The sequence below is a fragment of the Moschus berezovskii genome, chromosome 26 (assembly GCF_049115385.1).
Source record: "Moschus berezovskii isolate FMDL1 chromosome 26, NW_MosBer_1.0, whole genome shotgun sequence".
NCBI classification, from domain to species: Eukaryota; Metazoa; Chordata; class Mammalia; order Artiodactyla; family Moschidae; genus Moschus; species Moschus berezovskii.
Genome location: NC_142485.1, coordinates 48074900 through 48186306, shown reverse-complemented (window position 1 = coordinate 48186306; position 111407 = coordinate 48074900). Strand labels below are relative to the sequence as shown.

General features: G+C 48.7%; 1 protein-coding gene and 1 long non-coding RNA gene across 2 annotated transcripts; both read left to right on the top strand.

The window, feature by feature from the left end:
- Positions 1 to 16547: 16547 nt before the first annotated feature.
- LOC148773804 (uncharacterized) lies at positions 16548 to 67507 on the top strand. The gene is made up of 3 exons (XR_016036497.1): positions 16548 to 16654; positions 66816 to 66930; positions 67407 to 67507. It is a non-coding gene; the product is annotated as an uncharacterized LOC148773804 (long non-coding RNA).
- Positions 35114 to 50343, top strand: LOC148773805 (liprin-alpha-1-like). The gene is made up of 10 exons (XM_088832505.1): positions 35114 to 35230; positions 36428 to 36529; positions 36997 to 37161; positions 40485 to 40619; positions 43480 to 43611; positions 44483 to 44629; positions 45087 to 45310; positions 47119 to 47295; positions 47335 to 47383; positions 50332 to 50343. The coding sequence occupies exons 1-10, from the start codon at positions 35114 to 35116 to the stop codon at positions 50341 to 50343; spliced, it is 1260 nt and encodes a 419-aa protein (XP_088688631.1).
- Positions 67508 to 111407: the final 43900 nt, after the last annotated feature.

Sequence of the window (111407 nt, the reverse complement as noted above, 5' to 3'; positions counted from 1 at the left end):
GCTGTCTGACAAGACGATGATTTTCTTGCGAGAAGAAGCTTCAGAGGTAGTGATTGCTAATCCTTATAATGCAGTCTTGGAAAACTCTGAAAGAAGACAAAAGCATATCCTCCTGTTCCAGTGTGTAGCCAGTGTGTTTGAGGCAACCTTTAATTTCTGAATTGGAAAGGCAAAATGTTACGTACGTGTATAGTGTGCCAAGATAAGGAAATCTAAGCTGAGAAAGATGAAAGGAATCACTTTCTGTACGGAAAGTGTAAATTGGAATAGAGTTGCTAACATCTTTGGTTGCAGGGCCTCGCTGACAAGTCCCCAGGGCCCACTTTTGTCATTGTCTCTTCTGGGATTCAGCCTGCTTTCTTTCCTCGTCACAGTTGCCATCTCCTACTTTTCCCAGCTGAGTTCTTTGGGTCTGGCTTTGTAGCCAGCCTCTGAAGACAGTCTTCCAAGATTGCATCCCCTTTATTGCTGGTCTTCAGGACAAGTACTCACCTTATTTTAGGGGCTTTTACTTTTTACCTTCACAAGAGAACTGGTCCATTGGGGAATATCAGATTGCTGATGTTACACATTGACAAAAATTAAAGTGTAGGGTTAAGTGTATCTAGTCCTTTTTGTTTTCTGATGAAATCCTCATCAGGTCACTTAATCTGAAGTTAGTTTTCCCGCATATCTTATACTGCTCTGTAAAGAACTGAATGTCTCTTTTCTCAGGGTTAGGGCATGGAAAACTGTTTCCAGAGCCCTCATTTTCTACTGGTCCTTGGCGCCCGAGACTGTTGCCTCCAGTTAATCCAGCAATTCCCTTTCTTCAGCTGAGATTCTGCAGACTTCTATAGTCAAAGATGTAATATCCAAAAGAGTGCAAAAAATCTTTTAACCTTTATGTAATCAGTTGCTGTATTCTGTCAGTATTTCTTGGTTTGCTCCATCTTCTGTGTCCTGCTGTCTGCAACTTAGAGCTTCTTCAAGGATGGTTCTCTTAGGAAAAAGGATTGTTGCTATCCATGCTCACGTGATCCTGCTTAGAAGCATTTATTTCATTACATTATTGCAAAAGAATTTAGAATATATATCCACTTTTTTTTTTAACTGTGCATAATATTTGGTTATGGACAGTAATGGCCGAAAGTGAAGAGGAACTCAAAAGCCTCTTGATGAAAGTGAAAGAGGAGAGTGAAAAAGTTGGCTTCAAACTCACCATTCAGAAAACCAAGATCATGGCATCTGGCCCCATCACTTCATGGGAAATAGATGGGGAAGCAGTGGAAACAGTGTCAGACTTTAATTTTGGGGGCTCCAAAATCACTGCGGGTGCTGATTGGAGCCATGAAATTAAAAGACGCTTACTCCTTGGAAGGAAAGTTATGACCAACCTAGATAGCATATTAAAAAGCAGAGACATTACTTTGCCAACCAGGGTCGGTCTAGTCAAGGCTGTGGTTTTTCCCGTGGTCGTGTATGGATGTGAGAGTTGGACTGTGAGGAAAGTTGATCGCCGAAGAACTGATGCTTTTGAACTGTGGTGCTGGAGAAGACTCTTGAGAGTCCCTTGGACTGCAAGGAGATCCAACCAGTCCATTCTAAAGGAGATCAATCCTGGGTGTTCCTTGGAAGGACTGATGCTAAAGCTGAAAGTCCAGTACTTTGGCCCCCTCATGCGACGAGTTGACTCACTGGAAAAGAGTCTGACGCTGGGAGGGATTGGGGGTGGGAGGAGAAGGGGACGACAGAGAATGGGATGGCTGGATGGCATCACCGACTCGATGGACGTGAGTTTGAGTGAACTCCGGGAGTTGGTGATGGACAGGGAGGCCTGGCGTGCTGTGATTCATGGGGTTGCGGAGAGTCGGACACGACTGAGCCACTGAACTGAACTGAATTGAATAGTGATAGAATAGTGAGTGATGTTGAGATTCTGTTGTGTTTGGTATTTCATCCTTTGACCTACTTATACAGTGCACAAGTATATTCGGATAGATTCTGATTGCCTCTTGGCGCTCTATAAAGTGATACGCTTAGACAAATGCATATTGACAGGTATCCATTCTAAACGATCACTTCCAGTTCCCCACTCCATGATCTGCTTATCATCTGTGTAACTTTACCTTTCCAAGAATGTCACAGTGGGGTCATACTGGGTGCACCCTTTCCAACTGGATTCTCTCACTTAGCCATTTGCATCTAAGATTTATCCCTTTCTTTCAAGGGCTGATGTTTCATCCCCTTCCACTGTTGAGTGTTATTCTTTGCCTTTACAGAGGAGGGAAATAAATTTCCCTCTCCCCTTCCAGGTTCTTGGTTGAGCCCTCCTGCTCCATCACTGAACACAAATTATCAGGAGAAAAACAGAAGTTTAATGAACATGAACACCTTTGGCACAGAGAGGAGATGCCAAGGAATACTGAGTCACTCCCTGAAATGGCTGAAGACTTCACCTTAAATAGCTCTTCAGCTCCAACAGAAGAAAGACCTTGAGGGGAAGCCAGAGGGCATTTACAGCAGGTTATCATGCAAAGCACAGTAAATAAACAGATGATTATTCCTCCTTTTCCTAGGTTCAAAGAGGGACACCATTACAAATGGAGATTTCCCTAATAAATATAAATGTACCTCACAGAAGGGCTACCTCAGTCTTCCCTGGTGAGCTAGCTGCTAGGAATCTGCCTGCTAATGCGGTAGGCACAGGTTCTATCCCTGATCCAGGAGGATCCCACATGCCTCAGCGCAGCTGAGCTCGGGCACCACAACTACTGAGCCAGTGCTCCAGAGCCAGGGGGCCGCAACCACTAAATGCATGCGCCACAACTCCTGAAACCTCACACCCAGAGCCCATGCTCTGCAACAAGAGCAGAAGCAGCTGTCCACAGCGAGAGAAAGCCCTCTCAAAGCACGGAAGACACAGCATGGCCATAAGGAAATGAATGAATCTTAAAAAAGCATAGGGGGGCACCTCTACTCAGCTTTTATTATTATTATTTTAAATTAATCAAACTAAAATAACTCATGTCAAACAGACATAATTTGGCGTGATGTGTTCTGGTCCCCTTGATATCCGTGTACACCAATCTGCTTGCATATTCATCTACTGAAGGATATCCTGATCTCTTCAAGTTTGTAGCCATTGTGAATAGAACTGCTGTGCAAAATTGCATCCTCGTTTGCATTTGGACATAGCATTTCAGGGAAACTGCCTAAACACTGAAAGCATGACTGCTGGATCCCAAGGTGAGACCTGTTGAGCTTCGGGGAAAACTGCCAGACTGTCTCTCATGGGGGCTCTCAGGCTTCCCACCGGCAATGAGGAATGGTTCCTGTTGTTCCTCACCCCCCAGCGGTTAGTATTATCTTATATTTGCAGTTCAGCAGTCCTGAGAGGTGTGGTGTGGTACATCACGACTTTAATTTGTAATTCCCTGATTGGACATGACGGTGAGCCTATGTGCTATTTATTTTTAACAACTAGGGAACTTCTGACATGTGTTGCAAAGTGAGTGAAGTTTGAAGTCCTATGCCAAGTGAATCAAGCTAAACAGAAATGGACAAATAATCTATGACTCCACTGTGAGGCGCGCAGATTAGTGCACTACAAACACAAAGCAGAATAAGGCTGCCAGGGCATAAGGGGCGTTGGACCTGTTGGACTCGGACAAGGGCCAGTGGCCGTGCATGATGATGGTGGTGGTCAGGCAGTCAGTCAGTTCAGTCGCTCAGTCGCGTCTGACTCTTTGTGACCCCATGAATCGCAGCACGCCAGGCCTCCCTGTCCATCACCAACTCCTGGAGTTCACTCAAACTCATGTCCATTGAGTCGGTGATGCCATCTAACCATCTCATCCTCTGACGTCCCCTTCTCCTGCCTTCAATTTTTCCCAACATCAGGGTCTTTTCAGATGAGTCAGCTCTTTGTATCAGGTGGCCAAAAGATTGGAGTTTCAGCTTCAACATCAGTCCTTCCAGCGAACACCCAGGACTGATTTCCTTTAGGATGGATTAGTTGGATCTCCTTGCAGTCCAAGGGACTCTCAAGAGTCTTCTCCCACACCACAGTTCAAAAACAAAAGTTTTTCTGCGCTCAGCATGAGACACGGGACACAGCCAACAGCAACACCTTCTCACACAGATTTCCAGTCAGCGCCTGTCAACTTTCTACACCCTTGGTTTCTCTCCTTTGGGTCTGAGAACTCAAGGCCTCATGAAATTGAGGTGTTCTCCTTCTCAGAAAATGGAAACTTGCACACAGCCCCATGCCTCATTGTGCCATCCAAGACTATCAGCTCCTCTTGCTGAAGAGCCACGTGTCACACGTGTCCTATAGAAGTCCTCAAATTAACAACAACAGTGCCAACGAGAAGACCTAGGTTGGGGGAGGGCTGAGCTTAATGAAATTATCACCAGATGCACCAGACTGCCAGCTGCTAAGGTGTGTGGCATCAGCTTCCTACTGGCCTGACATCTTGAAGGTCATGTCCTCAAACTGGTGGCAAGACACCTATCACTCTGGCAACATGATCAGCAGGTAGTGAGACCTGGAGGGAAAAGTGGAAGTGGACAGAAGGTGGATCCTGCAGCAAGAACAGATTCTCTGAGTTGCTGTGCTTGGCACGTGCTATGCTTAGTTGCTCAGTCATGTCCGACTCTTTGCGACCTCATGAACTGTAGCCCTCCAGGCTTCTTATCCATGGGGATTCTCCAGGCAAGAATACCGGAGTGGGGGATCTTCCCAACCCAGGGATCGAACCCACGTCTCCCGCATTGCAGGCAGATTCTTTTACTGACTGAGCTTCCCCAGAAGAGAGATTGTAAATGGAACTGAGTAAAGGTCAGGTTATTTGACCAGAGACCAAGCCCTTGGCCTCTGAAAGCTCTTGAATTTTTATTTGTTTTGCTCTCACTACTGTTTCTTGACTTTCCAAGAACTTTAGAAGGTTAGGGGGTAGGGAGAGGAAAGGAGTGAATGATCAAGGAGAATGGGAGTCCTACATCTAAACTACGATCCTGTCAGTTATAAAAAGACACCCAACTCAGGAGACATTCAGAGTTCGAACGTCGCTGAAGAAATCTTCATTTGCTTCTTCCATGTTGCATAATGCACCCTCCTTAACTTTCAGTCTCTAAAATCTAAATTAATGGGGACATCTACTTCTAGCAAATGCAGTCAGTGTTGTCTTGCCACCACCAGTATGCAATCATAAAACCAAAGGAAGAGAAAGAATAGTAAAAAAAAAAAAAAGGACAACACAGTACAGGTTCCAGAAACCAGACCCTTCCCCAAATCACCCCCTCTCCACACCCATCTTGCTTCTTCCCACGTGTCTCTATCTGCTGTCATAATTCAACTGCAAATACACGTATGTGCTCAGTGGCTTCAGTCATGTCCACCTCAGTGCGTCCCCATGGACCATAGCCCACCAGGCTCCTCTGTCCATGGGATTCTCCAGGCAAGAACACCGGAGTGGGCTCTCTTGCCCTCCTCCAGGTGATCTTCCTGACCTAGGGTTCAAACTTTTATCCCTAGTCTTCTCTGTGTCCTCAATTGGCAGATGGGTTCTATACCACCAGAGTCACCTGGGAAGCACCCTGCTACAAATACACTTAACAGGAAATGCACTCCAGACCTGTTTGGTCTGTCATCAATCAAAAACCACCAAGATTTGGTCCAAACTGAAAAATTCAAACAATAAAAACTTTGTAAAGACAAACTACACTCAAGGATTCTGTATGCCCCCGACCAGTTCAGCCACAGACGACTCCAAAGAGGAGAGTCTAACTCTTTCTGGGGAGAGGGGTGCCCCACTCTCAGCCTGATGGCCGTTAGGTCCCCCAACATGGCTTTTGCTCTAGGCCAAAGCTGTCCAATGAAGTGTACTGTGGACTACAAATTCAAGCTCCATATAAAACCTTAAATTTTCTAGTAACCACATTTAAAAACAAAAAGAAACAGATGAAATTAATTTTCAAATGATATTTTAATCTGGTAAACAAAAAATATTATCATTTCAACATGTGATCAGTATGTCACAAGTCATGGCTGGTGTGCAGATAAGTCTGACCTTATTTTGATGACTAAATACATTTCTTTCTAAGACAAAGTGCCACTCCTAGGATGGGAAGCTAAAATGGGAACCCCTTTACCTTGGGAGTAATCCTGTCAGGTAAAATACAAGACATCTACTTAAATTTGGTTTTCAGTGAATAATTTTTTAGTATAAGTACATCCCAAGTATTGCAGGAGATGGACTTCTACTAAAAAAAAAAAAGTTTTCATCGTTTCCCTAAAATTCAAATTTAACTGGGATTCTTGTATTTCTGTTTGGTAAATCCAGCCACCTAAAAGGCATGATTAGAACGGATTCCTTCTTTAGCTAAAAGAGAGTACATCAGTGGTGAGAGAACACAGCTCTCTCCCATCAGGGCCAGAGTTACGATCACGGGAGGATGACGCATCATCAGGTGGCCAGTAGAGTTCAGAAGTGTAAAGGTGTGTCTTCCTTGGCCCGGCACAGACCACAAGGTACTGCTGCTGCTGCTGCTGCTGCTAAGTCACCTCAGTCGTGTCCAACTCTGTGTGACCCCATAGACAGCAGCCCACCAGGCTCCCCCTTCCCTGGGATTCTCCAGGCAAGAACACTGCAGTGGGTTGTCATTTCCTTCTCCAATGTGTGAAAGTGAAAAGTGAAAGTGAAGTCGCTCAGCCCTTAGCGATCCCACGGACTGCAGCCTACTAGGCTCCTCCACCCATGGGATTTTCTAGGCAAGAGTACTGGAGTGACCCACAAAAGAGGAGGAGATAAAGGCAGGAGAGATGAAGGCAGAGGGAGGAAACATGGCCAGTTCAGGAAGCAGCAGCAGGTGATGGTGCCCAGGAGGCCACAGGCCAGCCTGCTGGGGTGCCTCACAGTTCCAGGTGTGAAGCACTCTTCCCAGGGTCCAGTGGTGATCACACCTGCAGAAAGGGGCACAGCTAAGCAGCAGGGGGTCACTGAAGCCCAGTGGCTACTCTGCTCCACCCTTGTTTCTTTTTCATGAAGTTACAAAAATATCCGTACATCCTGTACTCCCGTGTACCTTGTGCAAGACCTTGATCTTAACGCGGCACCTGCACCTTTCCAACCTGCTGTAGGATTTTCTTTACCAATAAAATTGACCTTTATTTTTACTTTATGTACTAAGAACTCTTACAGTGGGTGACGAGAGAGAAGTATTGTGTCCAGCTTATTAGATATTCCTTAGTGTCTTTCATGTGAGAGGGTGAAACATGCCCCCCAAATTCGTAAAATTCCAAAACAGTAGCACCTGGTTAAAGCTAAGGGGCACGGTGGTCCCAGAACCTTGGGGAAGATGTGTTTCAGGTTAATTTAGTGTTGAGCATGTATAAGGCTTGGAGGAATGACTCAGAGTGTCTCATACAGTAGATCAGGGTGGACCTTGAGAATCTCCATTTTTAACCACTTCTCAGGTGATGCCAACACTCCTGGTCCAGTGATGACCCTTTGAGAACCACTGACTTACACAAGGAGAGAGCTTCCACAGAAACTGAAACAGCACTTTTGGAGACACTTCCTCTCTTCTATTCTGAGAGCTTCCTCACATGGAAAACCCAGATGCCAACCTGAAAATGAGCAGAGTACACAACTAAGGATGTAAAGAAAAAGCCACATAGAGATGCATTGCAAGGGCAGAGATGCAGTCTAGTCAGGACCCATACTCCTGACCCAGAATTAGGAGGGGACATTTCCAACTTGGTATCTTCCCTGGGGGGACATGTTGAGCACCTGAGCTCTGGTAACCTGAATGAGGAAGACGAGCCCCCATAACATCTTAATTGAAAGCAGCAGAGCTACGTCTGGGAGAGAGCTGGGGGCTGTGGTAAGTCAAGACCCCATGCTTAATAGGCTAGTGCCAAACTTACTGACCCTGAATGTTGGCACAGGTCACATGGGAAGGAGAATGATGTACTAATTTTAGGACACGTGCCAAAGGGTCAAGGATTTCTTGAAACTTTCTCCAGGGATGAAATCATTCATTGATGACATTTTAAAAAAATCCTCCCTGTACCCAGCTGGCCCAGTACTGGCAGGAGACGTTTCTGACATTCCCCACTTAGCTTGCTAGCACTGCTTGCCCTGCTAGTCTTTGTGTTCCCTGTGGAACAGACATATCCAACCCAGCCACGCCCACAATGCTCCTCCAAAATGGCTTCGCCCCCAAGGGCCTGGATTCCCCCACAATAGCCTCCTTTCCTACCACTCACAGTGGGTGGACTCAGACTTGACTTGCATCCCCTCAAGGTGATTTCCACTCCAGGTCACTTCCAGCCAGAAGTACATCTGCAACTGTTGAGGTAGGGCGCACATTCAGCTGCACTGGGGGTCAGCCAGACCCACCAGCATGCCCCAAGCAACGCGGGTACATCTAGCAAGACATCACACTCAGCCTACAGAGGAGACACCCTTGATTTCCTGTCTCTGGTGACCTGGGGGAACTCTTCCTTTGGGCCGCACAGGAGACACTCTACATAAATCCCCTTATTCAACATGGAGACATAATTTATCTACGTAATATTAATGCATAGAAACAAAAAGGCAAAATAAAGAGACAAAGAATCAATGCTAAGTGAACAGCTAAGACATAAACTCAGAAAAAGAACTAAACAAGATGGAGATAAATAACCTACGTCAGATGACTGGAAAGTAAGGATCATACCTGGGTCTTTCCTGCTGGTTCATTTGTTAAGATTTTCCTGACAATGTCGGCAACAAGGGTTCAACATTTGGTCTGGGACTAAGATCCCAGGCTGCGGGACAAGTAAAGCTGCATGTCACAGCTATTGAACTCATGCACCCTAGAGCCTGTGCTCCACAGCAAGAGAAGACAGAACAATGGGAAGCCCACGCACCAAAGCTAGAGTGTAGCCCCCACTCTATGCAACTAGAGAAAGCGAAGACACAGCAAGACCCAGTGGGCCCATTAAATCAATGAATAAAAGATGTTTACTTCTATCAGGGGAAGCATGAAAGAACGGAGTGAGAACCTCCACAGAGAGGCAATAAGTATAAAAAAGAACTGATTATAATCGAAGAATACAATAACGGACATGAAAAATACAGCAGATGAGTGAGCAGATTAGATGATTCAGAAGACAGATCAGTAAGCTGAAACACAGAGTGGTGGAAATCACCCAGTTTGAGCATCAAAAAGAAAAAAATAAGTCAGAAGACTGAGGATACTTTAAGACATTTGGTGGACAATATCGCATTATAGGGATTCAAGGAGAACAGGGAGAGAAAGATAAAATCTCACTTGAAGAAACGATGGCCGAAAATTTCCCTCTATTGTTGAAGGAAACACCCAGGGCCATGAAGCACAGACAGTCCAACACAGGGTAAATCAAAGGAGAAACATGCCAAGGCATATATTAATCAAACTAAGAGAAATTTAACAAAAAGAGAAAATATTAAAAGCAGAAAGGGCAAAGCAACAAATAGCAAGGGAATCCCCATAAGGTTAACAGCTGATCTTTCAGAAGAAACACTGCAGGCCAGAAGGGTGTGGCATGATACAGTTAAAGTTATGAAAGGGGAAAACTTACCAGCAAGATTACTCCAACCAGCTACGATCTCACTCAGATTCAAAGAACTCAGTACCTTTACAAGTAAGCAAAAGTTAAGAAATTCAGCACCACCAAAGTGGCTTTACAACAAATATGAAAGGATGTTCTCTAGACAGGAAATAGAAGGGAGTGAATAAACGTGGGGAAAAAAAAACAGAATAATAAAGTAAATAATAATGGTATCATGCATATCAATGATTACCCTATATTTTTATAAATGTATTAAATGGTCCAACTGAAACACAGACTGGCTGAATGGAAACAAAAACAAGCCCCATATAAATGTTGTCAATAATACATCCACCTCAGACCTAGGGACACACACAGACTAAAACTGAAGGCCTGGAAAAAGGTATTCCATGCAAATGGAAATCAAAAGAAAGCTGGAGTAGCAATTCTCATAGCACATAAAACAGACTTTTAAATAAAGACTATTACAAGAGACAAGGAAGGACACTACATAATGATAAAGAGATCAATCCAGGAAGAAATTATTGCAATAATAATCCACACGCATCCAACACAGAAGCACCTAAATACATAAGACAAATACAAACAACCATAAAATGGGAAATCAACAGTAAGAAAATAATACTAGGGGATTTTAACACCCCACTTATACCAATGGACAGATCAGGCACAAAGAAAATTAATAAAGAAACATACACTTTAAATCACACATTAGACTAGATGGACCTTATTGGTATCTTTAGCATATTCCATCACCAAACAGCAGAATGCTTTTTTTTTTTTTTTTTCTCAAGTGCACATGGAACACTCTCTGGAATGGATCACATCCTGGGTCACAAATCAAGCCTTGGCAAATGTAAGAAACTGAAATCCTAGCAAGCATCTTTTCTGATCACACTGATACTGATTAGGGATCGTTTGTAGGAAAGATTTGTAAAAAACACAAACACATGGAGAACTCAAACAGGTCACTGAAGAAATCAAAAAGGAAATTTAAAAATACCTAAAAACAAAGGGCAATGAATAAATGACAACCCAAAACCTAGGTGATGCAATAAAAGCAATGCTAAGAGGGAAGTTTAGAGCAATACAAGAAGCCTACCAAAGAGATGAAAAGAACATCAAATAAACAACATAATATAACACCTAAAGAATTTAGAAAAAGAAGAAAAAGGGCCACAAAATCTGCAAAGTTAGCAGAACGAAAGAAATCATAAAGATCAGAGCAGAAATAAATGGAAATGAAGGAAACATTAGCAAAGATCCATAAAACAATAAGATACGTCTTGGAGAAGATAAACAAAATTGACAAATCATTAGCCAGACTCATCAAGAAAAATAGGAAGAAGACTCAAATCAACTCGAAATGAAAAAGGAGACTTTACAACAGACAACACAGAAATAGAAAGGATCATAAGAGACAATTAGAGAAAACTGCATGACAATAAAATGGACAATCTGGAACAAATGGACAGGTTCTTAGAAAAGTACAGTCTTCTAGGACTGAACCAGGAGAAATAGAAAATGTGAATAAATCAAGCACTAACACCAGTCACAAGCTCTAACGATGAACACATCAATCACAAGCACTACTGTGATCAAACAAATGCCCAGGACTCCACAGCTGGATGCTCTCAAATGGTAGAGATGGGATGATACCTACTCTGGTCAAACTCTTCCAGAAAAGCGTGGAGGCAGGAGCATCCCAACCCATTCTGTGAGGCCATCATCACCATGAACCACAATGAGGCAGAACGCCACCCAGGAAAGAAAACTACAGGCTGATGTCACTGACGAGCACCAGCGCAACAATCCTGAGGAAACGCGAGTAAGAGCAAAACAAAACAAGACACATGCAAAGGGTCACACACCACGTTGAAGTGGGGTTTATCCCAGGGATGCAAGGATTCTTCACTATGTGCACATCAGTCAATGTGTACACTACATTAACAAATTGAAAGATAAAAACCATATGGTAATCTCCATCAATACAGGGAAGGGATTTGACAAAATTAAACACCAGTATATGATTTAAAAAATGCCCCATAAATGGGCATGGAAGAAACCTACCTCAACATAATAAAGGTCATAAGGGGAATCTCTCAGCACATTATCCTCAATGGTGTCAAATTTTAAGCATTTCCACTAAGATCAGGATCAAGACCATGGTGCCCACGCTCCTTCCTATTATTCAATATAGTTTTGTAAGTCACAGACACAGCAATCAGAGAAGAAAACGAGAAAGAATGCATATTGGATAAGAAGAAGTCCATCTCTTGTTGACTGCAGGTGGCCTGTTTCTATTCACAGAAGACCCTAAAGATAGAATCAGAAAATTACTAGAGCTAATCAGTGAATTTAGTAAAGCACAGGATACAAAATTAATACACAGAAGTCCTTTGCATATTTATAGCACAACAAGAAAAATCAGAAAGAGAAACTAAGGAAACAGTGCCATTCCCCACTGCAACAAGAAGAATAGCATAGCTAGGAATACTTCAAAGTATTTAAGTAGCAAAGAAAACTATAAACAAGATGAAAAGACAACCCTCAGAATAGGAGGAAATAATTGTAAACGAAGCAATTGACAAAGGATTATCTACAGAGTACACAAGTAGATCATCGAGCCTAATATCAGAAAAAAAGCAACCAAGTGAAAAGTGAGCAGAAGACATGAACACATTTCTCCAAAGAAGACGTTAAGAAGGTGAGAACATGCTCCACATCGCTCATTATTAAGGAAATGCTATTCAAAACTACATGAGCTATCACCTCACACCAGTCAGAATGGCCATCATTAACAATTCTACAAATAATAAATGCTGGACAGGACATGGAAGAAAGGGAACCCTCTTGCACTGTTGGTAGACCTGTAAATGGATACAACCACAATGGAGAAGGAAGGTAGGTTTCTTAAAAAGGTAGGAATAAAACTACCGTATGATGCAACAATACCCTACTGGCCATATACCCTGAGAAAACCACACCTTTAAAAAGACTTATGTACCACAATGTCCACTGTAGCACTATTTAAAATAGCCAGGGCATGGAAGCAACCTAATGTCTATCAAGAGAACAATGGATAAAGTTGTGGAACATATACACAATGGAATATTACTTAGCCACGAAAAGGAACAAATAAGAGTCGGTTTAACTGAGGTGGATGAACCTAGAAACTGATATAGAGTGAAGTAAGTCAGGAAGAGAAAAACAAATATAGTATATTAATGCATACACATGGAATCTTGTAAAATGGTACTGGTGAATATTTGAAGGGTAGAAATAGATACACAGATGTAGGGGAAGGACTTGTGAACTCAGCTGGAGAAGGAGAGCGTGTGCCAAATTGAGGGGGTAGCATTGAAACATTGCCACTACCATACGTAAAATAGCTAGCTAGTGGGAAGGTGCTATATAACATAGGGAACCCAGCATGGTGCTCTGTGACGACCTAGAGGGTGGGATAGCGGGAAGTGGGAGGCAGACTCACCAAAGAGTGGATAATATACTTATGGCCTATTCGTGTTGTTGTATGAGGAAAACCAACCAAACATTGTAAAGCAGTTATCCTTCAATCAAAAATAAATAAACACAATCTGAAAACTATCATTCAACATATCTGTACTGTCATCCAAAGCTATATGGCATCATCTTCTATTCCTAGCTACTTTTCCAATATAAGAGCTTATAAATGTCATTAAAGGTATTGAAAATATGATTTTAATAGCTACAATGTATTGCTCAATATCTCATACATAAATAATAAAAATTCAGTCTCAACATAGAAACTTAATTCCAAAAAAGTTTCCATTTTAAACTAAAGCTTGCATTTTAATTCAGTTTAATGAGAATTCCTCTGAAGATCTAAAATTCTTATGAAAAATAAATTATGTGAAGTCTTTCTTGCTTTCAACTGTTAGGCCTTATTGTCATTTACTTCTAAGGACTCTTGAAGTTTTGACATTTTTGCCTTAGACTGTAATTTTTGACTGAGATAAAATCTTAAATTTAGATAGAAACACTATTGTAAGTGTGAGTCACTCAGTCATGTCCAGTTATTTGTGACCCATTGACTGTACCCAACAGGTCCGCTGTCCACAGAATTTTCCAGGCAAGAATATTCCTTTTTCGAGGGGATCTTCCTGAAACAGGGGTCAAACCCAAGTCTCCCACACTGTAGGCAGATTCTTTACCATATGAACAACCAGAGAACCCTGACCCTGGTGTGCACGGATGTAAAAATCCTCAAAAGAATATTAGCAAACCAGACTGAAAATACATTAAAAGCATCATACACTATGATCAAATGGAACTTATTCTGTGCCTGCAAACATGATTTTTTATCTGCACATCAATCACTGTGATACACAATATGAGCTAAATTAAGAATGAAATCATGTGATCTTCTCAATAATTTCAGACAATGCTTTCGACAGAGTTTAACATCAGTTCTGGTACAATCTCTCAATACAGTGGTTATACACGGAACATCCTAAAGGGTATATAAGACAAGCCCACAGCTAACATCCAATTCAATGGTAAAGAGGTGAAAGATTTTCCTAAAAGATCAGGAATAGTACAAGGATACCCACTCTCACCAATCTTGTTCAACATAGTAGTGGAAGTGTCCTACCCAGAATAACTAGGCAAGAAAAGGAAATAAAAGCCATCCCCATTGGAACAGATGAAGTTACACTGCCACTATTCGATTATGACAGGATTTATATGAAACCCTAAAAACTCCAAGTAACAAGTATTAAAACTAAGAACTTCAGCAATATAGCAGGATATGAGCCATCAGAGAGAAAACAGAACAGTCCCACATACAAATGCATCAAAAACAACAACGAAAAACCCTGAAATAAATTTACCCGAGGAGCAGAAACACCTGTACAGTTACGAGCTCCAAGACATAGAGACTGGGTTCAAATCCCACCTTACCCACTGACCTGCAGAGTGACCCAGAGCAAATCACACAATGATCTGAGGCTCAACATATTCAACTGTAAAATGGACACAAACCCAGTATCTCCTCTCAGGGCTGTGATACTCCAAGAAAATGGTTACTTAGACCCGGGGGTTGGAGTGTCTCCGGGAGCCTCTCCTTGTATGAAACTCCTCTAGAACTGGGATCTTCTGATCCTGTGGGTGAGGGTCAAGTGTAGAGCCTGTGAGCCGAATGGGACTGGACAAGGACGAGAACAAAAAAATACTAGTTCTGTGTCAGGAAGGGAAGCCACCTCCTTTCCAGATCTGAGTGGGGCCTGCACCGAAGGCCCAGGGGATGCACAATCAGATGTGATAACTCCGAACCCCCACAGCAGGAATGGAGCCCTCCTGGCAAGAACCTGCTCTCTGGGCCAGGCTCCGGTGTGATGTGGTGCTGCTCCCTGAGTGCTCCATGTCTCCACCAGGCAAAGAGCTCTCAGGAGTTTGAGGTCTATTAAACCACAGGTGCCTGAGAGTCAGAATGACACAAGGACTCACAATATTGAAAATTAGCTATATTAAAAAAAAAAAAAAAGACAGAAGTACAGACAAGGCAGGGGATGAGAAGCAGAAGGACTGACTACCTCTCTAGCCTTGAGCAGAAACATCTCCACACCAGCTGAGCAGAGCCCACAGGAGGAAAGTAAAATGGAAAAGCAGGCTGTGGGTGTATCTCTCCACTGCTGGACCCAGGGACCCAAGCCCCAATCCACCAGCACCGCTTTGCGTATCCAGACACCAAGAGGAAGAAACGCAGAGCTTGCCTCAGGAAGTCGCAGCCAGACTCAATATCGGGGTCGCTGAGCACGGCCACACGGTCACTGGGGACGCAGCCCCTCCTCCGTGCTCACATCCTCTGTCCTCACAGAAATACGGTTCACTGCAGAGAACCCTCTGAGGGCACCCGTGCACACTAGAAACTGGCAATGGTGAGATGCGGAGAGAAGACATAGAAGGGGAGAAATGCCTCTGGGGCGCTGCACAAACTACCAAAGATCTGAAGTTCTTGATACGTGGCATTTTCTAAAAAGCTTCTTAATGTGTAAACGCAGAAAGGACATTTCCAGGAGAAAGGACAAACGAATCTTCCCAATGGGACAATTTGGTATCCATGTGGGAAGGTAAGCTGGATCCCTACCTCAAAAAATACCACCAAACCAAATAGACACATACCAAAAACCAACAACTGAAGGAAAAACTACAAAATTTCGAACCATTTTTGATGAGAGAATACCTTTTCTTTAAGTTGAAGTACTGTTGATTTACAATGAATTGTTTGTGTAAGGTGTACAGCAAAGTGATTCAGTGATTCAGTCTCTCATGTGCTTCCCTTCCGGAAGCCCCTGGGCCATGCCCTCTACTCAGAACAGCTAAGAATCCTGAATAGGCAAAGCGGCATGTGGCGGTGCCCATGGGGGTTTTTAGACTGAGTAAATTATTCTAACATGATACAGGAAACAAGCCCAGAGGTTAAGAGAGGCTCTCCAAACCTACCTTCAAACAGGAGGTCTTGCTCCCTTGAATGTGGGTGCGTGAAACAGCACTTGGGAAGGGAAGAGGTGTGTCATGAATATTTTTCCTGCAGAGGGTGCAGTGGTATGTAGAGAGGAAGCGCAGGCACGTCCCAGGACACAGCACCCGGACACAGTGACTGGACTCAGCCCTGCGCTGGGTGCACCGCACTGTCTCCGCCCCTGACACAGGGTGAGCGGCTCACACGTGTCCTGGAGAGTGTGGTCACATGACCTGGACATGGCCAATCGGTGTGTTCCATCCTCCCTGGCCACCGTGATTGGCTCAGGGCTGGGGCGGTGACCAATCGGGGCCCAGGGCCGGGCCTCACGCTGGAATCCAGGGAAGAGGAGCTCTGGTTCGGCAGGAAGGGGTGGGGCCGGGAGAGGTCAGGCTACAGCAGTGGGAGGGGCGTGAGTGCAGCCTGCGGCGGTTGGCGGCTTTCCCGCGCCCGCCAGGCAGGGCCGCCGGCCTGAGAAGGAGGACGCTGCTGAGCCCACAGGTTGAGAGCGCCGGTTTCTGCTGTGGTCCCCGAGTTCCACCTGAGACCCGGAGGGAAGCCGTCTGCCCGTGAGTCCTCTCCTGCTTGTCTGTCAGCTTGTTTGAACCACGCTGGGTTTTCTGTCAGGCTGCCTAAGTGGAGACCCTGGAAATGCACCTGTGTGGGTTTTGGCTGGCTTCAGGGAAGAAATGCCAGATGACACTGGGAGACTCCAGTTTAATCCGGATTCAGGTCCTATCTCTTGAAAGTGAAGTGAAAGTCCCTCAGTTGTGTCCGACCCTTGGCGACCCCATGGGCTGTACAGTCCATGGAATCCTGCAGGCCAGAATACTGGAGTGGGTAGCCTTTCCCTTCTCCAGGGGATCTTCCCAGGCCAGGGATTGAACCCAGGTTTCCCGCTTTGCAGGCAGATTCTTTACCAGCTGAGCCACAACAGAAGTCCAAAAATACTCGAGTGGGTAGCCTGTCCCTTCTGTAGCGGATTAGCATTCCCGACCCAGGAATCAAACTGGGGTCTCCTGCATGGCAGGAGGATTCTTTAGCAGCTGAGCTATCAGGGAAGCCCAGTATCTCTTAAGGCCAGCTATTAATTGTAGGATCACCCTAATTAGTCTTCACGGGATTAAGGTAGCAACCTGCTAAGGTAGCAATCGATGTCCTTTTTCTAGAGGACAAAACTGGGGCTCAAAGAAGGGGGTAGCACAGCTACAGCAAGGAAGCATGTACCTAGACAAAAGCCCCAGATCCTGCTGTTGGAACTCAGTGAAGCCAAATGGTGTGGCTTGTCCATGTGACAGGGGCTAAGGCACCCAGCCCACACTGGATACTGTGGGGACCTGACTTGGTGACCGCCTTCTGGCAGCTCTGAGACTCACAAAAGCAATTTGCACTGTAGAGAGGAGGGACACTTCCTTCCATCCACCCTACCACACCCTCCGGGTACTCCCACACCCTGCCCCCTTTCTCTTGCTTTGTGAGGGAATAAGAGTCACGCTCATGTGACCACATTGGCTGTCCACTGTTCACGAGCTACCAACTGGAGCTGCTACAGGAGAGGCCAAGAGCCTTTGCCCCTGAGTACCTCTCTTTCCTTTGCACCGTGGGGGCCCTCCTCCACACCTGCACACCGGAGGCCTTTTCTGAGACATGCAGGGACCCTCCTTTAGTTTGCAACAGGTTGCATCCATCGCTGTCCTTTGAAACTCAGCTCATGAGCTCCGTTGTCTGCATCGTGGCCCACCTTGCTGCCAGGGGAGGGACAGAGTGACAATGAATCCAAAGCTCAGAACTGACAGGCGGGAATCTGTGTATAAAGGACCTGATTAATCACACTGTAGAGGCTGTAGTAGGCTCCAGGGATCCGTAACCAGGGCTTGGGCTAAAGTGACTCCACAGCTGTTTTGATGCCTGGGGAGGGTTCTGGCTATAGTGGGGGTGGGGTGAGTCTCCTGAGGTTCTGAAGGCCCACTGTGTGCAGGTTCATGGTGCACAGAGAAGAGAAGGCGGAGTCCTTCCCTGGAGGTGGTCACAGCTCATGGGTGAGCCAGACACGCAGGCAGGGCAAGGTAGCACCTGAGCTGCCTTCATGAGTGAATGGTGTGGGACGAAGGAAGAGAACCAGGTCTGCTCCCTTATGTGGTGCCCAGGACAGGTTTTCACCAGACTAAACACTTACTGTGGTGACGACCATCAATCACTGCTGTCTGCAAAGGGTTTACATTGGTGTGCGTCTGCATCTGAGTGGTCAGGCCGTCTCTAAGCTACACTGGTTATGGGCATTGCCTCTCTGGAACTTGACATGTTTCATCTCTTCCTTCCTGAACATTAATTTCCAAGAGGGTTTTTGGGGCACAAGGATGTTGGGTTTTTTCCTAGCTTTGTCTCGTGAGGAATGCTTTTCTGGTTGTTGGTGTGGTTTGTTTTTCCAGCTCTCTTTCTTGGCTTATTTATTTTGTGAATTTGCTTCTGCCAGAGGAAGAGCTCAGAATTTGCCTTCTGGCTGTGATGTGACACTTAAAACAGCAACATCTACCTGGATATTATGACCACATTTGCCAAAAGGGCTTTGTTTTGCAGAAGACATCTTGAAAGTACCTGCACTGTCCTTTCAGATACCCCAAGGCTATTTGAAATGAAATTAAAAAAAAAACAAGAACTCTCAAGTTTAGTCTTACAGTATGCGGGGAGTCAGAAAAATCCCCTGGAGGAGGGAAACACTACCCACTCTAGTATTCTGGCCTAGAGAATTCCATGGAGTGTATAGTCCATGGGGTTGCAAGGAATCAGACAAAATCTGATGACTGAACAGCAACAGCAATGAAGCTTCACCATTTGTCAAACAGAGACAGCAGCAGTGTTTACACGACCGTGTGCATGTTCAGTTGCTCATTCGTGTCCAACTCTTTGCAGCCCTGTGAACTCCAGCCCCTAAGAACCTCTATCCGTGGAATTTTTCAGGCAAGAATACTGAAATGGGTTGCCATTTCCTCCTCCCGTGGATCTTCCCGACCCAGGGAGTGAACCTAGGTCTCCTGCATCTCCTACATTGGCTGGCGGTTTCTTTTCTGCTGAACCACATGGGAAAGAAGTCATTACATCACTGGGTTATCCAGAGTGATGCTGCACACAATACTGGGTGCCCTGGGCCGGGAACCCAGTGGAGGGAGGAGTGGCGGTTCTGGACAAAACGTGCCCATAACTTCGTGTATAGGACGGATGGAGGCTGAGCCTGGCCGACTGGCTGTGACCACAGGTGACCCACTTGCCCCCTACCCTCTGCCAGGCACCGTGGGCCCAGAGGGACTCAGCTTAAAAATTGCTTGCCCAGCCACCCACAAACGGGACCCTGGTTGTCAAATTAGGATCTGACACCTTGATCCAAAAGATGGCCCCCGAAGTCAGTTTCACACATGAGGGTCCAGGAGGGGGGTCATGTCAGAGACGCCTGGGACAGCAGACAGGATAGAAATGGTGGGAGAAGGTCCCGGAGGCAGGTGGCCCAGGCCTTCCTTCTGCAGGAGCGCCTCTTCTGCCCACCCCCAACTCCTCTGTCCCTCCGATGGCGTTGGGGTCAGCGGCCAGGGTTCCTAGGAAACGGACAAGAGCAGCTTATGGGCCAGCATGTTTCCTTGTAACTGAAACCCATCAGCATTTTTCAAGTCCAACCTCAAAGCCAGGGCATTATTTATGTCCACTGGTCATTGCCGAGAAGGCCACACAGGAAAATCCCGGCTGTGTACTGGGGATGATGGAGGCCTGCACTGGCCTGATGTTGAACTTGACTCCAGCTTTGGCAGAATTGTTAAGGCCGCAGACTACCAGGTCAGTTTGGTTTCAAGTTGCTGTTCAGGGTTCGCCACCACACCCCAGGGCTGTAGTTTCTCCTCGTTCCTCCCCGGAGCTGGTGTGGGCCACGGCGGCATCTGTTTCCTGTCTTTGTGGATGTTGTTTTTTGAAAAGCAAGTGAGGAGCTGCCTGCTGGAGGATGGCAGCCGCCTACACACCAGACTCCAGGACCCACGGTCAGGCGGTGAGGGTACCTGAGCTCCCAGGGAGGCTCAGACCCCGCCTAGCCCCTCTGAGGCCATGTGTGTGGGTCCAGACCCAGCCTGACCACTTCCTGGGGGCTGAGCAGCCTCAGGCACATGGCTTCCGCACTCAGAACCTCAGTTTTTCCATCTGTAGAATGGAGATGATGGCCCGTCCTCCCTGCCGGGGGGTGGGCAGGGTTGCCATGGACATGGGGCAGGGGAGAGGGACGTGTTTCTTGGTTTCCAGCTGAGGCCTTGTGGGCATGAGCTGGTGTCCGAGACAGTTCCCCGACTTGGCTAAGTGTGGTGATGAGCATGGAGTTGGGGGCGGGGGTCCATCCTCATAGCCTGGACATTGGGGTGGGGGTTCTCGACTTTGAGGCACCTCAAGTCTAATTTTGACAACTCCGCATGTAAGGACAGTGCAGCAGCAGGTATTCTCGGGGACTTGTCAGCCTGGACGCAAACCCCCATCCCCACCCTGTGGGGGCATCCCGACCCGGCTTGTGGTGCAGGATCAGATCCCTTTACCGAGGGAAGGAACTGAGGCTCTGAGAGGTGGGGCAAGGAGACCAAGGCCACTGGGCCCGGCAGGGGCAGAACCAGTACTTGAACTTGGGTGCTGCGCCCTCGTGTCAGACTCTTTGCCCTGAACCGTGAGAACTGGACTGTAGAGCAGTCTGAGCACCAAAGAATTGATGCTTTTGACCTGTGGTGTTGGAGAAGACTCTTGAGAGTCCCTTGGACTGCAAGGATATCAAACCAGTTCATCCTAAAGGAAATCAACCCTGAAAATTATTCATTGGAAGAACTGATGCTGAAGCTTAAGCTCCAGTACTTTGGCCAACTGATATGAAGAGCCGACTCATTGGAAAAGACCCTGATGCTGGGAAAGATTGCGGGCAGGAGGAGAAGGGGGCGTCAGAGGAAGAGATGGTTGGATGGCATCACTGACTCCATGGGCATGAGTTTGAGTAAGCTCTGGGAGATGGTGAAGAACAGGGAAGCCTGGTGTGTTGCAGTCCATGGGGTCTCAAAAAGTCGGACGTGACTTAGTGACTGAACAACAACAAAACGTGGTCTTCAGCCCCCATCTCACTCGTGCCCCCAGGCTTAGTGCCTATGCCATGAGCCTCTCCTACAATGAGGTGTCAGGGGCCATTGTCTAGTCCCAAAGCTATTCATATCTCTATTCATAATTCCACCATTACACATGCATTTCTTTGCCCGTAAAGTTTTTATGTCTCTTGAGTCTTAAGTGCTGAGGCTTTTATACACCCCACCTGGTTTCCTTTGGGCCTCTTTTGGTTTTGTGGAAGCGTACTTGTTATAAACTGGAGAAGGAAATGACAAAGTTATAAAGTGAATTCCAGACATGTTTAAAGAGTCTTGTCTTTAAAGTTCCCCAAGGACGGCTCTGCCCGGGTCCCAGGTAGTCGGGCTGAAATCTGTGCCCCTCGGGTTGCGGTTCTGACGTCCTCCCACGTCTCTCGGCCGGTAGTGTGCCAGAGTCAGCTCTTTCTGGCTCATCGGGAATTCTGCCAGCAGCGTGTTAACCCTTTGGTACATGAATCAGGCCACGGCGGGAGTATTTACACTGCGGAAATTGGCAAATGATCCAGCTACAGATGAGGGTTGTTTTTTCTTCCTGGAGAGCAGGGGGTTTGGCATGGGGCTGCATACATTATCAGCATGCCCCTGCTCTGTGCCCACGTGTCTCCCTTTCCTGAAGAGGTCAAGTGTCTTCAAACGTGTCTGCTGTATTTTTGCTTCTCGTTATGACACTTTTTATTTGCTTCTGTTTGGTTCTTTTCCAAGTTGGCTGTGTCGTTTTCTTTAATGGTTTCCTGTCTTTGCAGGACTTTTCTATCTTGAGGTTTATTTCTCTAAACGAGGTGAGCTTAGCTGATTTATTAGATTTATTATGCATCTAATCATCTCAGAATCCCAAAGCGGAGGGGGTCACTTCTGCTGGTTCTACTCCAGCTGTCTTTCATCCTGATGGGCCTGGCGCTCTTCTCCGCTGGCCACCACCCTTCCATAACCCACGGGGCAGTTCCCAAGCCTGCGAAGAAGGTGCCCTTATCCAGAAAGACTTGGCACTTGCATTCTCCACTCATCTGAGGGTGTTATGGATAGGATCCCCTTGAACCAAGGTCACGGACTGATGTGCCTGCACCCACTGGGGTCTTCACCTGCTTCTTCCCCTGCTCGGCACCAGCACCACCTTCCTTGTAATTCCCGTGGCTGGAGGAGGGAGGCCCTTTCTGGGTCACCTGAAAGTGTCATCTCCTGGGAGTCTGGCTCCATGGGGAGGGAGGAGATCCCGCATCTTGGGCAGTTGCTCCTCTGGGTCTTCTCAGGTCTTCAGCAACTTTAAGGCGTGACACTTTTTTTTTTTTTTTAATAATTGTTTACCATGAGAGGGTGGATCTGAGTAACCTAACCACCCATCATCAAAGCAGGCCTGTGAATGAATACATGTCTTTTATTCTTTCAACAAGCCAGGCCTTGGGAGCCAGACCCTGTGCCGAGAGCTGAGGGGTAAATCCACCCCAGCCAGTCCTGCTGCTGCTGCTGCTGCTGCTGCTAAGTCACTTCAGTCGTGTCTGACTCTGTATGACCCTGTAGACGGAAGCCCACCAGGTTCCCCCGTCCCTGGGATTCTCCAGGCAAGAACACTGGAGTGGGTTGCCATTTCCTTCTCCAATGTGTGAAAGTGAAAAGTGAACGTGAAGTTGCTCAGTCATGTCTGACCCTTAGCGACCCCACAGACTGCAGCCTACCAGGCTGCTCCATCCATGGGGTTTTCTAGGCAAGAGTACTGGAGTGGCTTGCCAGTGCCTTCTCCGAGCCAGTCCTGCAGCCCCAGTTAACTCAGAGACCACGTTCTGGGTCTGGCTCACTGGAGACAGTCGAGGGTACCATGTCTAGGATGTGTAGAAGGCATGCTTAGGCCAGCACCCATGTGACCGTGCCCGAGTGACCACAGCCGCTCCTCCAGGGCGGTGCAGATGTGGTCAGCAGGTACCACGGTGCAGAAAGGCCTCCCTTGCCCAGGGACTGAGCCCTTTCCTGTCCCCTCCAGGAGCTGTCCAGGTGGAGGGCGGGCGTGAGCAAGCCAGGGTCAGCCCCCAGTGGCGGTCAAGCCTGCCTCCTGGTCCAAGAGAATTCAAGTGAACCCGAGGATGCTGCCAGAAGTCAAGGAAGGACCGTGGGAACATCCTCTGCGAGCACACAGTAGGAGCTCAGCAGGACTGTCCCCCCAACCCCCCGGATCACTCGGCAAATATCATAAAGCCACGCTCCCATGAGATGACACGTTCAGGTGACCCAGAAAGGGCCCCTGTCTTCCCAAACCGGGAACTAGAAGGAGGCTGGTCCTGGCGCCGATCAGGAGAAGGAGGGGATGAGGCCTACTCCGTGCCAGCTGCTCTTCCTCCTGGGAGGCACGTCTGTCACCTAAGCAGCCAGACCCAGCCTGGAACAGGCCTGCCAGCTCACACGCATGTGGGACCCTGGTGCCAACAGGAAGAACAGTCGGGCCCCAGGGCTGCCAAGAATGCAGCCAGTCATTAGGGACTGACCAGGCATCACGTGCCTTGAACACATTCGAGAACACGACCCCTCCCACAGAGCAGCCCTGGCATCAGAGGCTCTCCGAGAGGTGGTGTTATCCTTGGAGCTGAGGAAGCCGAGGGCACAGAGAACGGGAGGTTGGCCAGGCCCCTGTGGTGTCAGAAGTCCGGCCCAGGCCTCCCACCGGGGCTCCAGGGCTTCCTGGCCGGCGGTGCTCAGGAGGCGTCCCGTGTGTCCCTGCCGTATACACACGCTCCCCACAGCTCCTGCTGGACCGTGAGCCGAGGAGGGGTGCACACAGGATGTCATGGAGGCGCCCCCACCACCCTCGGGTCTGAGCACTCGGCACCCCCTGATTCCCTGATGGCAGTGACGGGGCCCTCTGGGGTGGGCGGCATCTGTGGGCTCAGGGTGGGCTGGGGAGGTGTGCTGCCCGGGAGCCCTCTGGGGGCAGCTAGGGACCCCAGCTTGGCCTCGCTGAGGCCAACCTTCCAACAAGCTCGGAGGCCTCCCCTCAGCGGAAACGGGTGACCGTGACGCACGACACACAGGCTCAGGCAGCCGTGAGGATGCAGAGGGGCCCTTGGTGTCCTCGACCACCAAGAGTCCCCCACGGGGATGGTGTTGCTTGTTCTGTGATTCCCTTCTTCCTTCGAAAAGGAAAGTGCCAGGAGTGGCTGTGGTGGGGTCTCCGTTCTTGTGAGTTGAGCCAGAGCAGAGGTTTAACCCCATCCAGTTTGCACTGGGCGGGCCTCCCCCCACCCCACCCCACCTTGGATGGTGCAGGCCTGGTCACTCTTCTGGCCTTCTTGGCTCTTGAGCAGCTTTAAGGTGTGGCATTTGTTTTCTTACTTCTTGTCTTTGTCCAGCCTTTGGTGGCAGTCTATTGCAAGGGCCCTGACCCTGTCGCCTCCCAGAGACCCTTGGCCCTCCCCACGCCCACGCCAAGCCTCGAGGCCCCTGCGGTTCTGTGGCCTCCAGACTCCCCACCCGCAGGGCCAGTCCGGACAGAAGCCACCGTCTGGGGAGTCCGACTGGGGGCGGGGGACCAGCGTCTCTCGGTTGCTTCCCGCCAGGAGCAGGCTGCTGTCAGGTTGGGTACCAGCGTTTAAAACATCCCATGTATATAAGAACGAGGACATCCTGTTTGTCCAATGAGTCCCACGACCCTTTTCTGATCCGGCCAGATGTTTTTCTGGAAGGGACCCTGTCACTCGTGTAAACAGCGGAGCGTGTTTTCCCAGGGATGCCGGCCGGGGCACTGCTTCTTGACCACCGTTGAGAGAAATCTCCACGGACTCGGAGGAATAAATTTTGGGTCTTTGCGTGCGGCTGAGCAGAGCACACAGAAATAAACCTGGGCTGTAACAGGAAAGACTGGGTTGGTTGTATGGGGCCATCCACATTCACTCCCAGTGCCCCATGTGGTCAACCCCTTGCCCGGGAGCCCCCAGGCTAGAGGCATTGCTGCCTCTTGTGTCTCGGTGCCCCAGGGCTCCTGGGGTAGGAGAAGCGGCCTCCAGCTTTTTTGCAAAGAGAGTCTGTGCAGGGGTGGTCTTAGCGGCCTCAAGGTCGTGGAGAGGCGGCATAGCCCCAGCCACGGGGTTGGGCGGGGCTGCTGAGAGCACCACGAACTCCCCACAACTGTGAAGATAGTCACGTGTGGCAAAGATTTGCAGAGGAGCAAAAGGTGGGCTCAGAGAGGCTGAGTAACTCGTCAGAGACAACACAGCAGCAGACCAGGACTCCGACCCAGGTCGCTGAAACCACGGCTCCCTCCTGTGCCCATCTGACCGGCCCCTTGAGGGCAGCAGGAATATCTGGGCTCCCCTGGCCTGACCCCCTGGGCCTGCCTCCTCTCATCCGTACTGGGATGTGTCCATTCCCAAACCATGCTCTGTGTCCCCCAGCCCTGGGGCGCCATGTCAGGCTCCAGGCTCCCTGCAGGTGAGCCCACACCCACCAGCACACCTCGGAGCCTTGCCCATCTGGTCCCTGTGCCCTAGTGTCCTGATCCTAAGTGTGTTCTTGAGGCAGCTCAGGACTGGAGCCCTGCTTCTTCGAAGCTCCCTGCACCAAGCCCAGTGAGGCTCTGCCTTGTGGCTTCATGACAAATGTAGTGGGCTGAGTGGTGGCTCCAAAAGCCATCCATCCTTCTGCAGCCTGCCAAGGTGACCTTATTCCGATGAAAGGTCTCGGCAGATGGAAGTAAGTTCCTGACTGCTGCACCAGATCACCTGGGATGCATGTGGACCCTGAATCCAATGACGGGTGTCCTTGGAAGAGAAGAGGGCGTGATCTGAGGCACAGAGCCACCCAGGGGAGAACGTTTGTGCAGATGGACGCAGAGGTCAGGGTGATGTGGCCACAAGCCCAGGGAGGCCTGGGGTCTCCCAAGGGCTGGACCAGGCCAGAGGGACCCTCCCCTGGAGTCTCTGGAGGGAGCTCAGCCCTGCCCACACCTTGATCACAGGTTTCTGACTCCAGAACTGGGGGAGAATGAATTTGTGTTAAAGCTGTCCAGTCTGTGGCCAGTGGCTGCAGCTGTCCCTGGACACTGAGAGTGAACTTGCCGGCTCCAAGGTGAGAACAGTGGCAGGACCCACCCCCCACCCGCCGACACACAGTCTTGTTATGAGGTTAAATGAGTCAATATGCACTGATGCCTGAATCAGGGACTGACACTTGGATCTCAGCCCCCTTCACCTCCCCCTCGTCATCTTCTCCGGCAATGTAGCGGCCCTCATCCACTCATTCAGTGGACACGTGGTGCTCCTGCCCGGCCCCGATGTGGGCAGCGGGGCCAGCGAGCTGGGAAGCTCCGCGCAGGACTCACCCTGCCTGCTGAAGCCGCATGGACACGGTCTGTGCAGTGACACGGAGGTCCGGGAGAGGCTGGATCCTCCGGTCGTGGGAGGCACGGGGGCCTCAGCATCAGAGGTGGAGGGGTGGGCCGGGTTCATCCAGGTGGATGCAGCCCTTCACTCAAAGTGGGGGAAGAACCCCACGTGGCACCCGGTGTCCGGGGTCCTCCACTTGCCCTGGTGGGCGATGGGCACAGCCATGGATGACCGCCGGGAGTCTGCATCTCACTAGGGGCCAAGGCTGGTGCTGAGTGAATCCTCAGTGAGGTTTTCTTCTTAAAAACCATCCTAAGTGACTTCGGCTCCATTGATTTTTGCCAAAAACCTACAATGATCCCAAGAACTTTGTACACTCCAAGGGTGGTGACTGGACATGGAGCCCAGCACAGACCCAAGTCAGCCCTACCCTGCGTCCCACAGGCCGGCCACACCATCCCCCTTCCGTGGCCTGGCTTTCTTCTGCCAGGACTCCCAGAATGGTGGAAACGCAAGTGTGGCCTCAAGCTGAGGGGCGCAGCGTGGGATCCAAGCCCCTTTGGGACATCTGGTGGACCATAGTCCCCACTGCTGTCGGGCAGCTCTGTCTTGGGGAATGTCGTGTTTCTTTGCTTTCTGTTGTGATGGGGCACCCCAGTTATCTCGGGGTGATTGGGAGGTCTGCTGGGGTTACATGCTCCTGCCGTAGATGGGGAAACATTACGCTGCATTGATGCTGCTCACTTGATACTGGGAATCTGTTCAACAGAGATGGCAAGGGGAACAGAGAAAACCAGAAACAGAAAAATGGAGAGCTGCTGGGTTGCTTCAGGTCTCACCTGTGAGTAAGAGTGTGTACAGCCTGCACGTGAACCCAGGTTCCCACAGCTGCCAGGTGCCAGGTGCTGATTTTAGACCCCCAGCTTCACTAAGGAGTCATTGACAGATAGAGTTTGTGTGTGTTTCAAGTCTGCATTGTGATGACTTGATGCCCATAGACGTCGTGGAGTGATTGCCCAACACCCGTATCACCTCACACGGTTAACTCTGTGCGTGTGTGTGTGTGTGTGTGTTATGTTGTTCTTATAATCCATGAACACAATATAGATAGCTCTCCATTTTGTTAGATCTTCTTTAATTTATTTTAGAAGTCTATAGTTTGCTGTAAGTCTTGTACATGTTTAATTAGATATCTTGATATTTTCGGTGCCATTATAAATTCCTAATAGATAGAGATAGAATTGACTTTTCTATATTCACTCGCTAAATCCATTTATTTCAAATCATCCTAAATGTATTTTCTTATGTATACACAATTATGTTTGCAAATAAGTGCTTTTCCCCCCTTCGCAACTGTGATAACCCTTTTCTTTTCCTTGCCTTATTGTGCGGACTGGATCTCCAGTTCCGAGTACAGTGGTGGACAGAAGTAGTGAGAACACGTATCCTTGTCTCTTTCCCGTTACCAGAGGAAAGCTTTCAGTATTTCACCGTCACATATGATTTTAGCTTTTTGATAGATATTTTTTATCAAAATATGTAAATTCTTCTGTTAGTTTACTATGCGTTTTTTCTTAGTCATGCACTAAAATTATTACATGAATTTTTCTTAAGTTTATTTTCTGTAGATTTTGAAACAGGTGATTTTCTTTTATGTGTTGATTTAACTTTTAAAAAACTTTGTGATTCTAAAACAACCCCAACCTGATCTCGATGTATTCTCCTTCTGTTGGATTTTATTTGTTAGTGTTTTATTTAGGATTATTTCATCTATATTCAGAGTCTGTAATGTTACTTTCTTGTACTTCTTCCTTGTTGGTTTTAGTATCAAGGTTACGCTAGTCTTATAAAACAAGGTTGGAGAGTGTTCCTTGTTTATCCCCAGAGTTCCTGTGAGATTACTGTTTCCTTCCCTCGATTTTTGGAAGAATTGATTGGCAAAACCAGTTGGTTTCATTGTGGGGAGGCTTTTAATTTCAGATGTAATGTTTTTCATGCAAATAAAATTTTCTGATTTTGTATGTCTTCTTGGTTCTAGTTATGTAAAGTCTTTCCCCGCTGCTAGGAATTTATTGAGGCCAGCAGACTCTCCAGTTAGTAAGTTAACTGTGGTTCATCATATCTTTCTTATCTGCAAGATGTGTTGTCTCCCCTTTGAAAAATCCTTGATACTGGTGATTTGTGCTTTGTCTCTTTTTCTTAATCAGTCTCTCTAGGGGTTTATCAGTTTTGGCAGTCCTTTCAAAGAGCCCACTTTTGGCTTTGTTTAAAAAAATTCCATATTTGCTTTTGATTTCCTTATTTTCTGCTCCTTTTTTTCCCCATCTGCCTTGTGTTTCATTTGCTTTGATTTTTTTCTGGTTTCTGCAGCCCATGGGGTCGCTAAGGGTCGGACATGGCTGAGAAACTTCACTTTGACTTTTCACTTCATGCATTGGAGAAGGAAATGGCAACCCATTCCAGTATTCTTGCCTGGAGAATCCCAGGGACGGGGGAGCCTGGCGGACTGACGTCTATGGGGTCGCACAGAGTCGAACACGACTGAAGCGACTTAGCAGCAGCAGCAGCAGCAGGGATAGAGGCTTAATTGATGTTTAGCCTTCCTTCTTTCCCAGTATATGTGTGTAAGGCTTTAAGTTACCCTCTAAACACAGTTTGCTTCGTCCCACAAGTTTGAGTAAGCCAGATTTTTTATCGAAAAGTATTTTCTAATTTTCATTGTGTTTTTTAAAATGATTATTCACTAAATTCTTCAAGCAGTATGTCATTTAACTTAATGTTTGGGGATGTTTTTCTAGTGACCCTTTTTTGATTTCTAGCTTAATTCCATGAAGAGCCCCGTCTTAGTCTTTTGGGGCTACTGTTATAAATACCATAGACTAGTTGATAAACAACAGAAAGTTGTTTCTTATAGTACTGGAGGCTGGGACGTCCCAAGATCACCAGCAGGTGCCACGTCTGGTGACGCCTGTCTCCTGGTTCCTAGACTGCCTGCAGCTTCTCCTTGTCCTCGCAGCACGGGTGCCCGTTCCCTCCTGCCCAGAGCCCTCCCAGAGTGCCTGCCTCCTGGGCTCATCACCGCGTGTGGGGTGCAGTTTGAGGCACATAGACCGCCAGCCCGTTTCAGTCCCTAAGTGTACCCCGCGTTAGTTCAGTCCTTTGAAATAGTTTGAGCTTTCCTAATGGCCCAATATATATTCATTTTGTTATATGTTCCTTGGGCTCTTGAAAATCATATGTATCAGTGAGAATGCAATGTTCAGTTAGATCAGGTTTGTGACTCATGTAATTCAGATTCCGGTAGCCACGTTTTGTAAAGCAGAAGTAGGAGAAATTACTTGCAATGTATTTTATTTTAACACACCCAAAATATTATCATTTCAGTGTGTAATCAACGTGATAAAACCGAATGACATACTTCACATTCTTTTGTTCATGCTAAGTCTTTAAAATCCAGTGTGTGTTTCATGCTTGCAGCACATCTCATCATAGAGCCAGCCGCAATTCAGGTACTTCATGGCTGCAGGTGACTACGCACCATACCAGGGAGCCCAGTTCCCTGAGAGATGTGTCTTTAACGTTTCCCACTGTGATTATGAACTTGGCTGTTACTCCTTTTCTATTTCTGTCAGTTTTATGTATTGATATCTTGAGGTTATGTTATTCAGTACATTCAAATGTAGTATCCTCATCTTCTTGCTGGACTGACCTTGCATCAGTATGAGAAGCTCCTTTTTAAGGCTGGTGATGCTTCTTACTTTAGACACTGTTTGACAGTGATATTGCCACATCAGTTTTCTGTCCTTGTTTGCCTGGGTATCTTTTACCTTCACCTGTCTAAAGATCTTCCATCTTAACAGGGACCTCTGAATAGTGTATAGTTTTCATTGTCATCAGTTTGACACTTTTTATCGTTTACTGAGAGTTATTTGCTCTGTTTATAATGTTGATATTTCAGTGCGTAGATACCGAGTTACTGTTTGTTTTCTGTCTGTCTGACCTATTCTGTGTTCTTTTCTCTTGCTTCTGGTAGAAGTGTGAAGTCTTTTTCTAGTTCTGTACTCCTCTGTCAGGTTGTTGAGTGTCCATTCACAGATAGAGCGTGTGTTTTACTTTCAAGTCTAACTTAGTACTTTTACTGCCTCCCTGACACGACTGTTTCCTCCTTGTCACTGTTATCAATTGCTAGATGTATTTTTGGCGTTAACATCATTGTTTTGTAGAGTTAATATTTACTCTCACAGTTACCTCATTGTTGGTCTTTACTTGTTTTTTATATTTCTGTCAGAGACTACTTTTCTTTTACCAAAACCACTGCCTTAATATTTTTTTAATTCATGTCTGTGGGTGATGAGTTGTCTCATTTCCATTTGCCCTAAACGTCTTTATTTTGCTTTCACTTTGGAAGAGTGTTTCTGTGGGGTATAGAAGTCCAGGTTGGTGGTTATTTGTTTTTCAGCATTTTACAGATGCCAGTCCATTATCTTCTGACTTCCTTGTTCTTGAACAGTCAGCTCTCAGTGTTGCTGTGCCCTTCAAAGCCACACCTTTTTTCCTCTGAGCGCTTGAACATTTTCTTGCCTTAGGCACCCGCAGAGCTGCTGAAACCAATGTATGGTTTTCATTTTTGAGTCAGTGGTCTGATTCTTGAACCAACTCTTGTCATTGTCCCTGTCAGTCAGTTCAGTCGCTCAGTGTCTGACCCACTGCGACCCCATGGACTGCAGCATGCCAGCCTTCTTTGTCCATCACCAACTCCCGGAGCCTGCTCAAGCTCCTGTCCATCGAGTCGGTGATACCATCCAACCATCTCATCCTCTGTCATCCCCTTCTCCTCCTGCCTTCAGTCTTCCCCAGCATCAGGTTCTTTTCCAATGAGTCAGGAGGCCAAAGTATTGGAGCTTCAGCACCAGTCTTTCCAATGAATATTCAGGACTGATTGGCGTTAGGATTGGCAGGTTGGATCTCCTTGCAGTCCACAGGGCTCTCAAGAGTCTTCTCCATCACCATAGTTCAGAAGCATTGATTCTTTGGCATTCAGCCTTCTTCATGGGCCAACTCTCACATCCATACATGACTGCTGGCTTTGACTAAATGAACTAATACTAAATGAGCTCCTACATAGCTTTGTCTAAATGAACCTTTGTTGACAAAGTAATGTCTCTGCTTTTTAATATGCTGTCTAGGTTTGTCATAGCTTTCCTTCCAAGGAGCAAGCATCTTTTAATTTCACCATCTGCAGTAATTTTGGAGCCCAAGAAAATTAAGTCTGTCACTGTTTCCATTGTTTCCCCATTTATTTGCCATGAAGTGATGGGGCCGTATGCCATGATCTTCATTTTTTGAATGTTGAGTTTTATGCCAGCTTTTGCACTCTCCGCTTTCACTTTCATTAAGAGACTCTTAAGTTTCAACCCCGGTAGGTGTTTCTTATTCCCCTTTCTGTCTTTTCTCCACCATGAGGGTCCCCATTTGTAGTTTTTAACAACGTAGGTTAACGGCGGGCTCCTTTGATATATTCTATACTTTTTTCCCCACATATATATGTTTTTTAACCGATCCATCCTTCAGTTCACAGATTCTGTCTTCAGCTACGTCCAATTTGATGTTAAGCCTAGAGACTTGAGTTCTTAAATTCAACTCACTGTTACTGTAAAGTTCAAGAATCACTTTTGATTCTCAGAAATTGTTCCTTTTTTCAAGTGTATTTTTGAACTGGTGACATTTGCATCTGATCCCTCTAGCACACCTCTGATATGCTGATATACATTGATACCTCTGGATCTGTTTGGTTCTTTTTCCCTTGCTCGTATTTGTTGTTACACTCTTCTTTGCTTTTTTGGTTGCATGTTGGACATTCTGTATGGACAACCCTAGAGGTTCTGGTGATGCTGTCTTCTCCAGAGTTTCCTCTGACGCAGACCTCTAGTGGACATAGAGCTCTCTGTTCACTCAGGGTTTGAGTGACTTGAGGCTGGGGGGGGTCCTTGTAAGCTCAGTCTCAGTGGTCTTCCCCCTCTGACCCCAGGGAGGAGCCCTCCAGCGTCTCCGTCTGGAAGCCTGGGGTGCCTCCCAGGGCCCCCCCTTCTCGGCAGGTCCTGAAGCCCATCTTCTGTCTCCTGAGCATCACGAGGTGACTGATACTCAGCACTCAGCCGGTTTGGGCTGTGTTGGGTACGTTTTCTGTGCCTCCCTTTTCTTGTGGAGCTTGTTCTCTATCATCCGGACTGACTTGTGAGGGCTCCGCTCAAATTTGTGTCTTCACAGCCTAAGGAACCGTCCGGAGCTGTGTTAGCCAGTCCCCTCTGCTTGACTTTTTCCCTGCCTTTTCTTCGCAGAGTCAGCTTTGTTCAGATGCCCCGAGGAAAGGAGCGGCCCTCTCAGTCTCCAGCTCCCTCAGTGGACTTCCCTTCTGTTTGAATTCTTGGATTGTGGCTGCCTAAGTACTCTTGCCTAGAAAATCCCATGGATGGAGGAGCCTGGTAGGCTGCAGTCTGTGGGGTCGCTAAGGGTCGGACACGACTGAGTGACCTCACTTTCACACATTGGAGAAGGAAATGGCAACCCACTCCAGTGTTCTTGCCTGGAGAAACCCAAGGACGGGGGAGCCTGGTGGACTTCCGTCTGTGGGGTCACACAGAGTCAGACACGACTGAAGTGACTTAGCAGCAGCAGCAGCAAGGACCTCTGTAAAGCTTCTATGTGCAATGCGGGAGACCCGGGTTTGAGCCCTGCATTGGGAAGATCCCCTGGAGAAGGCAGTGGCAATCCACTCCAGTACTGTTTCCTGGAAAATCCCATGGACAGAGGAGCCTGGTAGGCTACAGTCTAAAGGGTCGCAAAGAGTCGGACATGACTGAGCGACTTCACTCTCACTTTCAAGGATCTCCTTTAAACTGTGTTTAACTTTTCTAGTTCTCGGTGGGCTGCCCTACAAGCTGCTTGCGTCTGTAACTGGAAGTGGGGACGCCCTGGGTGTCTTCTCTTATCTGAAGCCACATGTAACAGTCACAGTAATTGTATTGATCATCTTTATTTGCTCCCAGGGTAAACAAGAACCAGGGGTCCTTGCCTAGTACCCACGGTTGTGTTTCTGATCAGAATCCCCAGCTTTCCCGGGCTGTTTCAGTGCCACATGAACTTGTGAAGAAGGTGAAGCAAGAGTCCCACGTGGCCTGGGGACAGAGGAGCCAGTCTGATCTCTTCCCCTGCCCCTGCCGGCCCAGGGCAGGCCTTATGATGACGGGCTGCTGGGGGTGGAGAAGGCTGAGGAGGGAGGGGTTACGTGACCTGTATTCTGTGAGGTGGTCACATGTGGGTTTTCTTTCTCAGTTTGAAAAACTGACTGCGTTTAGTCTTCCCTCCAGTTTCATTTTAAGGTTGAAAGTGAAGATTTTATTCTTCAAGTTGAGCACAGTGATTTTACAGTCTTTTTGAAAGCAGTAGTTGAGGTATCAAAAAGACATCTCAGAGAACTCCAGTAAATAAAGGCAAAAAAAGAGAACGTGTTCAGGGTGAACTGCGGGCGGGACCCCAAAGTGTCCTCTGTCTCTCCCAGCGTGTGTAATTGCTGAGATGGGTGGATATAGGACCCCAAGCACCCCGGCGACTGAGGTCCTCAAGTGACAGCAGAGGTCCGGGCTGAGCCAGGAGCACTGTGGCCTGTGCCCTGGCGAGTGGAGGGCCGAGGGGGTGGGAAACTCGGGGGCGGAGGGAGGGGCAGCACCTGGCGGGGTCTGGGAGGCGCTGGCTGCCGCAGCTCGAGTCAGGGACACCCCAGACCTCCACCGTGCAGCCCCCACGGGGCAGAGTTGTCTGGTAGCCTAGGGTCGAAGTTAAGAAGGCAATTTCGCAGCAGGTTGAATGAACCCCTGTACCCACTGTGGTTTCATTTTAAGTGCCTGGAGCGAGGTTGGTCAAGTGCTTGCTGAGCTCTAGTGAGGGAGTCAGTCAGGGAGGACTGAGCTCAGGGTGAGAGTGAGGGGCGGCTGGCGCGGTGAGTCCTCCTCAGCTGGGTGGGTTCTGGGGACGCCCTTGAGTTCAGGGGTACCCTTTCAGAAGCCTCACTGAAGGCTTGTTTGGGGGGGTGGAGGGGGCAGAAGCCTACTTGGAAGACGTGCTCATTCCTAGCGGTGGTGGTTTCTGAAACAGTTTAAACACTTCGGTCCGACTGTGACCAGTACCTTGCAGGGTCATGTTTGGCGGTGGGCCTGAGTTGTGGGCACGGCCTTCCTTCTCCCGCACCCCACACTCACCTGCCGTCTTTTTGGCAGCCCCTCTCCCCGCCCTGCACCGTTGATGGTGGGCCCGAGCCCAGCCCCCCTGTTACCATGGAGCCCCTTGTGACTGAGTGGGTTCTGGTTCCGGGCTCCTGGGAGACGTGCTGCGGGCAGAGCCTTCGTGCCATTTCTCCTTGAGACAGTGGTGCTGGTGGTCATAGTGTGAGAGCGGTGTGTGTGAGAGAGTGGTGTGTGTGAGAGTGGTGGGTGTGAGAGCGGTGGTGATAGCTCAGGAGCTGAGGTGTCCTACCGTGAAACAACAGTTTCCCCGAGTTGGGGGACTGCCCCCATCCGTGAGGATGGGTCACAGAAGGGCCCGCCTGTGGGCGTTATTCCAGTGCTGCAACCCCAAAGCAAAGGCCAAGACAAGGAAGAATTTGGCCTCGGACCGAGTCCTGGAAGCAGAGTGGCCTGAGGTGAGAGCAGCCGGGGGCTGGGCCCGTCAGATTGGCCCTCACCTGGCGAAGCGTTGGGGTTGTGTTTCCTTTTGTGAGCCTGGTTGTGGGCCCTGCCAGGCAGGGCGTTTGACCTTAGTGGGCAGGCTTGACCCCAGCAGGTTGACCTTGTAAGAGGTTGTGCAGGTGCTGTGTGGAGAATGGGCGGGGGCCCACAAGAAGGGAAACACTGGCTGGAGGAGTCTCTGGGGCACGTGGACTGAGCTCGAGAGCCAGTCCTTGAAGCAGAAAGGCTAAGCCCCTTAACGTCTCCCTTCTTACAAAGAAGGGAAACACTGGCTGGAGGAGTCTGTGGGGCAGGTGGACTAAGCTACAGAGCTAGTCCTTGAAGCAGAAAGGCTGGGCCCCTTAACGTCCCCTGTCTTACAAAGCACAGACCGGTGTGTCCAGAATTTTAATGACGGGTACCTACTGCTTACGTGTATAACATACACTGTCATAGCTTCACATGTCTACTACATGCCTCTTACAAGTGTAGGGCCCTGTTCTGGGTGCTGAATACTCAGTATATAATAGGGGATACATAGCCCAGGATTTTTGTATCCGTGCCAAGAAAAACAGAAGAATGAATGACGCCGTGTGGTTCAGTTTGAGCAAGTTCACCACGTGGATGGCCCCGCGTGCACGCAAAATGTGGTAGAATACATATAACATGAGTTTAACATTTTAACCAGTTTATTGAATGACTGTGTGACTTCAGTGGACTCAAGCTAACAGATGGCCTTGGGGTGCCATCAGCCTTTTTCCCAGAGGAACACTCCAAAGCCTGGTGGCCTTGTAGACCTTACCTTTCTTCTTCACTATCCCCAGTGGTTCTAGGTCACTTGTCTGTGTGTCGTTTAAGAATCTCTTCATCCACTTTGTTGTTTGGTTTATGTTTAGGAATGTTTCTCAGACGTCCCTGGGTCTTGAGAAGGCAGGCTTGGATTCTGGGTTCTCCCTGGCCGTGTGCCTGCCAGATCGAGGTGGAGGCTGACGGCCGGTCTGAGTTGTGGTGGTGTGTGTGGTCTTGGGGCCGGCAGACCCCCTCTTCTCTGGGTGGGGGGCAGGGAGACCCTTTGTGTGGAGCCTGGAGAGACTTGACAAGGTCAGTCTTCAGTGTCTCGTTCTCTTTTTAATTTGTGTTTGCATTTAGTGATTCATCTAATTGTTTTCTAGAAACTTTCAACTTCTACCGAGGAGGTAAATGTATATAAGAAGCAGCTCCTGGAAAGGGAGGAAGAACTCGCCGAGCTCAGAGCCGAGAGGAACAACACCAGGGTCAGTAGGGGGATTCTCACGTGTTGACATTTGCCCCGCGGGGGTCACCGCTGGGCTCCGTGTTTCTGACTTTAAACTCTGTCTGATTTTCAAGTCATTTTTCACATCTTCCCACTGAGCAGACGGGTGGATCAGTTCGGGGTTCTCATACCTTGCTTCAATTTATGATGAGAGCTAATGTAATTTTAGTACATTTGAGGGGGAGTTCTCTTCACTTACATTTTTGTCCACACTACACTTCGTGTGGGATCTTAGTTCCCTGACCAGGGATTAAAACCCATGACCCCTGCAGAAGTGTGGAGTCTTAACTGCTGGGCCACCTGGGAAGTCCACTCTAACTTTAGACTGAACTGGCGGGATTCTGACGTGCCTTAGCATGGTTTCGGCTTTAGAGTGAGGCTGAGAGGAGTTACCGGCCCTGAATGCAAGTATGAGGTTGAAGGTGCTCCTTTGGCCTCGCCCTGCAGCTGCTGCTGGAGCACGTGGAGTACCTGGTTTCCCGGAACGTGCCGTCCCTCCGGATGACGGCGGGCAAGCAGCAGGCGCAGCCCCCAGCCGGCATGACCAGCAAGTTGGAGGTGCTCAGAGTGCTGAAATCGCTCTTTGAATACCACAAGGCCCTGGATGAGAAGGTACCAGCCACCCAGCCTCCTGGATTTGTACACTTGCTGCCTTGTTAGGTGGATGATGCATGTATTTATGTAACTAGTTGACGTTTGAGCTTCTTGAATTCTTGTAAATACATTTTTTCTGTAAGAAGTCAGAGTTTTATATGGTTAAAAAGCGTTGCCTGCATACATGCTCAGTCATGTCCGTATCTTTGCGACCCTGTGGACCGTAGCCCACCACACTCCTCTCTTCATGGGGCTTCCCAGGCAAGAATACTGGAGTGGGTGGCCATCTTCTACTCCAGGGGATCTTCCCTACCCAGGGATCGAACCTGCCCTCGTGCATTGGCAGGTGAAATTTTACCACTGAGCCACCTGGGAAGCCCCCAGTTTAAAAGTATTAGTTGGCATAAATGTCTCAAGATTTATTATATTCTGTATATCAATTTGCAGTTAAAAACTGGGCAATAGAATTAATTTAGGATAACATTTTGTTCTCTCAAACTTAGAATTTAAAGCTGTTAACAAGCAGATTTTCTTGATGTTAAGATCAATGAGAGCCATTAAAGATATTCTGTTACAGTAACCATGTATTAGGGTGAGTATAGAATGAGGAGTGCACTAACGTGTATACACACATCAACTCAGTGACTCGACCCCTTTTATTTGAGTTGAAAGAGCGGTTATGTATAGGACTCGAAAGGTATCATTTCTTAGAAGAAGAATTAGGTGCTACACATAAAGAGGTAAGTTTGATCGGTCATCATGTAATTTCAGTTAAGGGTTTGTCCTTTGTATCCTTTCATTTTAAAAAAGTATGAAGGCTGTAGTGGTGGGCATCACATGCCATTTGTCTTTCTGATTGAGGACCCGCCCACCTGGGGTATTTTAATGACTAGCAAACTAGACTTGTGGCTCAGAGCTGTAGGATCTCTTAAGCACCCCTTTGTCCAGGAGAAGACAAAGTCTGACTCTAATCAACCGGTTCTAATCGGGATGGACACATCACCAATGCACCATGTAGGTCTGAGCGGCCGTGAGGGTCCTGTGAGCTCCCAGAGTGCAGAAGGCAGCTTTGACCTCGCCGATTTCCCGGAAGTGCTGTGTTCCCTCCCTCCCAAAACAAGGCTGTCTAAGACTTCCTTTCCCCCTCAGAGATCGTCCAGCGGCTCTCTTAGCCACGAGCAAAACCTGGATAAGATGAGCGAGCTCCAGGAAGTCATAGACAAGCAGTCGCGGAAGCAGAGCCAGATGGAAGAGCGCCTGGCAGCCCTCTCTGCTCACGCGAGAGAGCTGAAGGAGGACCTGGACACGGCCAGGAAGAAACTCCTCAAGTCCGAGGAAGTGAACACGAAACTGGAGCGGGATGTCCGCGAAGTGAGTGACAGCGGCCGTGTCTGTTGCCCTGAGGTGGTTGTGGGTCCCTTGTTCTCCCGGTGATCTCAGCCTCGGGATGGCTGCGTAAGAGCAGAGCTCTGGCGAGACCACGACAGGCTGCCTCCCCACCTCTGTGTCGAGGTCTCTGGGGTAGAAGAGGCCTGATCCAGGCGGTCGGTTGGCAGTGGACCAACATGAGGGTAGCTCTTGCGCTGTGCTGCACCTTGGGTGTGGATTCCTCATTTCTACAAGCTCTAGGGGGCCCAGTGTGTTCCTTTTAAAACATTCATTTATCCATTCATTCATTTCTTGGCATGTAGTTGCTTTACACTGCTGGGTCAATTTCTGCTGTACAGCAAACTGAATCAGTTATATATATATATATATATATATATATATATATATATATATATATATATATATATATATATATATATATATATATATACATATATCCTGTTGTTTAGATTTCCTACCCATTTCCTTCACCACAGAGCCCTGAGGAGCCTTCCCTGTGCTGTACACTAGGTCCTTACTCGCTGTTGACTTGATGCGTGGTATCAGCAGTGTATATATGCCAGCCCCAGTCTCCCAGTTCATCCCCCCCCACCTGCCTGTCGAATGTATTCCTGACGATGCTGAAATTCCCTTCTGATTTAGTCAGGCGAGTCTGATGACGTCTGTGGAGCCCAGTCTCTCGGAGAGATGGGAGCATGCTGTGTGGGCTCTGCCGAGGCAGCTTGCCTGGCCGTCTTCTCTGGTTTGCTGAGGTTCCGCTTCTTGACAGGGATGTGTGACAGTGATGCTGGCGGTCCGACCAGTCGAGTGGCGTTTGCTCACCCTCAAGTCCTCAGGCCTGAGCTGGGTAACCGCGTAGAATCCTGATGTTTCTGGTGGTCGTGTCTGCGGGTGTCATGATTTATGAGAAACTACCTAATGGTCATTGTGAAAACAGAAGAATGCTGGGGGTTCAGGCCTCCTTCTGTGAGCCTCACCTCTCCTCTGTACGCAGACAGCGCCCACCCTGCCCCACCCCTCCCCCGTGACACCATCTCAGACAGAGCCCCTCCAGCATGTGTTCCAGCAGGTGTACTTGTTTAGTAGCTTGGTGTGAGGAATTCTGTGTGAGAACTCAAAACAGAAATATTTGCACATGTTTGTATAACATTTTCACACTACTCTTTGGCAACAGGAGGAGATTAGGTGGCAGAGTTTAATACATTGAGAATTCTGGAAAAATCATTTTTTAGACCTTTCACTTTTAATGTTAGGACTTGGCCCACATTGGTTACTTAGTGACTGCGGAGAGAGCTGAAATGGATTTTGAGCTGGCGGACAGGAGTCTCACCAGCAGCAAGTTCTGGTCCTGATTTGAGCATTTCATACATGTGGTTTAACTCTGCTTGAGAAGGCTGCTTCCGGTTGTGTTACACTTTGACTTCTGTTTCCACTCGTTAATATTCTTACTTTAATTTTGAGGAAATTGCATGAGATTTTTCCAACTTTTACCCGAGGAAATGAACCTCAGAGCTCCCTCTTGGGTCTGTTGAATGTCCCTCCCTGTTCTGGGTCAAGTCCGCCTGTATGGTGTAGCAGACAGAGGTCCTGACTTCATGCCACATATCTTCCATCCTGGAATTCTTGCAATAACAGGGTAGTTTAGTATACTTTTTGTTTGCTGTTTGGGTTTATTATATAGCAAAGAAGCTTGGTAAACCGAGTGGCCGGACAGAACATTCAGACACATGGGTGCCCATCGTGGCCAATGTGACCTTTGAGGTAGGCGCGTTTTTGCTCACGTCCGAGAAAACTGCCACGTCTAGGAGTTTAATTTTGAGGACGCTAACTTTATGTTTGATTTGAAACTTAGGATTTAGTCCAGCTTTGTTACTCCCTGAGTGTATCGGAGTGTTCCATGATAACGACTTACCTTTTCTCCTCTGCAATACCCGGTATAGGCCATGGCCCAGAAGGAGGACATGGAAAAGAGGATCACTACCCTAGAGAAACGCTCCCTTGCCGCACAGCACGAAGCTGCCTATGTGCATGACTTCAATGATAAACTTGAAAATGAAATCGCAAATAAGGATTCTATGCATCGACAGGTAATGGCCTTTACTGAACTGTGTCTGACTTTTATAGTATTGAATTACTGAGGCGGGAAGGTAAAGACCTTTTCATGTGACTCCCACGTTGGAAATCAAGTCCCGTGTAAAGTTCTTATGACCTTAAAACATTGCGTTCAAACGTGTGGATGTCCATCATGGTAAAGCAGCTGTACTGGAAGGAAATACATTTTTTTAAAAATCGGGGGTGACTGCAACTTCCAGGTTTGAATTATTTGGGACTTGGTTTAGCCATTTTGTGGAATTCCTCTCCTGACTCCCTTGTTTTACTTGAACATGAATCTGTTGGCTTGTTAGCATTTTTACTGAAAGAGCAGAGAGCAGCATGGAACTTCAGGGCACCAGGCTGCCTGTTGAGAACTGGGTCACTGTGACAAAAGGCAGGGTTAGAGCTCCGGTCTGATTAGCGTTTGTCCTTCCTATGGTTTGGTGAGCCTTACTCACTCCTGTTCCCACGTGGTCTCAGATAATCAGGACTTAACCAGGAAAACCAAATCTGGCTTCTCTCAAACAAAGTGAGTCTGGCCGGTGTGTGCCAAAGTGTGTCATTGGCCCCACCACAAAAATAAAACACTAGAAAATCATTGAAATGTATGAGGTGGAATGCATTACGATATACAAAATAGTGGCTGCCAAAGGCAGATCAGAAAATACTGTGTACCATATGCTATTGTTTTCTGAGGGTTTTAAAGCCTCACGTGTCAGTACTGTCCCCACCATGCCTGTGTTATTGGGCCTGGACTGCAGAGCCTCAGACCCAGGCTCCCAGGGGGCAGTGGTTCTGACTCCCATGGTGAGGCCCATGGTGAGGCGCCCTCCCCGCTTAGGCAGAGAGCTCAATGTCTCCCGATCAGGGGTGCACTTCCTTACTTTCAGAACAGCTGCTCAGAGGCTGTTGGCTCGGGATGCTGTTTATGACTAAACCAGTTCAAAGTAAACTTTCGTTTTGCTTTAAAAATATTTGAATGCCGATGCCTGACTGTGGAAGCTGTGAGAGGTTTTGTTTCCTTGGGCTCAAAAATCACTGCAGACGGTGACTACAGCCATGAGATTAAAAAGTGCTTGCCTCTTGGAAAGCTATGACAAACCTAGACAGCATATTGAGAAGTAGAGACATCACTTTGCCGACAAAGGTCCATATAGTCAAAGCTATCGTTTTCCAGTAGTTACGTATGGGTGTGAGAATTGGGCCATAAAGAAGGCTGAGCACTGAAGAATTGATGCTTTCGAAGTGTGTTGCTGGAGAAGACTTTGTTTTAACAGAAAATAACCTGTTTTATAATTTTTTATGATGGAAGATTTCAAACATGCACAAAAGTGGTATAATCATATACCATTTCTCTAGTATAGTATAATAAATACCCGTGAGCCAGCAATTAGCCTCAGCAATTTCTAACACAGGGCCAATCTCAAATAGATCATTCTTTTGTCTTCGCTCCATTTTTTTTTTATACAGTAGGTCCTAAAACAGCTTTTTAAACCATGAGCTTGATGCTCATTTTATAAAACACACACTTGCTAACTTTGTTATTACATTTAAAAATTGCTTGAGGTAATTATTTCCAGTTTTTTAATATGAATTTTCATATTGGAAACGACCCTGATGCTGGGAAACATTGAAGGCAGGAAGAAAGTGGGTGACAGAGGATGAGATGGTTGGACGGCATCACCAACTCAGTGGACATGAGTTTGAGCAAGTATGGGTGTTGGTGATGGACAGGGAAGCCTGGCATGCTGCAGTCCATGGGGTCGCACCGTCAGACATGACTGAGCAAGTGAACTGAACTTCATATGAATTATCATTGGGAGAAAAGCTATGACCAAGCTAGGCAGAATATTAAAACGCAGAGACAGTATTTTGCCACCAAAGGAACACCTAGTTACAGCTATGGTTTTTCCAGTAGTCATGTATAGATATGAGAGTTGGACAGTAAAGGAGGCTGAGCACCAAAGAATCGATGCTTTTGAACTGAGGTGTTGGAGAAGACTTGAGAGTCCCCTGGACTGCGTGGAGATCAAACCAATCAATCCTAAAGGAAATCAGTCCTGAATATGCATTGGAAGGACTGATGCTGAGGCTGAAGGTTCAATACTTTGGCCACCTGATGCGAAGAACTGACAGATTGGAAAAGACCCTGATGCTAGGAAAGATCGAAGGCATGAGGAGAAGGTGCGACAGAGGACGAGACGGTTGGATGGCATCACTGACCCGATGGACGTGAGTTTGAGCAACTTCTGGGATATAGTGAAGGACAGGGAAGCCTGGCATGCTGCAGTCCATGGGGTCACAAAGAGTCAGACATGACTGAACAACAGCAATCATTACAAAGAATTCAAGTGATGTTGCATGTAAAGAAAAATATGTGAACGTCTGTCTCCACTGGCTTTTTTCCCAAAATGAATTGTCTCACCTTTTGCTTTATAACTTGAATTCATTTTACCCCCTTAAACCAGACTCAAGCTTCTGTTTATGTACTGGGAATTTCCTCTACCAACGTGTGTGTAAGCCGATCCCCTTTAAAGTCTGCTTGTTTCTGAGTGTAAATCTGCTTGCTCCCCGAGCTCCTCCGACACGTAATGGCTGGTGACACTAAGGTCCTCCAGGTGCTCAGCCAAAGAGAAGCGTTGGGAGTGACCTTTGACAAGTAAAGTCCCTGACTCCGTCTGCACCTGCCCGTCTGCTGTGGTGATGCTCAAGAGCCCACCAGAGGTGGCCGTGGGAGGGGACTGCCTCGGGAACCAGGGCACAGGCTGCTCACGTCATGGTTCCCTGGTGCTTTTAAAAGAAGGACCGTACTTTGCTCTTGAAGTTTATGAGTTTTTGTTTTTCCTGTTGTAGGCAAGGCAGGGAGACAACGTGAAGGAAGAACACAATAAACCCTTATCAGATACCGTGGATAAGCTTGTGTCCGAATCAGATGAGAGGCTTCAACTTCATCTGAAGGAGAGAACGGCTGCTCTGGAGGATAAGGTGAGCCAGCCCCACGGCCCCTTTACAAAGAGGCACATCTGGCTTGGTCTCTGTGTGGGGAAAAGCTCCAGGATAGGAGTTGGAAAACTGTTCCCAAGAGGGCCCCAGAGTGAATGTCTTTACTGGTTACGAATAATTGAGTAGCAGCATTTCATGCTAGTCAGTAAGCGTGACAGCATCCACAGGCAGTGTGTAAAGGAACAGACGTAGATGTGTGCCCACAACCCTTATAGAAAGCATCAGTGAGCCGGATCCACCGATGGCCCCAGGGTTAGCAGCCGCCGTGTTAGAACTTTCTTCTCGGTCCACCCTCACCCCTTCGTTTCTTTCTTAGAAGTTAATTTCTGGGGCTTTGCTGGCAGCCCAGTGGTTGAGAGCCCCCGGGGAGCTGCCCTGCGGGGCGGGGCACACCGCCTGCTTGCAGAGAGCTGGAGAGCAGGCAGGGAGGGGGACAGGAGAGGCCACTCCCAGGGAACTTTCAGAGACCGGCAGCAGGCGCTGCAGGGAGCCCTGGAGGAGGAATCTGCTGGTTCCCATTGTGCGATTTGAAGGCGCAGGAAGGGAGAGGATGTGCTGACCGGGCTGCTGGGGGTGAAGCTGGAGCAGAGCAGGAATGATGGCAGGTGGTCCTGGAGCCAGCGAAGGGGGTGGCCCTGCCCTGCGGAGGGGTCGTGACGAAGACAGGGGGCGAGGGCACTGGCCCCGGGGGACAGGGGGCCGGCAAGCCAGCAACTCACAGCTGCCCCTCAGTTGCTTTGAGGTCATGTCTTGGAAAAGAAGGCAGGACCTGGGTGACAGTGGGGCAGGGGGGACATTTGCGGAGAGAAGGGTGTGAGGTGTGAGAGCGGGAGGGTGGCACGGGGCCCCGCAGGCACGCTCCCGTGCATCTCTGATGACAGAGCCGCCCTTGCGGTGCGAGAGGCCGCCACCCAGAACAACCGAGGGCCTGTGCCCTGAGAGGAGAGCCGCGGCGGGGCTGGCCCTCCTGTCCCCTGGCTGCCCCTGCTCGCTCCTGTCTGTGGGTGTTGAGACCAGCCTGGAAAACGGAGGGCTGGGAACCTACGAGGACAGCCCTCCTCGGTGAACCAGTACAAGTGATGACAGCTGAGGTGGACCCAGCGGCTGCGGAGCTGAAGAATTGCTTTTCCTTATTTTCCTTCAGCCTGGCTGTTGGGGGCATGGATGTATCTTCTTAATGTTTGGTTTTTTTCTCTGACTCCATCAGCCCTCCCTTGTGAATAACCTCATAGCTTTGCCTTCTGTCCACGCTAAGACCTGAGTGTCACCAGGCCATATGGGAGCTGAATTCTCCTCCTGCCCGTTTCTTCAGTACGGCTCGCTTAAGAGATGGCAGTGTCTCCTAAGCATGGTCCATTTATCCTCAATCAGGGCTTCCATGTAAAAGTGTGTTCAGTTCCTGATAGACTTGAGCTGCCCTGAATGTCGCTGACGAGACGTGGTCCTCTCGTGCCCAGGTGCAGACCCTGCAGGAACAGGGCTGGGAGCGCGTGCAGCAAGCCAGCATGCTGGCCAACGTGGCCCAGGAGTTTGAGAGTGACGAGGGCGTGTCCTACGGCAAAGGCGACAGGGTCAACCTCTTCAGCTCGGCCACTCAGCTGTCGCCCAGCGGGCAGGACGATGCCGAGACTCTGACTGTGATGCTTCAGGAGCAGCTGGACGCCATCAACGAAGAGATCTGGTGGGTGCGCCTGATCCCAGCTCCCCGGAAACTCGGTTTCTCTGAGGAGCTGTCTTCTCCTTAGAGAAGTCTGAGTGTTCCATAGTACGAAAACTGACTTCAGGTCTGCCTCAAGAATTTTCAGTTCCGAGATTGCCCTTGATTGTAGAGCTCAGTCAGCCAGGGCGTTCTGTCCACAGTGTGCTGTCAGCACTCTGTGGGGGCGTTGTCGGGTGTCCCCCCTCAGCTCTGAGCCCCAAGATGGGTGAGGTGCCGAGGCGGTGTCCCCTGCGGCCCGTGCAGCCTCCAGCACTGAGGGCGCGCCCTCACGTGTCGCTCAGAGCCTCCCACGTTCAGGTGAAAAGCCGCCGGGATCAGAAAAGCTGGGGTTTTGTGGTTGGCAGATTCCCACTCAGATCTGCATTTTCCTTTTTCACTTAATACAGTGTGAAGATTGGCTTGTTGGAAGACAGTGGTCCAAGAACATGTGTTTGAGTTTTACTCATCACATCAGTATATTTAAGATGTTTTCTTTAGACACCATCTTGGCAGTTATAGCATTTTACAAAAGGGGATAGAATCCAAAGGCCCACCTCGTGGTGAGCAGGGGGCCTTGGGTCTGGGTACAGCCAGGTGGCTGGGGGGCCCGAGGCCTGCCTGGTGCCACACCCGCACAGCGGTTCCCCTGTCCCGAGTCCACGTTCAGAGTGGCCACAGGCCGGTGACCCTGCACAGGACCCGGCAGAGCTGCTGCTCAGGTTGTTCTCGTCACATCAGCTGAGGCCGAGGTGCCTGTTCCTGTTGGCTGAGCGTGGGGGGCCTAGGGGAAAGGCAGGGGCTGAACGGCACAACCAGCAAATGCAGGTGGTGCCGCCTGCACTTTTGACGCCATAGACAGACTGCCTTGTGGGCCGTGTTTGAGCACAGACGAGCTCAAGAAGATTGTCTTTCCCCGTTCCCGCAGGAAATATGGAACACCCGGTTATATATTAATATTCTTATTTTTACAGCAAGTTGTCAGGTGAAAGTGATTTTTCCTTATGCAACTAGTTGACTTGATGTAAATGGTAAATTCTGTCCATCAACTTGTTATCAACAGTGAAAAACTTCCAAGGTGTATAAGCAGAAGTGATACTGGATAGTTTAGTTCCTGTAAGAATCTTATATTTTAATTTGAAAATCCTTTTATTTGCATAATCGAGTATTTAAACTGCTGTATAACATCCTCCATGACACATTAGGGCAGAAGAGCAGTAACCGTGAATTCTAGGTTAATGTGGCACGTTGGCATGAATCCAGAAACACACAAAGCTCTGGGAGAACTTCATCAAGTGATGTGTTTGTACATATACAACCTCACAAAAGAAAAAGATCAACTCAGCACTTCATCTGGTCTGGAGGCTTGTGTTTAGAAACTCCAGCTGTTCGTGCATCGCTGTTTTGATTGTACAGAGTTCCCGATTCCCAGTGGGAAAGACTTGAGGCACTGACATGCATCTCTGCCCTGAGAGCAGGGAAAAGGTAAAGGTTGTCAACTTCAGGTATCGTCTCACAGGGAGAGAGTCGCCACCCAGGCCCCGTCAGAATGTTAGAGTAAATAAGGGAAATCAAACGTGAATGATCAGGGGCCACTTTGTAAGACTCAGTGCTAAGTTATTCTAAGTTTGAGAATATTCAAAAGAGGGAAAGTTGAACCTTTTTGCTGAGATGTTAATTGAGCAACCGTTCCTGGAATTTGCTAATCGTGACACAGAATGCCAGCCCAAATGTGTTGTTGAGACACACTCCTCTGCTGCCAAAGGTGGGTTACGGGTTTTATTCTATTTTAGGTTGATCGAAGGGAAGAACACGGAGCAGCCGGCCGAGCAGACTGAGAGCAGGGTGGACAGGGGGAGCTTAGGCAGCCTCCATCGTTGTAAAACAGTGAGCTCCCTCAACCTGTATCCGGCCTCCTCGCTTGCCAGCTCCTGCTCGCCCAGCAGTGGGAGCACCGAGCCCCAAAGGAGGCACTCCAAGCCCCAAAGGAGGCGGCACAGCCAAAGGAGGCAGCACAGCCCTCGGAGGAAAGTAAACAAGCTGGGCATCAGGACTGGGGTATGTGTCTGCCTCCTCCCTGCCGCATCCCTCCCCCAGCACACTGGTTTTCTTTTGTTTGTTTTTTCTCTTTTTACCCAGAAGAAAATCAGATACATTTTCTACGCTCAGAGGTCTAAGATTTTTAAAACTGCCTAGTCTGTAATCATTCCATAATGTCACGGTGACAAATTAGTCTTGATATTTGGATCACTGGCTTAGCATGTCATCATGAACTCAGCCAGAGCCTGCCTCTGTAACATTGGGCCTGGCCTGTGCTGGGCACAGCAGCTGCAGGGAAGTTTCTGTTCTCAGGGAGCAGACAGCTTCGTGAAAGTAACCATGGGTAGCTCTTATGGCGTGTCAAAACCATGCCGCACATTTTCCACTGGGGATGCCTGGCTGCAGGGTGCAGGGCATGCGGTGGGAACAAAACCCAAGAATCTCAACTGATCTGCTTGCTGACGGGCCTGGCCGCGCGCTCAGGCCAGCTCTGCGTGTGAAACCAGGTTAAAAGCCGGGGGCCCCAGGGCCCCAGGGAAGAAGTCGGGCTTCCTCACTCTTCCAAGACAAAAAACAGGATGACGTCCTAAGGCTTTTGGCGACAGAGTGTGTGGCACTAAAGCACATGTCCCAGCTTGCTTCCATCTTTAGCTTAGGTTTTGTGAGTACATTGCTGTTTACCCCATGAAATCATGTGTACAACACTCTGCTTTGTAACTGCACTTGCATTATCACCTTTTTCCGTTACCACCCATTTCATGTTAGCTATATTGTTAGTCAGCATATAATTAAATTCACTGTGAATCATTTTAGCGGCATGTGAAGTGGTAAGTAGTCCATATTGTGGTCTTTTGACACGCTGTTTTTATCATTTACATCATTGGCTAAGTAGTTGATATTTAAAATTCTTTGACGATTTCTCTGTGGTTTCATGCTTGATTTCTTTCCGAGTATTTGTAAAAGAACAGTTGTGTATATGTTTTCCTTGTTGTTGGAGTTCTCTGACGGTGTGTCTGCTTTCGTCATTGGTTTTGATTTCCTGTCTCATCCTGCTATCTGCTTAGTCGTTGTCAATGGGACAATGGTCAGTCAGTCGTCGTCAATCAGCTGTAGTTTGCCCACCCATCTCCCCTCCCCCGTCCTCCCACTTGCTCTGGTCATAGCGGTGCTGTGCTCCACAGCGTGTGTCCCCTTAGTCAGGTTTGTGCTTTGTCTTCATGTCTCATTAAATGGTGTGTTTCCCCCATAGCAGTAAGTTTGGATTCGCGTCTCACTATGCAGTTATAGGAGAAGGCAATGGCACCCCGCTCCAGTACTCCCGCCTGGAAAATCCCATGGACAGAGGAGCCTGGTAGGCTTCAGTCCATGGGGTCGCGGAAAGTCGGACACGACTGAGCGACTCCACTTTCCCTTTTCACTTTCATGCATTGGAGAAGGAAATGGCGACCCACTCCAGTGTTCTTGCCTGGAGAATCCCAGGGACCGGGGAGCCTGGTGTGCTGCCATCTATGGGGTCGCACAGCGTGGACATGACTGAAGCGACTTAGCAGCAGCAGCATGCAGTTACAAGCATAATGTAGATGGATCCTAAACTACATAACTTGTGTAATTCATAAATGAGATGATCCTTACATAAAGAAATGACCCTCTTAAGTGTAGATTTAATGGACTTTTGACACAATATCATTTCTGTGTTGGTGCTTGTATTTAAGACTCAATCTCATCAGGTTTAGCACAGTTAATGTCTCTCTTAGACTCTTTAAAAAAAGTGTCTTCTGTGGTTAATAAAATGTAAAGACTGCACCTGCTATTATGCTAGCTTTCATTCTTACATATTTTCACAGGAACCTGCTTTAATGAATTTATTTTGAGAAGTTTTAAATCAAATTCTTTGTAAGGATTTTACATTAATGTCCAGTAAGTGGTTAGATTTGTTCAATGTTGAAATAGGTACTATGGTAACTTCCTCATCAGTTAAATTTATAATTTAATGTTGAACATGTTTTTTGTTGAGAGAAACTAACTTATAGAGAAGTTTGGCTGAGAATAGACAACTGTTAAGGCCCTTTATTGTACAGAATGCTGTGGTTTATTAAATCATGATGTTGCAGTGGAATTGTATCTTCTGAGTAATAATTGATAGTGTTTCTCTATTAAATCTTCAATAGCTTATTTAATTTCTGTGGTCAAAAAAAAAATGTTCTGTTTCCAGTTACATGTTCTCTAAATCTTCATCTCACTTATATGTTTGCAGTCTTTTTTTGCTTTACTGTCTTTGCCTATACTGATTCTTGAATTTTTAGCTTCAGAGTCACAATAAATCTTGTTTGTCTTTATTTCTTTGCATGCATCTATCAGCCTAGTGATTTAAGGTAGCATCGTTGAAAGGTAAACTACTTAGTACTTTAGCATGCCTTTGTTTCTCTGTGAAGTATTAAATAGTCCTTATCGTTTAACGTGAATGAACACTATGTGGTTATGTACTGGTGAATAACTGACGTTTTAATGGAAGTAATGAAACTCACCCACCACGTAAAATATGCTGATGATTCTGTTGTAAATAGGTCATTCTTTGGGACAGTTGTAACAGTTTGCCTTTCTCCCACTTGTCTGCGCCTTCTAATCTTCTCATGCTTATTTATAATAGACATAGTATTATTGGTTATTTTTAAAATTTTCTTTACTTATATTTTTGGCCATGCTGCACAGCTTATGGGATCTTAGTTCGGCAACCAGGGATCAGACCAATGTCCTGGCAGTGAAAGTGCCAAGTCCTAACCTCTGGACCACCATGGAATTTCCGCTCAGTGTTTTCTTAAAAGACATGACTGTCAAATTTTCTTAAAAGACATAGATGTTAGATTTGCGGGAAGCCAATTTGCTGACGGTGGGGAGCAGTGTGCAGGAGACTCTGTGCGCCGGGCACCGTGTCGAGTGCTTTCCGAGTCTGTCATCTCATCCCGCAGACACCCAGGTGAGGGCCAGGCTGCTGTTATCCCCGTTCAGCAGACATGGACACTGAGGCTGAGAGAGGCTGGGCACCATGCCCAGGCTGGCACACGCAGCAGTGCGGTGCGGACTGCTCTGATCAGAGCCTGGACGTGTACCCGTGGTCTCGTCCAGCCCGCTTTCCTCCTGAGGCTCTCGTGTCCATCACGGCATCCCTGATGGAGGGAGCATCAGGAGGGAGCTCGGTGCCGCTCCCCTCAGTCACTTGGATGAGCCCCTGTTGTTGGAGTCCAGTGCCCCGAGGGCTGGCCTTCCTTTTCCCTCTCCCTCTCCCAGCCCGCTGACCGAGCACTCCTAGCACCTTCCCGCAGGTCTCGGGCAGCCGCACTCCAGTTTAGGCAGCTCAGTGCCCGGGAGCCCTTCTGCTGGGCACAGCAGGGCAGCGCCGTCACCCTGAGTTTGGTGGCCTGGGTGTGCCGCTCTGTCAAACCTCAACATGGATCAGCAGTAGGGCCCCATATGTCCCCTCCCCTTTGCACCTAACTCACATCTCCCTCCTCATTCCTCTGCTCTAGGTTGACACAAGATCACCTCTTAGTGAGGCCTAGGGGTGCTGTATGGAAACCACAGCAAGCGAGTTACACTCGCACTGCGTGTGAGCACTTCAGGGTGTAGCCCCCAGTCTGTGTGTTCCCAAGAAATACAAGCCAGACCCGTGGTGTTCACATGGAGGGGTTAGGTACCTTTTTTGTGTTTCTCTGGTCGGGATGGGTTCCAGTAACCTGAATCATCACTACAAATGATCTTGGGTGCTGGCACAAGCGGTGTCCTTTCCTCCTTCAAACAGAAAGGTCTGGACGGCTTTGCTGAGAGGTTTCTTACTCTTGCAACTGGTGCTTCTGAGCAGCATCTGGCGATGAGCACAGTCCTTTCATCAGGGCAGTTCATGCCATGCAGGGTTCACGGTGCTGGCATCGTTCTGCCCTCCTGCCTGGCAGGGCCATCTGGTTGTTGGATTCCAGGGAGGGCAGAGCCCGGCTGCAGGGAGGCTATGGTCCGGGGTGTCTGCACTCAGTTGGGTGCTCTCGCTGCCCCACAGCCCTGCCTATCTTGAACAAGACAGTCCTTTAAGATGGCATTAAGCTATAACAAGGGTTTATTTTGTACTTGGGAGAAAGCATAGCTAATAGATTTTCAAATAAGTTTCTTGTTATAATGTAAAACCTGTGAGATTGCCTTTTACGACAGTCTTTTGTTACCCAATCTTACACTTACCTCATTCCCTCAGCTGCCAACTATCCAGGAAGAGGTAGGAGGCATCAAAGGCAAAACCTCGACCCCTGCCTTACCGCAGTCGCTTCGACTGGACCGGCTGCACACGGGGGCACTGCACACAGCCAGCCACGAGGCCATCAGGGACACCTGCAAGTAAGGGGCCTGCACGCCTCGGCATCAGTTTCAGGAGCCCTGCGCCTCTTGTCTTGAAAGAGTTGCAAGGATGATTTGACAGGAATCCCACTGGGTTCGGTGCCTGTGTTTAGTGGTGGACTTCTGGTGCTGGGGGAGGAGAGTTCAGTGATTTTAGGAAACGTCCGTCTCGACAGACTGACTCCTGTGGGAGCTTTCTTCCTGCTCTTGCTAGAGGTCTGCCCGGCCCGGGGCGCGCTCCTGATGGTGGCGGCCCCTTGCCTCTTGGGTTCACTCTTGAGGGTCCCTCCCTTTTCCTCAAGGGTCTCGTCTCAGGAGACTGTGTCCACTCCCGTGACTGACACTGTCCTCATTCAGACCACCACCTGCTGAGCTCCCGTCCTGAGCCAGGCAGCACTCAATGGAGGGCAAGTGTGGTCACCTGACCAGCAGCCCTGCACGGTTTCCGTCGCTCTCCTGCCACGGCCAGGGGCGGTCACCGTGCGGGAAGCAGGGGGACTGCCCAGAGCGGGGGAGCTCGCCTTCTCTGGGAGTGTCGTCACCTGCTGAGCAGCGACCCTGAGGGAAGGTCAGAGCACCCTCTGCACCAGCTGGCCTGGAGTCAAGCCCTCCTTGGGCGAGAGCTAGAGGCAGGGAATCGCAGCTTCCCAAGGTGATTGTCTGTGGCCGGGAGCCTGCATTGCTCGTGTGGAGTGTGCTTGGTGAAGGAGACTCCATGGTCTGCTGCGAGGTTGAGGCGCGGGTGTTGCTGGGGGCCCAGTTCTATCAGAAGGTCCGGTGGATGGGTGTGTGTTTGCACAGGGGTGCCGGATAACGGTCGTTTTCTCTCCCCGAAGCTCGACAGGCTCCCAGAACAGCTCCGGGAGCAACCCCAGCAGCAGCAGCAGCAGCCAGGACTCGCCGCACAAAGCGGCAAAAAACAAAAGCATCAGGTACTCCATCAGCCGCATATTTCAAAAGAAGTAAAAGGGCCGGCCAGGACACCCCAGCAAGGAGGCATTAGGACCAGGTGGGTGCTTCACCGTTCAGAGTTAGGGGGCGTGCAGGCATGTCCCTTCTGTGTCTCCCCCGTCATCCCCACGAAGCACCTGTCACTCACTCTGGGGGTCCTCCTGGGAGCAGGAGCAGAGGAGGCGTCTGTCTTCTCGGTGGGTCTGAGATGATCTGATGAGTTAATGAGTGGTTGGGTGGATGGATGGATGAATTCGTCAGTGGATGGGTGGATGGATTAGTGAGTGGATGGATGGATGAACAGATGGCTGGCTGGATGGGTGGATGAAGGGAGAGTGGAATGAATAAAGCCGATGTTTATACCCCAATTCTAGAAACATATTCTTCGAAATTGCTTGAGTAGGAGCTGGGCAATAATTGTTTCCTCCAGAACAGTGACAGGTGTTTGGAAACGGCTAAGTGCTCATTAGTGAGGGGTGAGGTACAATCTGTGGACAGCCAACAAGGAACAGCCCCCTCCTTCCTGCCGCCGTCCCCACCCCCAGGAGCCCATCAGGGGCTCTGCCCATGGCCCCCGTCCCACCCCACAGCCTCACAGGTCCCCCTGGGGGCTCCTCAGCACACAGTGTCATCACCAGGCCCCCACCTCGCTCGGCGCCATCTCCTGGAGGACAGGGTGTGTTCCTGCCTCTCCAGCCAGATATTTGCTGAGTGTCTTGTTTGTGCTGGGTGTGGGATGTACAAGGGTAAGTAAAGCAGATGTGGTCTGGAGCACAGTTAAGGGACAAGAGGGGAAAAGGAGCAGGTTATTACATCTCTCCCTGTTATTCAGAAATACAGCGCTGCGAGGGATGCTGCATTGACTGTGTATCAGATGCTGCGCGTGCCCCTCACCAAGCAGGGGCTGCCACCTCCCGATTTACAGAGGAGACATGGCCCTGCAGTTAGGGAGTGGTGAGGTAGGTTCACACTCACGCAGCGGGACCAGGCACTTTGCCAAACCCCAGCCGCCTCTCCAGTGGATGCAGCAGGAATGAGATGGTTCTATGGCATCACTGATTCAAAGGATGTTTGTTTAAGCAAACTCCAGGAGATAGTGAAGGACAGGAAAGCCTGGAGTGCTGCCGTCCACGGAGCGGCAAAGATTCGGACACAACTGAGCGACTGAACTAAAACCTGAGTGTGTGCTGAACTGCTTCAGTCGTGTCTGACACTCTGCAAGCCCAGGGACTGTCGCCCACTAGCTCCCCTGTCCAGGGGATTCTCCAGGCAAGAATACTGGAGTGGGTTATCATGCCTTCTTCCAGGGCATCTTCTTGACCCAGGGATCAAACCCATGTCTCTTGTTATCTCTTGCATTGGCAGGCAGGATCTTTAGCACGAACGCCACCTGGAAAGCCCCAGTGAACGTTGACAACTAGGAAATGCAGAAAATAAGGGCTGCTCCTAAGTTAAACCAGAAGAGCAGCGAGCACAGTTTGTAAAGAGGGAAACGCAGGATGAGCGACAGCAGTACTGATGGAAACAAGCAGGGATGCACTCACCCACATGAAGAGAATACCTGTGCCATTCGGAAGAGGAGCCCGTCAGCCCTCGAGGGACAGTAGAACCGGAACGGAAACCGAGGCCATCGTCAGCAGTGCCCACCCACACGGCCCAGGTGGAGTAGTGTCACTCACCGGGTTTCCTGCGTCCCCAGAGCTGCCTGCGGTAACATCTCTGAGTGCTCGGCCGGGCAGCATCCCTGAGTGAGCTAAGACATCACTGCTGTCCTTCCAGTGCTGCTGCGGGGCCTTCTGTGGGCGGCCACCCTCATCCCCTGCCCTGCCACCCTCTGCCATACAGGACTGGGATGCAACTCAGGACCTGGGCTTGAAACATCAAGGAGACCGTGAATCTGGAAGGACACCGCCCTGGGGTCCATGAGAGAGCAGGAAAGCAAAGCCCCCACGGGGAGGAAGCAGAACTGGGGAACGTGCCCACAGCCACCACTGCCTCCTGCACAAGTGCCTCTTCTTTGCCTCTCCTTGACCTGAAAGAAACCCCAGCTTCTGCTGCTCCGCAGATGATTCCTAAAAATGCACCTCCTCCAAGAGCTATTGTCCTGCTGCACTGGGGCTGCCTGAGTGTGCTAAGGAGCGTCAGAAAAGTGGTGGTGCCACACCTCATACTGGAGGTGGGGGGCCTGATACCGGGAATGGTCTGATGCCTGGGGAGGGTCTGAAGGTTGGGGAGGGCCTGATGTCAGACTAGGGTCTCATGCGGGGAGGGCCTGATGCTGGGGGAGGGTTTGTGTTGCACTAGGGCCTGATATTTTGGGAAACCTCTGATGCTGGCCTAAGGTCTGATGCTGGGGGAGTGCCTGACGCTGGGGCAGGGTCTAATACTGGGGGAAGGTCTGATTCTGGACTAGGTCCTGAAGCTGGGAGGGAATGTCTGATGCTGGGGGGGAAAGTCTGATGCTGGGGGGGAACTTCTGATGCTGGACTCGGGACTTATGCTGGGGAAGGTGAGATGCTGGACTAGATCCTGAAGTTGGAGGGAACGTACGATGCTGGGGGAATGTCGGATGCTGGACTAGGGCCTATGTTGGGGGAAACCTCTGATGCTGGACTAGGGCCTGATGCTCTGGGATGGCCTGATGCTGGACTAGGATCTGATGCTGGGGAAGGGTCTGATGCTGGACTCGGGCCTATGTTGGGGGGAACCTCTTATGCTGGACTAGGGTGTGATGCTAGACTAGGGCCTGATGCTGGGGGATGGCCTGATGCTGGACTAGGGTCTGATGCTGGGGGAAAGCCTGATACTGGACTGGGGTCTGATACTGGGGGAGGGTCTGATGCTTGGGAAAGGTCTGATGTGGGGGTAGGAGTTAATGCTGGAGGAACCTCTGATGCTGGACTAGGGTCTGATGCTGGGGGAAGTTGAGATGCTGGACTAGGGCCTGAAGCTGGAGGAAATGAATGTCTGATGCTGGACTAGGGTGTGATGCTGGGGGAAGGCCTGATGCTGGACTAGGGTGTGATGCTGGGGGAAGGCCTGATACTGGACTAGGGCCTGAAGCTGGACGGAATGAATGTCTGATGCTGGACTAGGGTCTGATGCTGGGGAAGGGCCCGGTGCTGGACTAGGTTCTGATGCTGGGGGAGGGCCTGGTGCTGGACTAGGGTCTGATGCTGGGGGAAAGCCTGATACTGGACTGGGGTGTGCTGCTGGGGGAAGGCCTCATGCTGGACTAGGGTCTGATGCTGGGGGAGGGCCTGGTGCTGGGGGAGGGTCTGATGCTTGGGAAAGGTCTGATGTGGGGGGAGGGCTTAATGCTGGAGGAACCTCTGATGCTGGGGGAGGGTCTGATGCTGGTTCGGGTCTGAAGAAGGATTAGTCCCTGATGTTGAGGGAGGGTCTGATGCTGGAGTGGGCCTCATGCTACCAGCAAGCGTCTGATGCTGGGGGAACCCTATGATGCTGGATTAGGGTCTGATTAAAAACCCTGTAATGAAATATCTTCGGGTCCACATAGCAAGTATCAACAGATTAAAGATTGCATCGAGTTGAAAATGTAGTCTCTGTCGTATCCTGGACGCTGTCTAATCACCTGTAGAAGTAGTGCGGGTAAACTGGAAACACACAGACGAGTCAGTCCTGGGACGGCAGCTGGTGCCCGAGCCCCTGCCCCTCCAGACACCCCACCCCCACCCCATTCTGGGCTTCAGGGGCTTTGAGAATTCAGAGAAACACGGAGGACCAAGCAGATCAAGGCGAGATCTCTGTGGTGGACTTTATTCTGACATATAGCTAAAAGCTGCTGGTAAAAAACCCTAAAACCCAATCCAGCTTTCTAGCTGAGAGGGGAACAGGACAGAGCAGACAGCCTCCTACCCTCAGAGCGGCTCGAGCAGAGCTGGGCCCCTGGGCCGGCCCCACCAGAGGACCGCCCAGAGCAGCACCTGCAAGGGAGGGTGGCCCCTCAGTGGCGGCCGAGCCGCAGATGCTGGTGCACCTCTGTGAGAAACGTTGGCCTCTGCACGGAGAGGCTCAGGACAGGGCAGCCTCGAGAACCCTGACACCCTGGGCCCTGCTCCCTCCGAAACCGTGCACGCAGGGCATGGCCGGCAGCACTGCCGCTGCGGGAGGGACACCCGTGCACGCAGACACGCGGGAGCCTCGGGCCGTGCGCTGACCAGTCCGGCGCCAGCCCGGCACAAAGGTCACGTTCTCTGCTGCTGAGGGCTCTCGCGGGCCGACCTCCGGACACCCGCTGACCCTCCACTCCCAGGGCGTGGCCTCCGTGCCCCCGCGGGACCAGGCCGGCCAGTACTTACCCCAAAGCTCAGCAGGAGCAAGTCCTGACTGTAGCGGAATCCAGCCTCTGTGTTCCCACCACGCTGCCTGGTCCCATGAGCGCGGGAGGAAGCGTGCAAACACAGAGTGCGGCTAGCCGTGCAACGTCACACAAGGCACGAGGACACACACACTCACACCTGCAGCAGCGCCCACTCCTACTGAGGGTCTGGGGAACCTTCTAGAGGGAGGATGAACCGGGAAGAGCAAGCCTGGGGGCTGTCATCTGGGGGTCCCTGCCACCCGGGGTGGGGCGGTCACACTAGAGCAGCAACGGCACATTCGATGACAGAAACGCCGACATGGGGACAGCTACTCCACATAAGCAGCTGCCAATCTCTCCTTGCTGCTGCTGCTAAGTCACTTCAGTCGTGTCCGACTCTGTGTGACCCCATAGACGGAAGCCCACCAGGCTCCCCCGTCCCTGGGATTCTCCAGGCAAGAACACTGGAGTGGGTTGCCATTTCCTTCTCCAATCTCTCCTTAGACCTCCAGATTCACACAGCTCCAGATTCACAGGGCTGCGGGACCTCTCTTCCAGCCCTCAGGACGGTCTGTGAGACGGGACCTGGGGAGGGACTGGCTACTTGCGGGTCAGTGGCCAGGCCTAGTTGCCTGGAGCCCCGTGATCTGCTGTTCTGGGGGCCAGGCCGCTCTCCCTAGGCCGCTTCAGGGAGGGCCGAGCACGGGGCTGCTCTAAGAAAGCGGAAACTCAGTCTCAGCCTCCCTCAGAAATGTCACCACAGGCGTTGTTTTCTCAACACAACACAGGCTGTAGGGCCCAATGCATCAGCCCCGACCCACACCCAAGTTGACTAAGAAATCTCCATAACCCCCTAGCAGAAACCCGCTGCTCCCAATTCAACGTTTCCTGTCTTTCCCTGGACCCTCCAGGAACACATCTGATGAGTCTCTGGCCAGGGTTCCAGAGGGGGCTGAAGACAGCGGGGGCTACTGATGGAGCAGGCCAGCTGTCTAAATCCTCTGATTCTAGGAGCCCTGGACACCTGCTGCACTGCAACTTCAAAAGCCATGAAAACAACCCAGTTACACAGTTTATGCCCTGCCTATCTCACGCGGTTTGTAACAGGTCATCTCCCATATATTATATTCCCAACACCTCTTTAGGATTGTTTCTAAAAATGTCTACATCACCATGTGCATCTGTCAGGGAAATGTTGGATTTATAATGAGAATGGAAAATAAAAATACAAGCAGTTAGACTCTTCAATCGACTGAAAGCTAAGCTACACTTAAGATTTGTAAAAATGAACTGCATGCTCCTTGGAAGAAAACTGCTGTTTAAAAAAGGAGAGAGTCACTGGGTTCCCCCCACCCCTGGTTAAGCGTATGATTGAGTTTTGGGAAGAGATGATGCAGCTTCCCCGTAAGCCTCCTCACCGAAAGCGCCCAGCTTAGCACCGGCTTTACCTAAGTGTACTTTGCTCTGTGAGTGCAAGTGAGAGCAAAGCTTATAAATCTACTTATGGGAAGGGCTAATAACAGGGAACAAATGGCACCAAAGAGACCCTCCAGGCCCGTTCCCACAGGGTGAGTGCACACTCCCTCTGGGAACCCCCAGTGTGGCCGGCGCAGCCAACCAGGGAGAAAGGAGCCGCTGAGATGCCCCTCTCACGGACAGGACACTGCGGGGTGGGGGTGGGGGGCGCACAGGGCGTCTCCTGAGCCGCAGAGTCCGGCCCCGGCACAGGCTCTCTGGCCATCGGTCTTGCCATCAAGTGGGGACACAGCGGCCCTGAGCGCCCAGCCTGAAGTAGCAGTGTTCTCTGGCAGAGAGGCTGTCAGAAGGAAACCAGAGCTGGGTCTAAAAGGACAACTGCTAGGCCGGTGTATTCACGGCCTGGCCGAACTCGGGGCAGGACCTCTCCCGGCCTCAGCTTCTTCCTCCGCCCCATCGACTGACAGCGTGCAAGGGGCTGACTGCGGTGAGGACGGGGGAGGACAGGAAGGTGGACGCTGTTGTCGCTGAAAATGGACTCGGAGTCCTCCCCGTGCGGCGAGCCCTTGAGGGGCAACTGGTGCAGCCTGAGAGCGATCCTACCATTTCACGAAAGAGCTCTTGAGAGCTGCCAGCCACACACACATCTCTACAAGCACGGGTGTCAATCTAATGCTCTGAGAACACACACGCGTCTCAGCTTTATTAGTTGGAAGAGTATGCTAGTATTCAACCAGACAACAACTTGAAAAAAACCACCACCATGATGGTTAAACGTTTATGAACAGATGTTGGGATTCACTGTGGAGCACTGACCCTTGGGAATGCAATGGCACTAAGGAGCCCTGTCACCTGGGAAGCAGGCCATTCCAGATCATCACCATTCTAGCCCAGGGCTGCGCACACCGCCCGACCTGTCACCTGCCATCCGGCTGCATCTTCTCTGGCTGCCCCGAGGGCGAGGGAAGAGAGGACGGGACCCGGAAGTTTGCGGGCAGAGCCTCTGCGCGCTCAGCAGCGGAGCCACGGACATCCTGTCGTGTGAATTTTTTCCTCCAAGAAGGTGCCCTCCTAAAGCTTTTATCATCGTCCTTGGAAATTACAGGACAGAAAACAAGACATTTGAAAACAAAGGGCAAAAACAAAAAGCCACCAGCCCTTTAAAACGGCTGAGTTTGCTACTGCACTTTTGTCCACGTGTATTTGACCCTGTTTGTGATGAACGTGTGACTGATTTGCCCAAACTGGGAACAGAGAAGCGTGGCACAGGGTGGGGTAACACACGTACCAGGATCCTGACTGGACCCTAACTGGACTGTCCTGGCTACCCGGGTGGACATTCCTCCTGACAGTTAGCAGGTTTCCCTTGTCATCTTGGAGAAACTGCCTCTTGCTCTATAATACAACACACTGTCATTTGCCATGGAAACATTTTCAAGCTATAACCAGTTCCGTCTCACGCTGGGACAGAGCCAACGGATGCTTTTTCAGGTGTCTGATTCTCCTTGTCAAACTCGTGTCCTTACTTCCAATGAAGAGAAGAACTATAGTGTGGGAGTGAACGAGTGTGTCAGGGGAAATCAATGTTTTGTATGTTTTCAATACACTTATGAAAGAGTCCCCCAAAGTACACGGGCCCTAGAATAGGGTAAGGTCATCCAGTTGCTCCCAAAACACAACTCCTAAGTTCCTAAGTGGAACCAATGTTTTATTATAAAATATTTTTGATGGGGGCTAAAATTTAAATAGGTTTTCTTATGACACAAATGAACTCAATCACAGCTAGAAGAGCCTTCAAATGGGCCATCTCCCCCACCATATTTTTATCTTTACTTTCCTTCTTAGTGAAAACTGGAGATGAAAATGGCACTTACATGCACAGGGCTCTAGTAAGGATTAAATGAAGGAACCTATGAAGGTACCTGGACTCGTTCAATAAGTTTTGTTATTGCTGCTGTTACCAGTGATCTATTTTCTGAACATTCGGGGAGGTCTTACCCTGGGTTTAATGGGTAATATCTGTTTTGAAAGTTTATTTTATTTACTTTTGGCTGTGATGGGTCTTTGGTGCTATGTGCAGACTTTCTCCAGTTATCATGGGCGGGCTTCACGATGTGGTGGCTTCTCTTGTTGTGGAGCCCAGGCTCGAGGGCACAAGGGCTTGTCTGCCTTGTGGCGTATGGGACCTTCCCAGGCCAGAGATTGAACTGATGGCCCCTGCATTAGCAGGCGGATGATTCTGACCTACTGGACCACCAGGGACGTCCTGTAGCTAACACCTTATTTAAAATCATTTCCTTGAACTCCAGCGCTTAGAGGCATGCGCACACAGCAAGGCGCTCCCCCAGGGAGACCCTGCATGGACAGCCTGCACCCACTTTGACCTCCCCACCCGCCTTGTAACTGAAATGCCTCCACCTTGCTCCCTCCCCAGCTAAGAACTCCCACTCCATCTTCAAGGCCACTCCCTCCAGCCTGGGCACAGGACCACGATGCCTCCTCAAGTCCTTTGACGAGAGGCCAGAGCAGTGTTTTTCACACTTAAATGCGTGCACAGAAGGTCTTGTCTTCTCGACTCTGGAGTTATCTGCAGCATGCAGCAGCATTTGTGAGTAGAACAGGACACGTGGCACAGTTAACAGGGAAATCTCTGGAGCCGTGGGGAAATGCTCTCACCTCAAGACACATAACCTGCGGACCGATGTGAGCCCAAGGACAGAGCACAAGTTCTCCGGCCACAGAGGTCGATCTCAAACACACTCCTTTATATCCCTCTCTCCTCTGTGATGATGCAAGGTGTTTTTCTCCACGGAAAGCATGTCCTGAATTTTTCTTTCTAATAGGAAATCACTGAGGCTGCTTATACACCAGGAAGCAAGAAATAGGACTGCACTAGCCTTTCAGTTCATTCTGGCTTTCTTCTCTTTTCCTTTCCAGTTCTTTTCGGTCATAGTTCAACCTTCGCAGGCACATAATTCCACACTGGAAACTGTTTCTGTTTCCAAGAGAAAGAGAAGAAATTTAGAGCTGCCACAGGCCATCCTCTCTCAGCCAGCCAGGAAGAACTACTCGCACTGACTGGCCTGTGAAGGCCCAGGCGTGCTCAGCTGCCCATGAAGGGCTTTGCTGGTCCAGGGGCCCAGCAGCCGCGCCTGCACAAGGCTCCGTGAAGTCGCTACGGTACCGCGGGAGCCCCAGGTTGGGCAGCCACTCGTTGCCAGTCCACTTGTGGTTCATGCCTCAGGCCGTGAGGGTCTGCTTTTAATAACTAAGAATGATTAATTCAGGAAAAAATAAAAAAAACCCACGGAAGCAGTCACAAGGGCCATTTATCATCTTGAAAATGGATTTTTAAACAATTACATATTCTCAAAGGCTAAGCTAAAGACAACATTATTGCTCATAACTTCAAAATAATTTGATCTTTTATTTGTTACCTTTTAAATTCGCTGGCAAAATTTTATGCAAAGAAATTATACCATTAAAAGTCTGACTCATCTGTGCCAATAAAATTAACCTATCTGCCAAACCGTAAGTGCAGTTGTGTGGTAGTTTGAGCTTTCTTTGGTATTCCTTTCTTTGGGATTGGAATGAGACTGACCTTTTCCAGTCCTGTGGCCACTGCTGAGTTTTCCAAATTTGCTGGCATATTGAGTGCAGCACTTTCACAGCATCATCTTTCAGGATCTGAAATAGCTCAACTGGAATTCCATCACCTCCACAAGCTTTGTTCGTAGTGACGCTTTCTAAGGCCCACTTGACTTCACATTCCAAGATGTCTGGCTCTAGGTCAGTGATCATGTTATCGTGACTATCTTGGTCGTGAAGATCTTTTTTGTACAGTTCTTCTGTGTATTCTTGCCACCTCTTCTTAATATCTTCTGCTTCTGTTAGGTCCATACCATTTCTGTCCTTTATCGAGCCCATCTTTGCATGAAATGTTCCCTTGGTATCTCTAACTTTCTTGAAGAGATCTCTTGTCTTTCCTATTCTGTTGTTTTCCTCTATTTCTTTGCATTGATCGTTGAGGAAGGCTTTCTTATCTCTCCTTGCTATTCTTTGGAACTCTGCATTCAGTTGCTTATATCTATCCTTTTCACTTCTCTTCTTTTCACAGCTATTTGTAAGGCCTCCTCAGATAGCCATTTTGCTTTTTTGCATTTCTTTTCCATGGGGATGGTCTTGGTCCCTGTCTCCTGCACAAGATCATGAACCTCCATCCATAGTTCATCAGGCACTCTGTCTATCAGATCTAGTCCCTTAAATCTATTTTTCACTTCCACTGTATTTGATTTAGGTCATATCTGAATGGTCTAGTGGTTTTCCCTACTTTCTTCAATTTCAGTCTGAATTTGGTAATAAGGAATTCATGACCTGAGCCGCAGTCAGCTCCTGGTCTTGTTTTTGCAAACTGTATACAGCTTCTCCATCTTTGGCTGCAAAGAATATAATCAATCTGATTTTGCTGTTGACCATCTGGCGATGTCCATGTGTAGAGTCTTCTCTTGTGTTTTTAAAAGAGGGTGTTTGTTATGACCAGTGAGTTCTCTTGGCAAAACTTGATTAGCCTTTGCCCTGCTTCATTCCGTGCTCCAAGGCCAAATTTGCCTGTTACTCCAGGTGTTTCTTAACTTCCTACTTTTGCATTCCAGTCCCTTATAATGAAAAGGACATCTTTTTTGGGTGCTAGTTCTAAAAGGTCTTGTAGGTCTTCATTGAACCATTCAACTTCGGCTTCTTCAGCATTACTGGTTGGGGCGTAGGCTTGGATTACTTGTAATATTGAATGATTTTCCTTGGAAACGAACAGAGATCATTCTGTCGTTTTTGAGTTTACATCCAAGTACTGCCTTTCGGACTCTTTTGTTGACCATGATGGCTACTCCATTTCTTCGAAGGGATTCCTGCCCACAGTAGTAGATATAATGGGCATCTGAGTTAAATTCACCCATTCCAGTCCATTTAAGTTCACTGATTCCTGGAATGTCTACGTTCACTCTTGCCATCTCCTGTTTGACCACTTCCAATTTGCCTTGATTCATGGACCTAACATTCCAGGTTCCTATGCAATATTGCTCTTTACAGCATCGGACCTTGCTTCTATCACCAGTCATATCCACAACTGGGTACTGGTTTTGCTTTGGCTCCATCCATTCTTTCTGGAGTTATTTCTCCACTGATCTCTAGTAGCATACTGGACACCTACCGACCTGGGGAATTCTTCATTGAGTATCCTATCATTTTGCCTTTTGATAATGTTCATGGGGTTCTCAAGGCAAGTATACTGAAGTGGTTTGCCATTCCCTTCTCCCGTGGACCACATTCTGTCAGAACCTCACAACTGCACTCATCTCACACACTAGTAAAGTCATGCTCAAAATTCTCCAAGCCAGGCTTCAGCAATACGTGAACCGTGAACTTCCAGACGTTCAAGCAGGTTTTAGAAAAAGCAGAGGAACCAGAGATCAAATTGCCAACATCCGCTGGATCATGGAAAAAGCAAGAGAGTTCCAGAAAAACGTCTATTTCTGCTTCATTGACTATGCCAAAGCCTTTGACTGTGTGGATCACAATAAACTGTGGAAAATTCTGAAAGAGATGGGAATACCAAAACACCTGAACTGCCTCTTGAGAAACCTGTGTGCAGGTCAGGAAGCAACAGTTAGAACTGGGCATGGAACAACAGACTGGTTCCAAATTGGAAAAGGAGTACATCAAGGCTGCATATTGTCACCCTGCTTATTTATTGTTCTATTCCTTTGTTTGTTGTGGTTTTTTTAGATTCTACATATAAGGATATGATACTGTGTTTATCTTTCTCTGACTTACTTCACTTAGCATGTTATGTTGCTGTGAAAGTCACTCAGTCCTGTCCTACTCTTTGCAACCCCATGGATACAGTCCGTGGAATCCTCCAGGCCAGAACACTGAAATGGGTAGCCTTTCCCTTCTACAGGGGATCTTCCCAACCCAGGGATCAAACCTAGGTCTCCTGCATTGTGGGCAGATTCTTTACCAGCTGAGCCACAAGGGAAGCCCAAGAATACTGGAGTGGGTAGCCTATCCCTTCTCCAGCGGATCTTCCCAGCCCAGGAGTTGAACCGGGGTCTCCTGCATTGCAGGCGGATTCTTTACCAACCGAACTAGCAGGGAATCACTTAGCATAATGCCCTCCAAGTCCAACCAGGTGGCTGCAAACGGCAATATTTCATCCTTTTTATGGCTGAGTAGTATTCCATTGTGTCTGGTGTCCTCTTAAACAGGTTTCATCCTCACATTGCCCAGGACCAGTCCCCTCCCTGCCAATGCCATGCACTGAGGCCAGGTTATCTCTTCACTCCCTCCATTCCTCGCTCTTTGCCATTAAACTAAAGACAGGCCCATCCCATTTGGGCTCATTATCCCCCAGGAGACTGGGGAGATGTGTTTGGGACCCTCAAGGTCACTTTGTCCCTTTACCCCCTGGGATTTGGGTCCAGGCTGCTTTCAGGGTCTCCCTACCCCATGAGTGCAGCATCACTTAGGTATGTACGTGTGGGTAAAGGAATAGTTTGGTGGGGGGGTTCCCTAGGCCACCATTTTTCAGCTCGTTTCTTCGGAAGAGCTGCCTTTACAGGCAACCCAAGCTATTCCTCACTCTGCAACTTTACCTCGTTTCCATTTTAGAAACTGAGGGGAAACACAGAAGACTGTTGAAATAAAGCTAGACTTAACTGGGTGGAATGGGGGCATTTGCTTTGCTTATCTGAGGAGTCACTGGGCAGCTCAGAGGAATGCAGTGACAGTGGTTCTCAGGGACCAGGGGGTCCCTTATTCCACTCTTTGGGGGTGAGAGTGTTGCTGGAGATGGCACTGAATAAGACGACCGGCCCTTCCCTTGCCACCCAAGCACCTTGGTGATCCCGAGGCCATCGCTGTGCACACCCGCATTTCTGTCCAGGTTGGTCGCATAACATGACGGCCCCAATCACTGCATCCCCTAACTGCAAGGCCCTTGATCTGAAACCCCTCCCCTGCTGCCCCCATAATTCAATCTTGGTGTGACATTGTTGTCACCCCCTTGCACCTCCTACAAGGGTCATGAAGTTTCAGAATCAAAAAATAACCGAAAAATTCAGTGATATTTTTAAAAGTGTTTCAGGTCAGGAAAACTTTTCTTCCAGCAAAATCTTACACAGGAGGCCCACAATGTAAAACAAGGGGAAAATGGCAGATGGGGGTCTTACCCCCATGACTCGGCTCCCACAGGAAGCTGTGTGTGACTTGCAGGCGCCCGCCTTGCTCACAGATGAGGATACATGGGGGTGACAGGTGCACAGCCAGCAGAGGCTGGGAGGGGTGGATCCGGGAGTCCCAGCTCCCTGGCCATGGTCCGTGGGGTTCGGTGTGGGCATTCTGCTCTCTTGGCAGGGCGTGGGTTCAGTGGGGATCAGGCAGGATGGTGGCACTGGGACGGACAGGAACTGCATTCCCAATCCTATTGGGATTGTTTCCCCTAATATCCCTTCTCCCCAGGGATGCTGTGTGCTCGCTGAGATCTGGACTTTGCTGCTCTTCCATCCAGAGTTCAAAGTCATCAGCCATTCCTTTGGGGGTGGGGTGGCAATTGTTGTGGTCTATGCGCAGGTTGGAAAAGAATTTCCAGACACGGGGCAGAATGAGAGGAGAAGAGAGTTTACTAGAGCAGGAGATGCTGTTAGACCAGTGGGCTGGCTCAAGACAGAGACAGCGCCTTTCGTGGGCTCGTAGCCAATTTTTATAGCCTCAAGAGAAAGAAACTTGCTGCTAGAAGGGTGGTGTTAGGTGATTGGTTAGGATGCTGTAGGACGGGTATTTTTGTCTAATGTGGGGTCAGGGAGCTGGCCAGTTTAGAGCAGGGGGGCTCGTGATAACACAGCTTCCCTGGTGGCTCAGAGGGTAAAGAATCTGTCTGCAGTGCAGGAGACGTGGATCTGATCCCTGGGTCAGGGAGGATCCCCTGGAGAAGGGAATGGAAACCCACTCCAGTATTCTGGCCTGGAGGATTCCACGGACAGGGGAGCCTGGCGGGCTAGAGCCATGGGATGACTTTGGTAAAGGACTCCACGGGGATGAGAGAAAAGGAGGCAGGGTGATCGGTGATGAAGGAGGAGAGAAAGAGGAGCCCGGGGATTAGCCTGAGAGGGAGGCCAGAGGACTGAGCTTTTTCTACAGCCCTCTGTCTGAATTCTGGGGTGCTCTCCTTCCTTCCCTCCTGCACCCCCTAGGGTTCCAGAGGCAGCCAGCACCCCTCATCTTTAACAAGCACCCTGATCTCAGCTTTGCTCCCCTCTTTCTCCTCAGGAGGACCTTACCACCCTGCCGAGTGCTGCCTCACCTATGTGAGCCGGGCAGTCCCCCGGCAGCGTGTTTCAAGCTATTATGAGACCAGCAGCCAGTGCTCCAAGCCTGAGATCGTGTAGGTGGCACCCACACACCGCCCTGGGGGAGGGGGAGCCCGTAGGGCTGGGAGCACGGTGGGGTAGGGGAGGGGGGAGAATGCAGGATGGGTGCTCCCCAGAGTGCTCTCAGGTGTGTCCATAGAGAGAAGCAGCACAAGGTGGGGTGGGGGAAAGCAGACTTGGGGCTCTGGGGCCATTGGGGGGCCTGCTGGGGCCAGGAGGAAGCTGGGCCCATGGATAAGGGTGTGGGGGGGAGGGGAAGGGGGGGGCAAGGGACACTTCCTGGGTAGGGCAAGGAGACTGGATGGGTCTAAGGGGCCCTGAGGGGCTGGAGGGTGTATCTCAGAAAAGACGCTGGCCCTGGGCTGCCTCTAACTAAGGAAGGGGAACCAGTCTGGGCAGGATGAGGAATCTGTGAAGAAGAAAGGACTGGCTCTCGCTTCCTGGCTCCCGGAACCTCGGTTGGTCATCCTTCTCCCCTCTTGTTCCACAGCTTCATCACCAAGAAGGGCCATTACCTCTGTGCCAACCCCCGTGATGGCTGGGTCCGGGACTATATCAAGGAACTGGAGGAGTGACCCAGAAGTAATGGAGGACACAGCTCGGGATTTAAAGAGAGCGGGTTGAACCACACTCCCCTTCTCCCAACTCAGCCCTAGTCGCCTCCTGGGAGCTGCCCTGAATTGAATTAAAGACCAGTCAGGCCCTTCTCTGCCCTCATTCATTTCTACTAAATATCCCCACTGGCAGCAGACTTGAGGACACTGGTGATCCCAGCCACGCGTGCCCTGGCAGGGCAGCTCAGGGTGCTGCCCTCAGCCTCATGCTTCACTCTGCAGAAGTTTGGCCAGACCCTGGTGCAAAAAGAAATGGGTCAGGTCTGCCATGGAGGTAGAGACAAACTGAGCAGGAAGTGAGGAAGACATGCTGTGTAAAGGCTACCTTGAGATAGCAGTGACCACAATAAAGCAGATACTATTTTTATAGCACCTCCATAGTCCAGACACTCTGCTAAAGCCGTCTATGTGCATTCATCTATTTAAGCTTCACAAGGAAAGCTTGATTTTGCAGCTAAATCTTCATAAACGCCTCTCTATAACAGTCAAATTCCATACATAGTCTTCATTGTATGCTTTTCCCAAGGCCTTTGTCCCCTGCCGGCTAAGAAAGGAATGATTGATGGACAAATTTTATCCACTTCTTCCCCATCCACATACACACATCAGGTTGCACTATATTGTTTTATTCATTTTTGTGTACTGCACAAGGCATAGCAAAAAGTCTGGCCCACATCAGGTGCTCAGGAAGTGAATGGATGAGTGGTAGATGCATGGTTGGGTGGTGGATGAACGGGTGGATGGATGAATGCATAGATGAATGAATGGATGGTGCATAGATGGATGGGTGGATGGATAGATGCATAGATGGGCGGGTGGATAAATGGATGACTAGATCAGTGAATGGATGGATGGGTGGATGGATGGATAGTGGATGGTGGATGAATGAGTCGATGGATGCATAAATGGATGGATGGATGGATGGATAGTGGATGGTGGATGAATGGGTGGATGGATGCATAAATGGATAGGTGGACAAATGGGTGGATGGATGGATAGATGGGTGGATGGATGGATAGTGGATGAATGGGTGGATGGATGCATAAATGGATGGATGGGTAGATGGGTGGATGGATGGATGGATAGTGGGTTGTGGATGAATGGGTGGATGGATGGATAGATGGGTGGACAGATGGGGGGATGGATGGATGGATAGTGGATGGTGGATGAATGGGCAGATGGATGCATAAATGGATGGATGAGTGGATAGATGGGTGGAAGGATAGTGGATGGTGGATGAATGGGTGGATGGATGCATAAATGGATGGATGGATAGATGGGTGGATGGATAGTGAATGGTGGATGAATGGGTGGATGGATGAGTGCATAGATGGGTGGATGAATGGATGGCGGATGGGTGGATAGACGGAATGAGAAAGGAACCAAGAGGAAGCTTATGCTCCAGCTGACCCCAAAGGCTCTCAGACCGCTCTTCCCGGTTCAAGGAGCTCTGCATACACGGAGGAAGAGCACACCCAGTGTAGGCACTGTGACCACACTCCCTGGTCTCCAGCCCTCCACAAAGACCACGAGGGGGCCTGGAGCAAAGGCACAGCAGGCTTCCTCATACCTCCTCTCCTCCACAAACAGAGGTTAAGGGGGTATCTCATATACCTACCCCTCTACCCTCATAAAAAGCCACAGCCTTACCACCACTAACTGCCTTGAACCCACCAGGGCTAATTGCATTGCCTGTTTTTCCCTATTTTATAAGCAGTCTTGCCAAACAGCAAGACCCACAAGGAGTTTTGACGTCCTTGTTTCCCCACGCACTGCCCCCCTCCCCCGACAACTCCCATCTCTTGAAACACTCCCTCATGCCTCTAGAGGTCGGTCCATCAAAGATCAAATCCTCTCACTTCTCTGAAAGCTGCCTTCAGCCTGGAACAGGGTTCTGAGGCAGTCTGAAAAGAGAAGATACTGATTGGCAGGTCCGTGTGCCCACGCTAAGTCATTTTGTAGCCCACCAAGCCCCTCTACTGGAGTGGGTTGCCATGCCCTCCTCCAGGGTATCTTCCCGACCCAGGGATCAAACCTGCATCTTCTGCAACTCCTGCACTGCGGGCGGATTCTTTATCATCGAGCCACCAGGGAAGCCCGAGGGGGCAGGTCCAGCTTTAGCCAAAGCCAAGGGTAGAAGCTGGAACTCTGGAACCCAGAAGCAGGTTGTCAGGTTCACCGTGTTGCACGGCCCTCTGCCGGCCATGATTGGCCGCGGTGGCAGATTGGATTAACCCACACTGAGGGCACCCAGGCTTTCCAGGTGGCGCTAGGGGTAAAGAACTCACCTGCCAATGCCGGAGACCTAAGAGAAGGTGGTTTGATCCCTGGGTTAGAAAGATCCCCTGGAAGAGGATATGGCAACCCACTCCAGTATTCTTGCCTGGTGGGCTACAGTCCATGGGGTCGCAAATAGTTGGACATGACTGAAGAGACTTTACCCGCACGCACGAGGGCACCCAGGAGGGATCAGCCGATTAGACCTGAAACTGGTTCCCAGTCCAAGGTCCAAAGAGGTAAATGAGAGCATCGACAAATGAGACAAACATTTCAGCAAACAGGGACCCAAAGATCTGACACTTTAGGAACTGGGGGAAGAGTCTTAGTGGCATAATCCGCAACAAACACGTGTGAGTTCCACCGTGTTGTCCTTGGACGGGGGCGGCGGGAGCATTCTCTTCCGAGGCCACTGAACCCGACCCTTGCCTCAGTCTGTGCTCTCGCTAACCCTGCTTTCCGTTTGCCTCCCGAAGACTGGGCACCTGGGGAAAAGGTCGGTTCAACTCTCCGTCTTCTTTCCCAAAGTAGAGATGAGGGCAGGGAACATGATGAAGCCACACAGATTCTGTTTTCAGGACTACCTATCTAGCTCCATGGTGAGGAATCCACCTGCCAATGCAGGAGATGTAGGTTCAATCCCTGGGTCAAAAATCTCCACTGGAGGAGGGCATGGCAACCCACCCCAGTATTCTGGCCTGAAGAATCCCACAGAGGAGCCTGGTGGGTTACAGTCCAAGGGGCCACAAAGAGTCAAGTCGACTTAGCAACTAAACGCATCTGCCTCCTACCCATGTGAGATTTATTTAGCCTCTCTAAGCCTCAGGGGCCTCATCTGCAAAATGGGAATAAAGTCTCTTCTCCCCTCTGTGAAGTCTAAGTAAAATAGGGCCTGAAGTGTGCTGACACCCAGCACGTGTTCTCCACACTTTCCCTTTCTCTTTTCCTTCAGGCAGATGCAAATATTAGCAAACAACTGTGCACCAGACCCCGCCCTCCAGTGACCCCCTTTCAGCGTCTCTCCTCCCCCACCCACTCTGAAGTGGTCAGCATCCAGAGAGCTGAGGGCCCCGCGTGGACGACCAGCAAGGAAGGAGACTGTGTCCGCCCAGCCTCCCCTGGAGCCTGACTGCCCACCGAGAGGATGAAGGTCTCCGTGGCTGCCCTCTTTCTCCTCATCCTCACCATCACTTCTGCTGTTCACAGTCAGCCAAGTGAGTCCACCTGTCCCTGGAGGGCGGCACCGAGGAAAGGGAACAGGGAGCGGGCAGCGAGGTGATGCCAAGAGTGCTCTCAGGTCTCCGTCATCAGCCCCAGGTCCCCTCCCCTCCTGCACCCAGAGCTGCTGCGCACCAGCCCCTTGTAAGCAGAGCTGAGCTGTGGTCCAGATCCGCTGGGGTTGGGCTGTTTCGGGAAGCTGGGTCGAAGTCACATCAGGAGTCCTGCGGACACAGCAGGAATGATCATTTAGGAGGAAGAGCCAAGGAAGGAGCGAAAGGGACAATCATAAACGTATGTGATGAGGAGGAAGGCGAGCCAAGTGGGTGGGAAAAGCCATTCCCTGGCAGGGTAGGACCAAGGGAGTCAGGGAGGCCGGCGGAGGGACGTTTCGGGCTAAGCCCAAGACAGGGAGTCTGAAGCTAGACACCCCTTGCGGGCAGAGTCTGTTGTAGATTTCTGGGACTATCATGGAAGCCAAAAGACGCCCCAATGGGATGCCCACATGTGCCATTTGAGGGTTTCTGGACCCCTGTCTCCATCTCTCAGCCTAGGGCTAAAAAATGTTTGTAGAAAAGAGAAAAGGGGTTGAAGGAGATTGAAAGGCTTTGGAGCCATGAGATGGATGCATGGGCTCTGCCTCTACCAGCATTTATCAGAGTTGGTGACAGGCAAGGGACCAGAGACTCAGGCCATCTCTCAGTGCATACCTGCCTTCAATGGCCCCAGCCCTTGCTCTCTCCCTAAGGCTTCCCTTGGCGCATAGTCTGGCTGGATTCTGCCTTTGTGAACACTCGGGGCAGCGAGGGTCACACACACCGTGTAATCTGCCCACACACTCTCAGGATGCCCCTGGTCTTTGTAAACATCGCCTTAGAGAACCAGGGTCACTGCGGGTAGAGGTGCCTCCTGGGGATGGGAGGGGGCAGCAGTGCCCTTCGGGAAGGTCAGGCAGGAAGAAAAATGGCCCAGCCAAAGCATGGATCAGCCAAATGGTGCCCTGGAGACGTCTCAAGCTTTGCTACCTACTGGACGCAAGCGTCAGGGATTTGCACTCTGCAGGTCTGGGGGCTGGGGAAGGTGATATCCTTGAATGATGAGCAGTCAGGGGAGCTCAAGGGAGACAGCGCTACCAGCCAACCAAGTCTGGCCTCTGGGAATGTCAGAGAGAGGGGGAGAGAGCACTTTCCAGGCCAGTAGAGTGGCCATTACCACCATTAGCTCCTTAAAAAAAAAAAGAAGAAGTTTTTATTTTGTATTGGAGTACAGCCATTAACAATGTTGTGATAGTTTCAGGTGGACAGCGAAGGAACTCAGCCATATGTATCCATGTAAGCATTCTCCCTACCATCAGCTCGTAATCACAAGCACCGACACTTTCCACGCCAGACTCTGAGTTAAGGGTTTTGCAAGCATTTTCTCAGCTCATCCTCACCACGATCCTAGGACATAACTTTTTTTTATTATTATTGATTTATGTTTATTGAAGTATAGTTGATTTACAATGTTGTTAATTCCTGTTATACAGCAAAGTGATTTGGTTGTACATATATATATATGCCTTCTTTTTAAATATCGTTTCGTTATGGTGTGTCATAGGATATTTTGTTACTTGCAGAATAATTGTTTTACAATGCTGTGAATCAGCTGTATGTCTGCACACATCCTCACCCTCTTGGGCCTCCCTCCCACCCATCATCCCACCCCTCTACGTCAACACAGAGCACATAGCTGACGCCCTAGGTTATACAGCAGCTTCCCACTAGCTATCTGCTTTACACAGGATAGCGTATATATGTCAAGGCTACTCTCTCAATTCATCCTGCCTTCTCCTTCCGCTATTGCATAGGATGGAACTTTTTTACCTTCATTTAATGGGTGAAGACATCCAAAGAGGTTAAGAAATTTGCCCGTGATTCAAGTCATTTAGTCAAGACTCCAAACCATGCTGTCAGGCCCCAAAACTTAAAACACAAGCCTTTTCCCCTTGCCCTGACTTCTCCTGTTCATCCCTGTATCTCAGCCTCCCCCCCGACCTCAGCTTCTCTGGTGCCTCTAGGACAGAATCCGGGCTCCCCGACATAGTTCAGAAGGAGTGCAGACCTCCCCGCCCTCTTTAATATCCTCTTCCTACTTCTTCCTTCCCACCTTGCCCTGCGGCTCCTGGAACTGCTCTATCCTCCCAGACATGTTGGACTTCCCCCACCTCAGGCCTCCACATATTTCTTTCTTCCAGATCCCATGACCCCTCTGTCTGCCTAAGTCCTGCTCGTCCCTCAGGAATCCGCTCAGACACCACCTGCTGTGGGACTTCTTCCTCAACCACCCAGGCTGGGTTAGGCGCTCCTTGTTCTGTTCCCATAGCCCTTTGCAGCAAATTCTACTCTATCCCAGACCACATTCTCTTGTAGTGTTTATCTTTTCACTTTGCTTTTACACCCAGACTGGTCTGTAAGGCACACAAGAGTAGCGACTGTATCTTCCACATGTTCTAACCCCCATAGAGCCTGGCTTGTAATAGGAGCTCAATACGTGTTTGCCCAGTCAAGTTCATCAGCAAATGTGAATCCCCCCGTCCTTTGTACTTCATTAAGCTCAGTCTAGAGGCTGAAAGATCTATAGAAGGGTCATCTTTTTCACTTGTCTGTTACCCATCCAGATACCATCAATCCCTGCTGACAGATGGCTTTGCCATCAGAAGAACGGACAAAATGCAAGAGATGGGAGATGGAGGTGGGCAGCCATGGGCTCCCTCTCTGCCTTCTTAACTCAGCTTTCAATGTCATTCCCTCAGAAATCCCTGAGTCGGTGAACCCTCCACCCACCTGCTGCCTGAAGTGTCATTAGAAAGTATTGCCAAGAAAACTGGTGGTGGGATACAGACAGGCCCTCAACTGTTACCTGCCAGCAATCAGGTAAGCACCGTCCTGCAGACATTTACAGGGAGCGGGAAGGGGAGCCCAAGGCTGGATCGGGGTACACGGAACCAAGTATCTGTGCTAGAACAGGGGAGTAGCAGTTAAGGGACCTGGGCTTTGACTCTCACAGGACAGGCCTGGGTTTTATTCTAGACTTTGCCACTTACAGAGGCACGTGGCTGGTTCATGTGGTCCAAGAAACGGTGGCCATAATGGAACCCGAGCCTGACAGTCTAGGTTGAATGGAGAAGGGCTGAAAGAAGTGATGATGAGGTCTAGAGGCCAGAGAGGGGGGCTTTTTGAGGGGACCCAGACAAGGGGGGGGGTGGCTAGGGAGGTGGTACAGGGCACAAGGCAAGCCCCTGGTGAGCTAGAAGTGAGGGTGTGTGGACTGGACCCCTAACTGCTCCGGGGCCCCTGATGGTCTAACTCTGCCCCCACAGCTTCATCACCAAGAGAAAACAAGAGATCTGTACCAACGCCGACGACGACTGGGTTCAAGAGTACATCAAGGATCCCAGACGTCCTCTGCAGCCTCCCAGGAGGTTGGCCTGGGTTAACATCACCAGATGGGTGGAAGGTCAAGCCCAGATCCACAACTTGCCGTGGTGGCCAGGCCTCCAACGGAGCCCAAGTTTGACGTGGGGATGGTGTAACCCTGTGAAAACGCAGGCAACCTTGTTGTCTGAATGAAAAGAGTCACATTCAGAGAAACAGGCCAGAGATTCAAAACACTAAAACATTTCAAATATAGTCTCAGTCTCCCAAGGTTGCGGGAGAAGGGCAGGGATACATCCTTAACGCTCAGCACAGCACTTTCACATCCTCTTCCTTGTCTTGCTTTCAGACCCTCACCTCGCTCCAATGCACCGGCCCATCCTGAATGATCGTGTCCCACTTCCCAACAGCCAAACCACCTCTGGCTCTCTCTGGCCTCCCACTCATTAAGAGACTCACGGGACTCTTGACTTTTCCTGTCCACCCTTATCCTTTTTCTAGATCTCTTTTTTATTCTATTATGCTTTTAAAACCTAACCTTTTGGGATTTCCCTGGTGGTCCAGTGGCTAGGACTCCGTGCTCCCAGTGCAGGGGGCCCAGGTTCAATCCTGGTCAGGGGACTAGATCCCACCCATTGCAACTAAAAAACCCCTCATGCTGCAACTAAGACCCAAGGCAGCCAAATAAACAAAAATTAAAAACAGAAAACCTAACCTTTTCTTATGGGAATAGTCAAATGCTAATGACTTTTGTCCCTGTTGCTGAGGCTTTGCTGAATTCCCCAATATTGGGTCTTCCCCAGGGTGATGTGGGTGCAGATGGTGCTGAAACAAAAGAGGAGGTGTCAATCCCTAGGTCCCTCCCACTGCAAGCTTTGTAGCACAGGGAAGGGCATTTGGCTAGGCTGGGGGTAAAAATCCTGGTCCAAAACTCAACCATTCAGTAAACACAATTTCCTTTATTGCCAACTTTGTTTCTAACTCCCTGCCTCCTTTCTGCTGGGATGGCAGAAACTTAACCTCAGTTTTTTCAGGGTCTTCACATTCCCCCGAGAAATTTCTCCATTTGGGGAACTGGAGCTTTTACATGGCACCGAGGCCAGAGGTGGGGGGCTTCCCTGGTGCCTCAGATGGTAAAGAATCTGCCTGTAATGCAAAAGACCTGACTTTGATTCCTGGGTTAAGGAAGATTCCCCTGGAGAAGGTAATGGCATTCTACGCCAGTATTCTTGCCTGGAGAATTCCATAGATGGAGGAGCCTGGTAGGTGACAGGTGATCGCTAAGAGTAGGACGTGACTGAGTGGCTAACACTTTCACTTTATTCTTTTTCCAGACGTGGATTATTGTTTATCCCTCCTCCCTACCTCTCTGTCCCCAGCTCAACAATAGGGAGTGGACTCAGACAAAATCCAACATTCCCCCAAAATGGTGTTGTGAAGCCAAAGCAAAGTCAGGCAACTAAAGCTATATGCTGCTGCTGCTAAGTCGCTTCAGTCGTGTCCAACTCTGTGCCACCCCATAGACGGCAGCCCACCAGGCTCCCCCGTCCCTGGGATTCTCCAGGCAAGAAAACTGGAGTGGGTTGCCATTTCCTTCTCCAATGCATGAAGGTGAAAAGTGAAAGTGAAGTCGCTCAGTCGTGTCCGACTGTTAGCGACCCCATGGACTGCAGCCCACCAGGCTCCTCTGTCCATGGGAGTTTCCAGGCAAGAGTACTGGAGTGGGCTGCCATTGCCTTCTCCAAAAGCTATATAGAGAAACGAATTTGGTGAAGTGATCATTGGGAAGACTGGTCTTCCAATGACTTGGATTCTGCTAAACTGACCCAAGCCTTCCCCCAGTGGTCCCCAGTGGTACTACATCATCCTGCCTCCTTGCTCCCTGACCCCAACTGAAGCTAACCCACCCAGATGCCACCTGACCCCAGCTGACCAATCACTCTCTCTTAGATGAACTTCGGACCTGAGAAACTAGCCCTGGAGCATTGTCCCAAGGGAAGGGGTCTATGAACTCGTCCGGTGAAGCCCCTGGAGCTGCCCTGTCCCTACTCCAGGCTTGGAGGTTTGGCTAACCTCAGTTCCATGAGATACCCCAGCATTCTTCCCATTATTCCTGTTTGTTTTGTGTGTTGGTTTGAATTCCTAAAGGACCATGGTGGCATTTAGCACCTCTGCAATAACATTTTGTTGGTTTAGGTCAGTTCTGTTGTGTGTGTTCACACGTACCCAACATTTTTACCATATTTAAGTGTACAATTCAGTGGCACTGAGTACTTCCATGTTGTCATGCAACCCTCACCACTATCCAGCTCCAGAACTTTTTCCTCACCCCAGACTGAAACCTCTCTTCCCTCTAAACAATCGTGTCCCCCTCCTCCCTCCCCCCAGCCCTTAGGAACCGCTGTTCTACTTTCCATCACTATGAACTTGATTCTTCTAGGTACCTCTTGGCTCATTTCACATAGCACAATGTTTTCAAAATGTATCCATGTTGTCAGGGTTTCATTCCTTGCTAGGCCTGAATGATATTTCATTGTCTGTATCTACCCTGTTTTGTTCATTCATTAATCTGTCCACGGGCATCTGGGTACCCCCTTTTCTTTACACGAGCTCGAGTTAGCAGGTCTTAGCTTCTGTCATTTGTGCCAAAAGCACTTTAACTCCTGTACTGACCTGTCAATCACCACACTGGCCAGGCAGGATCTTGGGCAGGTAAGGGCCTCAGACTCTGACCCTCCCCTTTGTCCCAGACAGAGGTCAGTGCTCCCTTCTCGTCCCTCCCTGGCTGTGCGTTCCTACTTCTGGATCCAGGGATTTCTCTCCACAATTCCTGCAATCAAAGCTAACTGTAATCAAACATCCTCCAGGAGCTCACAGCCCAGCGATGACAGAATCACCGACAGATACAACATAGCCAAGCTGGACCTTTGCTTGCTGGAGCCAGAGTGAACATGGAGAGGGGGCAGGGCTTGTACTGACACAGGAGCCAGACCATGTTCGGTGTGTACAGCCAAGCAGGAGGTTTCAAAGTCCTTCACCAGCGCCAGGGTCAAAATCAGTGAACTTGAGTTCAAAGGCCTGAGGGACAAGCTGAGGCTGAAAACAGGAAGCACAGGCTAGGGCTAGAATTCTAGCAAGCCGGAATAGAAATGTCATTATGTGTCTTTTTTTTTTTTTTTTTTTTAATCTATCAAAAGAGTTCAGAGTTGAGATGTCAGTCCAAGTCCAAAAATCTAATTGAAAAATCTGTATACAAAGTCAAATTGTCTTCCCAGCACATAATAATAAAAGTTGCCAGAAACTCCCAGTGGTTCAGAACCAAAAGTAACTTATCTCAGGTGCAATCGTTTGTTTTATTGTTGTTGTTGTTTGGGTTTTTTATTTTTATTTATTTATTTTTTTGAAGTATAATTGCTTTACAACATCGTGTTAGTTTCTGCTGTACAATGAAGTGAATCAGCTGTATGTGTACATATATCCCCTTCCTCTTGAAACTCTCTCCCATCCCAACCCCATCCCACCCTCTAGATCGTCACAGAGCACCGAGCTGAGCTCCCTGTGTTACACAGGTTTCCACTAGCTATCTATTTCATGTATGGTCATGTATTTATAGCAAACCTAAACTCTCAGTTCATCCCACCCTCCCCTTCCCCCTCTGTGTCCATCAAAGGGTTATTCCTAATCTTTTCAAGGTAGATAAATGCCTGGCTTTTAACATAACACGTATGCACACAGAGGCACACACAGGAAAGACCTCCTCATTCTGACCCATAGGCGTCTCCCAACTGTGATCAGCCTGATCAACTGAAGTGATTCTTCCACATTAATGTATGCCTAGCCAGCTTATGTGACCGTCAGCCTTGTGGAACCAAGGTGACTGGTAGCGGGTGGACAATAAGGTCTGGAATAGCAGGATTTCCACTCATCTGTCAGAGAAAAGGGTAGAAAGGGGTGAAGGCCACACACAGCAACATGAGGGGACCAGTGGGTGGGACAGGAAGGGAAGAAAGGGAGGCAGCAGCCCTGGGCAGTACAAGAAGCATTCTACCTGGCGTCTAGGATCCTGGCCGGCACATCCCCTCTCGTGGATCCCTTCTGCACGCCATCCCCGCTGTGCACCATGAGACTTTAGACCAGATGACCAGATGTCCTGCGGCTAGCTCTGGCTGGCCTGTAAGAAATGCTATTCAGCCTTCGAGGCAACCTCCCGAGGCAAGGCAGAAGGGCAAGCATTTCCCCTCTGTAGGGAACAATGCGTGTGCGTACACCTGTGTGCAAAGCAGCCACTGAGAGTTGTCAGCAGCCTGAATGAGGATCTGCGGGACACAGTCGATGTGCTCGGTTAAAAGCTTTGTCTCGGCACTTCCCAGCTGGTCCAGCAGCTAATTCTCCACTCAATGCAGAGGGCCTAGGTTCGACACCTGGTAGGGGTACTAGATCCCACATGCCGCGACTAAGAGTCTGCAGGTCGAAATTTTAGATCCCCCAGGCCACAGATGCAGGGGGAGAAAAGCTAAATTTAAAAAAATGAAAGCATTGTCTCCACACTCAGGCGAATCCAGGTTCAGATCCCAACTCTGTCTCTTAACTGTGATGGTAAAATGTCACTATTCTGTTATCAGCTAGGATGAGAACCCCTCTCCTGGAGGGGAAAAACTCATGTTTAGAAAATGTGTCTGCAACCCCAGTGAAGGCAAGAAATGCCCCCAGGACATGGATGTGTGTGTGTGTGTATGTGTGTGTGTGTGTGTGAGCCGCTCAGTCATGTCCGACTCTTCACGACCCCATGGAGCCTGCCAGGCTCCTCTGTCCATGGAATTCTCCAGGCAAGGATAGACTGGGGTAAGATTTCAAAGGGAGGGATGAAGTCACTCTGAGTGAGCCAAGAAAAGGGACCATTTGGTCTTTGAAAGCCAGAGGTGGGACACAGGGCCAGCGTCCCTGGATCAGAGACCAAAACCTGTGAAGTAAGTCATCAGGGATTCACAGAAATCTTGTGGAAGCTTTGATCGCCCCTAGACTGGAGAACTGCACGAGTGGAAAGGCTTCCAGGCAGCGCTCAAGATCAGGGAGGTGACTTAGTGTCTACTTTAGGTGGGGTGGTGAGGAAAGGCATTATCGAGGAGGTGACGTGCCCCTTGAGAGCTAAATGACCGGCGGGAATCAGCCACGCCGGGACCGGGGGAAGGAAACTTTGCAGGCAGGACTTCCGCAGTAGTCCACCGGTTAACAACCCGCCTGCCAATGCAGGGGACACGGGTTCAATCCCTGGTCTGGGAAGATCCCACATGCCTCAGGGCAACTAAGCCATGCTCAAAAGCAACGAAGAGTAGCCCCGGCTCCCTATAACAAGAGAAAGCCCATGTGCAGCAACAAAGACCTAAATAAAACACAAATAGATAAAACTTTCCAGGCAGAGGGCACAACCAGGGCAAAGCCCTAGGCTGGGGACAGTCTGGCTGGAGCACAGAGCTGAGGAGATCAGCAGGTGAGAAAGTCACAGGCAGGCAGGGAGTGCTGTGTGAGCCAGGGCAGGGAGCGTGCACTTCATTTCAAGGGAGGTGGAAAGCCATCCAGGACATTCTTAAGCAGCTGAGGGAGAGCATCTGATTGACCTTTGCAGCATCACCTGCACAGACAGGCAGTCCTGGGGGCGAGGGAGACCCCTCAGAAGTCTCGGTTACAGGGGACGTGACTTGGACCAGGGAGGAAGTGGTGGTCGCTGAGGAGATTAGGGACATCTCGGCGGACAGAATGGAAAAGACGTACTGAGAAAGATGGGCTTGAGCTGTTGGTGCAATTTATAAAAATGGGGACGTCTGGGAAAGAGTAAATTGAGGTGGGGGATCAAGAGTTCTGTTTGGCCAGTGTTTGTTTTGAGGTGCTGGTTAGGTGTCCTTGAGGCGGTGTTGAGAAGGAAGTTGGCTATGGGAGTCTGGAAGGCCAGGGAATGGTCAAGCTGGAGTACATAAAACCCTAGGGACAGACGGAGTCAGCCGGGGAGAGTATGCAGCAGGTAATGAGTAATGAACACGGGGGCATTCAGACATTTAGAGAACAGAGCAGGAGTGACACACAGACGGACTGGAAGAGCGGCCAGGGAGATGGCAGGAAAACCCAGAGGGTGTGGTAACTAATAAGCCAAGAAAAGCATTTAATCAAGAGAAAGTTATCAAATGTGCTCAGTGCTGCCAAGAGATAAAGGAAGAGCAGAGAGGGGCTTCCCTGGTAGTCCAGGAGCTAAGACTCCACACTCCCAACGCAGGCAGCCTGGGTTCGATCCCTGGTCAGGGAACTGGATCCCTCAGAATGCAACTAAGACCCAGCACAGCCCAATACATATATATATATATATATATATATATATATATATATATATATATATATATATATATATTTAAAGAAGAATAGAGAAAGAAATCTTTGGAGTTGACCTTTGAAGGTCATGGGCTTCCCCGGTGGCTCAGAGGGTAAAGAATCTGCCCGCAATGCAGGAGATCTGGGTTTGATCCCTGGGTGGGGAAGATCCCCTGGAGATGAGGATGGCTATCCCACTGCAGTATTCTTGCCTGGAGGATTCCATGGACAGAGGAGCCTGGCGGGCTACAGTCCAGGGGGTCGCAAAGAGTAGGAAACGACTGAGCGACTAACACTCCCACTTTTTTCCTTTTGAAGGTCATCCATGAGTCAATAAGTCTCAGTGGAAAATAGTGATAGAAGCCCAACCAAAGGGGTAGGGGGAGAACAGAGGTTGTGGAAGGGTGGCCCAGAACATTACAGAGGCAGCTCCAGGAAGAACTTTTCTATGAAGGGAAGCCAAACTTAGGTCAAGAGCCAGAAGGTTCAAGGGAGGATTTTTAAAGATGTGAACATTTAAAGCAGGTTTATGTGTTGATGTGTGACATATTCAACCTCTCAGAGATGCAGCTTTTCTTTGCTGTGAAATGAAGATTGAAACACCAGTGGTCACAGGTTACTAGGAGAATCACACCGGTTAACGTGTTAAGAGGCCGCAGCCCTAGGCCTGCGTCGCAGCTGGGATTCAGAGCTTGTGAGCTCCCCTGCCTCAGCAAGAAGGCACAAGGCCAGCAGGTTCTCCCTGGTGGGGCGAGAGGACAGCCCTCGGTTCCTACATTCCGATTATGACGGAGGAGGAGAGGCTGGTGGCTGGAAGGCAACCAGATTGTTAACAGTAGGATTGAGAAATTGCATGGCCCCCATTATGTTCGCCCTAAACACACACTCAGAGCTTCCTCTTCTGCTGGCATCCTTCCCAGAAAGGAGCCTTCCGCTCCAGACCCTACAATGTGGGTTTCTCATCTGAACCACAGAACACGAGCAGCTTGAGTGGCTATTTGGTCAGCTTTCCCAAGAGTGATGCCAAGGAGAGAGGCTCGTCCTCTACCTCCAGTGCAGGTCTTTGAACCCAGCTGAAAGGGCTGCCTAGAGGGCAGGGACCACCACTGCTAATGTACTCTGCTCCCACCGCCGACCCCCCACCCCCTGTCCAGGGGAGGGGTTGGAGGTGTTGACTAAATGTCTATTCATGAAATTCACACTAAGGAGGGGGGCAAGAGGAGGCAAGGGAGTAACACGTGTTCAGAAGTCAGCGTGAGAGACTCCCTTCTGACTGCCAGTCAGGGGGGTCAGGGCAAGGATGTGTCACCACGGAGATGGTATTTTAAATAAGGTTCCCAGAGGTTAAGGGTTTGCAGGCACTGAAAAGGGATTCTAGACTGACTTGATCTTAGGAAAACTGGAGGGCAGCGCCACCCAGTGGTTAAAAACCACAGTGACTAGCTGCTGTGACGTATTTTCTTGGGCTCCAGAATCACTCTGGACAGTGACTGCAGCCACGAAATAAAAGACATTTGCTCCTTGGGGAAAAAGCCATGACAAACTTAGCGTATTAAAAAGCAGAGATATCACTTTGCCGACAAAGGTCCTTATCACCAAAGCTATGGTTATCCCAGTAGTCATATATGGATATAAAAAGTTGGACCATCAAGAAGGCTGAGTGCCGAAGAACTAATACTTTTGAATTGTGGTACTGGAGAAGACTCTTAAGAGCCCTTTGGACTGCAAGGAGATCAAATCACTCAATCCTAAAGGGAATCAACTCTGAATATTCATTGGAAGAACCGATGCTGAAGCTGAAGCTCCAATACTTTGGCCACCTGATGCAAAGAGCCGATTAATTGGAAAAGACCCTGATGCTGGGAAAGACTGAGGGCAGGAAAAGTGGGCAGCAGAGGATGAGATCGTTGGATGGCATCACCGACTCGATGGACATGAATTTGAGCAAGGTCTGGGATGTGGTAAAGGACAGGGAAGCCTGGAGTGCTGCAGTTCGTGGGGTCACAAAGAGTTGGACAAGACTTAATGACTGAACTACAACAAGCCCCTGTGTATTCTTAAAGGGCTATCACACGTGGCTGTGTCCAGGAAGACCCTCCGGTGCGTTAGACCCGCTGCTCAGAGGCCCCTCATGTGGCCCACCTCTTCCAGATTTCTCTCTCCCCTTTTACAGGGAGCTGAGGCTTCCAGTTCACAGTGAGGCAGAACAGATAAAAGATCCTGCTCTCAGAGAACTTACGTTTTAGTGGGGAAAAAGACAGTACACAAATACACACAAATACATCACTTATCAAGCGGTGATAAGTTCTCTAAGAAGAATAACGCAGAGCAAAGGTGCAGGTAAGAGGGGCAGAAGACAGTGCTGTACTATCCGATAGGACTCCCACCCCTCACCCAAAAGAACAGTTTAACATAAACTTGTCTCCCTAGAGAATCTTCTACTTCCAGCCTGCAAGACTGAGTATCTGACATACCCAACAAACCGATCCATATGCAAACAGATGCTACAAACTCAGAAAATCTTTTTTAAAAAAAATACAGCTGTGAGCATGAGAGATTGTATAAAAGAAGGTGGATTTTGGAGGGATGTTGAAAGTGGGAGCAACAGGCATGCAGTTCCTAACTTTTGTGGCTTTGACCTGAGGTCAGCTGCAGTTGCTGCCGGGGATGCCACAGGGCTGGCTAAAATTCTGGTGAGAGAGTCTCTGGTCTTTCTGGTCAGATGAACCAGAGGAAGGAGTCTGACACAAAAGTGACCACTGGAGAGTAAGGAGGACCCCAGAAAAAAAAACAAATCAGTGAAAGGGAATCCCAAATTCTTTATACAACATTAGCCCACAGTTTTTAGCCCTGAGGGCACGGCAACCCACCCCAGTATCCTTGCCTGGAAAATCCCCATGGACAACGGAGCCTGGTGGGCTTCAGTCTATGGGGTCGCTAAGAGTCTGACACCACTGAAGCGACTCAGTGTGCACACACTTGGACAGAACTTACTAGAGGAAAACTGAAAGCTGCTCAAGCTGAAACTTCAAGAACTGAACTAAGATCCTAGTCGCCATCCTCTGCAGGCAGGAAGCTCACAGTTTGGTTTCGTTGTTATTGTAGTAGTTGTTGTTTTGATGGGAGGATGATTTAAATTTAGTGGGGAGCCCTCACTTTTGTTTTTCTAAAGATGATCTGCATCCACCAGTAAAACGCTTATGTTTTATGTTACTCAGCCATAAAGAGGAGCAAATGTGAGTCAGCTGAGCTGAAGTGAATGAACCTAGGGCCTGTTATACAAAGTGAAGTAAGTTAGAATGTGTGACAGTTGCTCAGTCGTGTCTGACTCTTTGCAACCCCATGGACTATACTGCTGCTACTGCTAAGTCACTTCAGTCGTGTCCGACTCTGTGTGACCCCATAGATGGAAGCCCACCAGGCTCCCCCATCCCTGGGATTCTCCAGGCAAGAACACTGGAGTGGGTTGCCATTTCCTTCTCCAATGTGTGAAAGTGAAAAGTGAAAGTGAAGTCGCTCAGTCGTGTCCGACCCTTAGCGACCCCGCGGACTGCAGCCTACCAGGCTCCTCCATCCATGGGATTTTCCAGGCAAGAGTACTGGAGTGGCTTGCCATTGCCTTCTCCATGGACTATACAGTCCACGGAATTCTCCAGGCCAGAATACTGGAGTGGGTAACCTTTCCCTTCCACAGGGGCTCTTTCCAACCCAGGGATTGAACACAGGTCTCCTGCATTGCAGGCAGATTCTTTACCAGCTGAGCCACCAGGGAAGCCCAAGTTAGAAAGAGAAAAACAAATATCATCTATTGTGGAATCTAGAAAAATGGTACTGATGAACCTGTTTGCAGGGCATGAATAAAATGCAAACATAGGAAAGAGTTGTGGACGCAGCCAGGGAGGGGAGGGTGGGACAAACTGAGAGAGCAGCACTGAAGCATGTACTACTGTAGGTAATGACTGTGGCGTATAATTACTGTAGGTAATGACTGTGGCATATAATTACTGTAGGTAATGACTGAAGCATATAATTACTGTGGGGAAAGCAGAGAGCTAATGGGAAGCTTCTGGATAAAACGGGGAGCTCAGCACAGAGCTCTGTGACGACCTAGAGGGCTGGGACGGGGTGGGGTGTGCGGAGGTTCAAGAGAGAAGGGACGTGCGTGTACTTGTGGCTGGTTCACATCGTTGTATGGCAGAAGCATACACAGCATTCTAAAGCAATTGTCCTCCAACTAAAAATGTTTTAAATAATTTTTAAATGCTTCCATTTTAAACTTACTTTTACTGTTTTCAGTTTTTCCTCTTTTGCCCCTAATTCTCAGGTTGATACAGAAAATAGATCTATCTCTTGGATAAAATCAGTATTAGGAAGATTTTTGACATTTATATTAAAAATATATTATTACAGAGAAAACTGGTTATATACTTTTTCCTGCTGATTTATGTACTTTGAAAATATCATTTGTTTGATCCAAGACAGTAATATGCAGAAATAAAGGTTAACACTATGTCTACTCACAACAATGAACAGATCTGGTAGCCATGGGTCAACATCCCACATAGTGATTGCCCCTCTTTGCATGAGGCGTGCATTTTCCAGCTGGCCTATTTCATTCTTTTAGATTACTGCCTGGACTTGATGGGCATTTGAGTTTGTGTGCCGTGTCCCTTGCTTTAATCCGTCACAACATGTCCACAGCTAATGACTGAAGTTGAGTCTTGGCTCTCTCAAAGAGAGAGAGCTGTGTCCAGGCATTTCTGCATAATTTCTGACTATCCCGACTATTCTATATCTGCAGAAAAAGCAGAAGTGACAGGTGGAGGGCAAGAAACGCCTGATGACATTGTTTGAGCCTCTGGATCAAGCCGGATCTGAAGCCGGGAGCTGCTTGAACTTTCCAGTTCCATGAACCATTATATTTCCTTTTTGAGCAGGTTCATTTAAGCTAGATTTCGGCCACTTAAGCCAAAAGTTTGTACCTCCAAAAATTAGACCAGACAAGCTGCAGAGTGAATGTGGTCCCTCATATTACTGAAAGGACAGAGATGTGGCTGCACTTGGAGGTGACACAAAAACAGCGGTGGGAAAAGCCACTTTCTCCAAAACTAATACTGGAGGGTTAACTTAGGGAAAAGGTTGTCTAGGAATTGGCAACGCTGAGACATTGCTCTGGCAGGTAGTGAGCCAGATTACACTGTAATGGTATAACCTGAGATGCAGTGGGATTGCCTGAGAGAAGAGGAGATGGTGGCAAGGAACTTGTGGTCATGATGAGGAGCCTTGTCCTTCACCAGGGTCATGTGCCTGTCGTCCTCCTAATTGGCACCTCAATTTAGAAGCCAGGAACACTGCTTTTACATGCCAGCACCTTTAGGAAACTAACACACCAGCGGGTGCTGTCCATTCCCACCATCCTGAGAGATGGAAAGTTTTGGAAGAGAGGAAGTGAGAGTATTATGGATTATGGGGAATTTCCTGGAGAGGCCAGGCTTGAAGTGGACACTTAAATGAGGGTTCCTGGAAACAGAAAGTCTTCAAGGGGCCTTCTGGCCCGTATCTGCCACAGTCCAGCTCTCATCCTGACCTCTGCAGACAAACTTCTCCCTCTACAGTGTTGCCTGTGGGGTGTCAGTGAGATGTGCCCTACTCTTCAGTGGAGTCAAGAAATAGTCGTCTGCTCAGAAGCTCTCTGATGCCCCCAGAAGTCCATCCCAGCCTTTAGCTAAGGCCTCCTGGGGACAGGGACCTCCCAGTTGAAGGTCTGTCCTCCAAAGCAGCCACAGCCAGCTTCCCCAGCTCAGTCCAGCCAGCCTTTTACAAGTCCTTTCTGACTCAGTCCAGCTTGCCCTGCTTTGCACTAGGCTAGGAACAAAGATGACCTCTGATCTTGGGCATCCTTGTATGAAACCAAGACTCCAGTTCGAGGTTCTCTGCCCCTGGGATACCTGATTAAACTTGGTGCAACCTGAATGCCACAGCCTTGTGGAAGTCCAGACCCCCCCCCCAAGATTACCCTCTATTCCTTTGGCCCGTTTTCTCCCTCTCCACCCGCCCTCCCCAGTTGGCAGTCCCACACAGGTTCAGCAGCAGGTACTGTCGTACTGAATGTCCTCCTTGGCAGTTGACGGAGGCCAGGCAAGGGGAATGAGGAAAATGGGCTAAGGTGGTCAAAAGGTAAAAACATCCAGATATACGTTCTGGGAAGTAATATAGAATACAGTGACTACAGGCAACCACACAATATTGTATATTTGAAAGCTAAGCAAGTATATTTTTAAAATCCTCATCATGAGAAATAAATAACTATGCAGGATGATGATATTAACAAAATTTACTGTCATGATCATTTTGCAATATGTACATACATCAATTCATTATGCTGCATACCTGAAACCTATATGATGTTGTATGTCAATTACAGGTCAGTAAAACTGGGGGGAAAAAAGACATAAAATACAGTATCACCATAAAAACCTTACTGAAATATCACATTGTCAACATTCTGCTACAAGCCCTCCCTTTATCTATGTGTGTAATACATACATTTTTTCCCCTGAACCTCTTGAGTAAGTTGCTGAGATTATGACCCTTTCCTCTGAATAGTTTGTATCTTCACAGACAAGATATTCTCTTACATTGTGTGCATCCGTGTGTGCTAAGGTGCTTCAGTCATGTTTGACTCTTCACATCCCTATGGACTGTGTAGCCCGCCAGGGTCCTCTGTCCATGGGATTCTCTAGGAAAAGAATACTGGAGTGGGCTGCCATGTTCTCCTCCAGGGGATCTTCCCCACCCAGGGATGGAACCAGCGTCTCTTACATCTCCTGCACTCGCAGGCAGGTTCTTTGCCACCAGTTCCACGTGGAACATTACCCAGTGCAAGTACCAAATGGAAACACACCAACAGAAAAGCTGCACACAGCACTGCTGTGTAAGTTCAGGCCACCTGAGCTGGCCTCTATGGCAATCTTCCCTCCACTCAGGACCCAACCCTGCACCAGACACTGTGCATTTAGATGCCACATCTCCCCAGTCACTTCATCCTGGTTCCATAGCCCTCCTCTGTCGATGAAGACCCTAACGTGTGTGAAAAGCTCAGGCTCCCCGTTCTGTGTGCTCCCCGTTCTGTGTGACACGCCTTCATGTGTTTGTTCACAGGGATCCCATGAAAGGGTTGTGGGCCCTCCACAGGACACTCCTGGAGATACCTATGACAGCTTCCCCATGACAGGTGATGTCACCTATGATAGTCACTTGGTCAAGGTGCCATTCCACAGGGCTCTACTGTAAAAGTGCCTTTTTCCTGAGAAATAAGTGATTTATGGGGGATGCTCCTAGACTGTATAAGTATTCTGTTCCCCAAATAACTTCTACTCAGTGGTGAATCAAATACTTCCACTGTGACTGCAACATGAAGGTTTTCCAACTTGATCCTTCCCTCTAATTTATTAGTGGCATTTTACTATAAAAAGGAGCTTCCCCTTTCCCCCTCCCTCATGTTTTAAGCACCAACATAATCAACATAGACTCATGTAGTCTTGTTTTTCAATATTTTATAATCCGTTACTTTTATTTCTTTTGAGGCTTAAATTGTTCCAAACTAGCTCCTGTACCTAATGTGCTTCCCGGGGTTTTGAACACTTCTGTACTCCCTGGCACAAGCTGTTCTGGGCTTACCTTGTGCTTTGCCTGCCCCAGCCCTGCAATTGGCCGTTTCTCCAAGGAGCCCTCCATTCCTTTCAGTAGGTGATAAAATTTTAAACCAAGATTTGGATGCTTGCTGTGCTCATTGTTTCTGGGGTATCATAGCTCCCAAGCCCTTACAACAGACCTAGCTAAGAAACTGACTTGTGAGTGTGTGTGTAAGAGAGAGAGTTTATGCTGAGATTTTTAATTCTGATCCAACATCACTAGGCCCTTCCTTCCTTTCCTCTATTCCATATTTGTATCTGGTTTCTTTCATGTAGACCCTTAGCCCCCAATACATCAACATAATTACTCATTTGCTCAATCCTGATAATTCACAGACAATAACTTCAGAATTTTTAAAGCAACAACATCTGATTTTCACTTTGGATTTTATGTCAAAATTGGCCGTTTGGGGTTAAGAACCAAAGTAGAGACAAGACAGGGATCTAATGCAATAGTCCAGGTGAGAGAGTGTGACCAGACATCTGCCTGAAGTCCCTCCCATCACCTCTAGGTCCTAGCTTGGTTCAAGTCAAAGGATTTGTTTCCATGAAATGATCAGTACAAAATGTAGATGAAGGTAAAAAGGGAAATCAACGCAAACATGTCTGCTATAAAACAACTTGGATATTTTAAAAAAAAGTGTTCTGCAAAATCACTGAAATAACAGAGCTGATAAAACATACAGGATTGAGGCACGTCACTCAAATTGTTTGCAGATTTTATACCTAGAGCAGTAACCAAATAGCAACACTCCTAATAAAAACACATTCACTAGTGTGATAAAGGGGTGTATAAAGAAGGCTGCTGAGTTATGCACCCAAGTACAAAATCAAAAGACCACATAGAACCACCCGAGAACACTTCTAAAACAGGGCACGTGACCAAATGGAGCCAAGGGGAGCGAGGGGTGAGCGGGCACCGTGTGTGCCATACTCCTCTGAAGATTCCTGCATCCCAGTCTTCTTCCTTGGTGGCACAAATCATTCACGTGCTGGAGAAATGGCATATGAACGAATGCGACTCCCATATTTTGCTGGTATTCCCCGTGTCTGACCCCATATAAGCTACTTTCCATCACAGAATCACAGAGAGGAACAAATGTCATTTACTAAAAAGGATGATTAGTCAGGAATTAGATGCTCTCACTCAACTGAAGAAAAGAATCTGGTTATCATCTAATGTCGTTTGTCAGATGAGGGAGAAGTTCAGAGCGGTTAGACAACTTCCAGAGGCAGAGAGTGAACACCTGTGTCGGTTCCAGGGAACAGCCTTCCTCTTTCCCCAGCGAGATGACAACCTGAGAAGCAGTGATCACGGAAGAGATGGCAGATGCGGGTGGAGTGAAGAAGAACTGGCGCTGTGGGACGCAAGGCCAGCCAGTAACACAGCAAGAGCAGGAGAAGGGCCCACCTCAGTCTCCCCAGCAGCCTGGTCCTGAGCTCCAGGCCCACGTTCCCAAGGAAAGTGTCATCGAAAAAGCTCAGCACCAGATATCCTGGCGGCACAGCTGACAGGAATCCACCTGCAATGCAGGGGACATGGGTTCGATCCAAGGTCTGGGAAGACTCCACAAGCTGCGGAGCAACTAAGTCTGTGTGCCACAACTACTGAGCCCATGTTCTGCAACAAGAGGAGACACCACCACAAGAAGCCCACACTGCAGCGAAGAGCGGCCCCCGCTTGCTGCACCTAGAAAGCCACAGGCAGCGACAAAGACCCAGTCAGTGCAACCGAAAATAAGTGTTTTAAAAAAGGCCACAGGGCCAAGAGGAGCAATGGCTGGTACGTGAAGACCTAACACACAAAGCACCTAAAGTACTTCATGTGGAGTCCGATTTGTGGCAGAAAGATTGTTGGCAGGGTGAAGGGGGCCAGCTGAGAGGAAGTTCCCCACTAGCGACAGAGGCTGGGCCCACGGAGGGAAGGAAGGGCCAGATCAGACAAACTGCATCACCAGGAACATCACAGTAGGAAGGACATGTGAGAGCCAGGCACGGATCCCTGCATCAGCCCCAGCTGGGTCCCACCTCCTCCACGGGCAACGTGGGCTTGGTTTCTGCCTTGTGAGAAGGCAGTGGGGATACCAGACACCGTGCCAAAATGAACCGGATAAATGAATACTGCCCCCAAAGCAGGGGAAGGGGCCTTAAGAAAATACATTTAAGGAACAGCTCATTTAAGGCCAGTCAGTTCAGTTCAGTTTAGTCTCTCAGTCATGTCCAACTCTCCGCGACCCCATGAATCACAGCACGCCAGGCCTCCCTGTACATCACCAACTCCCGGAGTTCAAAGGGCAAGTTAATAGATCCTTCTAAGTATAAAAAGGGCTAGAAGAAAATTATTGTACAACTGGTCCTCACTGACACAGAGGCCAAAACTGTGTGAACACGGAAGTCCACTTCGGTGTGGAGAAGGGATTTTAGTCTAAAGGGAAGAAATCAGGTTCTAAACTATTTCCTGAATATGGCTTTAAGGTCCCATTATAGCCAACAGTCATTAGGTTTTCTCCTTTACTTGCTAGCAAATTACGGAACCTCTCTGAACCTAATTTTTCTCATCTGCAAAACCTCACAGAACTCCTATAAGGATTAAATGAAATGTATGCCACAGTGCAAGCAGACAGTAAGAACACAATAAATGGTAGCTGTTTTTATTTCTATGTACTAGGAACCACGGTAGGCACTGGAAAGACAAAGATGTATGGGTCATTTATATGTCATATCCTGTCTTATTTTCTTCAGTACCTTTATAATGATTTGAATTTCACAGCCCTGACTGGTTTCCTTGTCTTATCTTCTGTAAATCTCAGAGCACATGCATTGTGAAAGCATGCCTTGGAGAGCTGCGATCTGAGATTTAATGGGGTCATGGCTTGAAACTAGCCTCAACTTTGTTAAGTGCTTTGGTATCGTCCCTCCCTCAAAGACACCTCTTAAAAGCGAGATTTTATAGTTTCTGCAACAAAGCAAGCCTACTGTGTCAGAGAAGGCCTTGAGTGCCTAAATGTGGTACGAATCAATGATCAGCAACTCCAGGAAAATGAGAACAGAGACTGCTACCATTATTTAGTCAACTGGTCAAGCGGTGGCCAGTTCTCTGCAGACACAAAGACATTCTGAACTGACCATGGAGGATTTCATGGACAGATACAGATGCTGAAGCAGCAAATGTTCTTCTCAAGGAACCTCAGAAAAGACAGGGACTTCCCTGGCAGTCCCATGGTTAAGATGCCATGCTCCCAATCAGGGGCACGGACTCCATCCCTAGTTGGAGAACTGAGATCCCACATGCCGCACAGTGCAGCCAAAAACGAAAAGAAGAGAGACATCTTAGTTTCTCTGAGTTGGGTATTTAAGGCCACGGAGTCTTCGTGCCAGCAGACTTGTGGCAAGGACCTTGTTCTCCCCAAGGGCAGTTCTTTCTGTTTCTCTTTGGCACAGCTGTGCTCCATAACATACTCAGACCTCGATGGTATTGAGCTCAACCCCAAACGCATTTATCGGGCACGGGACCACAGAGGACTCAGAGACAAAGAAAGCATGGACCCTGTCCTTGAAGAGATTACAGTCCAGTGGAGGAGGCCAAGAATATGAACCACTGATGATAACAGACAAAAAGACTGCATGAAGGCTGAGCCATGGCAGATAATCATACTCGAAGGGAGGAAAGGAGAAAACCCAGGCTGCGAAAAAGCACGAGAAGGCTCAGTGTCTTTGATGATTTATTTTAAAGTATCCATTTATGTATTTACTTGGCAGCACGGGGGTCTTAGCTGCGTCACGTGGGATTTTTAGCTGTCGCATGCAGACTCAGGGGCAACATGTGGGATCTAAGTCCCCGACCAGGGATCAAACCCACACCCCCAACGCTGGGAGCAAAGTGTTAGCTATCGGACCACCAGGGAAGTCCCAGGCTTAGTCTCTGAAGTTCACCACATGTTACACAGGGGAGCAGACCACTGTGCCTGGAACAGAGTTCAGCTGGCGATCAGATAAAGGACACCATGGGGTGACATGCTGGGAAGTCTAGATTATCCTGATGATAATCACCAGGAGGTCTGGCAGGATGGGTGGTGGGAGGTGTGCTGTGTTTTATTAATAAGATCCTTGGGGCTATAATTCACACACAAATGGTCTTGATGTCCCACTGAAGCTGCAGGGCTAAATTGAGGATGGGGCTGGCTGTGACTCAACAGAACAGGCACCTTCCCCAGCAAGGGGTGAGGAAGATGGTCTCACGAGTGGGAAGATGGTCCCAAGAATGGGGAACAGGGTCGAGACCCAGAACAAACGAGCAGCTTCTATGCTGGGTACAAGCTCGCTCTGCGCTCAGTGTGCCACTCCGGCAGAGTACACAGCAATGTCTGAGAACTCAGGCTGCAGAACCAAAGCTGCACTCCAGCCCTGCCCCGTGCACCCCTGAGCGTGTTAACCGGCTCCTACTGACAGCAGGCCCTCATCTGCAGCGTCATAGAGTGCTGGAGGGCGCCGAGCAGCTAACCCCGACTGAACGGCTACTGGGTCCCAGACACGGCTCCAGGGCCCACGGTGTGCACGCAAGTCATTCCCGCCACCCTGTGAGGCAGGTTCGCCGGCGTCACCCCATTTACTGAGGAGAAGATCAGGGCACAGAGAAACCGCGGAACTCGCCCCACCTCTCACAGGAAACGCGTCTGGGCTGTGCCGGGACCGGAGCCCACGGAGTCTGTCTCCAAACGCAGATCTTAACCAATATTCCAACGCCTCCCCAAAGTGAAAATACAGAACTTTTTGGAAGAATTTCCGCTGAGAAAAATATCACGCTATAAGGACCAAGCACAGAGGTGGTGTCAATACACAGTGGCTTCATGTAACAAAGGACTGTTGTTAAAAATATGTAAAGAATTCCTTAGATACAGAAGATGTGATATATATATATATATATGCAATGAACTATTGCTCAGTCATAAAAAAAGAATGAAACAATGTCATCTGCAGCAACATGGATGGACCTAGAGATCATCACACTACATGAAGTAAATCAAAGACAAATATAACACTAACATGTGAAATATAAAACAGTGACACAGACGACTTATTTACAAAACAGAAACAGACTCGCAGACAGAAAACAAATGAATGGTTACCAGAGAAAAAGTCAAGATGGGGTGAGGAGGATAAATTTAGGAGTTTGGGATGAGCAGATTCGGGTTGGGAAGATCCCCTGGAGAGTGACAGTGAAAGTCGCTCATTCGTGTCTGACTCTTTGCAATCCCATGCACTATGCAGTCCATGGAATTCTCCTGGCCAGAATACTGGAACCGGTATAGAAGGAAGGGTAGCCATTCCGTTCTCCAAGGGATCTTCCCAACAAAGGAATCAAACCCAGGTCTCCCACATTGCAGGCGGACTCTTTACCAGCTGAGCCACAAGGGAAGCCCAAGAATATTGGAGTGGGTAGCCTATCCCTTCTCCAGCGGATCTTCCCAACCCAGGAATCAAAAAGGGGTCTCCTCCATTGCAGGCGGATTCTTTACCAACTGAGCTGTGAGGGAAGAAGGGAATGGCTACCCACTCCAGTATTCTGGCCTGGAGAATTCCATGGACTGTATAGTCCATGGGGTCACAGAGTCAGACACGACTGAACGACTTTCACTTTCACATATAAACTACTATATATCAAATAGGTAAACAACAAGGTCCTCCTGTATATTCAATATCTTATAATAACCTATAATAGAAAAGAATTTGAAAAACGTATATACATATGGCTGAATCATTTTACTGTACACCAGAAACACCACACTATAAATCAAATAATACCTCAGTTAAAATATTTATATACCCACAAAGAATTCTTAAAACTCAACAATAAGGAACAACTCAAAAAATGGGCCAAAGACCTTAACAGACCCCTCCCCCAAGAAGATATGCAGATAGAAAATAAGCATATGATACGATGTTCCATATCATACGTCATCAGAGAAACAAACACTGAAATAGCACGATGCCAGTGCACACCATTCGCATGGCCACAGCCTGGAACACAGAAAACACGGAAAGCTGGTAAGGGCTGGCACCACGGGCACGCTCGTCAGGCACCGGTCAGAGTGCAGAAGAGCACAGTCACTCTGGAAACCAGTTTGGCCACTTTGTATAGAGCCAGACATACTGTACAGCAACGATGCTCCTTGGTATTTACCCAAAGGACCTGAAAACTGATGTCCACACAGAAACTCACATGAGGATGTTCATTATAGCTTTGTTTGTAACTGCCAAGACTCAGAATCAACTAAGATGTCCTTCAGCAGGTGACTGCATAAATAAACAGTGCTATGTCCAAACGATGGAATATTATTCAGTGTTAAAAAGAAATGGCTATCAAGCCATGAGAAGACATGAGAAACCCTGACTGCATATTGCTGAGTGAGAGAAGCTGGTCTGAACATGCTACAGTTCAGTTCAGTTCAGTCGCTCAGTCGTGTCCGACTCTCCGCGACCCCATGAATCACAGCACGCCAGGCCTCCCTGTCCATCACCAACTCCCGGAGTACACTCAAACTCATGTCCACAGAGTCGGTGATGCCATCCAGCCATCTCATTCTCCGTCGTCCCCTTCTCCTCCCGCCCCCAACCTTTCCCAGCATCAGAGTCTTTTCCAGTGAGTCAACTCGTCTCATGAGGTGGCCAAAGTATTGGAGTTTCAGCTTTAGCATCAGTCCCTCCAATGAACATCCAGGATTGATCTCCTTTAGAATGGACTGGTTGGATCTCCTTGCAGTATAAGGGACTCTCAAGAGTCTTCTCCAACACCACAGTTCAAAAGCATCGATTCTTCGGCGATCAGCTTTCTTCACAGTCCAACTCTCACATCCATACATGACCACGGGAAAAACCATTGCCTTGACTAGACGGACCTTGGTCGGCAAAGTAATGTCTCTGCTTTTTAATATACTATCAAGGTTGGTCATAACTTTCCTTCCAAGGAGCAAGCGTCTTTTAATTTCATGGCTGCAATCAGCATCTGCAGTGATTTTGGAGCCCAAAAATACAAAGTCTGACACTGTTTCCACTGTTTTTCCATCTATTTCCCATGAAGTGATGGGACCAGATGCCATGATCTTTGTTTTCTGAATGTTGAGCTTCAAGCCAACCTTTTCACTCTCCTCTTTCACTTTCATCAAGAGGCTTTTGAGTTCCTCTTCACTTTCTGCCATAAGGGTAGTGTCATCTGCATATCTGAGGTTATTGATATTTCTCCCAGCAATCTTGATTCCAGCTTGTGCTTCTTCCAGCCCAGCGTTCCTCATGATGCACTCTGCATATAAGTTAAATAAGCAAGGTGACAATATACAACCTTGACGCACTCCTTTTCCTATTTGGAACCAGTCTGTTGTTCCATGACCGGTTCTAACTGTTGCTTCCTGACCTGCATACAGGTTTCTCAAGAGGCAGGTCAGGTGGTCTGGGATTCCCATCTCTTTCAGAATGTTCCACAGTTTATTGTGATCCACACAGTCAAAGGCTTTGGCATAGTCAATGAAGCAGAAATACATGTTTTTCTGAAACTCTCTTGCTTTCTCCATGATCCAGCGGATGTTGGCAATTTGATCTCTGGTGCCTCTGCCTTTTCTAAAACCTGCTTGAACACCTGGGAGTTCACGGTTTACATACTGCTGAAGCCTGGCTTGGAGAATTTTGAGCATGACTTTACTAGCGTGTGAGATGAGTGCAATTGTGCGGTAGTTGGAGCATTCTTTGGCATTGCCTTTCTTTGGGATTGGAATGAAGACTGACCTCTTCCAGTCCTGTGGCCACTGCTGAGTTTTCCAAATCTGCTGGCATATTGAGTGCAGCACTTTCACAGCATCATCTTTCAAGACTTGAAATAGCTCAACTGGAATTCCATCACCACCACTAGCTTTGTTCGTAGTAATGCTTTCTAAGGCCCACTTGACTTCACATTCCAAGATGTCTGGCTCTAGGTCAGTGATCACATTATCGTGACTATCTTGGTCGTGAAGATCTTTTTTGTACAGTTCTTCTGTGTATTCCTGCCCCCTCTTCTTAATATCTTCTGCTTCTGTTAGGTCCATACCATTTCTGTCCTTTATCGAGCCCATCTTTGCATGAAAAGTTCCCTTGGAATCTCTAATTTTCTTGAAGAGGTCTCTTGTTTTTCCTATTCTGTTGTTTTCCTCTATTTCTTTGCATTGATCACTGAGGAAGGCTTTCTTATCTCTCCTTGCTATTCTTTGGAACTCTGCATTCAGATGCTTATATCTTTCCTTTTCTCCTTTGCTTTTCGCCTCTCTTCTTTTTACAGCTATTTGTAAGGCCTCCTCAGACAGCCATTTCGCTCTTTTGCATTTCTTTTCCATGGGGATGGTCTTGGTCCCTGTCTCCTGTACAATGTCACGAACCTCCGTCCAGAGTTCATCAGGCACTCTATCAATCAGATCTAGTCCCTTAAATCTATTTCTCACTTCCACTGCATAATCATAAGGGATTTGATTGAGGTCATATGCTACAGAGACTGTGATTCCAAGTCTACCACACTGAAGAAAAGACCAGACTATGGACGGTAAAAAAAAAAAGTCAGTGGTTGTCAAGGGTTAGATGGTAGAAGCTGAATAGGCAGAGTACAGAGGAATTTGAGGGCAGTGAAAATACTCCGTGTAATACCATAATGATGGATATGTAACATTATACATTTTTCCAAACCCACAGAATGTGTTATGAGGGAAATGTTGGTAGTAGAGAAGGTTGTGCATGTGTAGGGGCAGGGAGTATATGGCAAATCTTTGTACATTCCTCTCAATTTTGCTGCAAAACTAACATTGTTCTGAAAAAGTAAAGTCTTAAGGCTTCCCTGGTGGCTCAGATGGTGGTAAGGCGTCTGCCCACAATGAGGGAGACCAGGGTTCAATCCCTGAGTTGGGAAGATCCCCTAGAGAAGGAAATGCCAGTACTCTTGCCTGGAAAATTCCATGGACAGAAGAGCCTGGTGGGCTACAGTCCAAGGGGTTGCAAAGTCAGACACGACTGAGTGACTTCACTTTCACTTAAGACTTCCCGTGGTCCAGTAAAGACTCCACGCTTTCAACGCAGGGGCCACAAGTTCAATCCTGGGTTGGGGAAGAAAGATCTTGCATGCTGGGTGGCGAAGCCAAATTTAAAAACTAAATTAAAAATAAAAATACTGATATGTGTGCGTGTGTGTATACACACAGCAGCTATTAATATCGGACCTCAGGACAGCAGGGGAGGGAAGAGGTTGGAAGCAGCTGCCTCGGTGCAGAGGCGAGAAGCAGCATTTCCCTCCGGACACCAGCCCCATTGGCTGTTCACCTGCAGGGCCCAGGCCAGAGCCTCCTGTCTGAGAGGCTCCTGGGGCCCACCCGGGGCCAGGCTTCAAAGACACCATGGAGCCCAGGGCAGAGCCTCTGAACGTGGCCAACTTGGGGCCTTCCCCAACTAGTTCCAGCATCTCAGCACAACCGTAGGCATCTGGCGTGCCCGCAGAGCTCCCAGCAGCTCCTGAGAAACGGCGGTGACCCATGTGCCCCTCAGGAAGCCCCACAGTGAGTCCAAGACACATGCGACAATCCCTGTCCTCCAAGGGCACATTCGGTGATGCTTAACTGAACCGTGACGGCCCCTGACTAGTCTCTCCACGTCTCCACTCCAGTCTCCGCAAAGTATCTTTGGTGAGATTTTCAAATGCGTATCTGACTATGTCATTTATAACAAAAAGCCCTCCAATCACTCTGGATAAACTCCAAAATCCAAATCCCAAGAGGCCCTCCTCGCGCAGAGCCCTTCTCACCTCTCTAACCTACCACTCACCCTTCCCTCCCGTTCAGCAGGCCCCAAGGACACTGAGCCTCTCTCATTCTCCAAGAAACCACGTCCCTTCTCCCCTCGAAGCCTCACAGGTGCTCACTGAAAACTCGGCCACGTGTTTCACTTCCTTAGAAGGCCCTCTCCAAAGTCCCTGGCTGGGCGACGCTTCTCCAACGGCACTTGTTCCAAAGCACGTATCACAACCAGAAGCCTGCAATTATTAGGAAAGCATCTTCTCTGCCAGGCTGCAAGCGCCAGGACACGTCTGCCTCCTTCACTGACAGGTTCTGAATGCAGAGCAGCTCTCAGCACGTAAGTGAGGCAAGTGAAGGAGGATGTGAGCGAACGAACACTAAGGTGAGAAGGTGAGAAAGGGTCAGATGTAAGACAGGGCGTGAACTCTAGTGCCGGAACCAGAAGGAAACAGGAGGGCGTATAACAGCCAATTTTAGTCCAGCGTTTCATGTCACAAGGGCTGAAATTGAGTCAAGGGGGCAGGCCTTCTGGTCACTTATGCGCCCACAGCTGCTCCTTTCTGGTAAGCAAGAAGTGCTGGAAGGGGGTTCCCTCAGTTCTTCTGTGATCAGTCATGTTCCACTCTTTGCAGCTCCCTGGACTGTAGCCCAGGCTCCTCTATCCATGGAATTTTCCACACAAGAATCCTGGAGTGAGATGCCACTTCCTACGCCAGGGGATCTTCCCAACCTAGGATCGAACCCATGTCTCTTGTGTCTCCTGCACCAGCAGAATTCTTTACCATTAGTGCCAGTTGGGAAGCCCCTCAGCTGTTCAAAGTGTATCATTTCTCTATTCTGGAATTCACTTCAGTTCAGTTCATTTGCTCAGTTGCGTCCGACTCTCTGCGATCCCATGAATCACAGCACGCCAGGCCTCCCTGTCCATCACCAACTCCCGGAGTTCACTCAAACTCATGTCCATTGAGTCGGTGATGCCATCCAGCCATCTCATTCTCTGTCGTCCCCGTCTGCTCCCACCCCCAATCCCTCCCAGCATCAGAGTCTTTTCCAGTGAGTCAACTCGTCGCATGAAGTGGCCAAAGTACTGGAGTTTCAGCTTTAGCATCAGTCCTTCCAATGAACACCCAGGATTGATCTCCTTTAGAATGGACTGCTTGGATCTCCTTGCAGTCCAAGGGACTCTCAACCGTCTTCTCCAGCACCACAGTTCAAAAGCATCAATTCTTTGGCAATCAGTTTTCTTCACAGTCCAACTCTCACATCCATACATGACAACGGGAAAAACCATAGCCCTGACTAGACAGACCTTGGTTGGCAAAGTAATGTCTCTGCTTTTTAATAGACTATCTAGGTTGGTCATAAATTTCCTTCCAAGGAGCAAGTGTCTTTTAATTTCATGGCTGCAATCAGAATCTGCAGTGATTTTGGAGCCCCCCAAAAAATAAAGTCTGACACTATTTCCACTGTTTTTCCATCTATTTCCCATGAAGGGATGGGACCAGATGCCATGATCTTCGTTTTCTGAATGTTGAGCTTCAAGCCAAACTTTTCACTCTCCTCTTTCACTTTCACCAAGAGGCTTTTGCGTTCCTCTTCACTCTCTTCCCTAAGGATGGTGTCATCTGCATATCTGAGGTTATTGATATTTCTCCCGGCAACCTTGATTCCACCTTGTGCTTCTTTCAGCCCAGCGTTCCTCATGATGTACTCTGCATATAAGTTAAATAAGCAGGGTGACAATATACAACCTCGACGTATTCCTTTTCCTATTTGGAACCAATCTCTTGTTTCATGTCCAGTTCTAACTGTTGATTCCTGACCTGCATATAGGTTTCTCAAGAGGCAGGTCAGGTGGTCTGGGATTCCCATCTCTCAGAATTTTCCACAGTTTATTGTGATCCACACAGTCAAAGGCTTTGGCATAGTCAATGAAGGAGAAATAGATATTTTTCTGGAACTCTCTTGCTTTCTCCATGATCTAGCGGATGTTGTCAATTTGATCTCTGGTTCCTCTGCCTTTTCTAAAACCTGCTTGAACATGTGGAAGTTCACGGTTTAGATACTGCTGAAGCCTGGCTTGGAGAATTTTGAACATGACTTTACTAGCGTGTGAGATGAGTGCAATTGTGCGGTAGTTTGAACATTCTTTGGCATTGCCTTTCTTTGGGATTGGAATGAAGACTGACCTTTTCCAGTCCTGTGGCCACTGCTGAGTGTTCCAAATTTGCTGGCATATTGAATGCAGCACTTTCACAGCATCATTTTTCAGGATTTGAAATAGCTCAATTGGAATTCCATCACCTACATCAGCTTTGTTCATAGTGATGCTCTCTAAGGCCCACTTGACTTCACATTCCAAGATGTCTGGCTCCAGGTGAGTGATCACACCATCGTGATTATCTTCATCGTGAAGATATTCTTTGTACAGTTCTTCTGTGTATTCTTGACACCTCTTCTTAATATCTTCTGCTTCTGTTAGGTCCATACCATTTCTGTCCTTCATCGAACCCATCTTTGCATGAAATGTTCCCTTGATATCTCTAAGTTTCTTGAAAAGATCTCTTGTTTTTCCTATTCTGTTGGTTTCCTCTATTTCTTTGCATTGATCGCTGAGGAAGGCTTTCTTATCTCTCCTTGCTATTCTTTGCAACTCTGCATTCAGATGCTTATGTCTTTCCTTTCCTCCTTTGCTTTTCGCTTCTCTTCTTTTCACAGCTATTTGTAAGGCCTCCTCAGACAGCCATTTTGCTTTTTTGCATTTCTTTTCCATGGGGATGGTCTTGGTCCCTGTCTCCTGTCTGTCACGAATCTCTGTCCAGAGTTCATCAGGCACTGTATCTATCAGATCTAGACCCTTAAATCTATTTCTTACTTCCACTGTATAATCATAAGGGATTTGATTTAGGTCATATCTGAATGGTCTAGTGGTTTTCCCTACTTTCTTCAATTTATGTCTGAATTTGGCAATAAGGAGTTCATGATCTGAGCCACAGTCGTCTTGTTTTTGCTAACTATATAGAGCTTCTCCCTCTTTGGCTGCAAAGAATATAATCAATCTGATTTCGGTGTTGACCATCTGGTGATGTCCATGTCTAGTCCTCTCTTGTGTTGTTGGAAGATGGTGTTTGCTATGACCAGTGTGTTCTCTTGGCAAAACTCTATTAGCCTTTGCCCGGCTTCATTTTGTAATCCAAGGCCAAATTTGCCTGTTACTCCAGGTGTTTCTTGACTTCCTACTTTTGCATTCCAGTCCCCTATAATGAAAAGGACATCTTTTTTGGGTTTTATTTCTAAAAGGTCTTCTAAGTCTTCATAGAACCGTTCAACTTCAGCTTCTTCAGCATTACTGGTTGGGGCATAGACTTTAATTACTGTAATATTGAATGGTTTTCCTTGGAAACGAACAGAAATCATTCTGTCGTTTTTAAGATTGCATCCAAGTACTGTATTTCGGACTGTTTTGTTGACCATGATGGCTACTCCATTTCTTCTAAGGGATTCCTGCCCATAGTAGTAGATATAATGGTCATCTGAGTTAAATTCACTCATTCCAGTCCATTTTAGTTCACTGATTCCTAGAATGTCAACGTTCACTCTTGTCATCTCCTTTTTGACCACTTCCAATTTGCCTTGATTCATGGACCTAACATTCCAGGTTCCTATGCAATATTGCTCTTTACAGCATCGGACCTTTCTTCTATCACCAGTCATATCCACAACTGGGTATTTGTTTCGCTTTGGCTCCATCCCTTCATTCTTTCTGGAGTTATTTCTCCACTGATCTCCAGTAGCATACTGGACACCTACAGACCTGGGGAATTCCTCATTCAGTATCCTATCATTTTGCCTTTTGATACTGTTCATGGGGTTCTCAAGGCAAGTATACTGAAGTGGTTTGCCATTCCCTTCTCCAGTGGACCACATTCTGTCAGACCTCTCCACCATGACCTGTCCATCTTGGGTGGCCCCACATGGCATGGCTTAGTTTCGTTGAGTTAAACAGGGCTGTCGTCCATATGATCAGATCAACTAGTTTTATGGGATTATGATTTCAGTGTGCCTGCCCTCAAATGCCCCCTCGCAATACCTACCATCTTATTTGGGTTTCTCTTACCTTGGTTGTGGAATATCTCTTCACAGCTGCTCCAGCACAGCACAGCCACTGCACCTTACCTTGGACACTCAAAAGGAACAAAACCTTATTAAGAAGAATATCAAGACCATCAGCTCCTGGACTCTCCTCTTGCCAAGGAACTCAGGAAGGGAGGGCGCGAAAGTCACAGGTACCATCACCCAGACTCATGTGAGCTGAGCCTCCAGCATCTGTCTGCCCAAATCTGTGTGATTGCTGGAAAGAATCGTGAGGCCCCTGTCTCTGCTTTGCTGGCTGTTCACAGCACTGGAAAGGACCTTCAGACTGTAGAAGCTCATGTCATTAGTTTTAGAGTATTACCTCATTTGATAGCCTGGCTATCTATTTTGCAAAATAAAACATGGTAAGGGAGGAGAGGTGAAACTTGCCAAGAAAGGGTACAGCATATAAGCAAACCCACCTCTGAAAAGTTACCCTTCCATACTGTAGTTATAAAAACTTTGAGAATCCATATTTGATCATCAATGATGGAGTAGATGTTAACAATAAAAAAAGATTTTTGTATGTAGACATAAAAAGACCCTGAATAGCCAAAGCAGTCTTGAGAAGGAAGAATGAAGCTGGAGATAGAAACCTTCCTAACTTCAGACTATACTACAAAGCTACAGTCATCAGAACAGTATGGTACTGGTACAGAAACAGAAATATAGACCAATGGAGCAAGACGGAAAGCCTAGAGATAAATCAATTCACCTATGGCACTTTATCTTTCACAAAGGAGGCAAAAATATAAAATAGTGAAAAGACAGTCTCTTCAGTAAGCAGTGCTATGAAAACTAGTCAGCTACACGTAAAAGAATGAAATCAGGACAATTCCTAATACCATACACAAAAATAAATTTTAAATATATTACATACCTAAATATAAGATCAGAAACTACAAAACTCTTAGAGGAGAATATAGGCAGAACACTCTTTGACATAAATCACAGCAAGATCCTCTATGACCCACCTCCTACAGTAATGGAAATAAAAACAAAATAAACAAATGGGACCTAATTAAACTTAAAAGTCATTGGACAATGAAGTAAACTATGTTGTTGTTCAGTTGCTAAGTCATGTCCAACTCTTTGTGACTTCATGGGCTGCAGAATGCGAGGCTTCCCTATCCTTCACTATCACCCCGAGTTTGCTCAAGTTCATGTTAATCTAATCTTCCAGTGCGCTGAGTGATGGGGCTTTAAAAAATACAAGAAAAACAAATACATTAAAGTTCAAAATTCAAATGAACAGTAGGCATCAAAAGCCAGTCCATCTTACAAATTATACATTACTTTTAAGACTAGAGAAAGCAGAAGATATGTTAAAACTAAAAGCAAAACTGGAAAGTTGAAAGATGGCCAGCATCTGGACTTTAAGGAAAAAAAAAAAAAAAAAAACTCAGGTTGAACTTCCAGCCTGGTTTCCCTTTTTCATTAAAATGTGTTCAGAAAATGCTCTAATGTCAAGCTCCTGATTGTTCCCCACCCCCCTTGAGCATGGTTGCATGTTTTGACTATACAATTAGTTTCATGAAATAAACGTTGGGGACCAAGATTTTTTTAGGCCTACTAGCCTAGTTGATTTCTCTTAAACTTCATTCACAGTGCATTCCTTGGATCCACCAAAACTGTTGCTAGTTCTCCGCATAATTCAAAGACTGTAACTCAAAGATAGATTCACCATTTCTGATGAAACAGTCAGTTAAAACTGCTTTCTAGTCAAAGAGGAGTTGTTACTCTTCAAACATTCATTCCTAACCTTCTGGAAATGCCACTATTAAAAACCTTCACTTCTTTCCTCAAGACGCTGTGACCCTTCTTCTCACAAATCTATACTGAACAATTCCTCTCATACATATTTCAAAGTCTTGCTTTTCATTCGCACTACTGCTCTTTTTGTGGCCAACTGCAGCTTTCAACGTCTCTAATTCTAGAGATTTAGGGGTTAAAAAACACTTGAGGCCAACACTGCTCTCCCCTGTGAAAGAAGGGGAAGATGCAGTTAAGAACTGCTTCCTTTCACAAGTCTCCTGAAGACAATAAAGTCAACAGCAGTCTAACATCAACTAACAACACTAACACGCTCAAAGTAAGTTTTCAGTATGAAGTCTCAAAGTTTTACTAACACATACGAAACTTAAGTTGGAGAGAGAGATTCTTTGCCTGTGAAGTGGGCAACAGTAGACTTACAGGGAATTTAAAAGCCCCTCTCTCTGCCCAATGATGACGCTCTCCCAGCATTGTGCTATACAAAGAAAGAACGTGCACTTGACTGTTTATCTTCCCCGCAAGGCTCCCTGCTTCCAATCTCTCAATCATGGCTGGGGCTCTCTTCACAAAAATCCACCTCAATGTTCAAAGCACAAAACAAAGCTCAGAGGAATACAGTACCTAAGACGAAGAAGGGATGAAAGAACCTACAGTCCTTTCTTCTTCTATTAATAGGGCACTCATAGATTTGGGAGAGACGCAGAGGCAGGGAATATTAGTGGATGAGAAAAAAATAAGTAAATAACGGAGGAGGAGGAAGGAGAAGGTAGGACGGACGGTAGGCTTTACTAACTACCTTACTTTCCTGTCATTTCAAAGCAGTTGGGGGGGTGGGAGGAAGAACCTGTTATCTCACTAAAGAAAAAGCAACACTGTAAGAAGAATTGCATCTCAATTATCTTTTATTTTCAGCTCTATCCTTGCAAGCCAGCCCACTTAAGCTTTTACATCACTTTCCTATCTTATGACCTCTATGATAGGGTGTCGTACTTCAAACACATACTTTTGTGTTCTTTTCCTTCTTCTTCTGGAGGAAAAAGATGGCGCTGATTTGCTGAAAAGTACGAATGGGGATAAAAAAAAAAAAGTACGGATGGAAAGCATTATCTTGAGGAGTAAATGGTTCTTCCTCACAGAACTACGGATTTCTCTATCCCTTTGAGTGTCAGCACACCGATCCGTTCCGTTCAGTCGCTCAGTCGTGTCCGACTCTCCGCGCCGCCATGAATCACAGCACGCCAGGCCTCCCTGTCCATCACCAACTCCTGGAGTTCACTCAAACTCATGTCCACAGAGTCGGTGATGCCATCCAGCCATCTCATTCTCCGTCGTCCCCTTCTCCTCCCGCCCCCAACCTTTCCCAGCATCAGAGTCTTTTCCAGTGAGTCAACTCGTCGCATGAGGTGGCCAAAGTATTGCAGTTTCAGCTTTAGCATCAGTCCCTCCAATGAACATCCAGGATTGATCTCCTTTAGAATGGACTGGTTGGATCTCCTTGCAGTGTAAGGGACTCTCAAGAGTCTTCTCCAACACCACAGTTCAAAAGCATCGATTCTTCGGCGATCAGCTTTCTTCACAATCCAACTCTCACATCCATACATGACGACGGGAAAAACCATTGCCTTGACTAGACGGACCTTGGTTGGCAAAGTAATGTCTCTGCTTTTTAATACACTATCAAGGTTAGTCATAACTTTCCTTCCAAGGAGCAAGCGTCTTTTAATTTCATGGCTGCAATCAGCATCTGCAGTGATTTTGGAGCCCAAAAATACAAAGTCTGACCCTGTTTCCACTGTTTTTCCATCTATTTCCCATGAAGTGATGGGACCAGATGCCATGATCTTTGTTTTCTGAATGTTGAGCTTCAAACCAAACTTTTCACTCTCCTCTTTCACTTTCATCAAGAGGCTTTTGAGTTCCTCTTCACTTTCTGCCATAAGGGTAGTGTCATCTGCATATCTGAGGTTATTGATATTTCTCCCAGCAATCTTGATTCCAGCTTGTGCTTCTTCCAGCCCAGCGTTCCTCATGATGTACTCTGCATATAAGTTAAATAAGCAAGGTGACAATATACAACCTTGACGTACACCTTTTCCTATTTGGAACCAGTCTGTTGTTCCATGTCCAGTTCTAACAGTTGCTTCCTGACCTGCATACAGGTTTCTCAAGAGGCAGGTCAGGTGGTCTGGGATTCCCATCTCTTTCAGAATGTTCTACAGTTTATTGTGATCGACACAGTCAAAGGTTTTGGCATAGTCAATGAAGCAGAAATAGATGTTTTTCTGAAACTCTCTTGCTTTCTCCATGATCCAGTGGATGTTGGCAATTTGATCTCTGGTGCCTCTGCCTTTTCTAAAACCTGCTTGAACCTCTGGGAGTTCACGGTTTAGATACTGCTGAAGCCTGGCTTGGAGAATTTTGAGCATGACTTTACTAGCGTGTGAGATGAGTGCAATTGTCCGGTAGTTTGAGCATTCTTTGGCATTGCCTTTCTTTGGGATTGGAATGAAGACTGACCTCTTCCAGTCCTGTGGCCACTGCTGAGTTTTCCAAATCTGCTGGCATATTGAGTGCAGCACTTTCACAGCATCATCTTTCAAGACTTGAAATAGCTCAACTGGAATTCCATCACCTCCACTAGCTTTGCTCGTAGTGATGCTTTCTAAGACCCACTTGACTTCACATTCCAAGACGTCCGGCTCTGGGTCAGTGATCACATTATCGTGACTATCTTGGTCGTGAAGATCTTTTTTGTACAGTTCTTCTGTGTATTCTTGCCACCTCTTCTTAATATCTTCTGCTTCTGTTATGTCCATGCCATTTCTGTCCTTTATCGAGCCCATCTTTGCATGAAATGTTCCCTTGGAATCTCTAATTTTCTTGAAGAGGTCTCTTGTTTTTCCTATTCTTTTGTTTTCCTCTATTTCTTTGCACTGATCACTGAGGAAGTCTTTCTTATCTCTCCTTGCTATTCTTTGGAACTCTGCATTCAGATGCTTATATCTTTCCTTTTCTCCTTTGCTTTTCGCCTCTCTTCTTTTCACAGCTATTTGTAAGGCCTCCTCAGACAGCCATTTCGCTCTTTTGTATTTCCTTTCCATGGGGATGGTCTTGGTCCCTGTCTCCTGTACAATGTCACGAACCTCCGTCCAGAGTTCATCAGGCACTCTATCAATCAGATCTAGTCCCTTAAATCTATTTCTCACTTCCACTGTATAATCATAAGGGATTTGATTGAGGTCATATCTGAATGGTCTAGTGGTTTTCCCTACTTTCTTCAATTTAAGTCTGAACTTCGCAATAAGGAGTTCATGATCTGAGCCACAGTCAGCTCCTGGTCTTGTTTTCGCTAACTGTATACAGCTTCTCCATCTTTGGTTGCAAAGAATATAATCAATCTGAGGCTAAAAGAAGGCTCAAGAGGGAGGTAATATCCCCCTTGTCAAGTCTCTGTTTCCTTGCTCCTGCGATATTGGCTTTGCCAAGTAACCCCATTCACGTAAATACACATTACAGGTCTCTCCAAACTACTTCTATAAAATAAGATCTTGTTTGACCAACCTTATAGAGCAGTCATTTACCGCTATAGCTGCTGAGCTGCTCTGCTGCTCTGTCTGCCTATAGTCAGAAGGGAACTAAAATTCAAAATTTCCTTTCTTCTGGGCCAAAAACCAGACCTGTTGTCCTCCTTCCTAGACATGCTGCAACTCCAAGTTGACTCCTCTGCCTAAATTAGTGGCATATGCTTTTGTTCTTTTAAGAAAGAAAGAAAAAACACCCCTTTTTCCCTTATTGAGGAAGGTACCGAACTCTGATAAAGGCCTCTAGGAAGACGCTAAAATGCCTTGACATGTTTTACAGCACCTTATTTCAGAGGCTATGGATAAACCTCCCCACCGTACCCCAGGGCAAACACGCGGAGCGTCCAAGGGGGCAGAGGGGGAAGCCTCCAGGAGGAATATGCAGACTCTGCAAAACTGACGGGAGGGAGGAGAGGGGACAACGTTCAGGACTAGAAACAGGAGGCAGTCCAAATGCTGCGACGCCCCCCGCGCCCCCGCGCTCAGCCCTCGGCGCACTTTCCTCCCGCCAGCGGCCGCGTCCTCCCCCCACAGGCCCCAGCGGCCCGGGAGCGCCACACGCCCCAGCGGCGCCGACCGAGCCCCAGCAGGGCTGGCACAGGCAGCGCGGTGCGGAGGGAGCCCGGGCCACACTCCGACAGGTTGCTCGACGCGGGCTCGGGACCCAGAGGGTCAATCCCGTCGGCGGGCATTGGCCCGCCGCGGCGCCCAGCCCCAAACTCGGGCTCCCGCGCGCCGCGCCGGCAAGCCGCCCACCCCAAGAAAGCCCCGAGACACCCCTCCACAGCGCGCCGCCCAAGCTTTTGGTTTCGGCGGCGGCGACGCGAATATCGCTTCCTGAAGAGGAGGGGCCGCGGCTGCTGGTGCCTCCTCGGCACAGGGTCAGACCCAGGAGCGGGCAGCCGCGGGCGGCACCTCCTCAGTCCCCACTCCCGACTCCTTTTCCCGCTGCGCCGGACGGGAGGCGGCCTGACCCGTGGCTCACCTCACACCTCGGGGCCGGACTCCCGGGAGGCTGCGCTGCCGGCCGGGGGCTGCCGTGGGTCCCTCGGCTACACGGAGCCCGTGAGGAGCGCCTGCGAGCTTTCGCGACTGCCAGGGCGCGGGGGGCGGGCCGGGGCGGGGAGCATGCGCGCGCACGTACGGCGCAGGCGCGCTGCGCCCGCTCGGCTGCGCGCTCGCGTTTTGTGCCCAGCTTCTGGGTAGCTGGAGAAGCCTATGGCAAGCCCCTCCAGTAACTCTTGCCTGGAGAATCCCATGGATGGAAGAGCCTGGTAGGCTGCAGTCCGCGGGGTCGCTAAGGGTCGGACAAGTCTGAAGCAACTTAGCAGCAGCAGCAGTGAGATTACCAGATACATCATATATATGAAGTTCATATATATGAATCAGCCCACAAGGAACAGCCCCCTCCTTCCTGCCAGGGTCCCCACCCCCAGGAGCCGGTCAGCGGCTATGCCCATGGCCTCCATCCCACCCCACAGCCTCACAGGTCCCCCTGGGGACTCCTCAGCACACAGTATCATCACCAGGTCCCCACCTCGCTCGGCGCAGTCACCTGGAGGACAGGATGTGTTCCTGCCTCTCCAGCCAGATATTTGCTGAGTGTCTTGTTTGTGCTGGGTGTGGGATGTACAGTGGTAAGTAAAGCAGATGTGGTCTGGAGCACAATTTAGGGACAAAAGGCGAAAAAGAGCAGGTTATTACATCTCTCCCTGTTATTCAGAAATACAGCGCTGTGAGGGATGTTGCATTGACTGTGTATCAGATGTTGCACGTGCCCCTCACCAAGCAGGGGCTGCCACCTCCCGATTTACAGAGGAGACATGGCCCCGCGGTTAGGGAGTGGTGAGGCAGGTTCACACCCACGCAGTGGGGCCAGGCACTTTGCCGAACCCCAGCCACCTCTCTAGTGGATGCAGCAGGAATGAGATGGTATTATGGCATCACTGATTCAATGGACGTGTGTTTAAGCAAACTCCAGGAAATAGTGAAAAGGACAGGAAAGCCTGGAGTGCTGCCGTCCATGGAGCGGCAAAGAGTCGGGCACAACTGAGCGACTGAACTAAAACCTGAGTGTGTGCTGAACTGCTTCAGTCGTGTCCGACACTCTGCAAAGCCAGGGACTGTAGCCCAGTAGCTCCTCTGTCCAGTGGGTTCTTCAGGCAAAAATACTGGAGTGGGTTGTCATGCCCTCCTCCAGGGCATCTTCTTGACTCAGGGATCAAACCCACATCTCTTGTTACCTCTTACATTGGCAGGCAGGATCTTTACTACGAGCGCCACCTGGAAAGCCCCAGTGAACGTTGACAACTAGGAAATGCAGAAAATAAGGGCTGCTCCTAAGTTAAACCAGAAGAGCAGCGAGCACAGGCTGTAAAGAGGGAAACGCAGGATGAGCGACAGCAGTGCTGATGGAAACAAGCTAGGATGCGCTCACCCACATAAAGAAAATACCTGTGCCATTCGAAAGAGGAGCCCGTCAGCCCTTGAGGGACAGTCGAACCGGAACGGCCCAAGTGGAGTAGTGTCACTCACCGGGTTTCCTGCGTCCCCAGAGCTGCTGGCGGTAACATCTCTGAGTGCTAGGCTGGGCAGCGTCCCCAAGTGAGCTAAGACATCACTGCTGTCCTTCCAGTGCTGCTGCGGGGCCCTCTGTGGGTGGCCACCGTCATCCCCTGCCCTGCCACCCTCTGGGGCCTGGCTGTCCCCCAGGATCTTTTCAGCCCTTGAGCTTGGGTGTTCCCAGCCCTCTGCCACACAGGACTGGGACGCAACTCAGGACTTGGGCTTGACACATCAAGGAGACCATGAATCTGGAAGGACACCGCCCTGGGGCCCGTGAGAGAGCAGGAAAGCAAAGCCCCCACGAGGAGGAAGCAGAGCTGGGGAATGTGCACACAGCCACCACTGCCTCCTGCACAAGTGCCTCTTCTTTGCCTCTCCTTGACCTAAAAGAAACCCCAGCTTCTGCTGCTCCACAGGTGATTCCTAAAAATGCACCTCCTTCAAGAGCTGTTGTCCTGCTGCACTGGGGCTGCCTGAGTGTGCTAAGGAGCATCACAAAAGTGGGGATGCCACACCTAATACTGGAGGTGGAAGGCCTGATACTGGGAAAGGTCTGATGCCTGTGGAGGGTCTGAGGGTGAGGGGGACCTGATGCTCTACTAGGGTCTCATGCTGGGGGAGGGTCTGTGACGGGGGGTGCCTGACACTGTGGGATGGTCTGATTCTGGGGGAAGGTCTGATGCTGGACTAGGGCCTGATTTGGGGAACGTCTGATGCTGGGGGGAACGTCTTATGCAAGACTAGGGTCGGAAGCTGGGGAGGGCCTGTTGCTGGGCGAGTGTCTGATGCTGGACTAGGGTCTGATGCTTGGGGAGGGCCTGATGCTGGGGGAGGGCCTGATGCTGGGGGAGGGTCTATGTTGGACTAGGGTCTGATATTTTGGGTAACCTCTGATGCTGGACTAAGGTCTGATGCTGGGGGAGTGCCTGACACTAGGGCAGGGTCGAATGCTGGGAGGTCTGATTCTGGACTAGGTCCTGAAGCTGGGAGGGAACGTCTGATGCTGGGGGGGAACTTCTGATGCTGGACTAGGGTCTGATGCTGGGGGAGGGCATGATGCTG

Excerpts from the sequence above, each read along its gene's own strand:
- LOC148773805 (XM_088832505.1), top strand. The coding sequence starts at position 35,114 with ATGGGTCACAGAAGGGCCCGCCTGTGGGCGTTATTCCAGTGCTGCAAC. Across the intron at positions 36,530-36,996 it reads CCGAGAGGAACAACACCAGG|CTGCTGCTGGAGCACGTGGA; the intron begins GTCAGTAGGGGG and ends CTCGCCCTGCAG. Across the intron at positions 45,311-47,118 it reads GCCATCAACGAAGAGATCTG|GTTGATCGAAGGGAAGAACA; the intron begins GTGGGTGCGCCT and ends ATTCTATTTTAG.